At 45.3% G+C, this 142932-nt stretch overlaps 5 protein-coding genes, 1 long non-coding RNA gene and 1 pseudogene across 12 annotated transcripts; 1 reads left to right on the top strand and 6 right to left on the bottom strand.

Annotated features, from left to right (window-relative positions):
* Window positions 1–2606: 2606 nt before the first annotated feature.
* Window positions 2607–7738, bottom strand: LOC113613530 (F-box/LRR-repeat protein 21). The gene is made up of 4 exons (XM_027094309.1): window positions 7358–7738; window positions 6745–6867; window positions 3597–3768; window positions 2607–3250 (listed from the first exon to the last, which is right to left on the bottom strand). The coding sequence occupies exons 1-4, from the start codon at window positions 7721–7723 to the stop codon at window positions 2607–2609; spliced, it is 1305 nt and encodes a 434-aa protein (XP_026950110.1). The 5' UTR covers window positions 7724–7738.
* Window positions 7739–37378: 29640 nt separating this feature from the next.
* On the bottom strand, window positions 37379–39167 carry LOC113613534 (40S ribosomal protein SA-like; annotated as a pseudogene).
* Window positions 39168–48217: 9050 nt separating this feature from the next.
* On the top strand, window positions 48218–51369 carry IL9 (interleukin 9). The gene is made up of 5 exons (XM_027094329.1): window positions 48218–48360; window positions 48480–48515; window positions 48601–48633; window positions 49851–49982; window positions 51166–51369. The coding sequence occupies exons 1-5, from the start codon at window positions 48247–48249 to the stop codon at window positions 51274–51276; spliced, it is 426 nt and encodes a 141-aa protein (XP_026950130.1). The 5' UTR covers window positions 48218–48246; the 3' UTR covers window positions 51277–51369.
* A 7062-nt stretch (window positions 51370–58431) lies between these two features.
* LOC113614955 (ras-related protein Rab-28) lies at window positions 58432–60153 on the bottom strand. Its single transcript, XM_027096844.1, has one exon. It carries the CDS (start codon window positions 59950–59952, stop codon window positions 59287–59289), a length of 666 nt encoding a protein of 221 aa, XP_026952645.1. The 5' UTR covers window positions 59953–60153; the 3' UTR covers window positions 58432–59286.
* A 9041-nt stretch (window positions 60154–69194) lies between these two features.
* On the bottom strand, window positions 69195–113213 carry SLC25A48 (solute carrier family 25 member 48). Of its 7 annotated transcripts, XM_027096869.1 has the most exons (8): window positions 112589–112921; window positions 108102–108145; window positions 104590–104661; window positions 102348–102606; window positions 86400–86657; window positions 83735–83868; window positions 73566–73695; window positions 69195–70399 (listed from the first exon to the last, which is right to left on the bottom strand). In XM_027096869.1, the coding sequence occupies exons 1-7, from the start codon at window positions 112632–112634 to the stop codon at window positions 73573–73575; spliced, it is 936 nt and encodes a 311-aa protein (XP_026952670.1). In that variant the 5' UTR covers window positions 112635–112921; the 3' UTR covers window positions 69195–70399; window positions 73566–73572. The 7 variants fall into 7 exon arrangements, with proteins under 7 accessions (XP_026952670.1, XP_026952688.1, XP_026952656.1 ...); XM_027096887.1 differs by lacking the exon at window positions 73566–73695 and having other exon boundaries at window positions 112589–112925; XM_027096855.1 differs by lacking the exons at window positions 69195–70399; window positions 73566–73695 and having other exon boundaries at window positions 83153–83868; window positions 112589–113213.
* LOC113615015 (uncharacterized) lies at window positions 74344–76211 on the bottom strand. Its single transcript, XR_003430821.1, has 2 exons — window positions 74493–76211; window positions 74344–74462 (listed from the first exon to the last, which is right to left on the bottom strand). It is a non-coding gene; the product is annotated as an uncharacterized LOC113615015 (long non-coding RNA).
* A 10918-nt stretch (window positions 113214–124131) lies between the features above and the next one.
* LOC113617626 (uncharacterized) lies at window positions 124132–127580 on the bottom strand. Its single transcript, XM_027101234.1, has 2 exons — window positions 127545–127580; window positions 124132–125365 (listed from the first exon to the last, which is right to left on the bottom strand). The coding sequence occupies exons 1-2, from the start codon at window positions 127578–127580 to the stop codon at window positions 124847–124849; spliced, it is 555 nt and encodes a 184-aa protein (XP_026957035.1). The 3' UTR covers window positions 124132–124846.
* Window positions 127581–142932: the final 15352 nt, after the last annotated feature.

Genomic DNA, 142932 nt, shown 5'->3' on the forward strand with positions numbered 1-142932 from the left:
ACATATAACTTTAAAATCTGCCTATCTCCCCAATATTTAGTAAAATACAAATGAGGCAAGCAAGGCTTATAAGGAAGGAAAAAAACAAAGAGAATCCTATTTTTGTGTCTCTTCAATATAACCTAAAATAGAACCTTTTCTCCCATTCTCTCCATTTACAATTTGCCCAGAAAATTATCCTAACTTTTCCAGAACCCTCTAACACATGCAGAAAAAACATTTTAAAGAACAAGTTTGCTTACAGAACTAAAATATTTTTCAAAGGCTAATGCTTGAAATCCATCTAATATTGAACTCACTCATTTATCTAGAAACCTCTATGCTTAGGTAAGCAGTACTTTTCATGGACTTCCAAAGTAATGGCGACATTTTCATTCGATGGAGAAACAAAAATGCTCTACTTCCTCATCTTGCTTTTGGCTATCCTAAAACCTTTGCTCTTCAATTTATCAAAAGTATACCAGATCAACCAGGGTCATTTAACTGAGCTGATCAATTTTACTCTGAGTTTTGTTCTAAGAGTCACTATAGCGCTTAGCTAACTAGGTTTGAATACTGGGCCACCAAAGACCAATATTTAGAGCAGCAACTGCTCATTCAATGCGAAAGAGGCCACTGGTACTCATTCTCCCTCCATGCTGGTGGGCTCACCTCCCTTCTCTAGCCCCTCTCTGTTTTGCTTCATTATCCTCTAGTGCAAACACCACTGGCATTCTATCACCTCACCATTCAGGTATATACACTTAAAGTAACACCAGGTGAGACTGGAGGTTCATCTCTGCAGTGTTTCCACCACTACTCTGATCTCCAATCAGACTGACCTCTCCATCTCACGCCGTTTCCTTTATGGTTGTTTGTCCTGTGGTTCTAATCAGACTTTAAGCTCCCTATAATATGCTGCTTCTGCACTTTCCTGAAATCTCAAAGTATAAATTACATGATCTGCAGTAGTAATAACTATCTTTAAGAAATGGGTTTTATTTTTGAACCAGAAATATCAGTCCCACAAGCATTTATTGAATGTGTTCTGAGACTTTCAAACACAAAGGTGAATGAAATGCCTGTTCTCAGAGTCACAGTAACGAAGACCGTGGTACAGTGGCGAGAGCGTATGCACAAGGACAGTCTCTAAATAAAGGGATATGAACTGTGCTACTTTTTAAAATCACCATTTAGAAATAACAATATATTTTAATTCCTTAATAGATGAGAATATTTAAAAATTTTTTCCTATAAAATATTCAAAACTGGAAAATAATGAACGTATTTCAATTTTTTTAGTTTAACTGACTTCTTAGAAATTTAAGGTATTGGGGAGAGGACTTAGAGGAAAAAGTCTGAAAAAGAAAATACTTATTTAAAACTTGCCGCATGCCTACTATGTGCTAAACACTATGCTAGATGCTGGGGATACAACAGTGAGTAAAACCCAACCTTGATCCTGCAACGATGGAGCTTACAGCACAATGGTTGAAGCAGATAATAATCAGACAAGTGAAGGGCAAGTTACAATAGTGATAAGCGCCACAAAGGGAAATCACAGAACACTGAGACTCACGGAGGCTTCCCTGAGGAAATGACATCTAAAGGAAAGATGAAGCAAAGAGAGTAATTGAAGTAGGAAGAATATGCACAAATGCACTCTGACTAGAGGGTTCATGGCAGTCTTAAGGAACTGAAAGAGAATGGGAGCAGAAGGGCAAAGGGCACTTGGTAGGAGAAAACAAGGTCAAAGAAGCAGGGAGAAGCCAGACCTTGTAGGGTCTTGTGGGTCATTTTAAGGATATATGTTCACCTTAAAGGCAACAAATACACAGCCGTTAAAGAGTTTTAGCTGTGTTACTAATTAAATTCTAAGATCACTTCTTCAAAGGATCTGGCATAGTTTCAGATACACAGTAAATATATTCGGTAAATGCTGATTCCCTCCCAAGCACACTCTGAAAAATTTACCTTTTTATCTCAGTAGTGTATTTAATCAATTACCAATCACAGTATCTTTAGAAAATGAATTAGCATTATTTAATTTTAATCTAATGCCCATTTTCTCCCAAGTAATATAATAAAGTAGAATTCAAAGTGCACTGAACATTAGAAGTTATTTATTGAATCATAATATGATCTTATATAGTGCTAAAAATGGAGTACAATTAAGCCAGCCTCTGTATCTATATTTTGATTGTACTCTTAGTTTTTAGGACTGAATATTTTGTAAAATATATCAATACCAAGATGAAACAAAAATGATTAACAATATAAAGTTGTAAATGACATAATTTAAGGGATCCAGAGCTCAATATTATAAATTTATTTAGCAAGCCAAAATATACCTTCAAGGAAGGCTGAGGAACTTATCTAGAAACCAACTGTTTCTATCAACTATCTAATACACAATCCAGTGTCTGTGCCCTATATATGGTTTCTGTCTTTTCAAATTTCTCTTATTTTCTCAAATGTTTCTGCTGTAATCCATTAAGACAGTTTGCAAACAATAAAATATTTTACCTAAGACATTTCAGCAATGCATCTTAAAATTTACATTTGCAGAGACAGAAAGAAGCTAATCTTATAGATTTAAAAAAAAGTTAAGAATCTTTGGTAATCAATTACCAGAGAGGCATGACATCAGGGAACCATACTCTTCCCAGGTATTTGGAGGCTTCAGCATGAATTTCATCTAGGCTATAATCATCATCAGGGATCAAAACTTCCTCCATGACAGAGAGCTGGGTTAGCCTTCTCCCACATAGTCTTACAAACTCAATGAATGCACTGCAGCTAACTTCACATTGACTGAGGCCCAAGGCTGTTAAGTTTTTACAGTGTTCAGCAATACAAATAAGTTCATTATCAAGAGCCTGAAGACCATGAGCACATACTACTAACTCTATTAGTCGTGGACAGTTAAGACCTATCCGTCCTAGAACTGCTTTGCTTATGGAACGACCAAAATAAAGGTGAGTAACAGGGGTTTCTTCTTTGAAGAACGTCTCCAATTCCTCTTCATATAAAAAGAAGTACATAACAACATTAACTCCAGGGGAGTGTTCAATGAGTACATCCCAACTTTGTTTTTTAATAGAAAGAAATTTGATTTGTCCAGGATTTTCACTCACAACATCTATTCGAAGATGCTCAAGGTTAACATGGGTCTCACTTGAAAGTGCCAGGAGAAGTTCATCACTTAGCATGTAATAATTTAATGCCAGTTCTCTAAGACCTTGACAATGGTCAGCTACACAAAGGATTCCTGCAGGAAATGGGGAAAAATCCTTAAACACAAAGAATATGGATACTAATAGAACATTTTGTGAATTTAAATTTGATATTATTCATTATTTGCTAAAATAGACGTAATGATTTCTGAGGAGATGGATGCCAAGATATATATAATTATACTTGTAATAAAAAAAATCCATAACTAAGATACTCCTAGGAGAAGCAATTTAAACTATACGTAGCTTATACATTAAGAGGTCTTTTGAAAAAAGATTAATGAATTATGTCTCATAAGCATGTAGTTTTCAATAGGAAATTGCATTATTACTACTACTATAATAAAAAAACGTCATGCAAGCGTAAAAAATATAACCTACCATCAGATGAAACATGAGGACAGCTACTCATTTTGAGGCGTCTTAGAGTATCACTATTATTGGCCACAAGAATCTTCAAAGAAGGATCATCCACTGGTGTGTCTTCAATTTTGATTGATGATAATGATTTTGAGTTGACAAAAACAACTGTAAGTGCTGACACAAAATGAGACTAGCATGGCAATAAGAAAAAAATTACAAAGACATTATTTAAACATCTACAGCTTCAATTAAGTAATTCATTAAGCTACTTATATCAACATGCTTACACTAACATAATAAAAGCAATCAACATATTGCTATTTTTTACAGTGCCATTAGCCAGTAGAAGACATTTCTATAACAAAGTATAGTTTTATACTTTTACCATTAATAAATGGAATGGTGAGAAAGGAAGAAATTTCAAAGATTTCATAAACACATCTTCCAATTATTTTCAATCTTAAGGATTTGTTTTTCAATATTAAAAGGATATAATCATATTTATTTCCTAGAATAGAGGTTGGCAAGTTATGGTCCACCAGCCAAATCCAGTCCACAGCTTGTTACTGCTATGACTCATGAGTTAAGCGTGGTTTTTACATTTTCAAATGGTTGAAAGAAAATTTTTAAGGAGTAATATTTTGTGATATGTGAAAATTATATGAAGCTCCTTCAGTGTCCATAATTAAAGTCTGACCGTAATACAGCCATGCTGCCTCATTTATGTAATGCTATGTCTGCTTTCACCCTACAGTGCTAGAGGTGAGCAGAACTATATCACCCACAAAACCTAAAATTGTGCTTTCGGGACCTATTCAACCCCTTAGCCTAAAAGAAATAGAAATCTTATCTGTTTTATTCACTCCTGTATGTCCAGCACCTGAAATAGTATCTGGCACATAGTAAAAGGTCAATATTTATTGTTGATGAATAAATGAATAAATGATGTCATATTCTTCCAAATTTTTTTCTAGCAGATTATCTAAACAAAGATACAGTTTGAAAACTTTCTCTGTTTTGAAGATTGACAAACTAAAGCTTATTTACAGTTTGACTTCAAAATGGATGGAATTTCACAAGTTTTCAGATCCAGTATTTTTTGACACAGATAGAAAGTATGGAAATGAAATCCATGCATGATCATTTTTCCTTTTTCAAAATCAACTTGAATTCTATCAAAGGCTCTATTGTCCCTATCAGAATGACCAAAGTGGTTATACATCTCAATTCATTTATAACAAAACATTGGTTTATACTAATTGTAAACTGATTTACACAAATTTTTAAATGGTGGACAGCTAAACCTCTTTACTAAATTTTATGGTGCCAAAAATTATTAGAGGAATAGAAATAGATCACTCATTTTCCTTAAGAAATATAAGGTTTATTTTCCTTTTAATCAACTCTCACCCAACTCTTTTAGTACTGAAGGACACATTTAAGCATTAGAGTACATATTTCATCACAGTAACAATATATTAGTTTAGTACTTCTTATGCCTAGCAAAATGCTGTATCTTTACATTACTTTCCCTCAGTTTACAAATGAAAAAACTGAGGCTCAGAGAGATCCACAACTTTGCCAGAAGCCACAGAGCTCATTTTGCTGTGGAGGCGGAGCTTGAAATGAAGCCTGCTAATCGCTGGTCCTCCACTCTAGTGACTGCATCCCCTAACCCAGAAGCTAGCCCTGGAAGCTGATGGGCAACATGAGAGACAACCCAGAATCTCAGAATTTCAGGTTGATCTGATTCCCTAGCTCATAAACAAGGAAATAACTATTTAGAAGTAGTAAGTTTTCATCTGGTTACTTAAATTACTTGAATCCCCAAAAGACCCATTCTTTTCAGGCTAGCAGAAATGCTTGCTAGAAGAGAGCCATGACCCAGTTAGGGAGAAAGGAGATGCTACTCTTCCTCTGTCCTCTTCCATAGGAAGGTTTCCATTAGCCAGTTTTACTGACAACCATAGTTTAGTGCTTATTACATATCAGGCACTATTCTAATTCTGGGTTTATAATAGTAAATAAGCAAAACAGAATCCCTGCCTTCAAGGAGTTGGTTGATGTTCTCTGTCTGAGGAGAAGAGAGTAAACATGTTAAATAAACATGGTGATTTCAAGCCCTGATGAAGGATATAAAGAAAAGAAAATACTGTAAGACATTAGTGAGTAACTACAGGGGGGGTGTTGTTCTCGCAAAAGTGGTCAAGGAGGGCCTCCCTGAGGAAATGGCCTTCAAGTTGAAGACTGAATGAAGAGAAGACCGTCATCAGTTTCTGCGGCAAAGACTGCTGGTTGCTTCCTAGGAATCGTCCATCCTTTCTTTTTTGGTAATCTGGTTCCAATTTTTAGCTGGGCACATTGCCACCCAGCTAAAAGACTGCCCTAGCCTCCCAGAAATGTGATGCGGCCACAGAGCTAGGCTGGCTGACAGACAGAAGCACCATGAGGTACTTAGGGCTAGTCCTGTGGTACTTACAGCTTGAAAAAGGAGAGGGCACACCCTTCTCCCCCCATTTCTTCCCTCCAGCTGTCTAGAACAAGGACGTGATGGCTGGAACTGAGAAAGCCATCCTGGGCAATGAAAATGAAGAAAACACCTTGGAGAGAATGGAGCGCCTAGAAGGGGCGTGGGTTCCAAACAACTTCATACCAGCTATGGACTGTGGCACCTATGGATTTCTTTAGTGTAAGAGAAATAAACCTCAGTCACGTTTTCAAGCCACTGCTGTTTTAGAATTTCTACTGTAAGGATGCAATCATCATCCTAATCAGTATAGGACATTTAGTTAAACATTATATTGTTCCACCTCCAATGGAGAGACAAGAGAATTACAGGAAAGACACCCACTATTGGCCCTACACACTCTACATTCAAAGCAACTAAGTAAACTGGCACTTGAAAATTCTAGGTATAACATCTAACTTTTATATTAATGACATCTACTGTGAAACAATTACTAAAATTACAGAATATATCTAAAGAATGAAACCATGCATCAGCTATTTCATCAAAAATAAGTGCTAGTCAACAGAAAACGGCTTTAAATAATTATTTGAATGCAAGTAGGGTTATGGTCTGTTTTTAGGAATAGAATTATTTTTGACTAGTTCGACAATATTTAAGAATGTTAGTAGATCTCACAAAAATGTCTACCATCTTTACCTTTGACACATTCATAAAACTTGGCTTGGCCGTTGAAATCAAGCCCAAAGTCTGTATAGAACAATTTACCAGCTGAGAAAGTATGTCACAGGCAGCTTCTGCTGATTCAGTACTACTATCAACCTACAAAGACAATTTAAAATCTTAATTTCCTGAATATAACTTATCAGAAAGTTATTGGCAATATAATTATTTAATAGAATTCAATTGCAAAACCATACTTATCCCTTCAAGCTATAAAATAAATTAGAAGTTTTTCTCTATACACGCTATCTCAGATAAAAAATGAAAAACAGAAATGATGACAAGTGAATTTTCTAAGCACTTTAAACTTTCAAATCTTATTTACACTTTCAAATTGTATTTACACTTTCAAATACAATTACCTGAAATTTAATAATGGCATCTACATGAAGGAAACTGAAGTTTAAATTATTCAATTATAGCTCAAGTGCTACACCTAAATCTATGCAAGTAACTACAGAGAAATAGGAAATAGTTTGGGATTAAAATTCTTCAAAATTCATTGACTGCTTCAATATAATGATCTAGTTATACACAAATGTCAAGAAAACCCAAGTCATTGTTTTTATTTAATGTTTATTTCTCTTACCTTAAAGCTGACATACTGGAGATGGGCAGCATGCTTTTTAATGATCTGCTGAATGAGATCAGGATGAGTGGAGTTAAAATATGAAGTAGCTGACTTGTTCAGTTCAAACTCAAACTTTCTCCAAAGGTCAGGAATATGAAAAACTTCATTCCATCTCCTACATACAGAAGATGCCCGGGCCCGATCCATTAAAGGAAGATACTGAAAAATGCGTAACACTACATAGTGAGGCAAACTCCCCCAGTCTAGAAGGACAGTGTATGTATGAGTCTGGTTGAGAGAAGAGTAGAACCCAAGTTTAGGCTGTTTCACTGCTGGTGAAGACTGGACAACTTTATTCCCAACAGATAAATTGTTCCTCTTCATTCTGTAAACATTAAACAATGTTAAGTGACCATTTTCCCCACATTTCCATCATATATTTTGCTTTAATTGTATGGAATAACAACATTAGAAAATGAGAAACAGTTTAATACAATTTTGACAGGAACATTCCACTTTCATGCGTTGATAGGTACTACTATGTGCTAGGGATACAGAGATAAATAGGAGGGGACCTGCTCTCAAAGAGCTATGATGAAACGGCAAAATACGGTGATACATGCCATCACTGAAGTTGGGACAAGTTGCAATGGAAGATTAAGGGAAGGGCATGTATTTGAGTTTGTATGTGGGAGCGAGTGGTTGGGGAGGCTTCCAGGAGGAAAGGTCCAAGGAAGCAGTGTAAGTGCCAGGTTTATTCCTCGTCAATGACTGTATTCTCACTATCACACTGCAATTGTGCTAAGAACTCCCAGGGGGTCTGGGAGCCCGTAAAACATAATTAAAAGCATAAATCTGGGTAAGTCCCAGCTCTGCCACTTACTGACCATGGGATCTTGTCTGAGCAAATTAACTTAAGCCTCAGTTTCCTCATCTGAAAAGCAGGGAGAACTGCAGTACCAATCTCATAAGGTTATTGAGACGATTAAAGTATCTTAAGTGCCAGGACACAGTAAGTGCTCAATATATGCTGCAGTCATTGTTGTTATATTAAATTGTCCAGTGAATCTTCCTGAATAAATTTCATGACATTACTTAAGTTGGAGCACAATTCTAACAAAAAGTCAAATGACCTGTGACAATGTTCAGATGACACCCAGGACACAAGAGCTGTAGAGAAGTGGGATATAGCAGGGACAGAAGCTGTGTGACCAGCATACTGGTTCCTTACCAGCCAATGTAAAATAGCAAAGGAATGAGCATTCTTTCCCAACGAAAAGAAATGATGACTCTCCAGGTATTAGTCAGCTTGAGACACAACTAAGTTCCAAGAAATTTCAGGTCTAGATATACCCAAGTATATAATCCTGTACATAGATTTTACATAAGAATCTAAAGTATTTTAAGTATACAATAATTTAAAAGGTAAAATAATGATAAGAGTAGTTCTGAACTTACGTTGACTATATAACCCTCTCTTTACCCCTGAATGTTAGGAATGTATATGTGGAAGACTTGGTGTCATAATTGAAACCTACCTTCAACTCTAATGAAATATCTATTTAATATGTAAATATCTCTGTCTGTGAGTCACTCTGTCTGATGTGAAACATTTCTTAACCACAACATAGAGGTGGATCCCAGAAACAGGAATGACCTATAAAGTCACTGAACAAAATGAAAGGTCATCTTTAGGGTTTGGAGAAAAAAAGGAAAACACATGTATCTCAATCATCAGGCAAAAGAGCTACTACACACTTTAATCTGACTAAACCAGTTACGTGCATAACTGAGCAATACAATGTAGAACACATGAAACTGCTGACATCGATAATTCAAAGCATATACTATTTTAAAGGGCTAATTCCCTAAAAGGGAATACGATGGCCCAGGGAAGGTAGAGGAATGGACACTAGATTCTCAACTCTGATGTGGAGCACGTTTATTGACATTTGGCTTGTAACTGATTTATTTGGTAGCCTACAGAATGGAGAGTTAAAATTTTACTAAGGAATTACAAAAAAGTTATCCCTAACATAATCTGTCATTTAAAAAGCAGTGAAGCCAAAAATAAAACAAAGACTTCATCCAAATGTCCAGTTAGAAAACTGCCTTGCAGTTCTAAATAAGGGGATTGTGCTATACATTCAATCTGCATCAACATGGATTAAACGTTAAACCTGTTTATTCATTACAATCATTAAATTGCCAATTCACTGACAGAATCACCATAAATAACTTAAGGATATTAGGTACCAATAATTCTATTAAAAATAACACCTTAGTTTTCTTTTTCCTCATGTACATTAATTTTCAGAATATAAAACCCACCCACAAATCATAAATTTTATATATAATAATTTTATAGCAATGAGCATCAGGAAAATATTAGAACTCAAGACAAGTTGATCTTTATTAGCTTGAAATTCCAGCCTAAGCATATACAATCACTTTTCAAAACTGCTATTTCCTTTTCAAACTACCAACTGTCTTACCTAAAGAAGGCTTCCAAGTTAGAGTCCCCTCTGAACAAGCGAAATGAAGTGACTGCTGCCATGGGGTGCTCGCTCGCCAACAGCCATTTGACTTCACTTCCTAGCTTGGCAAAACAGCACAAAAACACATTTATCAGAATATATAAGTAAAATCCCAATAATTTTTATGCTTAGGATATTTAAATGTCATTGTATATGCTGAAAGTTTTTGTCAGGAAATTACTGATTCCCAAACTATTTTCTACTCAGAAGAAAACCTGTCCATTAAAAACAAAACAAAACAAAAACACATTAGCCTGATAAATGGAAATACTGCAACACTTGCCAGGAATTACATGTGAAGTTCTGCTCAAATAAAAGGCTGTGTGTGGATCAAACAGCCAAAGGAGGGCTCTGAAAATCCACATTTTAACAAACACATATGGAGAGGTATTACAAAACATTGAAGGTAGCCCATGATTACATTTATTTGTTCATAGGCTGTGTAAATCTTTCAGTTCCAGTTTTTAGCAGCACGTAACGCCACTACAGTTAAAATAATTAAGCAGACGTAACTTTGATTTTTTCTCATTCCCATATGAATGTAGTTTGTTTGACTAGTCTGCTGTTAACATAAGCTTCTGTGGTTTTTATTTTTTCACTTATATTGAGACATATAATTGATTCGTTCATAATTGATTGATTCATACTCTCTTTGAGGCTTGATCAATTTTAGGCACAGTGACTTATCAGAATTAGGAGCAGTCTATGGACATGGAAGAAAATAATAACAGGTCTACACCAGGATAAAACTCACTGCCTGGACATCATGAATAAGTATCATAAGTAAAAATAAATAAATGCATTGTGCTAATTTTTGTGAGCCTAACTCAGTTACACACAGGAGGTGGAGGAGGCAACCTATCGATCCACTAAAAACGTCTCTTAAATCTCTAATGCCTACCACCTGCCAGCTCTCAACTTCTCTCTGAAGCCTACTCCTGAAATAGAACTTTGGAGGACAGACAGGGAGAATGAATTAGAGGTCAGTATCCACAATTTGATTTCCCCACTGCCAAGTGCTGTTCTACTATCATCCAAAACACTATTTTCCAGATAATGGCAAGGCCATCTCTCTCTCCTTTACATTCCACTCCAGAAGTAGGCAGAAAGGAGCCACCAGGTACACTTTCAGAGGAACACCACAAATAAGAGGAAGAAAAGTCAAGTGACATATTTCCCTAATCAGACGACACACAATTTTATTTACTGCAGAAAATTTTCTACTGAGTTATCAGTACGGCTGATTTTGTGTGTGCAGCACACTCTTTATGCTAGAGAACACTGAAGAGATCTAGTAAAGGTATATAAATAGGGAATCACTACCTAAGACCCATAAGGTGGTACCAAAGTACCTAACTCAGATCAGTTCACTGGAGTCTTTAAGATCAGATGAATTACTTCCCAGGTGGCTGAAGGAATTTGACTGCTGTTTTAGAGTCACTATCTGAAAGTGTGAGGGCTGGTGGAAGACAAACCCAGAATTCAGAATCCCATTGGGTGGTAAGCCACAATTTGGAAAAGGGAGAGATGAGCAAGCCTGACACTGATCACAATTCTAGAGTATGAAGCAGGTTTGTAAGCACTTGGGAAAGAATGCAATGATGACTCGAAGTCCACTTGGTGGCTTCACTATCCACCGTAACCCGATTTCCTTTTTTTGATACGTCTATTAATTTGGTAGATAAGGTGACCCTGTGAATCGGAGCCTCTAGAAGTATCTAAGAAATCTCCCACAGGATTCTTGAGGGAAGGATAGTCAAAGACAGGTTAGACGAAAAGCTAAACATCCAAAGCCATATCTTCTGCACCATCACCAGATTCTTCCAGATTGGTGAAATGAATAAACAAAAGGCACTTTTAACAGTTTCAAGTTTTTAATAGTCGCAACAGTAGAAATATTGTGTAAATACTACAGATAAAGAATAAAAATTCAAAACTCTCTAAAAGGTTAGACAAATTCGTTGGAAGCAGCAAGATGAAGATGAACAGAAATAATGAGCAAATGTTCTTTGTTTAAGCTACTTTTCTAAGGTGGTACACTGAGAAATCAGGCTGCTGCCACCACAGGCACATGGTCTCTGCTAAGGGGTCTGAAATCCCCGTCACCAGTGCAATGACCAGAGAGGCGTGGCCCGGCAGGAGAGCAGAAGATTTATTCCAAAATATAGCTTTGAAACACACAGCATTCTAATAGAAGCAAATTGTGCTGAGGGGCAAAATCCTCCCACTAAACATATCCCAAACAGAGGACAAACAATTTTTTAGGGATGTTCTCAAAAATATTTATGTTCTTTGCAGCCCACATGACCCCTAAGTTCCCTTCTAAATCTAAAACCTACAATTTCTTAAAATATGAAAGTCAAATTACAATATCATCAAGGTTTCAACAGGAGAAAAATTAGTATTTATGTCAAACAAATCTTTCCTAAAGCAGTAACTGCCAACTTTTTGGTGTTATATTTTTTCATTGATTTAGCAATTTTCTATACACTCTCAATAGTCTCTGTTGTATCAAGATATATTTATTTTTCAGGAAAACTTTTAATTTTAAAATAGGTATGTTTGCTTTTAAATGACTCATGAAAACTGAAGTTTTCAAACTACATGTGGATTCAAAACACCTTTTGAGATGCAAGGAGAGGGTTAAACAGAACTTGAACTGAGCTATCTGTTAAAAATCCTTGAAAGGGAGGCCCAGCTGTTCCCCTCTCTTAACCCTCACCACCTCTACTCCCAACTCTGGAAGAGAAAAAGGAGCGAGCACAGGAAGCCAGGCCCCCTACGGGGAAGCCTTCTGACGTGGGGAAAGCCCTATCTTAGGGCTGGGTACACCAAGGGATCCAACAATTAATACAAAGAGTTCAGGAAGGCATTTTGCAACATTTTTCTGAGGAAATAATCATAATTTTTCAACTTTGGGGAAACTTTCTGGGTACAGGTGCTAAAAACAAAACCAGTATACCTAAGAGAGAATAGATTCTTCCAACTCACAGGAAAGGCTTGAGTCTACTTTTCTCCCAGACAAGCCTTTGTAAATTTAAACTCTTAACACGATCCTCCTGTAAAAGGAAAAACCTTCAAGTAGTCGTGCAAAAGCAACCGCGTGTATCATGGTTGGAAACATGTAATGCGCGTTTGAGAGAGAAAGAGAGGTTAAGACGAATGCAATCCTTTCAGAGCTTACCCTCCAAAGATGAACAAAATGATTGAATTCGGGAAACCTGGGTCCCGAGCTGGGCCCTGCAGAAAAACGACCACGGGAAAAAACCAACCACCTGTGGCTGTAAAAACCAGACGTAAGACCCGACCTCAACGCAAGTCAAATGCGGGGGTGGAGGTTGGCAAGGTGGCCTGGCCTGGGGCCGGGTGGGGTCGTTAGCCAGGGGCCCCCCCTCCCTCTCCCCGCCTCGGGCGGCCCTCGGCGGGCAGCGCCCCGGCTGCGGAGGCCAGGTCACACCTCCTCGTTCCCGGAGAAAGTGCGCTGGGCGGGGCGCCTCCCGGTCCCCAAACCACAACCCGCCCGAGTCAGGACCCGCGTTCCGGCCCGCGGCTTTTCGCAAAGCCAGCGGAGGCGCAATCCCCGCACACCACCGCGCCCCCAGAAGGAAAGGCTACCTTGCAACACAGAACCGCGTGTGTTTCCGCGCGCGCCCCGGTGTTCGTGGGCCAGGCTGCGGCGGCGGGACCAGCCCACGCCGTCCCAGCTCGAAGCCGCTACACTGGAGCGGAGTGCGCTGGGCCCGTGGCGAAGACCCCTGAGCCCGCAGGCGTCTCCCAGACCGCCCCCGGGCGTTCACGCATGCGCGCAGCTCCACTTTTCGCGGGAGACCGTGCGCGCCAGCTCTCACCTGCGCAGGAGTCCGCAGGGCACCTTCTTGGTTGGTTAGTGGGAAGTTTCTGCCCGCCGCCTTCACCGAAATCGCTGTAGCCACCTGCGCCGTGAAACTGACTACCAGCCTCTCCGAATGGGAGTGAATTTGCAATTCCAGTTTCTAGAACTTAAAACCTCCCTGGAAAGTGCACCCTTTATTAGTATACAAAGAATTGAAACTTAAAATATCAAAAGTGTTAACAGCTCAGTGTTAAATATGTATATATCACTTCCTTGTCCTGCTCCACATCTCATTCCCTGGGGATAACCACTGTTCATTGTGTAAATTACTAGACCTTTGGTACACACCCAAAAGTATCCAGTGAGAGGCAAGGATTTTATTATTCTCATTTGTTAGTTTGAAAAAAATCTGAGATCAAATTGTATATAATGTTCTGGAACTTCTTTTGCTTACTACACCATGGACATAGTTCTCTATCAACACATATAGATCCCCCTACTTCTTTTTTGTTTTTACAAACATCTTTATTGAGGTATAACTGACAAGATAAACTGCACAAGCTTAAAATGTACAATTTGATAAGTTTGGACACCTTGAAACCATTGCTGCAGTGAAGGTAATGAACATACGAATTTCTCCCGAAAGTTTCCTTATGCCCTTCTGTAATCCCTCCTTCAACCCCTCCCCCATCTGCTTTCTGACACTATAGATTAGTTCACATTTTCTAGAATTTTTTGTAAATTGAATCAGAGTGTGTACTCTTTTTTGTCTGGTTATTTGCACTCAGCATAATTGTTTTGAGATTCATCCATGTTGTTGCATGTATCATACATAGTTCTTTCCTTTTTATTGCTATGTAGTATTCCATTTTATGGATATAACACAGTTTGTTTATACATTCACCTGATGATGGATATTTGAGTTGTTTTTGGGTTTTGGTTATTATAAATAATGCTGGTATGAACATTACACATCTTTGTATGGACACATGCTTTCATTTCTCTTGGGTGAACACCTAGTATCGAAGAGCTGCATTATATAATACATGTATGTTTAGCTTCTAAAAAAGACTGCCAATGTCTTTTCCAATGAGGCTGTTTTATATTCCCACCAGAAACGTATTACAGTTCCATTTCCTCTGCATTCTCACCCACACTTTTTAATCTAATAGATGTCTAGACGTATCACAATGCAGTTTTAACTTACACTTCCCTAGTGAAAAATGCTGTTGAGCATTCTTTCACGTACTTACTTGCCATCTGTACAACTTCCTTGGTGATGTGTCTGTTAAAGTCTTTTGCCTAATTTTAATTGGGTTGTCTGTTTTCTCATTGAGCTTGGAGAATTCTTCATATATTCTGCATACAAATTCCCTCTCAGATATATGACTTATAACCATTTTTTTCCAGTCTGTGACTCGCCTTTCTATACTCCTTCAAAAGGGCAGAAATATTCATTTTGTTGAGGTTCAGTTTATCCGTTTGATCTTCTAAGGATCATGATGTCAAATCTAAGAAATCTTTGCCTAAGCCAAGTTCACAAAGATTTTCTCCTATATGGTTTATAATTTTAGATTTTACATCTAGATGTATGATTCATTTGAGTTAACTTTTGTATATGAATCAAAGTTCACTTTTTTTGTATATGTATATCCAGTTATTTCATTACCAGCTTTTGAAAAGACTATTGTTTTTCTCCACTGAACTGCCTCTGCATCTTTGTGGAAAATCAGTTATCCATGTATGTGTGGGTCTATTTTTAGACCCTCTATTCTGTCTAATTGATATATTTGCCCATCTTTATGCCAATATCACACTGTCTTGATTTCTGTAACTTTATAATAATTATTAAAATCAGGTAGTTTTAGCCCTACAACTTGTTCTCTTTCAAGACTGTCTTGGCTATTCTATATTCTTTGCATTTTAGACTCAGATTGTCAATATCTACAGAAAATCTTGCTGGGATCTTGCCAGAGATAACCTTGAATCTAGAAATCAATTTGGGGAGAACTGATATCTTAAAAACATTGGGTTTTCAAATCGATGAACACAATATATCACTCCACTTATTTAACTCTTCTTTAATTTCTCCCAGCAATGCTTGAGTTTTCATCCAGGTCTTGCACACATTTTTTTCCAGAGATATCCCTAGGTATTTTATAGTTTTTAAAATGCTGTTGTAAATAGTATTTCTTTTTATATTTTAAATTTCTAATTATTTGTTGCCAATATATAGAAATATAATTGATTTGTGTACGTTGACCTTATATCTTGCAACCTTGCTAAAAATCACTTTTTAGTTCTAGAAGCTTCCATTGGAATCTAGTACATTCCACTGGATTTTCTACATAGACAATCATGTTGTCTGTGAATAAAGACAGTTTTACTTCTTCCTTTCCAAAATACATGCTTTTAATTTCTTTCCCTTGCCTGACTGCTCTTTACCTACAGTACAGTGTTGAAGATTACTGGTGAGAGCAGACACCCTTGGCTTGTTCTTGAACTTAGGCGGAAAGCATTCAATCTTTAATCAGTCAGTATGTTGTTACCTATAGCCTTTTGATAGATGCCCTTCATCGGGTTGAGGAAGCTCCCTTCCATTCTTACTTTGCTGAGAGCTTCCTTCTTGTTTTTTTAATGAATAGGGGATATTCAATTTTGTCAAATGCTTTTTACGTATCTATTGAGATGGTCTTACGGTTTTCTTTTTTAGTTTGTTAAAATGGTGAATTACATTATTCCTTTTTAAATGTTAAACCAATCTTGCATTCCCAGGATAAACTTGACTTGGTCATAATTTATTATCTTTTTAATCTATTGTTTAATTCAATTTGCTAAAATTTTGTTTAGAATTTCTGCATCTATGTTCATAGGGGATATTGACTTCTAATTTTCTTTGCTTATAGTATTCTTCTCAGATTTTGATAACAAGTAATGCTGGCCTCATAGAACAAGTTGGGAAGTACTTCCTCCTCTTCAATATTCTAGAAGAGTTTGTATAAAAATGGATTATTTATTCTTAAATATTTGGTAGAACTTACCAATGAAACCATCTGGGCCTGGAGTTTATTTTGTGGGAAGGTTTTTATCTACAAATTCAATTACTTCAGTAGACATAGAGCTACTCATGTTATCTATTTCTTCTTGAGTGAGCTTTGGACGTTTGCATTTTTTAAGAAATTTGTCCGTTTCATCTAAGTTGTTAAATTGACTGGCATAATATTGTTCATAATATTCTCTTATTATCCTTTTAATGTCTGTAGTATCTGTAATGATGTCACTTCTCTCATTCCTGATATTGGTAATTTGTCTCTACACTGTTTTTTTACTGGTTCAGTCGGGCTAAAGTATTAACAATTTTATTGTTTTTCTCCAAGAACCAGCTTTCGGTTTCATTGATTTTCTGAATTGTTTTCTCTGTTTTGTATTTCATTCATTTCTATTCTGATAGTTATTTCCTTTGTTTACTTTGAGTTTAATTTGATATACTTTTTCTAGTTTCTCAAGGTGGAAGTGGAGTTCATTAATTTTGAACTTTCCTTCTATTCTAATATAGGCATTCAGTGCTATAACTATCCCCCTAAGTACTGCTTTAGTGGCATATCACAAATACCTAAGTTCAGGGGGTCCACTAAACTCAGCCCGGGTTCCCCCTTCCTGTATAGCAGTCTAGAAGCTCTCAATGCAGTAAAATGGCGGCGCTCATAGGGCTTCTGATGTCTTGTGTCTTGAAAGCTGTTGTTTCTAATATTTTGTCTCCTCCCCACCTTTTTTTCTTCCATAGAGGGTAAATCTAGTCTCTGTTTATCGTGGTTGGAATAGGAGGTCTCCCCCTCATATTTTGTAGTGGATGAGTGAGAAGTTCCCCTTATATGGAAAAATCACAATTCCTTTAACTATTATCCTATTGCTGAAATTTAGTTTTTACTATTATGAAAATCATGTCTTAGTGCACCTCTGCAGACATTACTGAATAATAATCCTAGATATGGAATTATTTGTTCAACTACATTAGATTTTGACAGATACGGCCATATCTAAAAGAATGCTGGACAGACAATTGTGATATACTTCATTTCAAGCTAAGGACCACAGAATTATGCCAATAATAATTTTTAAAAAGAGCATCTCTGTATAGTCCTTTTGTAGGGAATGTCATTGTCATGCTATGAACAAATAGTGATTTTTGGTGGTTTGAATCAGAATAGTCTAGGTTATGCTGCATAACAAATAACTGCAAACCACAAGGATTTAACACGATAGTGGTTTAATTCTCAGTCATGCTGTGTTTCTCTCATAATTCAGCTGGGAGCTCTGGTCCCTCTTGTCTTCATTCTGGGACCAAGAATGATGGAACAGTTACTATCTAGAAAGTTATCAGTTTGTGGCAGAGGGGAAGAGGCAGTGGGATGCATAATTGTATCCTATGCATCTAACCTCACGTCAACTCCATTCTCATTTCATTGGTCAAAGCTCATCAAAATGGCCACACTCAAATTTAGGTGGGTGAGAAAGTGCAATTCTATCACATATCTAGAAGGAAAAACCTGGAATATTTGGGAACAGCCATAAGGACTGTCATATTAGTAAAATTGTGCAACCAAAATGTCACCAAAAATATTTTCAAGGATAAAAGAATGTCTCACTTTGGGGAATTATCAAGTTCAGGAAAGGACTGTCCCCAAGACTGCAGTCACTTCTGACACCAACTACAGATATCAGGGATACCCAAGACCATCTTGCTTCTGACACCATTCAGGTAGTCCTCAAGACTACCCTCAGATTGATAATTTGCTATAATGACTCACAGAAATCATTGAAAGTGGCTATACTCATGGTTATGGTTAATTACAGTGATAGGACACAGATCAAATCAGCCAAGGGAAGAGACGCGTGGGGCAAAGACCAGGAGAGTTCCCCATGCAAGCCGGCAGTTGTCATCTCCCAGTGGAGTCATGGACAACACTAAATTCTCCAGGCAACAATGTATGGCAATACACATGGAGTATTGCCATCCAGGGAAGCTCACCTGAGCCTTGGTATGCAGAGTTTTTATTGGGGTTTGGTCACATAGACATGGTTGACTGCCAGTGTGACTGATTACTGGCCAGCCCCACCAGAGGTAGAGATGATACCACATGGCCCAAAGCCCTCACCATAAATCACCTTGTTAGACTGTTTGGTGTGGCCCAAAGCCCCAGGTAAACAAAGACACTCTTATCAGGCAGAACATTCCAAGGACTTAGAGATCACATTATGGGAGCTGAGGGTGAAGATGAGACCTCTCTTCAGGTAAGGATAATTCTGTACTACACAGGGGTTAAATCATATTTGATTCAACATCATTTCAGAACTCTACAATTAAGTTGTCTCTGTATCCTACTGGAAAGAAAAATACATTTGAGGGCTTCCCTGGTGGCACAGTGGTTGAGAGTCCGCCTGCCGATGCAGGGGACACGGGTTCGTGCCCCGGTCCGGGAAGATCCCACATGCCGCAGAGCGGCTGGGCCCGTGAGCCATGGCCGCTAAGCCTGCGCGTCCGGAGCCTGTGCTCCACAACAGAGAGGCCCGCATACTGCAAAAAAAAAAAAACATTTGAATTATATCAGTAATAGTTGCTACTGAATAAAAAGTCTTTAGTTTTGGTAGTGTGATGGGAAAAAACAATGTCACATTTGCCAAACACACTACCTATATAAAAAGACCCTCTAAAAGTTGTTTTTGTTACAGTTTGTCCCAATTGAACCCTAAAATCCATATAATTATGCTCTGAAGATCTATCCTACCTTCCTTTTAAGAACTTGGTTTTTAATATTTAAAAAGATATATAAGCTATTCTAAATAGGTTAAGACTTTCTGATTTCACTTCATATTCCTTTAGATTAAGCTCTCCCCAAAGGAAATTAATAAAGGTAAAATTAGTAAAGTAAAAATTAAGGCTTTTAATTTTAAAATCAGAAATGCCAGTTAGTGTGTCCCTAAATGTGGAAGAACTTGCTGCTGTTTTTACTGTATTCAAACACAGTATGAAGCCCCTGTAAAAAGAGGGAATTATGAAATGAGCATTTCTAAATGGGTCAGGGTTAGTCATCACCGACAACACTGATTCAAAGCCACTATCCTGTTTTGAAAAGTGAATAAAATCAAGGGGATTGCACGGAGCTCAAGATTTCATAAACACCATGTTCTACCTGGTGTGAGGTAGCCTTGTTTTGTACCATCTCACGGATCTGAACTTATCGTTTCTTAAAACAGAGAAGAAAAATGATTTTGAACCTGTTGCTTTTCACTAATGCTTTTCTAGTCAAGCTTTTATATGCAAAGTCTTTAAAATAAAGTATAACTTTGAATTATGTTCAACTTTGCAGATTATCTGGTTTTAAAAGCTGTAACTCAAGTAAATGATTCTGCAAATATACTTTATTTTCAAAAGAAACTAATTTATTGCTATGTTTAACTAAACATTTCATAGAAATACTTCGTTAATTTAGAGATAATTTTCTGCAGTCACTTTATTTATGAAAGGCAAAATGTATATTATTAATTTGATTGTCAGCACTAATCCGGGATTATAGAGAGAAACAGGGTCAGCCATTCAAATCATTTGATAAAAGTATGTTAGTAGGTCATGTTTTATAGCTGTCCTGGTGATCAGCCATTTCTAGAGCATTTCAAGAAGTAGTCATTAGCAAGAATGAAAATGTCTTAGCTTTTTTAACAAGAGGAAAAATTTAACGCTGAAATATTTTCCTTATGTAGAGCAGTACACACTTTCAGTGTATTAAATTTTCTTGTTTATGACATTTTCCTATGTTAATTTAAAATCTCTGAAAAACAACACATCTTAAGATTGGAAATTAACTACACGATAGTTTAATTTGACTTACTGGTTTTAGAAAGAAAATGCTCCAAAGTAGGGGTTTTTTTTAAAAGTGATTATTATTCATTATCGTAAGGGATATACTATATTGCCAGTCAATTACATTAGATCATAAAAGTAGAACAATTGTCAGAGGAAATAGAAAAAATACTATAATATTTAGGGGAAGTAATATTTTAAATGCTACAGCATAGCAGCAGACTGGCAGCGAACACACCAATCAAGTACCCAAACAGAAACAGGGCAGCTCTTTGTTACCAAGGTAATAAGGAGACACTGAAAAAACAGGTTCATAGACATCAACAGAGTTTGCCAGTCAACACCAATGGTAACCAGTGCAAGACAGAGAACGGAGCAAGAACAAACTGAACCACACAGTCATCTGGCAACACAGCCAGATGCTCACGACAATAATGTTCACTACTGCTCACGTCACTGCTGATCACACACCTACCACCAAGGCTCCTAGATGGTGGTATTAATTAAACTACTGCATCAGTAGACATTCAAACAGAACACAGCATGTCTGGTTTTTACATTTCCCTGTGTGGACTCCCCCTGTTGAGTAAACTTATAAAGCTCAACACTTAGAGAGAGAGTTACATCTTTAAATCTTTCAAATGAGTCTTCTTATTTGAGCCTTATAAAAATAGGGTGAGGTGTGCAAAACATGTCAAATAAAAATCTAAGTGAAACCACTTTCCGGACCATATGCGTACCCAGCACGTGGAGTGGTGTGCGCTCATAAGATGGTCTCTGAGGAGGAGTCCAGGCTTTTGAGAAGGCACAAAGCTTTGGGCTTAGGGGGAACGATTTTCCTCCAGAAGCGGGGAGCAGATCTCATGCGTGAGAATTGGAGCTATTTTCTTCCCTTGATGGTGAGTCACAGAATACGTATTCAGTGTGGGTCAAATCATAGTGAAAGAGTATATTTTAGATCCTCAAATCCTTGTTGAGCATTTTTGCCCTTATGTTTAATAAAAGACGTTTTCTCTTCAGAGAAAACTCTGTTACTCATATTCCTTTATCAACATCGATCACATCTTCTTGCCTTTAGGGAACTTTTCAAATCTTTGAAAGGAAATCATGACAGCATCCACTATTGAATGAAGTGTGTTTCGTTCAGAGCAAGTTGCTGTTGAGTCATATCCTGAAAGTGATTTGTTCTTTCTAGCAGAAAAATTGTATGGGTACTTCAGAGGAGAACCGAGTCAAACTCTTATTATACTGATGTATTTCCCTTTGCAACAGTTTTCATTTTGAATCCAGAAAAAATAACAAATTTCAAGCTTGTAGAATGCCATATATAGGTTACCTTTGACAAGTGACGGTGATGATGTGCAACTACTTCACTGACTTCTGAGTATAATTCAGTTGCATTTCCTTGAATTAACTACCTAGAAAATTATGCTAAAAACATTAATTAATAAATCACAGCATTCCTTATGCAATATTCATGGCATCCCTCGCACTTTTCCTAAATGTTCTCAACACAGAGTTAGAACATTATCCATAAAAGGTCAAGGATTTGAGTAAAAGTTCCTTTTCACAAACTCAGATTGCCCTATATTCTGGACATTGTACAAAACCTATTTTCAAATAGCCTAAATTTAATTTTAAAATTTTTGGCTAATATTCCATAGAAACATGTTGAGAATTATAATGACTTTACTCCTGAATTACGCAGAAAAAAAAAAAATCCCCAAATAGTTTTTAAAACAAATGCTTCAGATTTTATACTTTGGTATGCAGCCTCTTGCAAAGCAGGAAAAATGATGGAAAGGCATCACCTTTCTCTGACCAGAAGACATCACATTTGCCTGTTCTTTTAGCTTTGGTTTGTCCTACTCTCAACCCAAATCACAGACACTTTTCTAAATATAGGACAATAACGTATAATGATGTTTTTAGTACACTATTTAATTATGTCCTATTCCATGGCAAAGACTATGGATGCAGTCTCTGGTTTTCCCTTGGTTCCTCTGGCTGTAACCGAGCAGGACCCTATGGCGCCTTCCCGGGACAGGCCTTCCCCCATATCCTCTGCTTTAGCTCCTCTCTGAAGTGCCTAGATAACAGTATTTGATGCAAATTTCCTGAGTTGTTTTGTGGATGTGAAACCCCACACCACCACCACCAAATGGAAGAACTACTTGGAGACCACGAGCACATAGCCCCAGGCCTTCTGGAGCCTAAGCACTGATAATGTTAACCCTGTGACAGCACCTTGCTGCCTCACCATCAGCCAATGAGAGAACTGTGCACAAGCTGACCGCTTACCCTGTGACCCCCACCCCCCATCTCCTGGCTTTTAAAAATGCTTTACCGACCCTTCGGGGAGCTCGAGGCTTTTCAGGGCGTGAGCCACCTCCTCTCCTTGCACGGCCTTACGATAAGCCTTTCTCTGCTCCAAACCCCAACGTTTCAGTTTGTCTGGCCTCACTGTGTGTGGGGCATGTGAACTTGCGTTAACATGGCCACTCCTCTCCTTGGCTGCCCCCTCTCCCAGCTCCTCGACTTCTGCCCTGGCTCAGTTCTGGGAGCACTTTTTTCTCTATTTATGCTGATTCTCTTGGTGACGTCACCCCTTCTCCTGACTTTAAGCTCAACCTACATGTTATTGACTCCCATGTCTAGATCTCCGGTCCTCCCCTCTCTCTTGAACCCAGACTTTTATATCCAGTTCTCTCTTGGACTTGGATTTCCGACAGTCATCTCAAATTTGTGCCCAGAGTGACTTCTAGATCCTCTTCTTCAAAACCTGCTTCTCTTGCTGTTTTCCTATCTCAGTAAATAGCAACACCATGTTTTCCGTTCAGGCCCAAAACTTTAGAATTCTCTCCTTTCTTTCCGTAAAATGTCAGCAAATCTCAGCTCTAACTTCAAAACATGTCCAGAATCTGAATACCTCTCCTCACCCTGACTGCCAAAATCCTGATCCAAGCCACCACCATCTCTCCTGAGTGTTTGGTGGCCCCTAACGGCCTCCCTGCCTCTGCTCTTGCTGCTACGATGTATTCTTAATGCGGTAGCCAGAGGACTCCTATGAGAATGTCAAGTCAGCCATGTCACTCCTCTGCTTGAAACCCTCTAATGGCGTCCTTCCACTCAGAGTAAAAGGCAGTCCTTATAAGGACCTAAGAAGCCTCCCTGCAGTCCGCTGTCTGCCACCCCATCCCTTTGACTTCATCTACTACCTCCTCCCTCGTCTGTCCCTCACTCTACTCTCTGTTCCTCAAACCCTCCCAGTATACTCTTGCCTCAGGGCCTTTGCTATTCACTTTGCCCTCTCTCTAGAATGCTCTTTCCATAGATATCCACAGGGCTTACTCCCTCTTCTCCTTCAAGGCTTTACTCAAATGTCACCCACTTTATTTTCTCCTTAGTACTAACCACTGTGTAATACACTATATGTTCTGCTTATCGATTGCCCTCACTAAAATGGAAGCTCTAGGCAGGCAGGGATTTCTGCCTGTTTCATTCACTGCTGTATCCTCACTACTTAGAATAGCGCCTGGCACATAGGAAGTACTCAAAGCATAATTGTAAAGGGCATGAGTAAATGAAGGTCTTGTCATCTCACAAAATTGTTCCAGTAGACAGAAGATGGATAGATGGATGGATAGACAGAGCAAGCCTATATATAGATAGGTTGGTATAACCTGTCACTACCACTCCCCCACCCCTACTCCAAGAAAAAACAGCAGAAGTACTAAGACAGAATTACAGACAGAACTTCTCATTTTAGGCTAAGGACAGCATATAATCATTACACATTTTATATGTTTTAGAAATTAAGTATTAAATAATACCTTTCATTTGAACATCTTAAAATGTGTTTTAAAAAAAGAGCACCATAATTACATGTACTTATACATCACTTTAAACATCAGGTAGCAGTAGAAGGCTTAATGGATTCAAGATCTCACTGGCTTTTGACACCTTTGCAATAGAACAGAAAATGAAAGAGGAGCCCAAGCAGCAGGCTGACATTTACAATATGTCATTTAAGCCTTAGAAAGTCTATTGTTGCCTCGCTTATCAGCATGAGAAAAAAGTGAAATGAAGTGTTGACTATCAACAGAGTGCCTTGGCGACCTTGGGCCAGCCAGTGACCTCAGTTAACTTCACTTGGTTCTTCCTGTCTTCTTACCACATCACAGTTGAGCAGATTGCTCAGAGAAGGCTTGGCGAAGGAAGAGGGGTTCACTCTCGGCACTTTTTTCTTAACCATAAGTGTTTTCCTGAGGTCAAAGTGTGAGTGACACGTTTGCTCTGTGTTGACCACACTTACAATCTAAAGACAAGCGTCCTTTATGAGACTGAGCCCCTACAAAGCTGTCAAATGTTTAGAGTGTGGCTTCGGTGCCCTGGTCTCCTAATGGCATGCCCCTCATCACCTTAAATCCCCTCTTCTCATGCCCGGAACCCTCACTCTTCTTACTTTCAAAACTAGCACACAGGAAAGCCTCTGATTATGGCTTAAATAAGCTGCCTCTTCCAAAGTTGTTATATGTCCTTTTGGAGAGATCAAAGCCAGAAGTAAAATGAATGAAATGCCAGCAGTGACGTTTCAGGAATCAACAAGCCAGGCCTCTGTGTTTGGGGGCAGGACTTTGACTGCCAATGCCCTGGAGATAGAGTCAAGTAGGCCAAACACTCACAACCCCTGCACCCCAAGCATCTCCAGCACACAGCTGCTCTACTTATTAAAATAAACTCTGCCCCATGGGTCTAAAGTCTGCAAGAGACTCCAACAGGCCTTGAATCATATATTCACAGACTTCTGGAGGGCCTTAGAAGTCATTTAGTGTAACTCTCCCATTTTATAGGTGAGGAAATTGAGGTTCCTAAACGTTAACTGCTGTCCTCTGAGCCCCTCAGTGCACATTCCATGTCTTGCTTTTGTGTGTGCCTGGAAATGACTGACTGCATTTCTTGCAAAAGGTCCTGTAATTCAACATAATCATTCATTCTATACATCTTCTTAATCAAAAGCAGTGATTTTTTTTTTTTTTTTTTTGCGGTACGCGGGCCTCTCACTGTCGTGGCCTCTCCCGTTGCGGAGCACAGGCTCCGGACACGCAGGCTCAGCGGCCATGGCTCACGGGCCCAGCCGCTCTGCGGCATGTGGGATCTTCCTGGACCGGGGCGCGAACCCGTTCCCCTGCATCGGCAGGCGGACTCTCAACCACCAAAAGCAGTGATATTTGATTGAGCTTGTCAACCAGAATGCTCCAAAAATGCCTGTATTCTAGGAATGCAAATCATATAAACTAATAAGAAGATTTTCAAGCTGGGCCCAGGAGGACTTAACTTGTCAACTGCCTCCAAACTAGGGTAGCCCACGACCTCAGGCACCAAGTGGTAAATCAGTACTACCTGCTTGAGCAAAGAAAAAGCACGGTGGTGTGGAGAGGACGCTGGATGGGAGAAGGTAGGTGTGAGTTTTAGCCCAGACTTATTCGCAGTCTAGCCATTTCACTTTTGGCGAGTACCTCATCTCTTTGGGAAATAGAAACCCTCCTAGTAAGCAGACAAACTTACTACCATCCACTAGGACAGGGCAGAGAAATGAGCAAAGCAAATGGGCCACAGTTTTACTTTAAAGGAGAAATGTCTCTCTGGTTCAGTGTCTCCTCATCTATCAGAGGCTTGGAGAAACAGATTGCCTGGGAAGGCTGAGAGCACGCTTGTGCCATCCCAAGTCTTTCCAGCTCTTTTCTGTGGCCAGAAAACGGACACCAGGTGGCAACCAAGAAGATCCCTCCCCAAAACCAGTTTCAGTGGTAGACATGTGATCTGTATGCAAACAAGGATAGTACCTACTCCCCTTAGCAACAGAAACAGGGCCAAAGGATAGCCATGTGACCAAAGCAAACCATTCTCAGATTTCCTCAGACTGGTGTACAGATCTTGGGAAATAGCAGTCCTTTCCTCTAGCGTTAATAAGTTGGGACGGTGCGAACGTGAGGTTACAGTGGCTCCTTCCTTTGAGCCCATAGTGGAAGTCCATCTGCAGGAGGAGAGGTAAGGCCAACACAGAGATAAGCAGAGCAGAGAGAAGGACAGTGTTCCAACAATGCTGTCTGATTCCCGGATTCAGCCATGCCTGAAGATGTGTGACTTGAAAAATTCTCTTTTTTGCCTGAATTAGCTTGAGCTAGATTTCTGTCACTTTTGATTAAAAGAATCCTGAGTAATACATCCTCTAATTTTTCAAATGGGGGAAGTGGGGTTCACACAGAGGGAGTGGTAGACTCAAGGTTATACAGCACACTGGGGACGAAATTTGGACTTGAAATCAGATCTATTGATTTCCATTCCAACACATTTTCTACTGCACAGTGCTTTACATACTCTATCTTGTGAATTATTCAACACTTTCTAAATGAAGTACAGGTCTTTTTCCATACCATACTGCATCATGGCAAAATTCATTTATTTAAGCAAAAGATGAAGGATCATTTGCCAAAGATTCTGTGATATGATAAGACAATTTAAACTAATTGATTTGTGCCTAGGTAACTCCAAATAAAAGATTCGATCATGCCAGGATCAAAGGTAGAAACCATGTACTTGATTCTATTCTTTTGCCAATGGAACATCTACTGTGTTCCAGGCACAGAATAAGGTCTTTTATAAATGTGTTCATGTGTAGTTACTTCACACTGGGTTTAATGCAGAGTTGAAACTCAGTATACACAGGAAGGAAGGAAGGAAGGAAGATAGGGAGGGAGGGAGGGAGGGAGGGAGGAAAGCAGGCGATAAGGGGGAGAAAGAGGAAAGAAGAAGAAAAGTAGAGTGGGTTTCAAGTAAAAATCAATTGTTTTTTCTACTGTTCAACAGAGCGTAAGTTAGTAACTAGTATCTTACAGTAATCTCAATAAATGCCATGAAACCTAGTCTGCTATGCCACTACTGCTTCTCCTAAATTGAACAGAAGGAACCGTGAGAAGAGAAACCTCAAGCCAGAGCCTCAGACGACAAGCCCATCTTTGGAGGATTGAACGTTAGGAACAAATAAGGTAACAGAAGATGGTGACTCTTGATAAATGCCCTAATTGTAGTAGTTCCATGAACTGGTTACGACAGGGCTCAGTCACAAGTAGTAATATTCATTTACAAGGGCTGTGGAATAAACTGTGTGAAAATGGGCGGTTCCTGGATTTAGTAACACAATGAACAACGTTTTAGAAAACTTGAGCACTTGATGATGAATAGATGTGAAGATTATTCTATTTGAATTATTGTTTAGTATGTGTTGTTATCATTCTTTGTGATCAGACTTTTTAAACCACAACCAGGATGAAGACAAAAGGTGAAAAAATAAGTTTCAGAGTCAGAAAATAAGATGGTCATCAGGAGAATAGGTTTTGCATATTTTGCATATGGTAAAAGTACCCAGACACTTTCAAAAGTACCCAGACACTTTCAAACTTGCTCTTTTCTAGCTTTAAATTGAGTAATGAAAAACAACACCCCAAAAGATTCCTTAATATCATAAATACAGAACTGAAGGGCATCTTTTACCATATTATATAATTTAGACATTATAAAAAGGAAGGGGTGGGGAGATCTCACTCTCACCCTCATGAAATTAGCAAAATAGAATATACTACGTGAATTATTTGTTAAAATAAGTTTTTCTTTAGGTAAGAAATCTTTGCCTTAACTCATATGGTAATCTAGACATCAATAGTTTCTATCAACGGTTTTATATTCCAAGTAGAGTACATCACAATAATTATTTCTGAACTTTTGAAATACTGATAGAACTTTACATAAGCATGACTTTTGTTAAGATTCGCCAATGGCACTGGTATCAACTTGCCATGTCATTTATCGAAAAACTTATAACATGAGTGTATGGTTCACTGTCCAGCAAACTGCTCACTGGTTTCTTGTGCTATTCTTCCCTCTGTGTGTGTCGAGGGCCACATCACTGTCTCTCAGAGAAACACTAAAGACTTGACTTTGCCAGTCAGCAGTGCAGTCCTTTTATGAAACACCTACAATAGCACCACATGCATCTTCACCATTCATTCTTTAATTCAAGTGTTCATTCAACAAATATGTGCTATTCATTGTTCAAGACTCTGAAAACAGACCAGACAGAAATGCTTTCCCTGCTTTTGGAACTTTTATTCTTGAGAGAGAGAGAGGAAATGTTTTCATTAAAAAGATGATTTTAGAGGTTGGTAAATGCTTTCAAGAAAACAAAACAGGTAATATGATAAAGGGTGTGGGAGGAGGGTGGTATGAATAGGGGCATTTAGAAAAATCCTTCCTGAGGAGGTGACATTTGAGCTTGAACCTGGATGACAAGGAGCCAGCCTGCATTTCCCAGCATGAGGGGGCAGCAGGAGCACAAAGAGTGGACCAGCACTGTGCAGGAGGGAAAGAGAGAGAGCGGCCACCAGTGAGCGTGATGAGGCTGAAGGAGGAAGCAGGGGTCCCAGCATGCAGGACACCATGGGTCACGGGGTAGCAGGTGGTGGGGGGAGCTGAAACTCTGTGCTAAGGGTTTGGGGAAGACAGTGAGGGTCTTCCAGGGCAGTGATATCTGATTTGTGTTTTTAAAAGATCCCTCTGGCAGCTGGTGGGTAACGGACCATAGGGAGAAGCTTAGGAGTGAGGAGGGGTGCTGGTTCTGTTTACGTAGGTTGGATCCTACGCGAGGAAGGCACGCAGAGTAGGTGAGTGGGCTTGAAATCCAGCTTTTGCACGACTCACCAAGCCCTGTGTCCAGCAGGGGCCTACGTTCACCTGGAGAAAGGCATGTATTTTTCTATCACACATAATGCACCATATGGGCAGGAAGCAGCCTCAGGAGTGAGAACAGGGGGGGAAGATATTGAAAGAATCTTTGTAGGGATAACAGTTATGGTGGAGAAAAAAAAGAAGTGGGTTTAGGGTATGCCTGGATGAAGAGCTGGCAGGACTTACTGATGGATTAGATGTGAGAGGCGAGGGGAAAGGAGAAATCAATGCTGATCCTTAAACCCATGGGGTACGGTGCTGTCACTGACTAAGGGAGGGAAATCGGGGAGTGGGCTAGGTTATTTTTAGGAGAGGGGTCAAGAATTCAATTTTGGCAAAGTTAGCCTAAGATGCATGTTAGGTGTCAAACAGTCAGACATATGAGTTAAGGACATTTTTGATTCTATTAAGTAGAACTCAGAAGTGTGAAGAGATCATAGCCTCTTACATCTTCCTCGAGATTCCTGACCCACTGAGGGATGGGGGCAGGTGGAGGAAGAGAACTAGAGTCAGCCCAGTCTGCTATTCTTCAACTGAGGGAAGAATTTAAACAGGTTCAATCTCTCGGCTTTCCATCCCATCACCCCTCTCTCCCCCAAGATGGTGGGCACCCATGGTGCACTCCCAGCAGTGCCTGGCAGGAGTCTTTGTTCCTTTTGGTGTCCTCTACCACCTCTGGCTTCTGCAGCAGTGCACCTTGTTTGCATGGCCCTGGTCACTGCTTGCCCTGCTGGTGTTCACTGCTGAAACTGGCAGCCTATGGCTGGTGAGAGCTCGGTTCAGGCTCTGGGACTCCCTGGATGATTCAGCCTCTTGTCAGCTGGCCCTGTACAGCCCTCTGTGTGCCTGCCATATTCTCCACCCAGCCCCTGACCCAAACCACACTGTGGCCCTATGAACGTTTACTAGCTCTCTACCCAGCCATGGTCCACGGACACTTTCGGAACATGTGGGCATTTCTGAGTCCCATCCTCATCACATGGGAACTGAGGATACCTTTAGAGAGTGACCACCCAGCCCTGTCTCTGCCTGACCATGCCATACCACTGATTGTACTCTGATATGTTTGTCCACCATCTGCCTCCCATCACCCAAGCTGGCATCAGGCCCAGATGGGAGACAATCTCCTCTCTTAGCCTCCAAAGTAGCCTGAACAAAAACTCTCATTGTCTGCCTCTTCTGCCCCACCTTCTTTTCCCAACAAGCCCTTGGTACCAGAAGAGGTGGGCTTCCAACTTTCATTCATCCTGGTCCATTCTTCTCCCGCCCTGGGAAGCAAGCATCAGAGCCCAGACAGCAGAGATGGGGTGGGGGCAGGGAGAATCTTCTCCCTATATACAGAATTCTAATGTAATTGAAGGATACAAAAATTCTTTCCAGTCACATTGCTATGGCCAAGGGATTATGGGAAATGGTGATATGATTATTCAGAGAGAAATGCAATCTAGACATATTTAAATATAGTACACTTGTAACACAAGTATAGAGCTCACTGAAACTGCCAGTGCTGGAGATACAACTGAGAGAAACCAGCATGTGGATGGGGTAAAGCCAGGAATGAAGGAGAGCATCTAAGTCATGTAGAAAAGCGCTGAGAGCCCAGAACCAAGTGCTGGGGCAATCTAGTACAGAGAGGCTGGACGGAGCCAGGAGCCAGCAAAGGACACTGAGAGGTAGTGCACGAGGCAGAAGAAAGTTACGAGCGTGTGCTGTCACTGGGGCCACAAGAGGAGGGAGCAAGCTTCCGGAAAAAGGGAGTGTGCAACTGAATCAAACATTCCCAGTGGGACAAGCCTATAAAAAGACCCTACCCACACTCTGATACTGACCCTGACCCTACCTCAGACCCCCAATGCTTCCTTAGAAGGATAATACGGACAAGTTGGAATGAATAAAACAAATATCTTATCTAAAAGGACCATTAGTAGCAAAACTTCATAAAATCGTGTAACCATTGTTAACTAAGATGATACTCTATTCAGCAATTTCTGCACTGTTTGAGCCAAACTGAAACCCCATCAAGATGACTGAAGTGAACACTGGCTATTGGAGATCCCCTGCCCTTACTGAGAACTTTTAGAGATACTGCACAGGATCTCCAGTCTGCCTCTTATGCAGCGTCATGAAGAGCAAGGTGACTTTCTTTGCTTTGCTTATCTTTTTTTCTGAAATCAACTTGGAAAACACATTAGTCTTTCATTCTTTTAGGCAGACACTAAAGCACATGGTTTTGTGGGTGAGGCCTCTGCTGGCTCCCATGCTTGGTGTCCCAGGCATTCTGGAAACAGTAGAAATGTAGCCAGAGATGGTGCCTTTTTTTCCACCAAAAGGAGCCGTGAAATAAACCCCTGGGATGTGCATGGTGCCTGTGGCCTCATGCTTCTCCCCACCATTGCTCTTAGTTCATGGTGCCTGCTACCCCTACCCTAACCTTCACTTGTAATTGTGACTGTGGTCACTGTATCTTTATTAAGTTCCTCTATTCCATTTTACCTATTTAATCAAGTTAATACTATCTAGACTATGGAAAGAACAATACAAACAGTGATTGAGTTTGAACTGTTTAATGGTCAACCTGAGAGACAGAATGCGATACTACAAAGAGCATGGGTTGAATCCTGGCTCTGCCTCTCACTAGCTTAGTGATACTGGAGGTCTAAGTAATCCAGTAGGTTGTGGGGTGGGTAGTGAGAAACCTGCCCTCTAAGCTGGGCTGGGTTTCTAGGACCTGTCACTAGCCGTGGAGGAGGAGCAGGGCTTGCCATGATTATAAGGAGACCGAGTCAGGAACCAGTCATTTTGTATAAGGAGATGTATAAGGAGACAGTCATTTTGATGCATTCCATCCAAGGGAGCAGGATACAGAGGTGGAAACTGAGACAGAGGCCAATCGTTTGCATATGGGACCAATTACATAGAGTTAACAGATCTGAGGGGGTGCATAGGTGCCAATTACATAGAGTTAACAGATCTGAGGGGGTGCATAGGAAGCGGATTCTACCACAATCCTCAAGTGCTGATACACAGAGCCCTGTCCCCTTTGAGATGGAGACTGCAGCTGGATGAGTCAGCCAATCCTGGGGCTGGGAGGGAGCTGCTTACGGTATTGGGATGCCCAGACATTGGAAAGTTACCTCAATTCTCTATACCTCAACTTTCTCACCCCAAAATTCCAGGTAGTAATGCCTTCCACAAACAATTGGTGTGAGGTTTAAAGTGAGATAATGTACACAGAATATCTAAATTAAAAGCTGGCTTACAGAAAATGGTAAAAGAATTATTGTTAAGTGAACAACAGAATGAAAAATTTCACCTGAAGCTCTTTCTATATTTCAAACTCAGCATATAAAAAATAAAGTTCATCATAACCAGGACTTAGATAAATGTTTTAAGCCCACTTTTTTAATGTGCATTCTTTCCCAGAGTCCCACAGAAACAACCCAACCATACCAGATAAAAAATTATGTATCCCAGCTGGAGACTGGAGTAGGGTCCATCCTTACATGTGGTAGGCCAACTTCTAAGATGACCCCAGTGATCCCCCTCTCCTGGTATTTGTGTTCTTGTATAATCCTTTCCCCTTGAGTGAGAGCTGGACCTAGTGATAGGGTGTCATTTCTGTGATTAGGTTATAAAAGATCTTTTGTTTTATAAAAGATCTTTTGTTTTTTTAGCAGATGCTCTCTATTGGTCACTTCGGTGAAGCCAGCTGCTATACCTGAGAGACCCACGTGACAAGGAACTGACAACAGCCTCCAACAAGAGAGGAATCAAAGTCCTCAGTCCAAACAGAGGAACTGATTCCTGCCCAAACCATGTGGGTTTGAAAGCAGATCCTTCCCCCAACTGAGCCTTTGGATGAGACCACACAGCCTTTGTTGACATCTGATTGCAACCTTGTGAGAGACCTTGAAGTAGGGGACCCAGCTAAGCCATGCCCAGATTCCTGACAGACGGAAACTGCGAGATAATAAATGTGTGTTGTTTTAAGCTGCTAAGTTTTGGAGTAATTTGTTACACAGCAGTAAATAACTAACATGCCAACCTTGTTATTTTATGAGGTTTCAGTTGGAATGGCCCAGGTAGGAGTGGAGTAAGGGATGGCTGGTAAGACATCCCACCATGAGAGGATGTTCACCTGGGGTAACTGAAAGGATTGCCATTGTACTCCCTCAGGGAGCTAGAGATAGAGCAGGTTACTATAAAAGGAGCGAGCAGACTGTTGGTGGGAATGTAAATTGATACAGCCACTATGGAGAACAGTATGGAGGTTCCTTAAAAAACTAAACATAGAACTACCATACGACCCAGCAATCAGCCTACTGGGCATATACCCTGAGAAAACCATAATTCAAAAAAGTCGGGCTTCCCTGGTGGCGCAGTGGTTGGGGGCCCGCCTGCCGATGCGGGGGACGCGGGTTCGTGCCCCGGTCCGGGAGGGTCCCACATGCCGCTGAGCGGCTGGTCCCGTGAGCCATGGCCGCTGGGCCTGCATGTCCAGAGCCTGTGCTCCGCAACGGGAGACGCCGCAGCAGTGAGAGGCCCGCGTACCACAAAAAAAAAAAAAAAAAAAAAAAAGTCACGTACCGCAATGTTCATTGCATCTCTATTTACAATAGCCAGGACATGGAAGCAACCTAAGTGTCCATCGACAGATGAATAGATAAAGAAGATGTGGCACGTATATACAATGCAATATTACTCCACCATAAAAAGAAAAGAAACGAAATTGAGTTATTTGTAGTGAGGTGGATGGACCTAGAGTCTGTCATACAGAGTGAAGTAAGTCAGAAAGAGAAAAACAAATACCGTATGCTAACACATATATATGGAATCTAAAAAAAAGGTTCTGACGAACCTAGGGGCAGGACAGGAATAAAGACACAGACGTAGAGAATGGACTTGAGGACACTGGGGGGCGGGGAAGGGTAAGCTGGGATGAAGTGAGAGAGTGGCACGGACATATACACACTACCAAATGTAAAACAGATAGCTGGTAGGAAGCAGCCACACAGCACAGGGAGATCAGCTCAGTGCTTTGTGACCACCTAGAGGTGGGATAGGGAGGGTGGGAGGGAGACGCAAGAGGGAGGAGATATGGGGATATATGTATATGTATAGCTGATTCACTTTGTTATAAAAGCAGAAACTAACACACTATTGTACAGCAATTATACTTCAATAAAGACGTTTTAAAAAAAAAAAGGAGTGAGCAGAGACAAAGTTCAATACTTTTTCGTTTTGAGTCTTTTACCTAAAGTACCTAGAGCAGGTGCTAGAGACCAAGGGGAGTGGAATCCAGTAACCTTGCTTAAAATCTGCATCCTTGAGGCTGCTGAGGACAGGGCTTGTCCTCTGGGTGGAAGAAGACTCTGTGATGGCCAAGATGTCACCTAGAGGGAGGCTCTGTGGTAGCTGATGTCCAACTTCCAAGACAAGAAGGAGACCTTGCTCTTGAGCTAACATGAAATTCCACCCAAGCAGCTTAGCACTGCTTACAGCACCATCCCTGTCCTGAACAAACTATTCAATCTGTAAGCTGCTACAGAAAAATTATACATCTAAATTTGTCTTCTATGTTTGTTAAGGACTGAAAGAAATTACACTGGCTTACATAGTCTCTGTTGGAACCCATCTCAGCTGCCCGTCCTGATTATCTTTCTGAACAACTGTCCATATGCATCAGCAGAGCAAAAAATTACCAAATATATAAAAATACTCAGCAGTTTAAATAGAACATTCAGAGTAAATAATACTGAATGAAAAGCGCTTAATAAAAGAGCTGCTCCCTCCCCCACTTCCTGTGTATATATTTTTAACAATTCTTATTCTTACATTGTATCAATAAAGCAAGAGCAGGCTGTTAGGAAAACAAATAATATGTAACAATTCTTGAAGATAAAAAATACAATTGCACAACTGAAAAGAAGAAAAAACAAAACCCCAGCAGCAATGAACAAAGCTAGCTTCCATCTTGCTTTCTAATACCATTCCCCAATAAAAGGAATCTGCACTCTTTGGAGAAATGGCTGATTCTAGGACTGGGGAAGCAAATAGACAAGATGAGCCTGAAATATCTTACAGTACCAGAAAGTAATACAGTGCTCAGAAAACGAAAAAGCCCACAGTGATAGGGTCAAAAGGGACACAGAAGACAATTCAAACATCTCCAAGTGGCTAAAGCTGGAGCAATTTGAGCAACCAAATAAATAAGGCAGTACTGGATTGTAACCCAAAGTGTAAAATAAATATTCATGAGTCCATACTGATATAAATAAATGAGACAAATCTCCCATGCAAAAGAATCCCAAATAATTTATGTAGATACTCAGCCCTCAAGAAAATGGAACACAGCTCCCTGCTCCTTATGTGTGGGCTACGTATGGTGACTTCCCTCTACAGAGTACAGTATGGAAAAAGGAGAAAAGAATAACCAACAGTAAGAAACCTGACAAATGCTACCTCAGCCAGATGATCAAGGTCAACATAAGTAGGGATAAGTCATGTTGATGTATGTACCTTTGATATGATGTGACAAAAACAACACTTGACTTCTGTGGTCTTCCTCCCAAAACACACAACCTCAGTTTAATTGTGAGAAAACCATCAGGCAAATCTCAACTGAGGGACATTCTCTACAAAATGCTTGACCAGTATTCTTCAAAACTGTCAAGGTCATCAAAAACAAGGAAAGTCTGAGAAATTGTCACAGCCAAGGAGAGCCTAAAGAGACATAACGACTAAACGTAATGTGGTGTCCTGGATGGGATCCTGGAACAGCACAAGGACATAAAGGAAAAACTAAGAAAATCTGAATAAGGTAAGGACTTCAGTTAATAATAATGTATCAATATTGGTTCATCAATTGTAACAAGTGTACCATGTACATAAGTAACAAATGTAAGATGTTAATAGCTGGGGAAACTAGATGTGGGCTATATGAGAACTTTCTGTACTATATTCACAACTTTGCTGTAAAGCTTAAACTGTTCTAAAATTAAAACTTTACTAAAGATCAAAAAGGAAGATGGAAAGATGCTGAAGTAAGGTATGGGGGAGAGTGAGCCTGAACCAAATAAGTTGGTTTAGGGTCTGACAGTGGGTGTCAGATTTTGGAGAAAGAGAAGTTGGATGGCTATATCCAGGGTCAAAGAACTTTAATGGAAATGAAAGCTTTGGTGGAATTCCTAATTAATCATTTTTATAAAAATGGTGCATGATGGGCTTCATGAGCTCATTACATACTATTTGGAATGCACATTGAAATTTTAAGTTAAAATATTCATTGATGGGGAAAAAACCCTCAATAGAGGCGTTTAAACAACAGATTGGATTCTGCAAATAATTGAATTGGGAATTAAAGGACCCAATCCAAAAGTTCCCCCAGAAATCAGGAGTAAAAACAATGGTAAGAAATTTAAGGGAAAAACAAAGGCAAGAAAACTAAGTTTAAGACATTTCAAAATATGTACAATAGGAATTATAGGAGGACAAAAATGAAGATTGGTGATCAAGAAACTAATAGAAAAGATTTTAACTGGAAGAAAGATTATGATCTTAAGATCAAATGGGCTATTTGCTGGTCAGGAGCAAAAAGAATAGCCACAACTACACAAATTCTGGTGAAATTTCTGAGTTCCAAGGATGAAGATCACGTGGATAGGAAGAAACAAAAAGGTTTCATTCAGAGGAAGAAACCAACAGAAACTTCATAAAGAAAACAAAACTGAAATTATAGACTATTAAAAAATTAATGAGAACAAGCAAACCATACCCCAAAATCTACACAGGGTTGCTGTGTTCAAAAGACTGGCTTCTTATCTAGTAATAACTATGTGATCCCGGGCAAGTTACTTAACTTTATAAAGCTTCAATTCCTCACCTTTAAATAATAATATCAACTACTTCCATGGTGCAAATTATGTGCCAGACACGGTTCTAGGGGCTTTATCTGTATGAATTTATTTATCTCCCCTAACAGGCCTATAATGTAGATTATATGATTATCCCATTTTACAGGTGAAGAAATAGGAGCACCGAGAAGTCACATGCACAAGTTACAAATGGCAGCAACTGTAGCTCGAGTCTGCACTCATAACCACTATACTAAAGACTTCTTATGAGGCCTTATGGGGTGTTATGAGGATTCAGTGAGATAATACATTTGATAGTGTACTCAATAACTGGAGCTACTATCTGTTTAAAAAATGAAGCAAACATGTGACTTAAGGAGCTAGCAGAGGAACAATAAAATAATCTAAATCAGGTAAGAAGGAATTAATAAAGGCAATAATCATTTATAACTTAGCAAAAATGCTAAATTAGAATAAGAAAAATCATACACAGTATTGATAAATAAAAGCATAACTTGATTCTCTGAAAATAATCAACTATACAAACTTTCCTACAAGTTTCACCAAAGAGAAAATGTGGGCAAAATGCACAATATCATTACTTTGTTAGCAAAAATCTGGGATCATCTTCTAGGAAAATGCACAATAAAAAAAAAATCAATAAGTGAAAAACCTAATAGAGCACTAAAAAGATTAAAAAAAAAAAAAAATGCCAGAGTTAACCTCCGAAAGTCATCAGAACCAGATTTTATGGACAAGTTCTTATAAGAACTTAATTCGTTCAGCAATGCTTTTTTTAAAAAAAGAAACGGTTGTTTTCCGTCAACCTGATTTGCATTTTGTGTTTCACAGTCTGCGGAAGAACAGCTTAAGGGTACTTGGCGGATGTCCCTACCCACTGGCTGCAGTGCCGTCCTGGGAGGCGGGCTGACTCGTCTTCAACGGTGAGTCGCCGAAGAGGGCAGAGAGCCCCTGTGCCTGCAGCCCAACCTGCCACCTCCGGTTGAGGGGCCGTAAATTCGGGAGCTGGAGCAGTCCGTTCACCCAGAAGTTCCTCCGTGCTCTCAACCTTTTCAGCTGTAGCCGGCTCTACCTCTGCCATCTCTTCAGTGTCTCCGTAGACGTAGATCAGCTGTGACTTTCCGCGGGTGCTCACGGGAGATGGCGCCGCGCAGGCGCAGAACTTCCCCGGCCGGCATGAAGAACATCGGATGCACTGAGTGAGCGCCCTTGCGCATGTGTGAGACGGCAACGTCCACACGGCACAGAGGAGAGCGTGCCTTACCCAGAGAGATGCGGGGCAGGCCCTGGGATCAGTAACCACCGGAAGTTGCAGGTCGCAGAAGTCTGCCTGGATCTGGTTAGTGAAGTTTCCAGGAGTGAAGTGTCCAGCAATAGGAGTGGCCGCACTGACTGCAACAAACTTCAGCACAGCCCACTGGCCAGTAGTCCTGGAGGATATGACACGACACCAGCAGGATTTTCAAAGGCAAGAACGGCACGAGCTGCCGGCAGAAGCTTCTCCCGGTTCTCTTCAGATTTATGATGTAGATACCATTACTTTTTCTTGTGTAAACGTACAGTTCCATTTGGAAGTCAAGGTTGGTGCCACCTAACTGGGTTCCTGCTGCAAGGAATTTGAGGACATACCCTCCTTCATTTGCAGGACCTCAAGGGCTCCAGACATTGTGAAAATTTCCCTTTAAGTTACGACAGGAGCCCAGAACAATGCCACGCACCCCTGTCTAGGTAGAACAGAAAGGACAGCAAATAATCTAATTGCTGTGTCCCAGGCACTGTTGTCACTGGGTTTGTGGAAATGAACAAGAAAAATCCCCCGCTTTCCATGGAGGCGTGAACACTGAAAATTCTCAGGCTGATTAAACTCTTACAAAGTATAGAGAAAAATGGAAAGCTTCCTAACGCACTTTATGAGGATAGCATAATCCTGACCAAAACCTGAAAAAGCACAGAAAAGAGAAAATTAGGAATGAACTTATGGATGTAGATGGTGCACGTAATGTATTAACACAACAGTTTCCCCTTCCAAAAGAGAATTTGGCCTTTCCGTTAATTTTTTAGTTCTGTTTCCCTGAAAACCAGATGAAGGTAAAATATAAACTGGGCCTGATTGGCAAAGTGTGTCTGGACTGGGAGGACTACCAATGAACTATAAATTCCTCATGGGGACATCACAGCCTTGGGCTCCCCTGAATGCAGGGGACTTGGAAGCCCCCTCCATTGGAACTTTTCCAAGGGATATTGACTCCTATGGGGCACAAGGCCTTTAAGCCACCACCATCCTATCCCCTTGCAGTGGGAGTCTTGCTACGTCACACCTGAGCCATCTCATGTGGAGGGCTAAAGGAATGTCTCCTGGATGACCGCTCCCATGGAGAGAAGCAACCAACGCTGCCTTCCTGCAAATTATGTCCATCCTCTACCCTTCGGAGGAGGCAGGTACTGAGTGTGACCTAGGATAGTCTTGTGAGTCTGAATGTTTAGTTGAGTCCACATTTAGCTGAATGTTTGTTTGAGCCTAGGAAGACCTCCCAGTGTGCATTACAAATAAAAAATTCAAAATAAAGGAATAGCAAATTGAATCCAGCAGTGTGTTAAAAAGGTAACATAGTATGACCAAATAGATTTTATTCAAGGAATGTAAGGATGATTCAACATTTGGTAATCTATTAAAATAATTTATCACGTGAATAAGTGAAAAGATAAAACTCACGGTCCTGACAGGAACTTAAAAAGACACTCTGTAAAATTGAGAGACATTTCTAATAACTTAGTAAACTAGAAATACAAAACCATTCTTTATGATGAAATCAATAGCAAACATGATATTTAAATGGAAAACACTGAAAGTATTCCCAGTAAAGTGAAGAAAATGGCCACGAGGCTTGCTATGACAAAAATGGCATTTCCTTAATTCTAGCTGTGAAATAATAACAACAAAAGGAAACAAGACATAGTATTCTAAAGAAATTGATTATAGCAGCAGGGGTCAGAAAACGGGCTGACTGCTTGTTTATTTTTAAATAAAGTTTTATTGGGACAAAGCCAGAGCCGTTAATGTATGTAATGTCTCTAGCTACTTCCCTGCTACAGCAACAGAGTTGAGGAATTGGGACAGAGACCATATGGCCTACGAAGTCTGAAATATCCACTAGCTGGACATTTAAGAAAAATTTGCTGATCCCTGGACTAGAGGATTATTATTTTCAGATGAGAACATCTACTTAAGGAAAAAAACCAAGAGAATCCATTGAAAATCATTAAAACTAATAAGAGGGTTCAGTAGTTGGTGGGTATAAGATAAAGATACAAACATTAATCATTTTTCTCTTGTGTTGGATTGCATCATTTGGCCTAGTTCCTCCCTCCTCCCCATATCCATGCCCTTTGCCATATAACTGCTACATCTCCTCTCACCATGGGCAAGGTGCCCTGCTTCGGTCATTGATCAGCCATATGACTTGCTTTGGTACTGGCATGTAGGCAGAAGTGATGCAAGCAGAGGCCTGAGATGAAACTAAGCACTGGGCTTTACTCCTACATGTCTTCCACTACACGAGAAGAACTTTTACATGGGATTATCCCAACGGTCTCAGGTATGTGGAAGCCAGGCCCAGCCTAGATTAACCAACTCCTGCAAACCTGCAGATATATAAGTGAACCCAAACAAGATCAGCAGAGCTGTGCAGTCAAGCCCACCTGAAGCCCATAAATATATGTGAAATTAACGATTATTGTGGCATGCCACTAAGGTGTTGTGGGCTTTTGCTACATAGCAAAAGCTAACTTCTATACCTATAATATTAGCAATAACCAGTTAGGAAATGTAACCCTGCACTCAATAGCTATTAAAATAGAAAACACTTCATCTCTTTCTTTACCCTTTTTACCCAACTACCTACTCAACATGGCCCCTGGATGCTTAATAGGCATCTCAAACTAAACACGTCCAGAACAAAATTCACCCCATTGCAACTCCTCCACTCCAGTACCTGTGTCTTCTGCAGTCTTCCTTATGTCAGTCAATGACTCTTTTCTTTCTCTCTCCTCATTTAGCCAGCCCACCAGCCTATCAGATCTAACTGTAAAAGGCGATCAAGTCTTCCACTCTTGTGTCCCAGCTATTCTCCATGCAGCAGCTATTCTTCATGACCTAAACTATAGGTCAGATCATGTTATTCCTCTGCTCAAAGCTCTCCGATGGCTCCCACCTTATTTCGAGTAAAATCTTAAGTCCTCCTCACCGCCTGTCATGCTCTATTTGATTTGCTTTCTGGCCCCCTCTCTGACCCCAATGTTTCCATTCTTTTCTTCAATCACTCTGCTATAGAAACACTAGCCTCCATGCTGTTCCTCCTGCATGGCAGACACACTCTACCCTCAGGGCCCTTGAGCTTTCTATTCTCACTGCCTGAAATATTCTCCAAGATATCTGCCTGATGCACTCACCCACTTTCTGTGGACCTCCACTCAAATCACCGTATCAGAGATTTAATACTGATCAAAATCACTGACCACCTTAAAGAACGTAACTCCCACCTTCTACCACTCACTGTTTCCTTACCTGCTTTCGATTTTCATGGCACTTATGACCACCTGACATATTACCAAGATATTTGTTTGTTTATTGTCTTTCTCTGCTTTCTAGAATGTAGGCTTCCCAAGACCAGATACTTTGTTTTGCTCACTGCTTTATCCCCAGAGACCTAGAACAATGCTCAGGATATAATAAGTTCTCAATAAATACTGTTGAATAAATAGGTAGACCTAGGAATAAACTTCACAAAACTCTGCAAAACCTGTACGAAAAAAGAAATATAAAATTGAATTGAGGGAAATAAAAAAGGCTTGAATATATAGAGACATATCATCATCCTGGATGGAGAGATTCAATATTTCAAAGACATCATTTTTTCCTAACTTCAGTTTATATTGAACACAATCCCAATTAAAATCCTAATATGATTTTTTGGGGGAGGAAACTTATCAAAAGGATTCTAAAACCAATCTAGAACTATAAATGTTTGAAGCCATCTAAGGCACTTTTGAAAATGACAAGTAATAAGAAGCAGGCAGATATTCCCAACCATATACTTAGATATACAGAAGAGCCACAGAAACGAAAGGTCATGGTACAATAGCACCAATATAAGTAGACGTGTCATTGGGACGCATCGGAGAGTCCAGCTAAGCAGATAAATCCAGTTCACACTGCCAGCTGTGTGACTAAGGTGACTCTCAGCCTCTCTGAGCTTCAATTTCCACATCTATAAAATGGGACTAGTAGGGGCTTCCCTGGTGGTGCAGTGGTTGAGAATCTGCCTGCCAATGCAGGGGACACAGGTTCGAGCCATTGTCTGGGAAGATCCCACATGCCGCGGAGCAACTAGGCCCGTGAGCCACAACTACTGAGCCTGCGCGTCTGGAGCCTGTGCTCCTCAACAAGAGAGGCTGCGATGGTGAGAGGCCCGCGCGCCGCGATGAAGAGTGGCCCCCGCTCACCGCAACTAGAGAAAGCCCTTGCACAGAAACGAAGACCCAACACAGCCAAAAATAAATAAATAAATAAATAAAATTTAAAAAAAAAATGGGGCTAGTAAAGATTGTCAAGAGGCCTGAGTCAGATAATATACATAAAGTGCTTAACATGTCACCTTGTATGTAGTCAGGGTTCAACAAATTCTAGTGCCTTCCCCAATGGGATCCAGAACAGGAGTTCTTATCCTTTCTTAATTAGATGGACACTAGTAAGCTAGCCACAGCATAGGGGGTCCCACAGTCTTTAACTAATGTAGGGGCAGGTTTCAGGTAATGATGGGCTGTGTCGATAGGAGGGTGTGAAAATTCCATTGACAAAGGTAGCCTGGATTGTTATTCACCAACAGTGCAGGGGAGAAGAGGGGAGGGGAGGGAAGAGAGGATGCTGGTCTCGGAGCTCTGGAAACTGCATAGGGGCCAGTCTGGGAGCAGTAGGCTCTGTGTCCTTGGGACCCAGAATTTCCTTAGGAGGGATAGATGCAAGGGGAGGGTGCTGGGCACCCAGCTAGAAATCACCTCCTTGGGGGAGAAGCCCCTAAAAGGGATGACAGCACATCCAGTGGGGTTTGCCCCATCACACTTGATTGAGAAATACTAACTTAGAAATAACTATTTGATTAAGAAATTAGTGCTTGAGGATTCTCATAACTAGTTATCGCTTGGTTGTTTACTGAAAAAAGGAGAATGGGTTTTACTTAGAAACTGAGTGCCTTTTTTTGGGGTGTATCATTTTGTGCTGTGGCTTCCTAGAACAAATAACCATTTTGTTTTATTCCCAGAGAAATAATCCATGACACATGGGTTTTTATCACAAAACAAAAATGTCAAACTTTATCTTTAGAACAAAATAACTGGTTGAGTATAGCCTTTTGTCATTTATTGTAAAATATGTTATCTATGCTAAATCTTGGTAAGCATCTTACTCTCCAATCTTCTTGATAAAATAGGTGAGTAATTAATTTCTGAGCTTGGTGTATTTCCTTTGTAAGAGATCATTTGCATACATACATACATTTTGATACTGAAAGAAATCCTAGAAGCTAAACTTCAAAAGTTGTAGACTTTGCGTAGATAAACATCTGCTGTTTAATGGTGTTTTGAATTGCAGAGCTACCATCTAAGTAATTTTAATTCTTTTCTTTTTTATAACTGAGTGGGTGGGGAGATGGGAAAGAACTGTTAAGAATAGTCACCTCTCTTTCTCTCTATCTGTTTCATCCTTTACAGAGCTGGAGTTCCCACACCTGATATGCCTTCCTCATGTAGTTCAATCAGAATTGAAAAAGAAGAAGAGATTAAAAAGAACTTCAAATTTCTCAAGGGACTACAGAACAGGAAGGTTTATTTTGTTCATTGCTGAATCACTTTCCTGGCTCAGGTTTTTAAAATGTTATATTTGCTCTTTTTTTGTTACTGGTCCACGGAGAATATGTATTGGTCATTTCGTAAATAATATAAATTTAATAAGCTTTTACAAGATTAAATGTATTCATCATTCATTCATTTAACCAGTAATTCCTAAATGCTTAATATAGACTGCACCCTGGGAATACAAATGAACAAGAGTCAGTCATCGTATTGGCTCTCATGGAACTTACAGCCCACAAGGAGGAATAGACCTTAAGACAGAATCATGCAGATTGCAAAGACTACTATGGTCATGGAGGGCTTCGTGGAGGAGGTGGCTTTTGAGTTGAAACCTGAAGGATGAGAACGGGCCATACATGGAAGAGCTGAGGAAGAATATTCCAGGCAGAGCTCAGCAAGAGCAATGGCCTGGAGGCTGGATGTAGTAAGAAACCAACATGACTGGAGGGTGGTAGGTGAGGGGAGAGTAGAGACTGGATCAGACCAGACCAAATTTCCAAATGGAAACGTGTCTCATTCCTGAAGAAGTATTCCAAATGGGACACTCCTATCCCTCCGTGAGGTAGGCCTAGGTGATCTGCCCCAGATTCCTGTGCGGGTGAGTGTTGATGGTACACTGATGCTTGGAAAGGCTAGATAACCTGCCCAAGTAGCACCAATGTCCACTGATCACCTATCCCCAGCACCAGCTCTTAGGGGGTAGGTAGGAGGGTGGGTGACGCAAGGCTAGCTGGTCAGGCCAGGATTTGGCCCAGGAAGAAAAGGATGTTAGTTCACCCACTTTTCTTCGGACTTCAATATGCAAAACTGTTCTCAGTAAACCAGGGCCTACTTTACATACCACTGATGGGGGGTCATGGCTACACCAAGAGAAGGTGTTTGGCTCGTGACACCATCGAGCTCATTCCACAGACAGCTGCAGGAAATGATGGGCCTCCAGCACTGCAGAGAATCAGGCAGCCGAAGATTCCAGGGCCCCCACTCCCTTCCCCTCTGTATGGAGGGCTGACCTGAATAAGAGAAGGACAGTGGGAGAAGAGACACGTGAGCCACCAGCTCCTAGCTGTGCCCTTCCCAGGAGTGGGAGATAACAGATTGTATCTTCTGAAAATGAGGAATGTGGTATGTGAACTACCCTTTTTGGTAAAGGGTCAGATAGTCAATATTTTAGACATCACAGGCTATATATGGTCTCTGTAACACATTCTTCTTTGTTTTTATCTGTTAATTATTTTTTAATAACACTTCAAAAGGATTAAAAACCGTTCTTAGCTTTCGGGGTTTACACTGAATCTGGCCAAGTAGGTTACAGTTTGTTGAGTCCTAAGCTAGACTACATTGCCCTGTCAAATTTCAAACTGAGGCTACTTAATCTGCGTGACAAGCTGCATAAACATTTCTTTTAATCTTTACAAGAATTCTCTGAGATAGGCCTTATATGACAACCCTATCCCCATTTTCCACACTCATCGGTGTTTTATGGTCAGGAGGTGGAAGCTTGGAGAGGTCAAGACATCCACCCAAGGCCATGTGTCTAACAAACGATAGAAGCAAGGTCTGAACCCAGGCAGTCTGTTCTCAGGCTTCCTGGTCTTAATCACAACACTATACTATCCCCCACCATTAACTAGAGATACGGCTTTGGACAAACCCGTTCGTCTTTCTGGGTACAGCCCCCATCTGTGCAGTAAGAGGGGTCTTCCTCAGTGTGAGAGGCACACCTGATGCTGTGTGGAATGATTTCCATAGTTCATACACCCAGCATTAAATAATGTTGATTCACACAGTGAGATGACTGTCCTTTCAAGTCTCTTAAATCTTCCAATGATGTCAGGGAAAAAGGTTCAATATGACCCTCGCATATCTTTTAACATCTCTCCAGCACATGGTATTTTCCATTTCTATAACAGCTTTCCATTTTTACTGAGTTTCAAGGCTCAGCGTCTTCAGTAGGCAGTGATATCTAGCTAGAATTTAGTATCACTCTTCTATTCTTATTGTTACTTTCTGGTGTTGCTTTCATGGTTTTATTGTTATTGTTTTTTATGATTAATTTCTATTTATGTAAAGTGTTAGTGCTGCTATTGCTGCAATTCTCTTTGCCATTCCTTCATGGTTATAAGATTGCTGCTGAAGCTCCTGCCATCACATCCATGCCCAAACTGGAACAAGGGGTAAGGGCAGGTTTCAGCTACTTTTATCTCCTAGTACCAAGAAAGCAAAAGAATTATACAGACATTGCATTGATCAGAACATGTCACATGGTCACCTATAGCAGCAAGAGAGGCTGAAAAAGTGAATGTTTGGCTGGACACATTGCCACCCTGAACTAATCAGGGTTCTACCATCAAGGAAAGGGCATAGATACTGGACTTAGTAATAAAAGTGTTTGCCATAGGCTGAGAAGCCTTTGAACCTCCTTCTTAGTGCCTGCAGAGGACAGGCCTGGAAGTTAGAGATGCGGGAGGATTTGGGGAACTAAGCAGAAAGCCAATTTCTTTTTCCCTTGTTTGCCACCAAGATAATGTGGCCACATAGAGCCGCCAAACACCAATGATCCATCGTCGCTCGTAAGGAACAACGTGCAACGAGAAAAGCAATAATGTCACACGCTCTTACAGTAGTAAGAGTAGTGGTGAGAAATCTTACGGGTTTGTCCCCGTGGGCCACTACGGCACAAAGTGCCAAGCAAAGTGCCTTTTCAGTCTCTATTATGTAGAAGATATATTTTCTTAAGCGCACACACCTCCAAATATGTACCCTAGAAACTAGGTCTGAAGTCTTATAAAATCTCAGTTTATGTGCACATTTCTTACTATTTCAAAAACTTTTCACATTAATGATTTGACCCAACAAGGATTTAGTGATGGCCCACTGTTCCCCAGGCACCTTCCCAAGTGCTAAGGATACAGGGGTGAAATAGACCCACAAGAGGTATATATCCTGATGGAAGAGGCATACAAAAAACACAGAGAAGCAGGAAAGCCAGAATATTAAGGACTGAACCTGGGAATCAGACTTCTGGGTTTGAATACAAATTTTGTTGCTTTCTGGCTGTGTGGCTTTGGGCAAATTGTTTGCCTCTCTGTGCCTCAGTTTCCACAGCTATAAAATAAAATAATGAGGATAATTATACTACTTCCTTCATAGGGCTACAGTGAGACTGCTTCCTGGCTCATAGGGATTAGAACGACTTCTCCAAAGAACCAAGAAGCTAAGGGGCAGACAGCGTTTTAAAAGGTAAAAAAATGGGGATGACAAATTAGTACAGACCTCATTTGATGACTGTACACATTACATGGTTTAATTCCCATAAAGTGCTTAGAATTGCGACTGGTATGTAATAAGTACTCAATAAATGTTAACTATTATCTTATTTTGAGCATGGAGTTTTTACTGGCTGTTGCACAGTGCTATGTAAGTTCCCTAAAGACACTAAGGAATCCTCCAGGCCAGTTTTAACAGGCACTGTTGCTGCATTCTTGTGCTTAAGTTGAAGACTTCCTCCTTCAGTCACTTGTTCCAGGATGCGTTTGTGTGAGGTAGGGAATCTGGCCCCAAGCATGGAAGACAAGTTTAAGATTTGGAAGTAAAGTATAGTAAGATTGAGGTAGCAATGATGAGACTGAGCTTGCAAAAACCCTGATGACAGAACCGCTCTCCTGCACTATTTCTCATCCTCCACACCCGCCTTCGTCAGAACACCAGTGACTGGTTATTATATCAGCATTTATCAGTAAAAAGGGGAAAATACAGACCTGGGCCTTCATGGAAAGTATTTTCACTCTCACAACCAGAATCTCCTGCCTTCAAAAAAATTATTGTTTTAAGATCTTTAACTTTTCCTGCAGCAACGTGATACCCAACTGTTCGAAAAGCATCTTTTCTGAGGAATGGTATTTCGTGGGACAATGTAACATAGTCTTTGCCAAGTGACTCAGTTTGAGATATATACACACACAAATATTTTTTCGATGTCAAGTGGCCCGAGTTTACAGAGAAAAAGTGGGCATTGGTATCAGTTTGATGTCAGGGATTTTCCATGTTTGCAGGGCAGCTTTAAATACAACTTGATTTGAAGGCATTTGAAGGCCAAGCTCCAGCCCCTTGTCAAGATGCTCCTGGCCGTGGTCCTTGCCTCTGCCCTGCTCCTCTGCTCTGCCGCCAGCCAGACGTGTTTGACCTTTACAGGGATCAAGGATGTTGAGTACCTCATCAACAACCTGCAGGTAAGCTGCAGACGGGGGCGCCAGCGGGAAAGGCAATTATTGAACATTTAAGTGAAATATAAGAGGATGAAAAATGCACCACCCACCATGGGTTCTTGTTTCTCTACTTACTTTTTTAGGAACATCCATCTTCAAAATGCAACTGCAGCACCAATGTGAGTAAATGCTCTTCTAAGATCTTTCCAAACTAATTTTAGTTTTCACATCTGGAATCTTCACTCTGAAATTTCTCTTTCGCAGGTGACTGATTGTTTGTGTCTGCCCATTCCTTCTGTAAGTATAGTAAAAGAAAATAATCTTGATCATGGTTTTTTAAAGGCTTTAAGTCAAAATTAATTGTTCTATTTGATATCTGAAATAAGAAACCGTTACTTAGTTACAATTGTTACAGATTAGTAACAATTTTAAAAAGCTTTCAAAATCTTGAAATTCTATGCTATTGATATATACATTTCTTTGCATTTAGTCTCCTTGAGAAGTCTGAACACTTCAATATTTAAAAAAGAATCTTGAATGTGTTTTTAGATTAGTGGCCATGTGCACAATTAAATCAAACTGGGACTGAGAATATAACAAATGATATAGTTCATATCACAGTTTTCTAATCCATTTGCTGGTATCTCTAGGGTTGCAAAACAATGTAAATAAAATGACATCCTTTTGTCCTTCCACTGGCCTAAACTCTCTACATACTTTGCCTTCTCCCTCCCTCCCTCCCTCCCTATCCTTCTGCTTAGCTGATTTAGAGTGGCTATTGGAAGGTTTGAAGCCTGCCTTCCAGGAGGATAGGGTGTCTGAGATTGTGGGTGGAGGGAAAGTGAAAAGGGTTTCCAGGGAGTCATTCCCCACTTTGGTGGAGAGGAAGCGTGGCAGGAATTTCCTGGTTAAGGCGAGGAAGCAGCACCTACCCAAGGTGCTGTGGTGCTTGACTCTCTCACAAGCCAGGCCTGGGAGAACCCGAGCTTTTCACCACAGCTGAGGTCAGGTGTCACTCCCTATCACAGTCCATCTATTATGCCTTCTGAGGAGGAACCACACACTTATGGCCCAGCCCATTCCCTCAGTTTTTAATCTATGGTTTTAGCTACTGCTGAAACAATGGCAGTATTCAACTGGCACATCCCATCAGGCTGGTGTGGAAAGGCTTTTCCTTTCTCTGTACTTTCAAACTCACTATGACAAGACTTGGAACAAGGAAGCATCCTTTGAAAAGTAGACTCAGCACTGGCTGTTTCCTGGGGTCCACAGGCCTCATGTTCCCTGGGGCGCAACATACTGGAAATCTTCAGGGAGTGTCACTGTGGGAAAAGGGCCTTACCTTGAAATATTGAAGATCATTTCCTAGCCTGACAAGGGACCTGTCTAAAAAATAATGCAAGTTTAGATTACATTGGTTAAATTAAAATAGCCTCTAAAAGCGTTCTCTTTGTGATTCCTACTCAAAGCTGTCCTCTGAGTGTTTCTTTTCCTAAATCCTTGTTATTTACCAGGACAACTGCACCTCAGCATGCTTACAGGAGGGTCTGTCGCAGATGACCAACACCATAGTGAATACAGGTTTCCTGCTGACTTTCAATCGGGTGAAGAAAACAGTTGAAGCCCTCCAGAACAATAAGTGTGGAGTGAGTGTGTTTTTATCTGTGATGTGCTCTGGTTAGTTATTTTTGTGTGAATGTCAATGCCAACTCCATCTGAATGAGAAAGGGTGATAAAGCTGGAACTGGTAGTTCAAGGTTGATTAGGGACATATAAGAAATTTAATCAGAGCAAGAGAATTAAAGTGAGATCTGCCCGGATGGCTCATTGTTCCCTCTCCCTTTAAAAAACACTCACCCCTGTGTTGGCTTTTACTTCTCTCCACCTCTTGAATAATGAAAGAATCTAGCCTGATTGTAATTAGAAGCTAAAATCTAGAGAATCAGCGCTGTAGGCCATACAGTTCTACATAATCTTAGAGATTCAGTTTGCCGAGTGGATATTCCGGCCTGTAAGTTAAAGTTTTCTTTCCATCGGCCAAGGAGGTGTTTAAGGGAAGACACATCCACATCCACGTGGAAGCTTGTCATCTGCCCTAAATGTCCATCAGCGCGTCCTCTTCTTGAGCATACACCCTGGTCGCTGGAGGAGAGGGGAGGGAGTGAACTTTTTTCATTACCGTCACCCTGTGAGGGCCCCTCCTCGCTCAGCTACTGAACTGCGGGGGTTTCTGCCATCAACAGCATGCAGTTCTAAATGCTTAATATATACCGTTTCATTGAATACCTACCTTAATGACAATTGTCAGATTTACCACCCTCACGCTGTAGAGGTGGGCACTGAGGCTCAGTGAGGTTAACTGATTTGCCCAAGGCTGCATATTTAATAAGTGGCAGTGCTGAGATTTGAACTCTGGTCTATGGGACTCCTAAATCCCGCTCTTAGTCATTGTGCTATAAAATGACCTTGGAAGGACAGCCAAAAAGGACAAAAACAAAATTTTAAGCCTCAAAGCATCCCAAGAAGGTTTCCTCTAATGAGGAGATTTAGAGATTTAGGGCCACTTGATGTGTGTGTGTCTGTGTGTGTGTGGCAAGCAGATCCCTGAAATCCTACTTCAAAGTCAAGCACCTATGCCGCCTACACAAAATGTTAGCAACTCCCCATCCATTTGCTCCATGCCTCAAGCCCCCCACTGCCAGCACACCCCCACCCCCACTGACCATCCCCCCGCATCCACTCACCAGGCTCTGGGCAGGGTGGTTCCTGGGGCTGCTGGGTTCCATACTGTTTTAGTCACTCTGCCTTTGTCAACTTTTATCCCAACAGTCTTTTTCCTGTGAACAGCCATGCAACCAAACCACAACAGGCAATATGCTGACATTTCTGAAGACTGTCCTGGAAAGTTTCCAGAAAGAAAGGATGAGAGGCAGAGTGTGAAGCTGAAATGTTATTTATTCTATTTATTGAATTTAGAAAGCCTCCTCTTTAAGTTGTTGCAATTAAAAAATCAAATAAGCCATGCTAAGTCAAAATCAGTTTTAATAGTTTGTTTAAAATTTTATATCTTTATTTTGGAATAAACAGATCTTGGAAAAAAACTCAAGTCTGGTCTCTAGGTGCTTATTTGTTCCTTGATGCTCAGAACAAAGAAAGCTACAAGTCTGTCAATGGGCTGATGGGTCAAATACTCCTGTAATAACAGTAAGACTCGTTATCCTCAACACAGACTTGAAGCCTCGTGAACCGTGTCTGGGCTGTTAGGAACAGGGCCACACAGCAGGAAGAGAGTGGCAAGCGAGCAAAGCTTCATCTGCCGCTCCCCATCGCTCCCCATGGCTCACATTACTGCCTGATCCATCCCCCAGCCCCCCCACACCCCCATCTGTGGGGAACTTGTCTACCACGAAACTGGTCCCTGGTGCCGAAAAGGCTGGGGGCCGCTGGTTTAGAGGAATCTACCAAGGGCAGTATTTTTCTAGGTACTGGTAAAATTAAAATTGCTTCTCCCTATGGGGCTAGACCATCCTTTGGTACTTTTGGTGTCAATAATACCTAAAGTTCAGAGCACCCAGAGCCAGGATTCCTCAAAGGGATTTCTGTCGGTTACAATGTCAAGAAATATCCATGTGACCTGCACAGCAAACAGGCCTTGGCCAGAGGTGAGGTTCTCTGATGATATGGGCAGTGTGGTCCCTGTAGCTGTGCAGCTCCGTTAGTGACGGGGGTGGCATGAAATTCGCCCTCCACCTGCAGCCACGCCCCTCCCGCATAGGGGAAGTGGAGGAGTTTTAGCAAAGGGGGCCCAGGTCAGGGGAGTGTTTTATTATTTGGTGCAGAAATGGTGGGTCCATGGGTACATCCAATCATAATTATTTTAGTCTTAGTTTTGACAGGAAGAGCCAAGTTTCTTAGTGATTAACTGATGGTGACATGTCTATCAAAGGGCAACAAGCTGGGTCTCTAAGTCCAGAGGCTTTCTGCTCGCTGGTTTAAACTCTGTCTTCCCTCAGTGCTGAAGGCCATCAGGCACGTTGCAGGGGACACAGACCTCCATACAGACAGACAACAGTCATAGTCTGTTGACCCATCGGCTTCCCCAGAAAAGGGAAAACATCACGTGGCAGGGGGGTGGGAGTGGGGTATAGGTTCTGTCGAGGACGTTTCCTCAGGACCTCTCATAGCATGAGAATTCGTGCTCCAGCTATTACTGTTTTAATGAGTATCTCCCAGCATCTCCTATATTATTTCCTCCCCGAGACTCACAGTCTGACCCCTAAGTGTCCTCAGTGCCCTTCCTCTTGGCACCCAGCCCCCAGCAACGGAGGCCTGCCCTGCAGGGTGAGTCAAATGCGGGGTCCGGCTGTGGCTGCTGTGCCGGCTCCCTAGCTGGCCTGCGGATTCCCATGGACAAAGCACTGAGAAAATGGTCTATCAAATAACATAGTTACTATTATTTATTAATATTAATCATGTAATGATTAAGCCCTTACTCTCTATGTACTAAGCATGCATTACCTCATTTAATCTCCTAATAAACCGTAGGAGGTAGGTATTATTATTTCTGTTTTACAGATGAGGAAATTAAGGCTCAGAAACGTTGTGACCTTCCCAAGGTCCCACGGGTGGTAAGAGTTAGAGTAGAGATCCAACCCCAGCTACCTCTGATTCCAAACTCTTTGCTCTCTCCATCCTGCTCTTTTCTTACTCTATATATCGTGTCTGTGTTGTGTTCCCTCTGACTACAGCCTGACAGTAAAAGAGATTCATAATATGGGTCCACATTCCATTTTCCAAAAACCTGGGGACCAGAGAGCTTTCAGAATTCAAACTGTTTACCTGTTTAGAAAGAGAATACACAGTTCACACTTCTTACATTACACAACATCCATAGCAGGGCCTGGGGCAGGATCCTGTAATTAAACACATTAATATTCTGCAAAAAACAGAGGAGCAATCGCATGCAGTAGTCAGCTTGGGCAACCAAATGAATCTCAACAAATCTTGGGCTTTCAGAGCTGCTTGGATTTCAACATTATGATGAGGGATTTGTGGGCATTTCTTTAGCTCTGGCCCCACTTACAGAAAGGGGGGTCCTCTCTTTGCACTGGGCACCTCCAGGAGGGACGGAGACCTCTGTGGCTCCCTGGACAGCCCGCTGTGGCATCCAGGTTGTGGCAGCAGGGCCTTCTCCTCTCCTCTCCTCTCCTCTCCTCTCCTCCATCTGGGTTTTCTGAATGACTGGCCCCAGACGCAGAGCTGTGCCACATTATACAACATGGTTACAGCCTGCAGCCTTGGAAGCCCCCTCAGCAATGCTCACCCCACACGGGCATCACAACAAGGACAGACGCTAGTGGTTGGTGATGGTTTCACAACACAACCTGGGGATGCAATCAGCTGTCGGAGAAGATGGGCAGAGAGATAGGCTGCAACCCACTGTCACAGCTTAGTCACCAGCAGAGCTTGGCGGTTTCCCTTGGCTTTTCTGCAAAGGTGGCGTTACCCACCGGATGCACCCCTGCAGCCAGCTCAAAGCAGGATTCTCAGGGCCTGCCTGTGATGAGGTGCCCTGTCATTGCTCTCCTTCCTGTGCCGGAGGAGTTGAGATTTATCTAGAAGTCACCTTGGAGAAAGGAGAAAAAGAAGGACAAACATTTATTGTTTGCTGTGTACCAGGCACTCGGTTAATGATGTTTTGTTCAATATCTAGTTGGATCCTTACAACAAGCCCATGAGGTCGGTGTAGAATTATTGTCTGTAATTATGCCTAGTGCACAGATGAGGAAACCGAGGCCCAGAAAGTTTACATGGTTACATAACTTGCCAGGGGCAAACTGCTCACAAGTGGACAAGCCAAGATTCCAGCTCAGGTAACTGACTCTAGAGCTACATTCTTAAATCTGACCCACAGGAGGGTGTCGGCTCTCAACACAGACAGTCTCAACAACCTGGCTGCCTTGTCCAGGTTGCCAGGCCCCCAGCAGAGTTGTGCCCAGGAGATGCCAGAGCAGGGCACATTGTCACTGGCCAAAGCCAAGCCCAGATGCTTCTGGCCTGAAAGCTGACCAGTCCACATCCGTCTGTCTGTCTCTCCCTCTCTGCCCATCCATCCCATTTGAGGCAGGAGGATACTGTGCAGTCTCAGCCCTGCAATTCCTTTCCTATCCTGCTCCCCTCCTCATTCACCCCAGACCAACACCTTTCTTCCTCTGCAAAGGGAGCGCTCAGCGGAAATGCAAAGACCATTCACCCACTGAAAGTGTACAGCTCAGTGGATTTGAGTATATTCACAGGGCTGTGCAACCATCACCACAATCTGACTTCAGAACATTTTCATCACCCACAAAAGAAACCCTGTACACATTAGCAGCCATTCCCCATCCTCCCTTCCCCCAGCCTAATCAACCAATAATCTACTTTCTGTCTCTACTGTATAAATTTACCTCTTCTGGATTCTTCCTATAATTGGAATATGACGTGTTCTTCTGGGACTGGCATCTTTGACTTTCCATGATGCTTTCAAGGTTCATTATGTTTTAGCACGTATCAGTACTTCATTTCTTTTTATTTTTTTAATTTTAATTTTATTATTATTATTTTGGCCACGCCGTGCTGCATGTGAGACCTTAGTTCCCCCACCAGGGATAGAACCCACGTCCCATGCAGTGGAAGTATAGAGTCTTAACCACTGACCACCAGGGAAGTTCCACTTCATTTCTTTTTATAGCCAAATAATATTTCTTTGCATGGATATACGGCATTTTATTTATCCATTCATCAGTTGATAGACACTTGTGTTGATTCCACTCTTTGGCTATTATGAATAATGCTGCTATGAACATTCATTTAAAGGTTTTTTGTGTGAACATGTTTTCATTTCTCTTGGGTATATACCTATGAGTAGAATTGCTAGGTCATAAGGTAATGCTATATTTAACTTCTGAGGGGCTGCCAAGCTGTTTTCGAAAGTGGCTGCACCATTTTACATTTCTACCCAGCAATGTATGAGGGTTCCAATTTCTCCACTGCTTTGTCATCATTTGTTATTATCTGTCCTTTTGATTATAGCCGTCCTAGTGGGTATAAGGTGGTCTCTCGTGGTAGCTTTGATTTGCTCTTCCCTTATAACTAGTGATGCATCTTTTCATGTGCTCATTGGCCACTTGTATAGAAATATCTATTCAAATCCTTTGCCCATTCTTTTTAAATTTTTTAATCTAATTTTTTTATACAGCAGCTTATTAGTCATCCATTTTATACACATCAGTGTATACATGTCAATCCCAATCACCCAATTCAGCACACCACCATCCCCCACCCCCGCTGCTTTCCCCCCTTGGTGTCCATACATTTGTTCTCTACATCTGTGTCTCAACTTCTGCCTTGGCCTTGCAAACCGGTTCATCTGTATCATTTTTCTAGGTTCCACATATATGCGTTAATATACGATATTTGTTTTTCTCCTTCTGACTTACTTCACTCTGTATGACAGTCTCTAGCTCCATCCACGTCTCAACAAATGACCCAATTTCGTTCCTTTTTATGGCTGAGTAATATTCCATTGTATATATGTACCACAACTTTTTTATCCATTCGTCTGTGGATGGGCATTTAGGTTGCTTCCATGACCTGGCTATTGTAAATGGTGCTGCAGTGAACATTGGGGTGCATGTGTCTTTTTGAATTATGCTTTTCTGTGGGTATATGCCCAGTAGTATGATTGCTGGGTCATATGGTAGTTCTATTTTTAGTTTTTTAAGGAACCTCCATACTGTTCTCCATAGTGGCTGTACCAATTTACATTCCCACCAACAGTGTAAGAAGATTCCCATTTCTCCACACCCTCTCCAGCATTTGTTGTTTGTAGATTTTCTGATGATGCCCATTCTAACTGGTGTGAGGTGATACCTCATTGTAGTTTTGATTTGCATTTCTCTAATAACTAGTGATGTTGAGCAGCTTTTTATGTGTTTCTTGGCCATCTGTGTGTCTTCTTTGGAGAAATGTCTATTTAGGTCTTCTGCCCATTTTTGGATTCGGTTGTTTGTTTCTTTAATATTGAGCTTCATGAACTGTTTATATATTTTGGAGATTAATCCTTTGTCCATTGATTCATTTGCAAATATTTTCTCCCATTCTGAGGGTTGTCTTTTCATCTTCTTTATGGTTTCCTTTGCTGTGCAAAGCTTTGAACTTTCATTAGGTCCCATTTGTTTATTTTTGTTTTTATTTCCATTACTCTAGGGGGTGAATCAAAAAAGATCTTGCTGTGATTTATGTCAAAGAGTGTTCTTCCTATGTTTTCCACTAAGAGTTTTATAGTGTCTGGCCTTACATTTAGGTCTCTAATCCATTTTGAGTTTATTTTTGTGTATGGTGCTAGGGAGTGTTCTAATTTCATTCTTTTACATATAGCTGTCCAGTTTTCCCAGCACCACTTATTGAAGACACTGTCTTTTCTCCATTGTATATCCTTGCCTCCTTTGTCATAAATTAGTTGACCATAGGTGTGTGGGTTTATCTCTGGGTTTTCTATCTTGTTCCATTGATCTATGTTTCTGTTTTTGTGCCAGTACCATATTGTCTTGATTACTGTACCTTTATAGTATAGTCTGAAGTCAGGGAGTCTGATTCCTCCAGCTCCGTTTTTTCCCCTCAAGACTGCTTTTGCTATTAGGGGTCTTTTTTGTCTCCATACAAATTTTAAGATTTTTTGTTCTAGTTCTGTAAAAAATGCCATTGGTGATTTGATAGGGATTGCATTGAATCTGTAGATTGCTGTGGGTAGTATCATCATTTTCACAATACTGATTCTTCCAATCCAGGAACATGGCATATCTCTCCATCTGTTGGTATCATCTTTAATTTCTCTCATCAGTGTCTTATAGCTTTCTGCATACAGGTCTTTTGTCTCCCTAGGTAGGTTTATTCCTAGGTATTTTATTCTTTTTGTTGCAATGGTAAATGGGAGTGTTTCCTTAATTTCTCTTTCAGATTTTTCATCATTAGTGTATAGGAATGCAAGAGATTTCTGTGCATTAATTTTGTATCCTGCAACTTTGCCAAATTCATTGATGAGCTCTAGTAGTTTTCTGGTGGCATCTTTAGGATTCTCCCTGTATAGTATCATGTCATCTGCAAACAGTGACAGTTTTATTTCTTCTTTGCCAATTTGTATTCCTTTTATTTCTTTTTCTTCTCTGATTGCCATGGCTAGGACTTCTAAAACTATGTTGAATAATAGTGGTGAGAGTAGACATCCTTATCTTTTTCCTGATCTTAGAGGAAATGCTTTCAGTTTTTTACCATTGAGAATGATGTTTGCTGTGGGATTGTCATATATGGCCTTTATTATGTTGAGGTAGGTTCCTTCTATGCCCACTTTCTGCAGGGTTTTATCATAAATGGGTGTTGAATTTTGTTGACAGCTTTCTCTGCAACTATTGAGATGATCATATGGTTTTTCTCCTTCAATTTGTTAATATGGTTTATCACATTGATTGACTTGCGTATATTGAAGAGTCCTTGCATTCCTGGGATAAACCCCACTTGATCATGGTGTATGATCCTTTTAAGGTGTTGTTGGATTCTGTTTGCTAGTATTTTGCTGAGGATTTTTGCATCTGTGATATTGGTCTGTAATTTTATTTTTTTGTAGTATCTTTGTATGGTTTTGGTATCAGGGTGATGGTGGCCTCATAGAATGAGTTTGGGAGTGTTCCTTCCTCTGCAATTCTTTGGAAGAGTTTGAGAAGGATGGGTGTTAGCTCTTCTCTAAATGTTTGATAGAATTCAGCTGTGAAGCCATCTGGTCCTGGACTTCTGTTTGTTGGAAGATTTTTAATCACAGTTTCAATTTCATTACTTGTGATTGGTCTGTTCATATTTTCTGTTTTTCCTGGCTCAGTCTTGGAAGGTTATACCTTTCTAAGAATTTGTCCATTTCTTCCAGGTTGTCCATTTTATTGGCATAGAGTTGCTTGTAGTAGTCTCTTAGGATGCTTTGTATTTCTGCAGTGTCTGTTGTAACTTCTCCTTTTTCATTTCTAGTTTTACTGATTTGAATCCTCTCCCTCTTTTTTTTTTTTTTTTTAATTTAAATAAATTTATTTGCAGGAGAAAAACATCTGAACATCAGGTACAGTCTGATCCACGATGATCCAACAATAGTCATAATTCATTCTGGAAGTACTCTTACACAGCTGGCAGGAGAAAGTCCACATGGAGCATCAGCTGAACATTTATCAGAATTCACAAAGCCATCTAACCTGAGTATTACACAACACGTAATGATCATGATACAATAATAAAAATACAATATCCAATACTCACTACTTTGTGAGCTACAGCTAAAATATAAAGTATTTAGGCTCTTTTTAAAAAAATGAAAAAAATATTTCTATTATAGCTTTATTTCAAGCATTTTCAGTTAGATACAGCTTTATATATTTTCACTCACAATAGACAGCAAGAGAATGCTTTCTTAAGTATCTGTAGATAAAATATATTACTCGTTTAAATGTTTGTACTCTGAAGCATACTTCGCCAGGTATGAGTTCAGATAAGAGTATGAAACTGTGCTGTGGCAAAATCCTGGCTGATGATCAAGACTTAGATAGTTTTCATATTTGTTTAAAACAACTTACATCAGGGAAAAAAGAAGTGAGGACATAAAGAGAACCAACATTATTCTTTTTCAATGAAGCAGTCTAATTCCAGAGAACGGGCTTTCCATTTTGAATTCAAAGTGTGTGGTCCCAAAGTTGAATTTTTTCCAGTCCAAGGAGCTGCCTGCGGCTGAGGCAACAGGCAATGATGAAGTGAGTTGAGAGGAAAGCGTTAACTGAACTACAGAGATGGTCACTGATAAAACAAGTTTCTACAGGTCCTTGAGCCCACACAGAGGCGAAGGGGAGCCAGAACTATCAATACAGAAGAAAAATGTGCTCACTGAACTGCACACACAGAGCTTCTAGGAGGGTTAACAGTTCTTGACATAGGTTCCTGGTTGTAGTTTACAATATCTGCCTTCACCACCCTCTGTGACTGTTCTATTTCTGCTTTGTTTAACTTGATTCCAAGGATTTCAGCAGCAACTTTCTGAAAACACAGGAAGACAGAGTCTCCTGTCTTTGCTGAGACAAAGTGGCTACTAAAACCATTTTCCTGGCAAAACCTTAAGTGTTTTTCAGGTTTTACTGTTCGCATATGCTCCAAATCAATTTTATTGCCCACCAAGGCAACCAGTGGCTGAGTTTCAGACTCCTCACTCACTTTCTTCACCACAGAATACCAATCTTCTAAATTCTCAAAGCTTTGATAATTTGTAATATCATATACCAAGAGGATTCCCTGTGCTCCATAGATATATTTATCCAACATCTTGCCTCCTATTGTCTGCCCTCCTATGTCCCAAACTTGAAGAGTAACATTCAAGTTTCCTGGTAACATTATTCTTCTCAAAAAGAAATCCAGTCCTATAGTTTGTTTGTACTGTTTCCCAAAAGTTTCTTGAGCAAAACACGTAGCTAAGGAGGTCTTCCCGGAGGTGCCGTCCCCCAGCACGACGATTTTCAGTTGCCGGTCCTGGCTCTCCTCCTCTGAGTCCGACATGGTGTCCCAGGAACCAGGCCCACCTCCCCTCCCTCCCCACCGAAGTAGAAGGAGGAAGGGAAGGAGGGGGGTCTCTGGGGGCGGGGGAGAGGAAGAAGGGCAGCAGTGGGGGCAGCACCCCCCGTCCCGGTGTCTCAGCGGTCGCCGGAGGTATTCGGGCAGAATCACTCGCCAGAAGCCATCTTGCCCGCCTCCCCTACCCCTTGCCTCCCTCTTTTTCTTGATGAGTCTGGCTAATTATTTATCAATTTTGTTTATCTTCTCAAAGACCCAGCTTTTAGCTTTATTGATCTTTGCTATTGTTTTCTTTGTTGCTATTTCATTTATTTCTGCTCTGATTTTTATGATTTCTTTCCTTCTGCTAACTTTGAGTTTTCTTTGTTCTTCTTTCTCTAGTTCCTTTAGGTGTAAGGTTAGATTGTTTATTTGAGACTTTTCTTGTTTCTTGAGGTAGGCTTGTATAGCTATAAACTTCCCTCTTAGAACTGCTTTTGCTGCATCCCATAGGTTTTGGATCGTCGTGTTTTTGTAGTCATTTGTCTCTAGGTGTTTTTTGATTTCCTCTTTGATTTCTTCAGTGATCTCTTGTCTATTTAGTAACGTACTGATTAGCCTCCATGTGTTTGTGTTTTTTATGTTTTTTTCCCTGTAATTCATTTCTAATCTCATAGTGTTGTGGTCAGAAAAGATGCTTGATATGATTTCAATTTTCTTAAATTTACTGAGGCTTGATTTGTGACCCAAGATGTGATCTATCCTGGAGAATATTCCATGCACACTTGAGAAGAAAGTGTAATCCGCTGTTTTGGGATGGAATGTCCTATAAATATCAATTAAATCTATCTGGTCTATTGTGTCATTTAAAGCTTCTGTTTCCTTATTTATTTTCATTTTGGATGATCTGTCCATTGGTGTAAGTGAGGTGTTAAAGTCCCCCACTATTATTGTGTTACTGTCGATTTCCTGTTTTATAGCTGTTAGCAGTTGCCTTATGTATTGAGGTACTCCTATATTGGGTGCATATATATTTATAATTGTTATATCTTCTTCTTGGATTGATCCCTTGATCGTTACGTAGTGTCCTTCCTTGTCTCTTGTAACATTCTTTAAAGTCTATTTTATCTGATATGAGTATTGCTACTCCAGCTTTCTTTCAATTTCCATTTTCATGGAATATCTTTTTCCATCCCCTCACTTTCAGTCTGTATGTGTCCCTAGGTCTGAAGTGGGTCTCTTGTAGACACCATATATATGGGTCTTGTTTTTGTATCCATTCAGCAAGCCTGTGTCTTTTGGTTGGAGCACTTAATCCATTCACATTTAAGGTAATTATCTATATGTATGTTCCTATGACCATTTTCTTAATTGTTTTGGGTTTGTTTTTGTAGGTCCTTTTCTTCTCTTGTGTTTCCCACTTAGAGAAGCTCCTTGTAGCATCTGTTGTAGAGCTGGTTTGGTGGTGATGAATTCTCTTAGCTTTTGCTTGTCTGTAAAGCTTTTGATTTCTCCATCGAATCTGAATGAGATCCTTGTCAGGTAGAGTAATCTTGGTTGTAGGCTCTTCCCTTTCATCCCTTTAAGTATATCATGCCACTCCCTTCTGGCTTGTAGAGTTTCTGCTGAGAAATCAGCTGTTAACCTTATGGGGATTCCCTTGTATGTTATTTGTCGTTTTTCCCTTGCTGCTTTTAATAATTTTTCTTTGTCTTTAATCTTTGCCTATTTGATTACTATGTGTCTCAGCATGTTTCTCCTTGGGTTTATCCTGTGTGGGACTCTGCGCTTCCTGGACTTGGGTGGCTATTTCCTTTCCCATGTTAGGGAAGTTTTCGACTATAATCTCTTCAAATATTTTCTTGGGTCCTTTCTCTCTTCTCCTTCTGGGACCCCTATAATGCGAATGTTGCTGTGTTTAATGTCCCAGAGGTCTCTTAGGCTGTCTTCATTTCCTTTCATTCTTTTTTCTTTATTCTGTACCGCAGCAGTGAATTCCACCATTCTGTCTTCCAGGTCACTTATCCGTTCTTCTGCCTCAGTTATTCTGCTATTGATTCCTTCTAGTGTAGTTTTCATTTCAGTTATTGTATTGTTCATCTCTGTTTGTTCTTTTTATTTTTTTTGTGGTACGCGGGCCTCTCACCGCTGTGGCCTCTCCCACCGCGGAGCACAGGCTCCAGACGCGCAGGCCCAGAGGCCTTGGCTCACGGGCCCAGCCACTCCGTGGCATGCGGGATCCTCCCGGACCGGGGCATGGACCCGCGTCCCCCGCGTCGGCAGGTGGACTCCCAACCACTGTGCCACCAGGGAAGCCCTGTTTGTTTGTTCTTTAATTCTTCTAGGTCTTTGTTAAACATTTCTTGCATCTTCTCGATCTTTGCCTCCATTCTTTTTCTAAGGTACTGGATCATCTTCACTATCATTATTCTGAATTCCTTTTCTGGAAGGTTGCCCATCTCCACTTCATTTAGTTGTTTTTCTGGGGTTTTATCCTGTTCCTTCATCTGGTACATAGCCCTCTGCCTTTTCATCTTGTCTCGCTTTCTGTGAATGTGGTTTTTGTTCAACAGGCTGCAGGATTGTAGTTCTTCTTGCTTCTGCTGTCTGTCCTGCCTTTGCCCATTTTTAAATTCAGTTATTTGTCTTTTTATAGTTGAGTTGTAAGAGTTCTTTGTACTTCTGGATAAAAGTCCCTTATTTGATATAAGATTTGTAAATATTTTCTCCCATTTTGTGGGTTGTCTTTTTCCTTTTCTTCATGGTATTGGTAGCACAAAAGTTTTAAGTTATCATCCAATTTGTCTATTTTCTATTTTGTCACTTACACTTTTGGTATTCTAAGAAATCTTTGCCTAACTCAAGGTCACAAGATTTATTTGTTTGTTTTCTTCTATGAGTTTCATAGTTTTACCTCTTACATCTAGGTCTATGATCCATCTTGGGTTAATTTTCATATATGGTGTGAGATAAGGTTCCAACTTCACTCTTCTGGCATGTGGATACTCAGTTGTCCCAACACCATTTGTTGAAAAGACTATTCTTTCTCCATTGAATTATCTTGGCACCCACATCAAAAACCAATTGACCATGAATATAAGGGTTTATTTCTGGACTCTCAATTTTATCCCGTTGCTCTACGAGTCTATCCTTATGCCAGCACCATGCTATCTTGATCACTGTAACCTTGTCATAGGCAAGAGTGAGTCCTCCAAGTTGACTCTTCCATATCAAGATTGCTTTGGCTACTCTGGGTCCTTTGCATTTCCATATGAGTTTTAAGATTAGCGTTTCAGTTTTGTTTGTTTTTTTTTTTTTAAAGCTATCCGGGATTTTGAGAGAGATTTCATTAAATCTGTATGTCAATTTGGCAAGTACTGCTATCTTAACAATATTTAGTCTTCTGATCCATGACCTAGAGTATCTTTCTATTTATTTAGATCTTTTAAAATTTCTTTCAGTAAGGTTTTGTAGTTTTTAGTGTAAAAATCCTGTACTTTTATTAAAATGTGCCTAAATATTTCATTATTCAAATACTATTGTAAACAGAATTATTTTCTTAATTTCATTTCTGGTATGTTCATTGCTAAGATATAGAAATACAATTGATTTTTGTAGCTTGATCTTATATCCTGAAACCTTGCTGAACTTGTTTATTTGTTCTAATAGGTTTTAGTGGATTCCTTAGGATTTTCTATATACCAGATCATATCATCTGTAAATAGAAGTAGCTTAGCTCTCCTTTCCAATGTGGATGCCTTATATTTCATTTTCTTGCCTAATTACCTTGGCTACAACATCCAGTGCAATGTTGGATAGAAGTGGTCAGAGTCTTGTTCCTGATCTTAGTAGGAAAGCACCTATCCTTTCACTGTAAGTTTGATGTTGGCTGTGGACTTTTTGTAGATGCCCTGTATCAGGTTGAGGAAGCTCTCTTCTGTTCTCAGTTCATTGAGTGTTTTTATCATGAACAAGTACTGGAGTTTGTCAAATGCATTTTCTGCATTGACTGAGGTGACTGTCCTTTACTTATTAATATAGATGTTAATTCTTGGCTTTTGAATTTCCAAAGGTAGAGCTCCTAGCTCTAGGGGGAGGAAGTAATATCATATGGACCATGGAAGAGAAGTTAGAGAAGATGATAGCAGACACTGGTGAGTGCTTCTCCCCCAGCTGAGCTTGGAGTGGTGGTGGCAGAACTCCACGGAGGCTTGAGGACCTGAGAAGGGAGGGCTCCTGAGCCACATGTCCTGTGTACCCTGGGAGATGACAATCGGAAAAGAAATTGTCTCCTGCCTCCCATTACATGGTGTGGCATAGGGAGCCCCAGGCAGGTGGGCCTGATGCAGGCCCTTGAGTAGTTCCAGTGTGGAAGGCAAGGCTTTTCCCATAGGACAGAGAGGGGCATGGATGTGTCATGGAGCACGGTAAGGCCAGAGGGGCCTTGGGGTTGGCAGATATGGCAGACAGGAACCATATGGCCAGGACCAGATGGGAATGAAGATGCTTCCACAGAAGCCACCATGGAGGGAAGGCCATGCCCCAGGACTAGACAGGAAGAATGCTAGCACAGGATGGAGCATCTCCCAAGAGCAAGACGCCTCTCCCTATACCCCAAACCCTGAGAATCTAAAGTCACCCCAGGAGAGGGCGAAGAAGGAGAAAATCCTGAACTGGCTGTATTTAACTTGGAATTTCTGAGTTTTACATCTGAAATGGCAAAATTACTTTTTTTGCCACCAGGTAGAATGGAAGCTTGAAAAAAACTAAATTAAAAAAAAAAAGCAAGCTTCTTTTATTTTTTGTACACTTGAGGATGTGGCCGAGTCAATCAACAAACACCAGTAAAGCACGCAAGGAGTGCCAGGTGCTGGGCTTGGCACAGCGGTGAGTAAGCCACAGTGGTATCTTCATAATCTACAGGTGTGGAGGGGAGTGACACCCAGCACAAGGCAGTTAGGGGTGGGTCCTGTGACTGGTGAGGGTGACTGGGCCCAGAGCACGCTGGCCTCTCCCCACTCTCCACCAGCAGCCAGAAAAAGCAGACATTCTCTGGATGGTTTTTCTGGCTCCCAGGTGCTCACGGGTTGGACTCCTCTGCTTGACCAAATGTTTCCTGGAAACTTCATTGATATCAGCCTGTCAGAGAGAGGCACTGGGAGTCAGAACCCTGGAGGACTTGAATCAATGACTCGACAGATATCCTGGGCATCAGAAAGGTCACATCAGCATCTGCATCCACCCCCCACAAGCATGCATATCGGAGGTCTACTTGGGGGTCCAGAGGCCTAGGAGCCAAGCATCTGTAGAAGTCAGAGTTTTAGAGGCAGAGACAAGGCTCAGGGACCACTGATGCAGCCACTCTGTGTCACCCCATGAAAAACGCCAACAACCCAGACTCAGAGAGAGGAAGACAGCCTGAAACTGAAACAGGAAAAATCACAGAGTACCCAACCTCCACCACGTTCCTCTGACCCCTATGTTTAGCACTTCACAGTTTAGAAAACCACTTTAGCAATAGTCTTACTGAATCCCTGGAAGATAGGTAAGGGAGGTCCACCCAGTGTGGCCACTTTACAGATGAGGAAACTGAGGTCCAGGAGGGCCAAATCTTGCCAAGTTCATGCAGGTAGCTGATTACAGACCCAGAGCTGGAACCCAAGGCAAGGTTTCCCTGGTCTGAAGTTAGTTCCACCACAGAGAAGTAAAAGAACAATGACAACAACGAAGATGATGAGACCCCAAAAAACAGGAAGAGAAGTGTCATGGGGCCCAGATGCTCTAACCACTGAAACCAATGTCACTAGGTAACAGAAGCCCCGACCTGCGGTGCATTTAGTTGACCTCTGCTGCCACCTAGTGGCTATTCTACAGTTCATCAGCCGAGAGCGCTTTTGGGTGACTGATTTTGTTTTGTAGAGCAGGAGTTCTCAAAGGGAGACCCGTGCTCAAAACTATTTTCATATGACACCGAGATTATCTGCCTTTTTTATCCTCACATTATCACAAGCTAACAATGGAGTTTTCAGAAAACTACATGGCAAGGGATATCGCAGCCGACCGAAAGCAGAAGCAAATATGGGAATCCAACTGTCCTCTGTTTAAGCCAGACATTAGGAGATTTGCAAAACTGTAAAACAGTGCAACTTTTCTCATTATTTATTTTTGTTTGGAAAGAATAACTGTTTTCATTAAAATATGTGTGCTAAAATGTAATGGGCTTATTATACTTTAAACAAATACTTTAAAAATTCTCAGTTTTTAGATGGCTAAAAGGTGCTTAACATTACTAATTATCAGAGAAATGCAAATCAAAACTACAATGAGGTATCACCTCACACCAGTCAGAATGGCCATCTTCAGAAAGTCTACAAACAATAAATGCTGGAGAGGGTGTGGAGAAAAGGGGACCCTCCTGCATCGTTGGTGGGAATGTAAATTGGTACAACCACTATGGAGAACAGCATGGAGGTTCCTTAAAAAACTAAAACTAGAGCTACCATATGATCCAGTAATCCCATTTCTGGGAATATATCTGGAAAAAAAACATGGTTCAAAAGGATACATGCATCCCAACTGCAGTGCTGTTTACAATAGCCAAGACATGGAAGCAATCTAAATGTCCATTGACAGAGGAGTGCATAAAGAAGATGTGGTACATACATACACTGGAAGATTACTCAGCCACAAAAAAGAACGAAATAATGCCATCTGCAGCAACATGGATGGACCTAGAGATTGTAATACTGAGTGAAGTACTGATAAGTCAGACAGAGAAAGACAAATATCATATGATATCACTTATATGTGGAATCTAAAAAAATAGTACAAATGAACTTATTTACAAAAGAGAATTAGAGTTACAGACGTAGAAAACAAACTTATGGTTACCGGGGGGAAGGGGGGGAGGAATAAATTGGCAGCTAGGGATTGACATCTACACACTACTATATATAAAATTGATAACTAATAAGGACCTATTGTATAGCACAGGGAACTCAATACTCTGTAATGACCTATATGGAAAAAGAATCTAAAAGAGTGGATATATGTATTCATATAACTGATTCACTTTGCTGTACACCTGAAACTAACACAACATTGTAAAACTTCTGTTTTAATTTCTGTAAATGTTATAATCTACATAAACAAAAATTCCTCGCGGCCCTCCGTAATTTTACAGAGTGAAAGGACTGCTGTGGAGAGCCTCTGCTGTAGAATAATGGTTATTGGTATTCTTTTTGCCGTCCCCAGAAAGGCAAAAGGGCAAGTCTGAAGTTCTCCAAGACCAGGATACAGGCACCAAACCTGGTGCTTAGCGTGAAATTCTGTTCTGTCTTCAGCCGCTCTGAAAAATGGAATTCTGGGACTTCCCTGGCAGTCCAGTGGTTAAGACTCTGCAGTCCCAATGCAGGGGGCACAGGTTTGATCCCTAGTCGGGGAACTAAGATCCCACCTGCCGCAAGGCTCAGCCAAAAAAAAAAAGAAAAACAAATGGAATTCCATCTGTAAACGTATTCCTGATGATGACACAGATCAGCCTGTACTAAGGTTCCCATGGTCACCCAGCATGCCTAGCACAAGCACCTGATACAGAGTCAGATTCAACACACATCTTTTGGGTTGAGTGTATGACGTGTGGACTAAGGAAAACCCCCAAACTGTTGGTCCCAATTATTCCACAAGATTATCTCCTCCAGGAGAATCTAACAGGAAGTGGGGCCATTGCTGGTTGACCCCTCCCAGTACTGGCTACACATGAGGTTTGTCTGGGTTGGGGTCGAGTGCCTTCATTAAGGTTGAGGCCCATCCTTTTGCTGTCCAGGTGTTCCTGTGTGTGTGTGTGTGTGTGTGCAGAAAGTGTGCTGCAGGCTGTGTGTAACTGGCACGGGGGTGGGCAGGGCAGGCAGAGGAAGGGCTGTTACTTAGAGCCTGAAGTTGGCCTGTGCAGCTGAGCCAGCGGGAGCCCGAGAAATAAGTGCCCAGCATGGAACCCAGCTCTGCAAATAGATGTGGCTTTATTTTTAAAAATTATAAAATCAATATATGCTCACTATAAAAGATTGAAACACTATAGTGGTGCACAGAGAAATCACCATCATCATCAAAGTAGAAATTGAAAGCCTTCCCCCAATTCCATATTCCCAAAATAGCCACTATTAAGTTTGGTGTGTATCCTTCCAGATTCTTTTCAATATAATTCTTTTCTTTTCAATATAATTATGCATAATTAGAATATATTTATATAACATATATATATTTTAAAAATTAATTTATTTTTATTTTTGGCTGTGTTGTATTGCTGTGCACGGGCTTTCTTTAGTTGCGGCGAGAGGGGGCTACACTTCGTTGCAGTGTGTGCGCTTCACGGTGCCTTCTCTTGTTGCAGAGCATGGGCTCTAGGCATGCGGGCTTCAGTAGTTGTGGCTCACGGGCTCAGTAGTTGTGGCATGCAGGCTCAGTAGTTGTGGCGCACAGGTTTAGTTGCTCCGCGGCATGTGGGGTCTTCCCGGGCCAGGGCTCGAACCCGTGTCCCCTGCATTGGCAGGCGGATTCTTAACCACTGCGCCACCAGGGAAGCCCCAACATGTATATTTTTAAAGGAGTAACAGCACACATTTTACCCTTCCACTTCATTTTTGCACTTAATATACGGCCAGCATCGTATTTCCATGTTAACTTACCTCCTTAAATCACGCAGAGGAGCCAAGATGATCAAAAGAAACTGGGACAGGTTCTGACACCTGCAGAAGGTTGTTGTGGATCTCAGCTCATCAGGAGCACCCAGCAGAAGACCCCACCTGGCCTCGTGAATACAACACTCTTCTGAACAAACTGGCAACCAGCAGCAGCGCCAGGAAATGGTCTAGCTGAGGAGGACTTAAGAAACATGTTCTGGGTTGTGCTATACAAAACATCTCAGGTTCCCCCGGGAATGAACCAGATGCTAGTCAGCCTCTCTTCACCAGCATCCATAGTGCCCGCCGGGCCCAGCGATGCATGCAGACCCATCTCTCATGTAAACAGAACCGTCTCTAACACGCCAGAATGGAAGTACCACAGGGGCCCTTCATGGCTGTCCCCAACATCAAGGACAGCGTCTGCATGTCATAAATGCTCAAAAATGTTTGATGACCGAAGGAATGAGCAAACATCCTGCTGCTAGCGGGGTGAAGAGTTCAGACCACAGCCTACAGAGCTGCCCGGGGACCCCGCAGTGCCAGGGATAGTAAAGGAGAAAAATCAAGGAGACCACACTGAGGGTTTTATTTCAAGCAGGGAACCCTTTGCTACAGTAACAGCATAAGCTGAGGAGACTGAACACTTTCAACTCGGTGCCAGAGCCATGCTTTGTGTTGGTGCTGGGTCTGCTGGGGGAGGGGATTTTCAGAGACATTCTCCAAATCACTCAAGGGGGATGGGAGACAGTGGAAAAATCAAGGAAGACCCTTTCAAGGGGGAAAAAAGGGGTGGTGGGGGGGGGAAATCTAAGGATATTTTCCCCACCAGGATTTAAGCCAGGAATAGATGCATCACGCTGGCTGGTGGCGGCTTCCCAGGGCCCTGTGTTGAGGAGGATTCGGGAGCTGCATTCAGCTCACGAGGAAGGGGCTGTATGACTGATTAGGGACGCTCTTGGGGGCGTGGAAGTGGCAGTGACATCATGGACACATAACAGCAAAAGAGCAGTGGCCTCCCCACTGGTCCCAGGGAGAAGTAAAATTTAGATTAATGACATCATAATGGAAATCAGACTGCAGACAAAGAGCTCATTTTGTTCTGTTTTGTCCTCCATGTGAAAATAAGGCCCAGAGAACGCCCACCCGACCTGCGCTCAACGCCGCCATCCCGGAGATGTTGCAGCCGCGCATGTCACTGTCCGGGGAAGAGAAACCTGCTACAAGGCTTCCCCGCCGCCCTGCCCACCTGAGGCAGCTGGGGAAAAAGAAGCGAGCTCGCCATCTGAGTTCCTCTCCTCACCTGTGTCGAGCGGGCGCCCCTCTGGGCCGGTGACATCCACAGGGGTCTAAGCAGAGGGAAGAATGAGGGTGGTCAGTCTCTTGGAAGCCAGGCGGAAGCATCTGATACAGAAATGTTTTTATTTGGGAGCTTCGAGACAACTCCAGCTCCTCTGTGAATTCCCAGTGAGTTTACAGCAGTCTTGGGGGCAGGGTCCATTTGATCCTGCTTGATATCAGGTGTCAGTGAGGATCTGCAATAGATGGTCATGAATCAAAGGTCCTTCCAAGGCAGCAGCTCAGCAGCCCCAGCCCAGAGGTGAGGAAGAGTGCTTGCAACTGGGAAAGCAGGGATTCCGGAGGTGAGACCGGTTGGCTGAGGGTCGGCGGGGAGGCGTTCTTTCTCTTCAGTAAATTCGCTACCGCAGGTTCTAGAGATGCCGCCATCAGTATCAGCTGTAGCAGAATGAGGCCCTGGTCAGGTGATGCTGGCTCTGGGAAGAAAGAGGAAAGGTAAGACTTTCATCTAACTGGGGTTATCAGTCAGCGAGATCCAGGAGTCAATCCATCTGAAAACTGTTTTAGTGAAGCAACACTGGGCAAAGTATCGCCATGAGAACAGACTGGGGAAAGGCTATGAGGTTGTCCGGGGTTATCTGTACAAGTTCGATAAAAGATATTGTAGGAAAACATGTATCTTCCTGCCTTGAAACATGAATTTTCCTGAAGTTGAAAGTGGGCCAATGAAGTTTGAATATCACAGCAGAGGGCGGGCCAGCATCATTCCAGGAAATTTCTGGGGGCAGGGGATGCTGGCGGGCCGGTAGGGATGGTGCAGTTGGATTCACAGGCCTCGGACCTGAGAATTCAGGTCAGTGCTTGGATTCACAAGCGCTGACCACTGAGCAGTGGCTGGGACCCCACTTCTACCACCAAAGGTCATCTTCCTCGTACAGTCTGATCCTGGTTTCTCCATGTGAACAGACAAAACTAACCACAACACAAAACCACCACCTTGTGCGGTATTTACTGGGCTTCAAATGATCCTTGGGTCACTCATATGTGTGATCTGGGAGCGAGATAACTGAGTGGATGAGTGAGAGGGAAGTGCTCTTCCTTCCCAGGACTTCGTGGGAGCGGGGGGGGGGGGGGCGGGGGAGGGCTCTGTATCCGGTGGTTGGAAGGGGGCTGGAGCTGTTTGGGGCTGGACTCTATTCCCTGCAGGCACCTGGAAACAATTCCACGCCGTTCCCACCACCTGTGCCCAGGAATCGCGATAGACAGCGTCCCACCACTTTTTAGGCTCCCTAATTCTCTAACTACCTCATCCCACTCTGTCCTCAGTCTAGGTTACAAGGCGGGCACTGGCTGCCTTGTCTTCAAAGAGTGGGTTTTACTGCTGCCTGGGGCATGACCTGCCCGAGACCTCAACGCGACTTGATAAATTCAGATCCAGGACTCATTAAAGGGCTTTGGTGTTCTTGGATTAGAGGAGGAAGTTGAACTCCTTGGGTGAGGCTTGCTCAAGACGAGGCTCCGGAAGAGTCACTGGGAACGCCCTCCTCCACCTGAGAGGCACCAGCCCCCTTGCCACCCCAGCAAAGAAAAGGCACACAGACAGCTGTGCCCCTTGTCCTATCAGAGCGCTTTCAGAAGGAAAAGCTTCCAGTTGGGGCACTGCTCTGAAAGGTCAAATCCAGGACAATCAGGATGGGGCTTGCTAGCAACGCCTTCTTCCCTCCTGAAGCAGCCAATCACCAGGGTGGCCACAAGTGGCAGGGTGCCACGGCTCAGGCAAGCGTCCAGTGACTCTGGGATCTGTGAAGGCTTGGCATTAAACCCGCTTTGCGGCTGAAGATTTAATGACATGGAAAAATGGTCCTGAACTAGTAAATGGGAGGAGTGAGTTATAAAATACTGAGTAAAGTTGGATCCCATTTGGGGGATAAAAAAGTTGGAAGAATATTAACAAGGTCATGAGATTACAGGTATTTTTATTTTGTTCTTTCTGTTTATTTGTATTTTCTATTTTTTCCTACAATAAAAATGCATTGATTTTATGATAGGATTGTTTTAAAGTCACTTTCATCTGTTAAAAGGGGGATGTGGCCAGTATCTGAGCACAGCTTTAAGAACCAGACTTCTCTTCCCTGTCTTGGACATAACCCAAGTTCAGTGACTCTTTACCCAGGATATTTAATTATGCAAAATGTGTTGCTGCCCTTTTCCTTTAGTAAGAGAGGGCAAAACGCCAGCAAAAGCTGCGGATATAGGTGCTTTAGTGAAAAGCTCAAGCATGGGATTTAAAGCCAGCGTCCAGGGCTGGGCCTGGGCTCATTCTCATCCATCCTTCCCTTGGCTCTAGGGTCTGGCCCCATCCATGCATCCTAGCCAGACTCTGATGCCCCAGGGCAGTCAACAGGGAGGCTGGCTAGACCTTCCTAATGAAGACAATCCTTTCTGAGAGAATTTGCAGTCACCACGACTGAAGCAAAATGGTCTCTTGTTTTCTAGAAAATTCAGTGACTCATCCCACTTTGTCTTCTGAGCTCTGCACACAACTAGTTTGGGGCTAGAGAAGGAGAAACCGGGGAGGAAAAGAAGGGGAGGAATTGAGGGGATATTGGAAGTTGATCATCCGTCTACTCAACGGTGTTTCTGAGTGGCCATTTGTGTGCCAGGCTTCGTGAGAACCACTAGAGATACAGAGGTGAAAACATAGTTACAGCTCTCCTGGGACCTTCGTGCTGGCTGGGGAGTGAGGAAAGTTGGCAGGCAGTTATAATGCGAGGGCATGTGGTAGGGACACAGCAGAGCCTATAGCAGGCGCACATCCTCCTGGCTGAGACATCAGGGCAGGCTTCCTGGAGGAGGAGACCTCTACACCAAGGCTTGGACAACAAAGAGGAGTTGGTGAGGCCAAAAACAAGAGGAAGGCCTGAAAAGACGGTGTCAGGCAAGGGTGGCATGCACAAAGACCCAGAGGCGAGAGTGAGGATGGTATGTTTAAGATGCTGGTGAGAACGAGGCTGTTAAGGACTGAAACATAACCTAGAGGGCAATGGGAAGCCATTGAGGACACTGGAGCAAGGGAGTCACTTGTTCAGATTTCTGTTTTTAGATCCCTTTGGCTGCAGTGATCTTTCTACAATGAGAACAGGAAAAGGAGAGGGTGAGGGAGGCAGGGATGGTATAGCAGAGGCTGTCCTCTAGAGCTCTGGGAGCCTGTCCTCAGACCTAGACTGAGTTCAGTAGGGAGGTGGGGAGATGCTGCCTGTGTAACAGGCTGTGGGTACCCTGGTTCAAGTCCTCAGTCTTGAGCCTGGGTTATTTAAATTGTACAGTGAAGCTAAACACGCGTCTCTTCAAGGGCTGTTGAAGCTACTGAATGGGAAACAAGATAGGTGAGCTCACTATAAACAGGTAAGTTCTGTGTCGACCTCAGTTACTGAGCGTCCAGCTCACCATCAGCCACAGGTGGGCATTTCAGAAGGGCTTTTTGATGACAAGAAGGGTGGCAATTCTAGCCCAGAATTAACACAGATTAAACAGGAAACAAATGACAGAGGGATATTTCAGAAGGCCACACCATTTTCACCTCAAAGAACAAAGTTTTAAGCTCCAGGAGGGCACAAGCGGCTGGGAAAGAGGTGCACTGACCTTGCGCTCAGGGGCTGGTCGCCACGTGGTCCCCGCGGATCGCCTGCAGCGAGAGCTCGTACCCAAGGAACATGGCCGCACTCATGGGGAAGCCCCGCACGGCATTGACCGTGATGCCTCTGAAAAACACCTTTGGCAGGAGGCGGCGTTATCACAGGGCACTGACCTGCACCTTCCGCAGGGCTGCCACCGAGGGCAGAGCCAGGGCCGGCGCTGCTGCCCACCCACGCAGCCCCCTGTCCCAGGCTGGACCCGACAGAGCCCAAAGGACTGGGAAGGTGGAGACCCTCCCCGCTCAGCACACACACACCCCAGCCACGCCCCCGCCCTCAGCCACGTCACTTCTGAAGGCGCGTTCCTTCGCAGGCCCGGTACGCATGCGCTACATACTATGCTCCCACAGGTGAGTCCCGCGAACACCACATACACTCTGCTTAATTGTTGCACTCTCGTGAGCATGCGCACACATGCTCGGTTCTCGGGACTCTGCAAGTTAGAGCTCCACACGCTTTGCAGTGGTAGAGCACCCGGCCATGACCAACAACTGTGACAGGTGCTTCACAGGATGTCCCCAGAGGGGCAGGGTAGGGGGAACTCAGGCCCTGCTCAAGGTGACACACCTGGAGTCCAGGTACAGTTTGCCAGTTAGTAGCTGTGTTACTTGGGAAAATAGCAAAGTCTCTAGAAGTCAATTTTCCCAACTGTCAGATGGGGGTGATAATACCATTGACCTCCTACAGTTTTTGAGGGAATAGATGAGACGTTGCTTTTAAAGGCATTTTCACAGTGCCTGTCCAGCAGTAAAGCACTCCTTAACTGTTGACAATCACACCACCATCCTTATTATCAGCAGTCACCACTTCATACAGAGTAAGCACTCCACTTCGCTCATTAGTGCTGAGGTGTGTTAGTACCAGTGGCCTAAACCCGGCCTTTAGTACAAGAAGACTGTATTTGTCTTCACCCCTAGGGAATATGGTAAGATGCTTTCCTTCCACCCTGAATCTTCCTGCCTGGTGCTGGGTAGACACTGATCTCTGTGGTGTGGTTCCAGCCCTTGGGAAGTTGATAACCTACTAGGGAAGATAAGCCCCATTCAGGAGTAACTACAGCATAACCTAGAACATGATGAGAATAAATAAAGGCCTTGGTGAGGGGTGGAATGGGGAGGAGCTGTCATTAAATGTCTTCTCTGGGAAGAGATCACGTGTCTGAAGGCAAATCACTACCAAAGTGTGAATGACCTGAGAACTGTCAGGTGTAAGATGTAAACTTATTTATTGATGCCTGTATAATTTACTGTTTATGGACTAGACCTGGTACTATAATTTTCAGAAGGTAGAAATCCCTTACATGTCCCCAATTTTCTTAGTTGTTGGACACTGTGATGTCAGGGTAGGTGCAGGCCACTGTCATGGGCCAGGACATCAGGTGACAGACATCCCTTCAGGAGAGGAGCCTGCACCATGGCACTCGTGGCAGCCTGGGACATGCAGCTTTGTCAGGAAGGAGAGAGAAGGCCCTCAGTGTACCTTGGGGGGTGAGGGAGCCTTGGCCCCAGGGAAGGGAGCTTAAGATCCCCAGAGGTGAGCAAGTGGCCCAGCCTAACCCTGGTGCAATTCAGGTAGGGGGCAGGAAGGCTCCTTGTAACATTAGGACTCCTCTCTAATGTCTAACCTTTATGGAATTCCACAGGCTCAGCCAGGGTGACTGAATAGCAGCAAGGAACTGGGTCAGCCTCTGAGAGGAAAATTCCATGCCGGGTGCACAGAGAGGCTCCCATGTGCACCGGGGTTTGGCTCTGCAAGGCGAGGCAAGCCAGGCAGGACGCAGCTTGGAATGTGACCCTCCTCTCCCATAGCACTGGGCCGTGCAGGAGCCGTGGGCCACTTCAGGCAGCCAGAGTTCATGAATGCATGAACGAACGAACTCCTTGATGTGAAAAAAGAATGGTCTCTGGGGCTGAAAGCATCCTGGTGGTGGTTGTGGTAGTGGGGGATTTCTGGAGTGGAGGGAGGCCTTCAGATCCCCCGAGTGGCAGAACCAAAGAGTAACCAACACTGGTGCCTACTTAACCCTAGCTATGGCCTGCTCTGCTGTGAGGCCCAAAGATGGCAAAAATAGTGCAGAGCTACTGGCTATCACCTTGGCTTTTGGAACACAAAAACAGTAGACAGAGTCTTTCCTCATGAATCCTCAATGGCTCCCCACTTCCCAAGGTCAAGTCCATACCCTTCCCTGGCCTGCCAGGACCCACATGCTCTCTCCTTGCACTGCTCTGAGCCTCCTCTTACACTTGACACTGTGGGCAGTATATTGGCCTGCCATTCATTCCTCCTAACAGGCCAGCTCTCTCTCACCACTGAGCCTCTTCTGGTCCCCTCTGCTGGAATCCTCCCCAGACTCGGCTATAGCCTCTGGTAGCCCTGCCATGGCCACCCCAAGTAGGATTATGGCCCGCTGTCTTCTGTGCCCTCAGTATCTCTGCCATCACAGCACTTCTCACACCATCCTCCAATCACCTATGACTTGTCTATCCCTTCATTAATAGTCCCAGTCAGAACTTCCCTGGTGGCGCAGTGGTTGAGAGTCCACCTGCCGATGCAGGGGATGCAGGTTCGTGGAGCGGCTGGGCCCGTGAGCCATGGCCGCTGAGCCTGCGCGTCCGGAGCCTGTGCTCCGCAATGGGAGAGGCCACAACAGTGAGAGGCCCGCGTACCGCAAAAAAAAAAAAAAAAAAAAGTCCCAGTCAGAGTAGTGACAACAGGGCTGTGTGTGTGGCTCACATCTGAATCCCCAGCATCTGCACGGTGCTTGGACTAGAGGATCCTCTATAAATCTTATTAAATGAATCAATGGATGGATGGACAGGCAGATGAATGAAGGAGTGAATGAATGAATGAATGAATGAATGCATGAACGAACAAACTCCTTGATGTGAAAAAAAAAAATGGTCTCTGGGCTGAAAGCATCCTGGTGGTAGTGGGGGATTCCTGGAGTAGAGGGAGGCCTTCAGATCCCCCAAGTGGCAGAACCAAAGAGTAACCAACGCTGGTGCCTACTTACAAATGGTCCCCTCCATCTCTCCTCAGAGTCATCCAGTCTCATCCCACTGTCACAAACCCCCTCACAACAGTCACCTCTGTGGAGCTAGAGGACATCAAGTCACTCCTCCAGCCTCCTTATTGCAGACGACAGCTCTCCAAGTGTGAGCCATGGCTCATGTGGTTTAGGACGATCCTCGCAGCAGGCAGAGAATGGATCCAAAACTACCCCACCTTTCTTCCGTTCTGACTTGGGAATGCCCCAGAAGTCCATGGACTTACTAGTTCCCCTACCATAAAGACTGCTTTACTGGTAATCGCTGAGTTACAAGGGGCTACTAAGATTGGGTACCATTGCCATTATTTCACTCCTTTCCAGTTCTTTACTATCACTGAGTTCTTCTTCCATAGGGAAGTGAGAATAGGTTGCAGCCTCAGTGAGCTGCAGTAAAACCGTTTGGGAATGCGTACTCCACAAAGCCAGCACTCAAGCTCACTAGGATTGGAGCCATCCCTCGGCCTTGGGAAAAGATGCTCCACCTGCCGCAGCTGGGGATCTGACTGTGAGACCACCCAACTTTCCAGGGCTGTATAAGATTATTTTTTGAATCATGTTACTGTGTATGTTTATATGCAAGCACATATACAAACATACATAAATATACATACACACATATATGCTTGCATAGGCTGTGAATATTTTGAAAATATATCACAAGAAACTTATAACAGTGATTGCCTTTGAGAGAAGACTGGCAGGGGGTCACAGGAGGGACATTTAGACAGTATATCCTCTTATACCTTTTGAAGCTTCCTATGTTCACATACTACCATTTTTTTTTTTTTTTTTTTTTTTTTTTTTGCGGTACGCGGGCCTCTCACTGTTGTGGCCTCTCCCGTTGCGGAGCACAGGCTCCGGACGCGCAGGCTCAGCGGCCATGGCTCACGGGCCCAGCCGCTCCATGGCATGTGGGATCTTCCCGGACCGGGGCACGAACCCGCGTCCCCTGCATTGGCAGGCGGACTCTCAACCACTGCGCCACCAGGGAAGCCCTACATACTACACATTTTTTAAGCAACTAATAAAAAATAATTTCAGTCAATGATGTGGTTAATCAAGTTGAATATTGCTATCTCTGCTTAAAACCTGTCTCTGACTATAAACTTTGGGTCAGACACTTTTGAGGTTAAGAAATCAATCATCTGACCTCAGTTGTTTTCTAGGACTTTGCTTTTAACAGAACACAGTAAATTTTTGGAGGAAATAATATCAGCAATATATTTTGCTTCTACAGGACTTTTTGGAAAAATGATACATTAATATTTGGGGAAATAGAAAAAAAATCTCAAATAAAAACTGAGCATCTCTTTTGAATCTCTCTTATGTGTCACTCTGTATTTGTTGGTTGAATCACAAACTGTGCTTCTGCTAAAAAAATACAAAAGACAATTGATTCAACATCTATTTATGATAAAAATAATAAAGGCCATATATGACAAGCCCACAGCTAACTTCTTAATCAATGGTGAAAAGCTGAAAGCATTTCCTCTAAGATCAGAAAGCATTTCCTCTAAGAAGATCCATTCTTGCCACTTTTATTTAGCATAGTATTGGGAGCCCTAGCCACAGCAATCAGAGAAGAAAAAGAAATAAAAGGAATCTGAATTAGAAAAGAAGAAGTAAAACTGTCACTGTTTGCAGATGACATGATACTATACATAGAAAATCCTAAAGATGCCCCCAAAAAACTACCAGAACTCTTCAATGAATTTAGTAAAGTTTCAGGATACAAAATTAATACACAGAAATTTATTGCTAACAATGAACTATCAGAAAGAGAAATTAAGAAAACAGTCCCATTTACAACTGCATAAAAAATACCTAGGAATAAATCTAACTAAGGAGGTAAAAGGTACTTGGTAAACTATAAGACATAAATGAAAGACACTGAAGATGACACAAACAGTTGGAAAGATATACCATGCTTATGGATTGGAAGAATTAATATTATTAAAAAGACCATACTCCCCAAGGCAATCTACAGATGAAATGCAACCCCTATCAAAATATCAATGGCATTTTTCATGGAACTAGAACAAATAATTCTAAAATTTGGATGGAAAAACAAAAGACCTTGAATAGCCAAAACAATCTTAAGAACAAAGAACAAAGCTAGAGGTACCATGCTCCCTGATTTCAAACTATACTACAAAGCTACAGTAATCAAAACAGTATGATACTGGCACAAAAACAGACACATAGATCAATGGAACAGAATAGATGACCCAGAGATGAACCCATGCTTATATGGGCAATTGATCTATGACAAAGGAGGCAAGAATATACAATGGGGAAAATAAAGCCTCTTCAATAATAGTGTTGGAAAAACTGGACTACTTTCTCACACCCTATATAAATGCAAAGTGGATTAAAGACTTAAACTAAGACCTGAAACCATAAAACTTCTAGAAGAAAACATAGGCTATACATTCTTTGACATCAATCTTAGCAATATTTTTTGAGATCAGTCTCCTCAGGTAAGGGAAACAAAAATAAACAAATGGGACTATATCAAACTAAAAAGGTTTTTCACAGTGAAGGAAACTACCAGCAAAATGAAAATGCTGCCTACTGAATGGCAGAAGATATTTGCAAATGATATATCTGATAAGGGGTTAATATCCAAAATATACAAAGAACTCATATAACTCAACATCAAAAAACCAAACAACCCAATTAAAAACTGGGCAGAGGACCTGCAAAGACATTTTTCCAAAGAAGACACACAGATGGCCAACATACACATGAAAAGATGCTGAAAATCACTAATCATCAGGGAAATGCAAATCAAAACCACAATGAGATAGCACCTCACCCCAGTCAGAATGGCTATTATCAAAAAGACAAGAAATAACATGTGTTGGTGAGGATGTGGAGAAAAGGGAACCCTTGCACACTGTTGGTGGGAATGTAAATTGGTGCAGCACTATGGAAAATAGTATGGAGGTTCCTCAAAAGAAATTAAAAATAGAACTACCATACAATCCAGCAATTCCACTCCTGGGTATTTACCTAAAGAAAATAAAAACACTAATTAGAAAAGATACATGCACTCCTATGTTCATTGCAGCATTATTTACAATAGCCAAGACTGAATTAAATATTGACATTTGTGAAAACATGGATGGACCTAGAAGGTATTATGCTAAGTGGAATAAGTCAGAGAAAGACAAATACTGTATGATTTCACTTATATGTGGAGTCTAAAAAACAAAAGAAATGAACAAATATAACTAACCAGAAACAGAGTCATAGATACAGAGAACAAACAGGTTGTTGCCAAAGGGGAAGGATGTTGAGGAGGAGACAAATAGGTGAGGGAAATTAACAGGTACAAACTTGCAGTTACAAACTAAATGAGTAATGGGTATGAAATGTACTGTGTGAGGAATATAGTCAATAATTATGTAATATCTTTGTATAGTGACAGACGGTAATTAGACTTATCATGGTGATCATTTTGAAATGCATAGGAACATCAAATCACTGTGTTGTGTACCAGGAACTAACAAAGTGTTGTAGGTCAATTATACTTCTAAAACAAACAAACAGAGAAAAAGAGATCAGATTTGTGGTTACCAGAAGTGAGGGGTGGTGGGAGGGGAGGTACAACATGTAATGTACAACATGATAAATATAATGAACACTGCTGTACATTATGTATGAAAGTGGTTAAGAGAGTAGATCCTGAGTTCTCATCACAAGGAAAAAAGTATTTTTCTATTTCTTTAAGTTGTATCTATATGAGGTGATAGATGTTCACTAAATTTATTGTGGTCATCATTTCATGATATATGTAAGTCAAATCATTATGCTGTACACCTTAAACATCTATAGTGCTGTATGTCCATTATATCTCAATAAAACTGGAAAAGAAAAAAAAAAAACAACTGAGGTGAGAATTCTAGGAACATGGCAGAGTAGAAAATACCAGGACTCTGTCTCCTCACCTAGATAACTATTACACAGACAGAATTTGTCTGATGTAACTACTTTAGAACTCTGGAGTTTACTGAAGGCTTCCAACTTCCAGGAGAGGGTTTGGGCAGTGGTTAATTTCAGTCAATGTCAGCATTTAGCACAGTAGCAGCTACCCATCCCCCATCCCAAGCCCTTTGGCAGGCATCTATGCACATGTTCCTGGAGTAACCTGCACACAGCTTGTGGGAACCAGGGTGGGCAATGAGAACCTTGTCCTCCAAATACTGGACATCTGTGTTCTGGTCACTGATGGCTGTTTCTGATCATGAGGTGCAAAGAGGAGGGCAGTCATTCTTCTTTAACCTCCCCCTCCATCTTGCAACTCTCTTGTTCACTGGCTGAAGTGACTTCCAGGGAGTTTAAAGGGATGGTGCCCCTTTCCCTTCTCTTCATTTCTCTATTTTTCCTCTTTTGGGAGCCAGACATTAAAGACTAGGACATTCAAAAGCAACTGCATGTATGAGGAAAATTAGAAAGTGACTGCGTATGCCCAGCGAAAGGCACAGGCTCAGAAAAACACTGAGAAAACCTTAAGTTTACACCTCAGATTGATCACTGGCACAGAGATAGTCTACAGCAATCAAAAATAATAACAAAACCCACCACACCCTGGGGAAGAGGGAGAATTGGATTTCTAGAGTTACCACATTATTAGATTCAAATGTCTAGTTTTCAATAAAAAATCACAAGGCATATAAGAAACAGGAAAGTGTGGTCCACTCAAAGAAAAAAAATCAAAATAAAATGTCCCTGAAAAAGACCTGATAGCATATCTACTTGACAAAGACTTTAAAATATCCTTCTTGAAGATGCTTGAAGAACTAAAGAAAGATGTGAAGAGAGTCAAGAAAATGATATGTGAACAAAATAGAAATATCAATAAAGAAATAGAAAACCCAGAGAGAAAGCAAACAAATTCTGGAGCTGAAAAGCACTGAATGAATGAATGAATAACTGAAATGAAAAATTTACTAGAATGATTCAAAGGTTTATTTGAACAGGCAGAGGAAAGAATCAGCAAACTTAAAGATAGGACGAGAGAAATTATTGGGTCTGAGAGACAGAAAGAAATAACATTGAAGAAAAGTAAACAGAGCCTAAGGGACTTGTGGGAAACTATCAAACAGAGCAACATATTCATTGTGGGAGTCCAAGGAGAAGACAGAGAGAGAGAGAGAGAGAGAGAGAGAGAATATATGAAGTAATAGGGCCAAAAACTTCCCAAATATGATGAAAGACATGAATATAAACATCAAAGAAGCTCAATGAACTCCAAGCAAGATGAATTCAAAGAGACCTACAAGAAGACACATTATAATAAACTTTTGAAAGACAAAGAGAGAATCTTGAAAGCAGATAAAAAGTATCCTCTGTAAGACTTTCAGCAGATTACTCATCAGAAACTTTAGCAGCCAGAAGGCAATGGGCGAATATAACCAAAGTGCTGAAAGAAAAAGAACAAAACTGTCAAGAAAGGATTCTATATCCAGAAAAACTATGCTTCAAGAGTGAGAGAGAAATCAAGACATTCCCAGATAAACAAAAGCTGAAGGAGTTCATTACCACTAGATCTACCCGGTAAGAAATTCTCAAGAGAGCCCTGCAGGCTGAAATAAAATCACTAGACAGTAACTTGCAGCTGTAGGAAGAGATATTGTAAAAATCTCACAACAGGTAAATACATGGGGAGAGTGACACTAGCATCATGGCAGCCCCAAATGTCCCTTATTTTGTCCTCAGTTCAACAACAAAAATTCAGCATCCATCCATGAACGAAAGTGCCTCTGTGGGAGTTGTGGGATCCAGCACCATACACCAAGGGACCCGAGAGGAGTCTTTCCCACCTGTGCATCAGCTAATAGGCAGACAGACCTCAGTACTGGCAGCGAAGCCTGCAGTAGCCTGTGAATTGGCTCCAGCCACTCTTGGCTGTAGTCCAGGAGCAGCTGGAGAACACTGACTTGGGAGGTCACACACAGATGAGAGAGCCTTTGTGGAAGTCCAGTTTTCCAGAGGACAAGCTCTGGCACTCCATTGGAGCGAAAAAGCAGAAGTTTGGACACACTGGAGTGGCAGTTAGTAAGGATTGGAGGGCTTGGGATGAGGCAAGGCCTCATAGGTCAATAGTAACATTAACACTAATAAAACTACGAATACTAATGCTAATGATAAACAGATGACTCTTTCTAAATGTTCTCTATGTGTTATACATTAAACTGAGCACTTTTTATATGCCTAATTTAATTTAACCTACAAATATCTCTGCTGCTCATGGTAGGGGTGATTATCATTGGAGAAATTGAGGCCCAGAGAGGGGAAGCTTGCCTGGATTCCCCCAGTTCACAAGTAGCCAGACCTGGCTTTGCACTTAAGTCTGCTGACTAAGAGGCATGCCAAGAAAGCCAGGGGCCCATTCAAGGAAGAGCAAGCATGAGGGTACTAGGGGGTATAGTGGGAGGCAAGAAAGATGGGGATGTTTATAACTTTGGACACTAGATGTGGAAAACTGATCTTCATTCTGAGATAGTTTAGAGGCAAGTAGAGGCTTGGGTTTAGGATAAGCCCTTTAGGTTCAGGAGAAGGAAGACAAGGCCAGGCTGGAGGCTGCCTCAGTAGCCGAGACCAGAGGTGATGGGGTCTGGACTTGTGTGGGGTGGAAAGCAGAAGACAGATCAGGGAATTGGAACCTGCAAGATGTGATGATTGAGGTGGTGCTGGGAATTCCCACTTATAGGAGGGGTGAGGCTGAGGTGCTAAGCAGGGAGTGAGGAAGGAGCTCCTCGCCTTTCTGGATGAGGAGGCCAGCTTCGGTAACACAGATGTGGGTCCAGACCCCGGCTCTGCCACATACCAGCTGTGTGACCTCAGGTAGGTTACCGGTCCTCTCTGAACCCATCAGCTGGGTGCACACCCACTTCCTCCTCCAGGCCGGGGCAAGGACTGGATGAAACAAGTGCTTCATAATTTAAAAGCCAGCACCTCGTTTTCCTGATTCTCTTCTCTGTAGTCTCACATCTTCCAAAATCTCTGACCCTACCTTCCAGGGACTGACACTGACCCTGCATGACTGCTGTGGGGCTTACTTTAAGACCTTCCTTCTGGTAACTCTGGGAGATACAGTCCAGGACACCTTTGTATTTGTTTATATAAACCCCGTCAGCTTGCAGTCGACTCTTCACGACATCCATAGGAGTTGCTGTCCCCCAAGAAATTGCTCCTGTTAAGAGAGAGACAAATAGGTATCAGGGGCTGGCTGGTTGGGGTCTGGAGGGGACCCGGCTCCCTGCAGATTTCCACCATTCAGAGGCTTCATATGCTGCTGGGGGACGTGGAAACAGCTCAAGGTCAGGACCTATGAAGGGGGTTCTTGATCCTCCCTCGCCACTGGCTGTGGGACTTTGCAGAAGTCTCCTGCCACCTCTAGGCCTTGAGTTTGTCTTCTGTAAAATGGGCCAGCAGCACCTATCTTCGTGGGGCTGCTACGAGGACAAATATCCTGAGGCATGTGAAGCATGTAGCACAGGGCCAGGTCCATCGCTAGTGCTTCCTAAGCAGAAGGATTTATTAGCAGCTTCTATTGGAGGAACAGGAACAGGCCCCATAGTACTTTCCGGGCACAGGGGAGGGAGACCAGGGTGAGGCCTGAGGCTGAAGGCTGGCAGCTCCCCAGAGGCAGGATTTACTCTGAACAGGAAGAAGACGCTAAACAAACACTTTCCCATAGCCTGCTTGCCAAGGAAGGGTCAGCTTAGGGATTGCAGAGAAGAGCAGGGTCAGGTCTTTAAAAAGCTCTTATCTTTTCCAGTGATGTGGAATAGAAGCCTTAGGACCATGGGCCGCTGGGTCATCTTCATTGGATAAGTTCAGGTGTCCTGGTTTGAGTACTTTGTGACTTTAACGGACTCTAAGAAAACAACGCCAGGTTATTGTATAAACAGAGAAATTGGCACATTCTTTGATGGGGAGAGAGAAACAAACCAATGCCAAAGTCCAAGGCAGCTGGTTTGCAAGGTTTTGTAACTGCGGCCCAGCAGCTCCCAAAAGAGGCCTTAGCCTGTCCCCAGCCCCCTGCCCATCCCAGCCTCCTGCCCTTGGTCCTCTGGGAGCCCTCTGGACCTCTCGTCCCTCCTGCCTTCTTCCAGGATAAATGGGGCCGCTTTTCCCCTGGAGTCAGCCCAGGTGCTGCCCTGGCACACTCCCCTGTTCTCAGCCCATGGGCGAGGGTATTACAAAACCAGGTTTGACTGCCAGGCTACACGCATCTGCTCTCACCAGAAATGAGAGCAGCCGGGGCCTGTCTGCGTTCTCAGTCAAGAAGTACTTACTGAGCACTTACTGGGAGCTGGCACAGGCCAGGCCTCAGGCACAAGGCAGGGAATGGGAACACTGGGGTCTGGTGGCTAAGATGTGGGCTCTGTTATGTGTTTCCTAAGTTTCAAGCACAGCTGATTAGATAATGAGGAGGAGGGATGACAATTTTCTTCTGTCCAGTGGATCCTTCCCATCAGCATCAAACATACCATGTTATCTGCCTTTTTTTTTTTTAATTGGAGTTTGGTTGCTTTACAAGGTTGTGTTAGCCTCCACTGCAGAACAAAATGAATCAGCCATACACATACAGACATCCCCTCCCTTTTGGACTTCCCTCACATTTAGATTACCACCGTGCATCAGATAGAGTTCCCTGAGCTATACAGTACGTTCTCATCAGTTATCCGCCTTCTTGAGAAGCAATCCTCTCTTGACTTCCATACCCCTCTCTGACTACAGCTGTGTTTCTCTCTCTCCCGATACAGCACATTCAAATCTCTCAGAAGTGTTTTTTGTCCTTGGGCTCTCCAGTTTCTTTCATCCCATTCTCTCTTGATCCCACTTCAATCAGGTTTTCACACCCTTCTCTTCATCAAAATGGGTCTTGTCAAAGTCCCTGGTGACCTACTGCATTGCTAAGTCCAAGCAGTGGGAATAGCAAATGCAAAGGCCCTGTGGTGGGGAGAGAGCCAGGCACAGTCAAGTTTCAGGAAAGAGACCAGCGTGGCTGGAGCAGAGCAAAGTAAGGGGACGGTAGCAAAAAAAATGAGTGCGGAAGGGTAACAGGCAGCTGGAATGCTGATGGTCTTGAAACCATTGCAAGGTCATTGACTTTTACCCAAGGTGAAATGGGCATGCAGCGTGGGTTCTGAGTAAGGAGGTTAAGTAACCAGTCCATGGTCACAAAATGACTAAGTGTGGATTTGAACTTGGATCTTTCTGACTGCAGAGTCCCTACTATACTGTCTGCATTAGCTGTGTGACCTTGAGTTGGTCACGCTGAACCTGTTTTCTCACCTGAAAAATAGGGAGACTTATTCCTACCTTCTGGGGCCAATGAAAATCTCACATTGGAAAGGTTTGCAGGGTGCCAGTATTCAAAAAAGGTGAGCCATGACAACAGAGTTTCTTTTCAAAGCTCAGTGATACCTGACACAGAGTAAGTGCTCAAAATATACCTTCCAGCTGAAAGCTGTAAGAGTCCAAATAGGGACTCAGAGAGAAGGGGATGGGAGAAAGAGGGGGGACCATTCCCCATTCCTAGCCCTTTGTCTGCCTGGCTAGGTCTGGCCATAGCAGGTACTTAACAAAGAATTGTTGGATGAGTGGCTGGATGAACCCTGCCCTTCCCCAGGGCTGAGAAGGGTATGGTCGGCTCCCCAGCTGTCTTGCTGCCATGGTCAGCACGGGGGCAGGGATCAGCCATGCCGCCCTTACCTGCCATGCCTCCCGCCAGCCACACAGCACAGGGGCTGGGGCCTGTGTGGGCCTCGGGCGTGATCCAGTCACTCAGGAACAGATAAGGGATGAAGTAGAGGCAGTAGCCCGGGACGTCCCGCAGCAGCATGGCACTGGCGCCCCGGTACAGCCCTGCCAGGCCTTCAGTCCGCACGATGGTTATGATGCAATGCACAGGCCCCTGGTAGGCTGGCTGCTCCCCAAGAGCTGCCACCCTGGGCTTCAAACCGAGGTTGGCTGCAAAGACAGTGCAAAAAGATAGCAAGTGACCTGGGGGCAAGAGAATGACCACTGTCTGGTATTGGAGTCAGCCCAGCCCATTGACAGTTCCCACTCACGTCACCAATTGATTTTTACCAAAACTTCTGACCGTCTTGGCAACTCAAATGAGTATTCTGAAGTCCAAGCAGGGAGCTCCTGCCAGCATGTTCAGCCAGACTGGACAAAATCCCAGCCAGGTGATAAAGCACCTGTTGCCTTAGAATGCCCAGAGGTTCTCGGTCAACCATCACTATGTCTTTTTAAGTAAATGTGACTGCACGATGCCTTGGATCAAATATGCTGAGGCATACCAAGCTCCTTCTTGAAGCAGAGGCTGGAAAATCCAACACCCTTTGTGTGTGTGTGTGTGTGTGTGTGTGTGTATGTGTGTGTGTACTCATGCATAGTGTGGTAAAAAGTGTATGAGATTTGGACGCAGACTGTCCTGGTTCCAAATCCTGGCCCTGCTTACCAACTTTCTGACCTTGGTAGGCACCTGTTTAGCCTTTGTTTCCTTACCTTTGAAAAGGGGACAGGCCAATACCGTATTGTATACTTGAAAGTTGCTAAGAGAGCAGGTCTTAAACATTCTCACCACATACACACACAAAATGGTAACTATGCGAGGTGATGGATGTGTAAACTGACCTCATCTTGGTAATCGTTTCACTATACATACATGTACCAAATCATCACATTGTGCACCCTAAACTTACACAAGGCTATATGTCAACTGTGTCTCAATAAAGTTGGAAAATTGTATTTTTTAAATAAAAAAGAGAACAGGCTGTTGTGAGTATCAACAAGGTAATACCTATAAAGAGCTCAGCATGGCGCTAGGAACACTGTAGGGGCGCAATGTTATCACCAGATTATTACTGAGACCAAGTGGACTGGTGTGAGTTGGGTGCAGGATGCACTGGCTGGAGGGCTGGACATGTTCTCACTGACTCTCTCCAGCCCTGGCCAGGCTGTGCCCTGAAACAGCTGTAGGGCAGTACTGGTGCCATTGGCCCTCAAAGTCCAGGGGCACAGGGTGCTGTCTCCTTAGCTGACCTCTGGGGTCTCTGCTGGCAGATCATCAGTTGTTATATCAGTAGCTTCTTTACAGGACGTGTGTAGACAGCAAGTAGTGACTCTGTCTGTCCCTCTAATTCTTCCATCGGGCTTCTTCCATCTCCCTGCCTCATGCCTGTCTACTCTGCTACGGACCTTTTATTTATTTATTTATTGCGGTACGCAGGCCTCTCACTGCTGCAGCCTCTCCCGTTGCAGAGCACAGGCTCCAGACGCACAGGCTCAGCGGCCATGGCTCACGGGCCCAGCCACTCCGCGGCATGTGGGATCCTCCCGGACCAGGGCACGAACCCGTGTCCCCTGCATCGGCAGGCGGAATCTCAACCATTGCGCCACCAGGGAGGCCCCTGCTACGGACCTTTTAGCACAGCTTTGACTCATGGCCAGAGAGACCTCCTAGTCCCAGTGCAGATAAAGCGGACTCATGTTCTCAACTTTCCCTTCTTGAAGAACTAACATGACATGGCCAGGACAGAAACAGAATGAAGCTTGCCTGTGACCACATGCGTATTTTGCCACCTGGGTTTAATGCCCTGTAATCACCCTCTCAATGGGGTTTTACACATGCTGGCTAAGAGACAGATCACTTTTGCTATATAGGTGAACATCCAAGCCCCCTACAGAGCCCCATCTTTATCAGATGAAGATTAGGAAAAAATACTCAGCTTCATGATGCCACAGCCCAAACCGGAGATTTAGGAGTAAAGTACAACCTGTCCTTTTCACTCAACCCAGAAGTAGGCGAGGTCCAGGGGGAGGTTCCTATTTGCCTGGAAAGTATGCTTGAATAAACTAATCCCGTATTTTCTTTCTATGTTGGGGGAACAGAGGCATCCTGGTCACGTACATTAGGCCAACTACAGCGTGGGCAGGAGGCTGAGTCTCATTCTATAGTCTATAGCAGGGAGTGAGCAGGAGTGGTGGCCAATTTTAGGGGCACATGGCCCGCTGAGCTCAGAGCAAGATCAGACACTGTGGTCTTTGAGAATCCACTGAGAGGTCACTGAACACCCCTTTCTCTCCCAAATCCACTATGATACCACCAGGGTCATCCTGGGAAATTCTGACATTAGCCCACATAGATGTTAATTGTCCCAACATATAAACTTTGCCTGGGCCATGCTCATGTCGAAGTAACAGTGATCTGTCCCAGGAGTCAAGGTTTTCATGAATCAACTGTGGGTATGATGTAGCTTTCAGAAGTTACTGATTGAAAGAGAATGTCCTGATAACATTCTGCTTGTGTGGGAGACAGATGTTGAAAAAAAAACTTGTCTAACCTCCAACTGACTTTGTCAACAAAAAACCTGTACTTTTTTCCTTTTCTTTTCAGGATAATCAATAAGGAAATTCTCTCACATTCTCCCAGGGTTGTAACATAAGTGATCTAGCTTTTATTGCTTGAAAATGATCCATTTACAATTATTACAGCAAAAGAATTGTCATGGTGACCTGGAATACTGACATGAGTCTGAACTGGTGGCCAAGGCCTTCTGGACACAAGTTGATACTGTGAAGCCCTTGGAACTCCTTCCAGCTCCCTCAACCCCAATATATTTAAAGAAACTTTTTATTTGGAAATAATTTCAAATTTGCAAAAAAAAAAAAAGTACAAAAAAGGAAAACTGTACACAGAACACCTTTACCCAGATTCACCTATTGTTAACATTTTACCTTATTTTTTTTTATGGTTTGTATGCTCTCTCCCTCCCTCCCCCTCTTCTCCCACTCCGCCCCCTCACTTTTCACTCAAACACGTGTGTGCAATTAAACTGAACAGATGCCTTTGTCCCAGTGCCTAAACTTTGCCTGGGCCATGCTCATCTCCAGGTAACAGTGACCTGACTTGGAGTCAGGGTTTTCACGAATCAGCTGTGGGTACAATGTGGCTTTCAGGAGTTACTGATAGAAGGAGAGAATCTGATAAAATTGGAAAAACACTTGGCCAAACGAGAACCAGCCTTGACATCAAGACCCAAACCAGAACCAAATCTGTACTTTCATTTTTTTCTCCCAAAATAAGCAATAAGGAAATTCTTTTGCACACACATGCATACATAATTTTATTCTCTGACCCATTTCAGGGTGAGTTACATACAAAATGGTCCTTTACCCCTAAATACTTCAGTCTGTGTTTCCTAAGACTCGGGATACCATTCTACATACTGTGGGACAACAGCCGGGTTCATAATCTACATGGACAATACTTGTATCTAATGTACTGTCTATGCTCATACCTTCCTGTGATCTCGTGCTGACCTTTAGAGTGTTCCTCCCCAACCCCCAGGACAGGATCCAGTCTATCATGTATTATATTTAGTTGTCAGGTCTCTTTAGCTTCCTTTCATTTGGAGCATTTCCACAGTCTTTCTTGGGTTTTTTTTTTATGACACTGCCACTTTTCAAGACCACACCACTCCCTTTCTTGTTAACAGAACTTTCCTTATCTGAGGCTTGTTTGATGTGTCCTTGTTATTACATTGAGATGATGCATTCTTGGCTGGACTTCTTCCCTGTTCTTAAGTCTCACCTTTTTTCCCATGAAGACCAATCACTCTTAATAGCCCTTGTCTTCTCCTCTGGCCTCCTCTGCCTGTTGTTACTAGTTTGTTTTTTTAACTGAGGTATCATTTACATTCCATAAAAGGTGTAGCTTGTAAGTGCACAGTTGGTGAGTTTTGACCATGGCATGCACCAGACACCATATCCTACTGAGAAAATGACGTCTTAGACTTGAAATAAACTGTTTTGGTTACTCAGGCAGAGCAAAGAAGCCTACCTAGCCTCTCCTGCTTTTCAAGGCAAAAGGATTCTGTGACATCAATGACGTGTCACTCAATGAGAAGCAAATCTCTGTTATGGGCCCACCTACTTTAGCAATAGTGGTATGGACAATTCATAAGGGACCACAAGGCAGAAGACCGCTGGGATTCTGATCAGTTGCTCAGACCACAAGATGCTCTGTGGCTCAGCTGGGGAAGGAGTTGCCCAGGAGTCTTGGCAGCTAGACTTAGAAAAGCACCGAATCAGAGCTTCTGGTAACTCTAGCAGTGGACCAAATTTAGTTTGTGTAAAACAAATTTTGGTGACCCTTAAGAACTGACTTGGGAGGTTGCTGGCAAGCAGCTCTTGGAAATATGCACATCTGATACATGTGGATTTGTCTTTGTGCAAGGAACCCAAGGAAGGAAGTAGGCACCCTGCTCACACTGAACCATTGCCCCTCAGCCTGTTGTTCTAGAACCTTCAGGGCTTTGGCTTGGGGTGCACACATGCAAGTGAAGGGTTCACATTAGGTATATTTCCTTCTAGAATGAAATGTATTTAGTTTCTCTAATGAGAATTTTTTGTTCTAAAATGAGGATAAGATGATGAATCAAATTCTGGTTATTTCTTAGCATGAGCACTTTGTCATTAAGGCCATTTTTTGCTGTACTCTCTAAGTCAAGAGTCTTTTACTATGATAGGTAGAGTTACACTCAGGATGCCTGTGGTTTTCTTTGTTTTCCCAAATTCATTTAGGGTCAACTCAAGCGCCCTACACCGAGACAAGCAGGATGTTCAAAGTTGATAAAATTGCCCCCCACCCTGCTCCTAACCTTCACCTAGGAGCTTAGGAAGGCCTACACAGTTCTAAAAAGACCCCTCCTCTGGGCTCCCCTGCCTTGTCCAGCTCGGTCCCCGCCATCGCTCCTCGGAGCACACACTGTGGCAGTCTGGCTCCACCGCTCAGCAGCAGTGTCTGCTGCCTTGCTTGCTGGCTCCTGCCTGGGCCAGGAGGTCCCTCTGTAGGCAGGTGCCTCTGCAGGGAGCTCTGCAGAGAGTACGGGTGTCCAGTTTGGTCAGTTCTAACAGGTACACATGCAGCCACTCCTTGGGGGGTCCTCCTACCTCAGAGAGGCTGCACTGGCCCAGATGCAGGCTGAGGTCCCCACAGATCTGCCACTAGTGCCCCTCTTCTCAGAACCCAGGGTCCTGTCACTGCCTCCCGCTGTACCCTTCCCAGACACAAACACGAACAAGTTTCACTTCTTTCCTTTTTCAGGCAATGCTGTTCAATTTCTTCAGTGGGTCATGACCTTGGAAACAGGAAAGTCAGCTGAAACACAGTGACTGGTCACTGATCCACTGAGGTAAGGAGGGCCCAGGCCTCAGGAGCCTCTCTGGAAGGGAGAGCGCCACCAATCCTCCTCTGTGTGCCTATGTTAGGGTGGGGTGGAAATACAACATCATTTCTCAACAGGTCACTTTCTCCAGAAAATCCTTAACAAGTCCGCCACCCACTGATGAGGTCCTGCTGGTCCCCAGTTAACGACATGCAGGCTCACCAAGTGTTCTGTGCTCGAATGCCTCTGGGCCAGCAGGCTCTCAAATGGAAGGGGGCAGCATGGGGTTATTTCAAGGGACCCACCCATCCACAAGCATTATAGATTGACAGAATTCCTGAAATATCTCACATACATGTCTGGCCATTTTTCTCATATGTGTAGGTGCTATTGTGGGAACACAATAACAATTACTTAAGTACACTGATGATCCATGGTAGCTTCTTGTCATATGTGTTTTCTTAATCTGTGGACACAAAGTGAACAGCCGTTCTATGGGTTGGTCTCCATCATATATATGTAAAAGGTACTCGTAGAAAAAGCTGGGACCCCTAGTCCATGCCAAGGCTGTGCCCCTGCCGTGGTCTGTCCTGGCTGCTGCTGTTTCCTGAGCACGTTGTTTTGCCTTAACCGTGAGTTCAGTGAGTTTCCTGATGATAGGAATCACACACTGTGGCCTGTCCCAGGCACTGTGGCCCTGTGCCTGACACTGTGGGCCGTATGTGCCTCAACATCCGTTCAGTGAACACTTGAGCATCTGATCGGCAGCTCTAGCACCGGGGCCTCCCAAAGCTTCACCTCCTGTGCTCGGCATTCCTCCAAGCCCAGCCCTGTCTGGTCCTTGTGCCAGAGACTACAGATGCTAAAAGAAACTTCCAAATCATAAGCTGCCACACTTGTCGAAGATGTTATGGAAGCATCCAGTAATGTGGATGGACATCCTCCAACAAACAGGTTGGGTATAGCCTCTGTGGTTTGGGTTTCAACAAGCTGAGGGACCCCTCAGTTCACTTCCCCAGGGTATTACCAACTGGGAAGCTCTGGCCCAGTTCCTGTTTCTAAAGAGTCCAGCAGTTTTCTCATGATCTAAAGAGTCCATGATAGGCAGATGGTTTAGTAGAAAGAGCCCTGGATTAGGAGCAGCTGGGATTTGCTCTGTTTCTCAGTTTCTATTTACTGTACAACCCGGTGCAAAGGACTCAACCACACTGGGCTGCAGTTTCCTCATCATACACAAAAGGGGAAGAATCAGTGGCCTGTCCACATCATTCGGCTTTTGTGAAAATTAACTGAGAATGTTGGCAAATGTACTTTACTAAAATGTGTGTTGTGCAAATGTACTTTACTTGAGGCAAATAGTTATCATTCCTGTCTTTATTACCTTGCCCTGATGTGACTTCAGATTCCGGAAGTGCTGGACTTGCTAATCTCAGGCAGCCATGCCCTGCTGTCACCTGCCATGACCTGCCAAGCCTACTGTGGAAAGATTGTAGATACCGACCCAGCTCTGAGAACTACCAACACTAGTGTCAAGTCTAGAAATCAGGACAATATTTGCCCTTGTCAATTGATTGAAAGAACAAATGGATGTATCCCCACTGTATGTAACTTACACAACGGTGTGTTATGTTGTGTACACCTTCATTAATCTTGGCAAGCTATGTGGGACCACAGTTTGAAAAATATTCAGTCACACTGCCCAGAACTCAAGGGCACCTCTTGAACTGCATGGCTATATGCCTGGCCTCTTCACAAACCTCCTCCCTCCACTTTTTTTTTTTTTTTTTTGCAGTATGCTGGTCTTTCACTGCTGTGGCCTCTCCCGTTGCGGAGCACAGGCTCCAGACGCACAGGCTCAGTGGCCATGGCTCACGGGCCCAGCCACTCCGCAGCATATGGGATCTTCCCGGACCGGGGCACGAACCCGTGTCCCCTGCATTGGCAGGCGGACGCTCAACCACTGCGCCACCAGGGAAGCCCCTCCCTCCACTTTTGGGCTGCCATTGCTCCAGCCCTCACTTCCTACAGGCACACAGCCTACTTGAGAAGAAGGCCCCGACTGTACGGTCCTGGCTAGTCTCCAGGTTTTTGTGCCCCTTATCACATTCCAAGGGTTCCTGCCTTCCCAGAGGCTTCCTTCTTTAGGAACTGAATGGAGCAATGTGTATCTCTTTACGGAGCTTAGCATCAATAATTCCTGCCCTGAACTGGGAAATTCTTAGAAAGTCCACTGTATCAAAAGGCTAACCTGCCTGGAGATAAGTATGCTTCTTGGCAGCCACACATCTTTATGGGAGCAATAAAACTGTGTTGCCAAAGAGACAAACTGATGTAGTCAGGGCCTCTGAGGCACAGCTGTTGACCTTCTCAGCCAGACATTTCAGAAGATCCAGGGAGAAATGGTTTTGTCCCATTCTGTCATCATGCAGATTCTTGAGCTCAAACGGGCTTTGTGTTCAGGTGTGTGGCTGACGATCTTACTTGCCCAGATCACCCCTCAGCTGGCACTCCCACTGTGACCATCCAGTCCAGCTTGTCTCCTCTCGGCATGTCCAGATATTAGGACCTTCTCCTCCTCGAATCCTGGCCACACTCTGTCCCTTTCATTCCATCAGATTATCTTAAGTATGGTAGAGTCAGGCTTCCTCAACTTCCTTCCTCTTGCCTCAAAATTCTCTCGCAATCGTCTCTTGCCTTCTCCCCTCCCAACTTGGAAAAGAAAGTCTTTTTCCTTCTTTGCCCATTGGTCTCCGTCCCCACTGTCACCCTGACTTCAGCAACTCTCCCTTCTACCCTCTCCTTCCCCACGTTGGTGACACGAGTCTCTCAGGACTGTGTTCCCAGGGTGTGGAGCTGCATGGCCCGGGGCGGAAGAGCCCAGGGAGCATGGACAAGTCACTTAAGCCCAGCTTCAGTTTCCCCACCTGTCAAATGGAGAATGTGCGGATTTCATAGAGTTGCTGTGGTGACTGAATCACGGGATTTGTGTTAGCACAGAGCACATGGCTGGGGCGCAATACTTGTTAACTACAGCTATTAGCATCAGTATAGTTCCCTCCCGAACTCCTTTACAGCGTTTTCTCACTGACGTCTACCCAGGTCTTATTGCAGCTCACCTTGGCATTTGCATCTAACGCCATGACTTCAGCTGTCACTTCTATGTCTGTCGCACCCCTGTCTAGACCTCCAGCCCTGACATTCCATTTGCAGTCCCTCCCTCGACAGGAACCAAGGTCAAGTCCCCACAGTTCTCACTCGAGCCTACCCCTCCAGCCAGGGTCCAAACCAGCAGCAGCAACGATGAGTATGTGTGCTCCACTCCACGCCAAGCTCTGTCTTGCATGCTTCATCTGCTGGTGAATTCCCTGCGTGGGAGGTACCACCTCCCTCATCGCCACCCAACTTTGAAATCCTGGGTCATTTTCGACACTTTCCTCTCTCCTGCTGGGCCTGTTGGTTCTACGTCATCAATGCCTTTTCCATCTGCCGCTCCCCTCTACTCCCAAAGCCCACGGCCCCGGGTCTGGCGTTCCCAGCCTCTCGCCTGGTCTGTGGAGCAGCCTCCAAATCAGACTCCTCACCTCTACTATTCCCACCCCCTCCCATCCCTTCTGAAGGCCAGGTTCACTTCCTACCACACAGCTGTGCTCAGGTCATGCTGCTGTCCAAGATGCTCCACTGCCTGCAGAACAGAAAGGAAACCCATACTCGGCTAAAAATCCAAGCTCTTCACAACTGACCCGGCATCTTCCACCCCTCCCCCCTCATCCTGCCACATGCTTGCCTTTCCTGCCACTGACTCTTTTTTTTTTAAGATTTTTTTTTAATGTGGACCATTTTTTTTAGCATCTTTATTGCAGTATAATTGCTTCACAATGGTGTGTTAGTTTCTGCTTTATAACAAAGTGAATCAGCCATACATACACATATATCCCCATCTCTCCTCCCTCTTGCATCTCCCTCCCACCCTCCCTATCCTGCCCCTCTAGGTGGTCGCAAAGCACTGAGCTGATCTCCCTGTGCTATATGGCTGCTTCCCACTAGCTGTCTATTTTACATTTAGTAGTATATATAAGTCCATGCCACTCTCTCACTTCAAATGTGGACCAGTTTTAAAGCCTTTATTGAATTTGTTACAATATTGCTTCTGTTTTATGTTTCGGCTTTTTGGTTGCAAGACATGTGGGATCTTAGCTCCCCGAACAGGGATCGAACCCGCACCCCCTGCACTGGAAGGTGAAGTCTTAACCACTGGACCACCAGGGAAGTCCCTTGCCACTGACTCTTTCCTTACATCGTTTCTCAGTCTGAAACAGCTCTCCCTCCCTACATCCCCACCTCCAAATCCTAGCCAGTATTCAAACACCCAATGAATAGCCACTTCCTCTCTGGAGCCTTCCCGGTCTGCAGAGCCAGATTCTGAGGTTCCAGAGCCTTCCTGGGGCCCTTCTCATTCTGGTGCACAGCTGATTCCCCACCAGACTGAGTGCTCTATGAAGGCAGGGGCTGTGCGTGTCTGATACCTGGTTTACCTACTCTGCTTGGCTCAGAGCAGGGCCTCGGGAAACGCTAGTGAATGAATGAATCAAAGAGTGAATTCAATCAAGTGTAACCCTCAGCCCTTTGCCTCCAGCTGGGCCTGGTGAAATTACTATGATGGTCAGCACAGAGTTAATGCTGAGTCCTCCTCTGATTCCGCAAACTCTGGCCTCCTGTGGTGTTGAGGGCTTTGTGATCTGCACATTAATTAGGCTCTTAATGAAAACACAGACCTGAAAGCTCCCAGATGGGGGAGGAGTGAATGTCATTGGCCACCGGGCTCCAGGATGTGACTTGGCCCAGGCAGCAGAGGGACCTCACCCCTGAATTCCAGCTCGGGCCCAGCAGGGTGCCTAGTGAGGCTCATGCCTGGGCGAAGGGTAATGATAACTTGAAAACGGCACCTTTACAGGCACCTTACTGTCAAGGCCAGACCTGAATTAGTTCAGGCCAAATGACAGAGGCCCCAGGAGAAAACCTCCGTGAAGTTGGAAGAGTTTTCACGAGGATAACTGCCGTCTAGCATGTACTGGTAGGCAGCGCCCAACGGACACTCCCTTTAAACTTTAGCAACTGCCTATGTAATTTGGTAAAACCCCTCTGTATAACAAATTTCACAATATGTACCAAGAATCTTAAAAATGACTGTACTCTTTGGCCCAGTCACGAATCAAAGAGCCCACACATTTGGGGAAATGACTGTAAATGAAGGCAACTCTTTATGGACAAATTTGCTGATCACATCACTATTTTTAGAAGAGGAAAATCTGTAAACAACCTAAATGTTCACTAGTAGGAAGACTTCTAACTAATAAGTTTAGTTGCATAGCTAACAATTATTTCGTGTTTTCAACGTACCAGACATTGTGCTAAGATCTTCCTGTGTTACATGTTATCCCATCCCATCCCAGTTATGAAGGAGCTACTCCTGTTACGCCTTTTATGCATATGAGTAAACTGAGGCTTGGCGACAACAGGTGGGGGTAAGATTAGAAACAGGTGGCCTAACTCCAGAAACTGAATTCTCACTACACTGTATCATCCCTCTCAAAGTGTGTGTGTGCGTGTGTGCGTGTGTTTATTTGATGGAATATTGTACATCTATTTTAAATATTATCCATCTATTTTAATTTTATAATTCTATTTTAGTAACATGGAAGATGCTTCTGTTTTACGTTGAATTAAGAACAGGATGTGAAACTGTCTATATAACATTAGTACAACCTCTCAAAACATTTAATCCATGCATATAGAACAGAAAAAGGAAACATATTAATGTGTTAACGGTGACTGTATTTGGGTGGGTGGGCGCTTTCTCCCTCCACATTCAGACAGTGAGGATGAACTCAATGGCTTTATATTTGCACGTCTCCAACATGGCGTAGTCTCTCATAGCCCGTTGTCACCACCCGGGGAAGTGGACTGGCAATTCTGGGGTAAAGCCACAAGCCATGAGCAATCCCACAAGCCCTGCACAGGGTAGCCTGCAATTACCCATCTCAGCCCAGTTATCAGGGAGAGCGGGCCTGACTCAGAGCAGAGACCACAAGCTCGCAGCCAACCACAGCCCCACACTGTCCAGCCCACACAATGCTTTCGGCTGCATGGTGTTACATTGGTTTGTGTTTGGTTTTGTTTTTACTTGAATTATCTGACAATTTCCAGTTGGAAGATCCTGGGAAAATCTAGCTTTCTGCCTTCTCTTAAAAAGAAGATCCAGGCCACATGGCAACAGTCAGCCAGAGCCGGGTTGCAGCCACCCCTCCCACGGGATCTGGGCAGCTTGCAACTGTGCGCACCACTCCCGACTGCCTTCCCAGAACCAAGGCTGACACATGTGCTTAAACTGCTGTGTTTCTAACAGCAGAGTGATATGGAAAGTGAAGTATGTTCTGTGTTTCAATAAAAAGAGGAAAAACGAAACACAGGTTAGGAGGGCTGTAGGTGTCCAAAAAATGGAAAAGGGTACATTTTCCAGGTACCTGTGCTTACTTATGTTACCTCCCTGGTCCCAGCGAGTCTTTGAGTTTTCTACCTCTGGCCAAGAGGGTTCCCGAGGAACAAGTGAAAGATAACTACACCCTTCCTCATCTTCTGGAGAGATTCCTGGCAGAAAGTACTGCCTGATGACCCACTGCCTGCCTCCCATGCTTTATCCCCAATAGTTGATCCTGACCAGCACCTGTAGTCGCCAAAGCCCTTTCCCCATGCATCTGGGGGACAGGGGAAGGTAAGGAAGAGTGGGCCACGCAGAGCGGAGCTGCCCAAAGCCACAGAATTCAGACCCATCCCTCGAAGCCCACAAGCTATGTCCACTACTTGAACACTGTCATTTTGGAGACATCCTCCAAGTCCCCTTTCCTCCCGCAAAGTTTGCAACTGGTTTTGTACATGATGATTTTGTGCAAAGGCCCAGATATTACCAAAGTTGTTGTAGCCTCAGCTTCTACAGAACCCTGGGGCAGAAGCAGAAACAGCATCAGTGGGCTCTGAGTCAGTTGCCTGGGTCTGTATCCCAGCTCCGCCTTCCACTAGGGCAGTGACCTCAGGCTGATGATGGAATCTCTCTGTGCCTCAGTCTCCCCTTTGTAAATGTCTAGGAATTGGGTTGTCGTGAAGATTAAACACACACCAAGTTCTTCGCACAGTGCCTGGCACGTGGTGAGGGCTAAGTAAATACTGGCTGCTCGGCCCCCATGGCTGTGACTCTTCTGGGTTAGTCCAGATCAGAGGCTCTAGGGGCACAGCTGAGGCGGACCCTCCAGTCTCGGTTTCTACCTTCCCTCCGCCCACTCAGGTCAACCGTTTTGTGTCCGCACTGCCAGCTAAGCCCCTGGGATCAGGCGCTAATGACTTGGAGCTTTGCAGGGCTGAGAAAAATCTGTGTGCAGGACCTCCCTTGGTCTCTTATTAAGAGCCTTCCCTGAGCTCCCCAAAGATCAGCTTCCTGGCACACACTGGGGAAGACAGAACAAACACATTTTCGTTTTCTGTCGCTGCCTCAAGCGGTTTACTTAAGAACCGGTTTCCTTCTTGCGCCACGCGGATGAACTTACAGCCTGAGGCCATGGTCCCGTCTGGACAGGAGTAGGGTCACGGAACCACCTCCCGCCCAGATGCTGGAGGAGAGGGGGGGGGCACACCATCCCCATGTTCTCCCTGCTCAGCGGGCTTCTCCAGGAAACAAGGCTCCAGAAGTGTCCCGACTTCCTGGACGGGCAGTTCTAGAGAGTCCCAGCCCAGGTGGGCTGTGCCTCAGGCTCCCATGGCCCAGGAGAGCAGGCATGGGTGGCCCTCGGTGCTGCCCTAACCAGGTGTACCGTCCTGACCTCTACGCTCTCCTTCCACCCCTCCCACCACCTGCCCCGGAGCCCTTCCTGACCCCCAGCCTGGCTGAGAGCCCAACCCACTCCCTGCCACCCACCCTATTTGGAGTGGCCCAATTCCTGTCTGCCCGTCTGCTGGACAGAGCACTACAAGAGGCACGGAGCCTTCTGTTCATCGCTGTGTCCCTAGCACCTAGCCCTGAGCCTGGCACACAGCAGGTACATAACTATTGTGCGTTGGGTAGATGAACAGGGCTAACAGTCATGCTGACCTCCCACTGTCGGGTGGATATTAAATGAGATGATGCACACACAGCGCTTAACACAGTGTCAGGACACGATGAACACTTAGGCAGCTGCTCATGGAGGCTGCTCAGCTCCCTAAAAGTGAGGCTCCTGCCCTGGCTGTTCTGCTCCTATCCTTCCTCCAGTCTCCGGAGGCTTCTAGCCTGGCCTCAGGACCCCTGCAGCTCAGGCCTTAGCCTGCCAAGTCAGCCACCATTCTAGAACCCTCTGCAGGAAAAGTGTAGGTGGGCGAGGACAGAACAGAGAATGGAAGCAAACACGGTGAAGAAAGTTTACCCATTAACTTGCCTCCAAACGTCCCGGCATTTATTGAGAAACACCTTCCTTGGTGTCTAGGCTGGCTGAGGGCCCCCTCACACGTACAAAGCATGCCTACTCCTCTCTCTTCCCCTTCCATGGACAAGGTGCCCTGGTTGTGAAGGAGGTGGGGCTGCCCCCAGGAGCCTCATCACCGAGACTCTTGCAACATCTGGACCCCAAAGAGCTTTAAGGCTTATGGAGAGATTTCCTCTGCACCCTAGACTAACACAGCTTTTTGGAAGTAGACAGGATAGCGCAAAAAACCAGCCTGGGGGCCAGGACTCCTGGGTTCTAGGCCTGTCCACGACGCCCTTCATTTCTCTACATCTTTGCTTTTGCCTCTGGGATAGGACCAAATCAGCGAGCTCCAAACTCTTCTCAGAGGTGTGACCTCTTTGGTCAAACTGAGCTGTACCAAGACACGATTCAGTATGTCAGGTGGATGGAGGTAAGGACCTGCCTGCCCCGTGTCTCCCTGGGCGGCCCCCATGGGAGTATGCTCTGTGACCCTCTGGGTGAGCCAACCCGCTTGTCGCCCTGCATCTCCCCTCATGCTGACAGGGGCCCTGAGCACCCAGCAGGTGTGACTCATGTTCTTGGGGTAGCAGGGACCCCTGTGAGGAGTATTAGCATTGTGCTCAGAGTGTGTGCAGACCTGCCCTAGACCCCTCCCCGGCTGAGCAGGGAGTGCAGGCTGAATCGAGGAACCTGGGTTGGGGGCAGGAGAGGCACTGGCCTGGGATGCTCCTGAGCGAGCTTTTGGGGCTTCAGCCATGGGGCAGAGCCGACCCCCCCGCCTCTGTGGGCAGAGGGTTCACACGGAGGCCGTTCAGGAGGCTGCCGAGGAGAGGGGTCTTACCCATGAGATCTGTCAGGTATATATCTGAGGTGAAGGAGGGACCTGGGATGCAATCCTTCCATTATACAGAAAAGAGACTGAGGCCCAGGAAGGGATAATATCTTCCCTGAGGAGACAGAGTAAAATGAGAGCCAAGGACCAAACCCCAAGGTACTGAAATTTGTCCAAGACCCCCAGCTCATCCCTCCTCTGGAGCTGGCGCTATCTACTCTGCACAGCAAGTACCTTCCCACTCTTTCCATCCTCCTTTATCAAAACTGCTCCAGGAGGAGTCAGAAACCTCTTTCCCAGCAGGGAGGAGATGAGAGCTCCAGCTCGCGGTGCAGGAGTAGCTACGCAGCACATAAGAAATGAAGCTCTGGGCTTCCCTGGTGGCGCAGTGGTTGAGAGTCTGCCTGCCGATGCAGGGGACACGGGTTCATGTCCCGGTCCGGGAAGATCCCACATGCCGCGGAGCGGCTGGGCCCGTGAGCCATGGCCGCTGAGCCTGCGCGTCCGGAGCCTGTGCTCCTCAACGGGAGAGGCCACAACAGTGAGAGCCCCGCGTACCGCAAAAAAAAAAAAAAAGAAAAAAAGAAATGAAGCTCTAATGGAACACCAAGGGTGAGGGAGGGGCGGCCCGCTTCATGGCCCTGCAGCCAGTTCAGCTTGAGGCCTCCCTGGCTGCAATCCCTGGTGTGGGGGGGGCAGGTGTGGGTCTGAGACCTGGGCAGTCACACAGGGCCCCTCAATGCTCTGCTGTCGCCCTTTTAAAATTCTTACTAATTTGTGATCAAAAGATCGCATTTTCATTTCACCCTGGGGGGCTGCAAGTTATGTAGCTGGTCCTGACTGCCCAGTCATTAACTGTGTGTCCTTGAATAAGCATCTTAACCTCTGGGAACTTCAGTTTTCTCATCTGTAAAATGGAAAAAATCACAGCACCTGCCTCAGAGAATTGTGTTGAAGACGAATTAAGAGAACCCACGCGGGGCTCTTTGCAGGCACCGGGCGCGTAGAAAATCTTCAACCAGTGAGAGTTACCACTACAGATAAAATGATTCAACGTAGATGCCCTGCTCCATAAAAAGATTACTAATCAAATCCCAGACCTGGGAAACCAGGAAAGGGTCACAGGTCCCCAGACACCAGCCCACTTCCCCTGGCCGCTTACCTTCCCGAAATGGCTCTGTTTGCATCTGCAGCCGGATCTTGATGAGGTCCACGGGCGCACCCAGCCCCACAGAGACCACGCCAGCCACCATGCTGGCCAGGAGCAGGTCAGACAGCACGCGGGGTGAGCCGGCCTCGGGCTCCTGGCACCGGTGGTGGCTGAGGAACCTCTGTGTGTTGCTGAAGACCCCAAACACCACTGAGTTGTAGACAGCGATGCTGGTGAGGGGGAAGGCCATGCCCTTGAAGAAGCCAAACACCTGTGGGGAGACCCAGGGGGAGGAAGCATGAGGGCCTATGCTGCCCTTGGCAGAGACCTTGCCCTCCTGGAACCTGCGGGCTGGCAGGGGAGACACCATAGGAGAAGCAAACCAGTACGTTGGTGGAAAGAATAAAAGAGGATGCTGATGTGAGGGGAGAGACAGGGGAGGGCGAGAGCATCCTTAACCCGAGGAGGAACCGGCTTCTGCATGAAGCTTTGGTTCCTGAGCCGTGATGTGCTGGGCCTGGAACCTGCATTTGTCACTGGAGTGGCAGTGTTCTTGGGCTGTGGCTGAGGGCAGCCCATGGAGCCCCAGTGGGTAGTGGGCTTACCAAGCACCACACACTCTTTCCTCATGTGTCACTCCAACAAAAGCATTCTCTGGGCACGTGCCAGGCCCTGGAGGACAACAAGAAAGACACACTCTCCGCTCTCACTGAGCTCACAGTCTGGGGGCAGGGGAGGGGGGACCCAGACAAACTGACAGGCAATTAAAATATAATGTGCTAAGCCTGTAGTGATGGGGTAAGAAGGGTCCCCCAGCATCCCAGGGGCACCTGGGCCAGCATGTAGCTGGGTGCCCCGAGCATGGGAGTCTATTGGAAAAAAGCCAGAGGGGGAGTCCCCGGATGAACAGCACGATGTGGCTTCTGTCCATACACACTGCGTTCTCAGCAAACACCACAGATGCTCCACTGAACCTGGAAAATTCCACAGGCTCTTCGAGGAGTCAGTGCAGCACACATGGCACCAAAGATGAAGAAGCACCAGGAAACCATTGTAAAAACTCCAGGCTGTGCTCAAACCCACTAATCCCGACCTGAACGCATGCCCCCTGTTTGCAAGGGGCAGGACACCTCCTCACACAGGCGTCCACACACGCATGTGCACGCAAACACATATGCACGCACGCACCATGCTTCAGCCTCTTCCTCTACAACAAGGTCCCTCAGATAACTTGAGACATCACTTAGCTCTGAGCTGCTGTGTGTCAGAGGAACACCCACAGTCCCCACAGAAACCCCAGAGCGGAGATGCAGGCTGGCAGACACTGCGGAGAACATGTGCCAAAAAGGAGGCTCAACAGCTGCCGTTCAGGGGACACGGGAATCGGACAACATTACCCCGGAGCAACGAGTGCTGGGTTTACAGCGCTCCCCCTGATTTTAAAGCAGATGATCAAGAGAGTCAGAACAACACCAGGACACAAGACATATTCTGACTGAAGAGAAGAACCTCCAGGTGCAGGCAGGAGGCTCCCGAGCTCCAGGGCACTTCCTAGGATGGAGCCTGGGCGGGGACAGCAGTCAATAACGGGGCCACATTTCCAGTGACTCAAGGAGAAGCCCAGGGCTGCCACAGGGCTTACACCCGACTATTTCTTTAAACCAACAGGTCATTTCATTCTAAATTTTAAAATTTATTTTAAATTCCCCAAGGAGGAGCCTTGGAGTCTTCCAAAAGCACATACTCATTCTCAAGAAGGTCACCTGATGCTTCTTCTACAAAATGCTATTCAGAATTTCCCCTTCGCAGAGAAAACCCCTGGGTCCATGGTCTGGAGCGACCTGGGGTGCAAGCCCGTTAGGGGTGTCTGGGATCAGAAGAGCCTGCTCCCCGCACCCGCCGCCCCATGCTGGGATAAAGGGAGCCTGTGAACACATGGTTTACCGCCACACATTAGGTTTTGAAAACCTGGCAGGTCCTCCTGTTTTTGTAGGAATTTTCCACATTGTGGTTCTAAATGCCTCCGAATTTCTCCAGAGAGGTGACGCCAAACCAGTTTTTTTCCTCAATAACATCCCACTTGGGGGCAGGGTTAAGTTTAGGTAACACATAATATTTGAGGATGGTGTGAGATGAAGAGAGAAAATTGAGCCGAAGGTGATGAGCGGAATAAACAGGCCTCCTGCTGGGTGTGCCAGTGTGAGGGGCTGTGACCTCGGTCCCCAGGAGGAGACCCCACCCCGGGAGCACTTACACTCTCCCTCCTGTACACAGTGCGGATGCAGCTAAGGGTGCTCCCGTAGCCAGTGCCGGCCTGCAGGCGAGCCTGCGGAGAAAGGCAAGGGCGTGAGGGCCAGCCAGAGACAGGTTACATCCCCACCTCCCTCACGGCGCTGGGCTCCCAGCACTGAAGCCCAGAGAAGGGAAGGCCCTGCCCCAGTGACCCCGTCAGGAAGGAGGCCTGGACTTCAGTCCCGGCCTGGCTGGCCTTGCATCCTCTCCCTGCACCAAGTCCCGTTCTCACCTTGCTGAATGCAGCAGGAGTCCCCTCGGTCTGAGAGAAGAACAAAGGCCAGTTTGGTGTGCAAAAACAACGCTTGTGTGGGGACACATGATGCTGCTGCATCTTGAGTACAAAAAGCTAACCCGTGGCTCTGGCCGACCTGCTGTCCGTCAGTCTGCCCTCCTAAATACTCCCAGGAGCAACCTGCTCTTCTCATCTCCAGAACCCCTGCATCTCTCACCCTGATGATGGGCTGGGCCCCTCGCTGGCCTCCTGCTTCCTCCACCCCAACTCCTCTGCCTGTGTCTACACAACAGTCAGACTAATCTTTTCCAAACAACGATGAATGTTTGTCACTGCTGTTTCAAGCTCTCTAGTGGCCTCCCACCAAACTCAGAATAAATTCCACCCTTAACCAGCACCCAGAAGCGTGGCTTTCACCACCCGCATGTCATTTCCTCCGCACCCGTTGGGTCTGCCACACGGCACGTTCCTGGACCCTGGAGCATCCGTTGCTTCTCACTTCCAGAACGTTCCACCTGCTTTCCTCCCCTGGAAGGCTCTTTCTCCAGCTTCTGCTCATCTCTTGGGTCTGAGCTTACATGCTGCAATGATGTGATCTGTTTGTCTGTTTACTTAGGATTTATTTGGGTTCCCCCTCTGGGGCAGGGCCGTCTTGTATTTCCCTTTCGTCCCCGGAGCCGAGCGTGGCTGTGGCACTCGGCCCTTTGCACTGGCTAACCGAGGGGCCGGAAGGTGAAACTGTGGCATCCTCTAATGGAGGCTGGCTCTGGTGACTGGGGGCATCCGTAGACAGGCAGAGGGTCTGAGAAAAGCCACAGAAGAGCCCAGGGCACACCTCACTCTGGGTCTAGACCAGAGCAAAAGTCTGTCAGCTCTTGAGGAAGCTGCCACCGAGGCCAGCAGCACAGCTCAAGCCTCTAAGGACTCCAATTGCAACAGGAGCTAGCATTTCGTATGCACCAACTGCATACTTGGGCAAACACTGGAAATCTTATGGAACTTTTCTCACAGAATCCCACAAATGCTCTGAGGCATGGATACTATCCCCACTTCACAGATGAAGAAAGCTGATTCCCTGTATGTTTCCGATTGCTGCTGTAACAAATTATGATAAATTCAGTGGCTTAAAACAATGCAAATGTATTCTCTTATAGTGCTCTAGCTGGGCTATAGAGAGCTGAGCCCTGAGTAGAAAACCCTGGTCACATTGCATCAAACATAAACTTTAAATGCACCAGCTGTGCCTGGAGCCAGCAGTGAATCCTGACCCCAGCTCTACTGCCACCAAGTAGCCAGTGCTGGCTCTCCCACCTGTGGTGAGGCAGCTGCAGGCAGGGAATGAGTCTTTGACCCAGGTCAGCAGCCCAGATCCTTCTAGATTGGCTCTCCCAGGGGCGAGCCTGGGAACCAGGAACAAGTCACTCATCTGCCTCCCCACACTCTAATGTGTGTATTCTTCAGGACAGGAGGGGATCGCTCACTGCTCTATCCTCACTGCCACTTGACAATCCTCATGACAGCCCCACCAGGGGGGTGCTCTTTGCCCATTTTACAGACGAGGAAACCGAGGCTTGGGGAGGTTAAGTGCTCTGCCCTAGGCACAGGAGAGTATGCGGGAGGCTGGAGCTGTACTCCAGGTTATTCTGACTCTGAGGCTCTTGCCCAGACCTTTCTCAGTGAACAGGAACTCTAGAGAAAATGCCAGCCAGAATGAAGGAGGATGTTCTGGAGAGAAACAAGGGCCCCAGGCCACAGCCCCGGGCTGGACCCACAGGCCAGCCATGTAAGCCAGCATCTTTAGGCTGGGACCCTCAGCAGAGAGGTTCTCAGGCTGAACAGAGACAAGATTTTATGTATCAGGAAAGGTTCCCTGCAGAGGCTCAGGGGGCAGAGTGGAGAAAAGAAGGAGAGTCCTGGTCTTTACAGGTGACATGTGGCCAGGCAAAGGGTGGCCAGGCTTTCCTGTGCCAGGGGCAGGGGATGAGGATGGGGGTTCCAACAAGCTCTACCCTCCCCTAACCAAGCTGCAGGTGAGGGAAGGATGCTCTACCAGGGAGAGACACTGGTTGCCTGGGTCAGAAATGTGGCTGTTAGGCCTGCCGGGGAAGGACTGGACTTGCCTTGTCCACCACTGCTGCCCTGCCAGCCCCACAGTGCCTGCACAGAGAAAGCATCCAAGATGCATCTGAGGTATGAGCAGAAGGCTGGGCCTGTGTGAGGGGCCGGGAAGTACCTTTAACTATTTAGACACATAGGCTGACCTCCCCATCAGGAAGAGAGCAGGCCTGGGCTCTGACTGAGGAGGAGCCCACGGCCACGCAGGGAGGAAGATGGGGAGAAAGGGGACCACAGTGACCACTGGAGAAGGGCCTGGCAGGTCCTCTTTGTGCACGATCCTGGCACAGCGTTAGATACAAATGTGGAAGTCAGGGTGAGGAGGAGCTGTTTGCGGCCACGTTCTCAGGGTACAGCTGTGAGTGCTGGTCACCATGGGGACAGGTGGCAGGGGTAGGGGTGGACCCAAAGAATGTCCCTTTGTAACATCTCACTCCTCAATGCTTCGATTTGTTGTATGACCTGAGGTGACACCCTTCCCCTTTCTGGGCCAGTTTCCACACGTGTAGAACAAGAAGCGTGGATGACCCCAATGCCAGGTGGCTTTGCTGGCTCTGTCAAGTTATAACGGCTTCCCATTCCCAACCTAAGTCTAGAGTCCTAACCTGAAGGTCAAGGCCTCCAAGGACTGAGTGCCGACCTACCAGTCCTGGATTCTGATCTGTAGCTGCTTTCAGAAACCTGATGCATCAGCAGAAGTGGCCGTGTTGGCCCTTCCAAAGCATGGCCCCCCCGGTGGTGTCCCCACCTCACTGTCTTTGCCTGTGCCGTTCTCTGTGCCTGGAGTATCTTTTCCAATGGCCCAACCTTAGATTATGGGCCCAGATTCTGGTTCCTTCGCTCCATAGAGGCTTGCAGGAGAGCACTCACAGTGCCCCATCCCTCCCCTGCAGCTCATGAGAGCCTGGAGGCAGAAATGGAGCTTCACAAAAACAAAATCACTGCCCAGCAAGGACGGGGGAGCATTCCAACTGGGCCTCCTAGCGCTCCGCCCCCGTGGACTGGCACAGAGAGCCTGCCCTGCGCTGGTGGCTTTCTGGGGGTCAGAAACAGCAGGCACATTCCCAGAGTCAGACTCACTCCAGGCCCCTTTCCAAAAGGTAATGGCAACATGGCTACCGTACCTTGACTGTGTCCAGAGGGTGGCCGACGATGACGCTCGCTGCACCTGTGGATCAAAGAGGACGTCCTGGTTACTCAGTCCCTGGACTCCTCGCTTGTACTGGCTGGTTCTTAGGACAGAACAGAGGACTCAGACACTTACATTCACTTATTCAGTCAATGCCCAGTCACCAGAGGGGACAACCCCCACCCAGTGTGTTAGGCACAGGTTCACGCATGGAGGAAGGCAAGAAAATGGAGTAAAACCTGGGCCCTGCCTCAAGAAACAAGCACCCTAAAAAAAGGGAGGTAAAGGTGCTGGGATAACTGGGTACCCACATGCAAAAGAATAAATAGACCTCTACCTCATACTATATACAAAAGTTAAAAGAAACCAAAGACCTGAACGGAAGCACTGCAACTACAGAAATCATACGCTAAAATATAGGGGGAAATCTCCACGAATGGAGATTTGCAACAGATTCTTACATATGACAACAAAAGTACAAGCAACATAAGAAAAATTGGATAAATTGGATGTCATAAAAATTAAAAACATTTGTACATAAAAGAACACTCTCAGGAAGGTAAAGAAACCTACAGAAGGGGGGGGGAATATTTGCAAATCGAACATTTGATAAGGGTCAGATATCCAGAATATGTAAAGAACTCTAACAACTAAAAAGAAAAAAAAAAACTTTTTTAAGGGCAAAGGACTTGAATAGATATTTTTCCAAAGAAGATATACAAACAGCCAAGTACATGAAAAGATGCTCAACATTATTGGTCATTAGGGAAATGCAAGTCAAAAGCACAGTGAGATTCTGCTTCACACCCACTAGGATGGCTATAATAAAAAAAAAAAGAAAAGAAAAGGAAAATAACAAGTATTCGTGATGATATAGAGAAATTGGAACTCGTATATATTGCTGGTGGAAATGTAAAATGGTGCAGCTGCCGTAGAAAACAGTTTGGCTTATTACAAAGTTAAACATAGGATTACCCTATAACCCAGGGATTCCACTGTTAGAAATATACCTAAAAGAACTGAAAACAGGCACTCAAACAAGTACATGTTCACACATGTTTATAGCAGCACTATGCAAAAAAGCCAAAAGGTAAAAACAGCCCAATGTCCACTGCTGGATGAATGGCTAAATACAATGTGGTGTATCCATACAATGGAATATTCCTAGACATGAATAGGAATGAAGTACTGACACGTGCTGCAGTGTGGATGAACGTGGGAAACATTACGCAAAGCGAAAGAGGCCAGACACAAAAGGTCGCATCCTGTATGATTCCATTTATAGGAATTATCCAGAAGAGGTAAACCCGTAGAGACAGAGAGCAGATTAGTGATCGCCAGGGTTTGGAGGAAGGGAAATGGGGGTACCTGCTCAATGGGTCCAGAAACTTCTTTGGGCGTGAGAAAAATGTTTTGGAACTAGATAGATGGTTGCACAACACCGTGAATGTACTAAATGTCACTGAATTGTATACTTTCAAATGATTCATTTTGTTATGTGAATCTCACCTCAAAAAAAAAGAGGGAGGGTATGAAGAGAAAACCCAGAAACTTTTCAGGTACCTGCAGGTTATTTAGCTTTTCTACGCCTCCCTTGTAGCATGTGTAGTGGGAATAACATTAGCACCTACCTCACGGTTCCATTTTAAGAATGAACTGAAGTAGAAAAGGTAAAGGGCCAGCAGAGCTTGGCACTTACAGGATGCTCAGAGGGGCTGCCATCCCTATTGATTTTTTTTTAAGAAGGCCTCTTTGGAAAGGTGATGGATACTCCGGATCTTTTCAATGAAAAATGCCCATCCACACACACCTTCACAAGGCCAGAATGATTTTGGAGACAAGCAAGATTGCCCTGAGGCCGTACCGCAGAAGGCAATGATTGTGAGATTGAAGCAGGAGCCATCCTTCTGAGACCCATTCCCCATCATCCTGATGAGGAAGCAGTGTCTCTGCCAGCAGGAGTGACTGCACCAGGTAGGGCAGATCAGGGGTCCTGGAACATTAGATATCTACAGGGCAGAGAAACCAGCTATTCCGGAACAAATGTTCCCTTGGTCTAGAACCTCCAGGCCCCTCTCAACCCCTCCTTCCCACAGAACGGGGCAGAGGCAGAAAGATGGTGGGCGGCGGAAAGCCGGGCCATTCACTCTACAGGAACCCCTCCCTGCAGGGGAAGGAAGGAGCTCTGGTCCTCAGGCTCTGGCTGTATCCCTCAGCCCAGGGCAGCAGCCCCAGACCCAGCCTTGGGCCATTATCTCCCTGCACACTCATTAGTCCACCCATCTGAAAGCAGGGATACAAGATAAGAAACAGAATTATCGGGTCAGTGGTTTCCAGACCTTGGGATATTACAGACCAGTAAAATTTCAAGCAAAATGTGAAGGATGTAATGGTGAAAGTTTATCATGACAGGTCACTGAGAGAGAAAACAGCTATAGATGAGTGCAGGGCTTAAAATGGCCCTGGTACCAGACTGTCTGGGTTGGAATCCTCGTGTTCATCCTAGATGTATGGTTTGGGGAAAGTCATTGAATTTCTCTGAGTATCCATTTCCTCATCTGTCAAATGGGGATGTAATGATAGTAGCTACCTCATTAGAGCTATAAAGAAATATACGTAGACATGAGACCACATATTGTATGATTGTGTTTATATAAAGTGTCCAGAAAACACTAATTTATAGAGCCTGAAAGTGGTTGCCCAGAGAGAGAGGGAGGGGATGGGGTTTAATTGTAAATGGGCATGAGGGATCTTACTGGGGGATGAAATGTTTTAAAACTAGTTTATGGTAATGGTTGCAACACTTGGTAAAATTACTAAAAATCCCTAAATTGTACACTTGAAATGAGTGGATTTTATGATATGTAAAATAACCTCAATAAAGTTGCTTTAGAAGTATCCATGTAGCATTTAAACAGCACCTGACACTTACGAAGCATTCACTGCTACTACATTCGTGTTCATTTCATGGAAGCGAAAACAAAAACAAACAAAACCATGTTGACATCAACAAAGTAAGGGCAATCTCAGAATAAAGGACAACCCACTACTTGCTGTGTGAGTTGGGGAGGGTCTCTGTGTCATCAGAGATTTTGAGCTGCTCTGACAGTCTTACCCTCCAGGACATTTCTCAAACCAAGCCCCTGGCAGCCCTACTGAAGTTGGTCTGACTATTTAAAGGGCAGCCGGGGAAAGCCTCTCCCTCCGGACGGCTGAAAGGTTGTCCGAAGAGGGTCTGGATGTGCCTGGTAGGTCCCTGGGCACAGTCCCCTGACTGGCAAAGTTAGGAGAGGCAGGTCTCAGCCCTACCCAAGGGAGCCTGTGCAACGGAACTGCCCCCAGGGAGAGGAATCACCTTTGCTTGGGAGGGTGAGAAGCAGGGGCCCTGCAGCCACCTGTCACCTGCGGGGGACAGACATGGACTCCTGCTAGGAGGTGGGAGGGTGCCACCAGAAGGGGAACCACCCGGGATCCTAGCTGGTTAGTTGCTTTTTTTGTTTTTTTTTTTCCTTTCCTACAAATCTCCTGGTCTCCATACCTAGAACACTTAGTGGGGCACAAACATGCTAGCCATAGCCTCTACCTGAGCGAGCGTCTCAGGATTTTACATTGGGGAGGGACTGCATTCGCCAACAGCTCTTTTCTGATGGTCCTCTTAGATGGAGCCAAAAGAAAGGCTATATCTGACAATAAGCAAAGTCCCTCACCCCCGCCCCCCCCCAATAGCTGAGCAAAGAGGAGGGACAGACCTATTGGAAAGAGAATAATGGAGAAGCAAGGCAATGGATGCGACTATTGCCCAAGCAAACACACCCCAGGCTCAGCAGAGAGCGTCTCCAGGAGTGGTAGAAAGGGACCGGCGGGCCCAACAGTGCCCGAGGAGAGGCATGACAGTTGGCTGTGGCTGAAAACGTGAAGGGTTCCTCCTATCTGGCAGCGGACACCTGCAGCCGGTGCTGGGCTCCCAGCTCTGCGCTCCGCTCCCCGCAGCCGGACGCCACAAGGGCCGGCCTGAGCGCCAGGCCGGGCTCCGCATCCCGCGCGCGGGGGCGGGCGGCGGTCAAACGCCACCCTCACACACGAGTTCCTGTGAGCCCAGAGTCCCCAGACTCAAGTGCGCACCAGGGCGCCGAAGGGTGTGTACGCGCCGGGACGTTCCATTGGCTGTCCGCTTTGACCATTGGTTTAATCATTACAGGATCAAGTTCCGCGGACCCAAACTTTGAGGCAAATCGCAGGCTCGGGATGAATCTCCCCCGGGGTCGCGGCAGCAGGCGAGGAGCGGCAAGACCAGCCGGGCGGCGGGCAGCGAGCACCCAGGGCGCGTGTGGGCAGCGCCCGGGCGCGGAGCTCCCTGACCCGGCACGGCGTGGAAACTCCGCCTGCGCAACTCCCGGCTGACTCGCTCTCTTCCTCTCGGGCCGGGCTGTCCCGTCAGCGCACTCACCTCTGGGGGTCCCTCCCATCCGGGGATGCGCTCACCTCCGATCCAGCCCGCCACAAAGTCTTCCAGCTGGAAGTTGCCCATGGCCGGGGCCGCGGAGCCTCGCGTTCCCGGAGCCGGGTCGGTGCCCGTTCAGGGTCTGCTGGTCATGGCCCACGGGCGAGCGCGCCGGACGGGCGAAGTCAGGGACGCGGAGCTACCGGCAGGCAGGTCCTTCTCCACAACGGGTTCGGAATGGCTCGGAATCGCCGAAGCGCGCGGGCCGCCGGGCTCGCGCTCCAAGTGCCCGCGGGCAGCTGACATCACGCCCCCAGTAGACCTTAAAGGCGCAGCGCGCGGGCCGGGCGAGGGAGTGTCCACCGGTAGTTACGGTAGTTCTTCACATCTCCTCCGAGACACTGGAAATGATTTCAGGGACATTTCTCAAAGTTCATGACAAGAGGTACAGAGGAAGGCTTTATCCGAAGTCCAGAAGTATTTGATTACAAACACCAAGGTCTCTCTGTGATAGGATTATTTAGCTGGGTGGACACATCCTCTTCTTAGCGAAAACAGAGCTGAAATAATTATAATTGAATGTCCAACTATCAACTAAACCAGAAGTTCTTAATTCTTTGAGCTGATTGAAAGCCATGGACAGTTTCTCTATAAAATACAAAGGACACACAATCTTCCATAACAACTTTAGTGGTCAGGGGCTCTTCTTCCACCTGCACTCCACACCTTTCTCTAGCCCCCAGGTTTCAAAACCCTATCTATTCCTGAATTACTGAAATAATGTGTGGAAAGCACCTAGCCCAGGGGCAGCCTCCAAATCAGCGCTAAGTACTCGCTCTTAATAATGTGCCACATTTCCTGGGCACTGACATCGGGCCCCCTTCACTGTACCTGGGCTTACCCCTCACAGCAGCCCTGTGAGATGGGTGTTATTATTATCCTCATTCCTAGGGAAATGATTGTATGACAATAGATTTTAATCTTTTAGAAAACTGGTCCAGATTAGGAGACGAAACTTGTCGCACCTGAGTTGTAGGTTTAGCTGTGTGAGGACAGATTTGAGCTTTTTCCCAGGAGATCCAGCTGCCACGGTGGAGAGCCCAGGGGAGACCCCACCCAGACTTGAAGGTCCTGCAGCACCCCCGGCTGAGGGCACCCAGCCCCCTGCTGAGAGCACCCCGGGCCAGGTGGGAATTTCCAGAGCCCTGAAAACTCTCAGCCTGAAAACTCTACCCCTGGCCAGGCTTTCAGGAGGGATGAGGCTAGCCTGGAAATTTCCTCTGAGAGCTGCCTGGGCGTGAGGTCTGGGTGGCCAGGCAGCACGCTGTGCCTCTGGAAGTGCCTGCCTTGAAGCTCCCCGAAGCCGCTGATGCCCCACCCACAAAGCCCCCAGGGCTCTCTGAGCCAGTCCCCACCCCCTGAGGACAAGCAGAGCCAAACCCAGCTCAGCCTCCTTGGCTCGAACACTTCTGACCAGCCTGCAAACGCACTCCCCGCACGCCCCAGACAAGCACAGGGAGCCAGAGCTGCCTTGCCCTGAGGATGTTTTCAAGCCAGAGTCTGTGCAAAGTCTTACTTCCTCACTCCCCCTCACAGCAGCTGTGAGCAGGCACTGGGGGTCATCCCGGCGATGGTCACTTTTATGTGTCAACTTGGCTGCGTGACACTACCCAGTGATTTGATCAAATGCTCATCCAGGTGTTGCCAGGAAGGGATTCTGTGGAGGTGACGACCAACTGATTTTAAGTCTGGGAGCTCATCCTTGATAATCTGGGTCAGCTTCGTCCAGTCAGCCGAAAGCCTTTAGAGCAAAATGGACGTTTCCCTGAGAAAGAAATGCCACCTGTGGGATGAGCATTTCCAGCCTGCCAGCCTGCCCTCCAGATGTCACACTTGCCCAGCCGGACCCTACAATTATGTAACATAGAATCTCCCTCTGCTTCTGTTTCTCAGGTAGAACCCTAACTGTGTACACCTGTAAAATAGAGACGAGGCGGCTCGTAGGAGACTCAGGGAGGTTTCATGAAACCCTAACCAGTCAGGGGGTCTCATGCCCCCCAGCTGTGAGCTGGTGGAGGAATTCTAGGGACAGCCTTGCTCTGGACCTCTCTCCACACACTTCTCAGCCCACCCTCCACTTTCCTATCCCGCCCCTTGTCCTGAAATGGTGCTTCACGGTGTGCCCATGTCTCCCTGAGCCTGTGCTGACCCCCGTCAGCCACGGGCTCTCTCTTCCCTGTCTCACCCCCAGGCAGTGATGCTTATTGACATTCCAGCCACATCCTAGGCCCTGGCCCCAGAGCAGGCAAGACCTGGAAGGCCAGGGTCTGACTCTGCAGGGGCCCAGCTCCCTCCAGGCCCAGGCTCAGCCTGAGCCAGCCTGGAAGGAAGGCAGAGGGGCGGTCACCTCCCTCTCAGACTTCCTCTCTGTAGGCAGCCCTGCACCCAGCCAGGTCCCAGCTGGAGGTCCATGCTTGCTGGGAAATGTGACCTGGCTACGTGGAGGTGCTTTTGGTCCAGTGAGAGCTCCCTGGCCTCCCTCCAAGAAGGAGGAGGACTGGTGTATCTCAGTGTCCTGCTAGTTTCCAGCAGGGGCCCAGCCTTAGCACCTGGGATTGCAAAAAATGGTGAGGGGTAATGTCTGAAGGAAGGGGCCTCTCCCACTGGCACATTTATGTCACATCATCAAGACCATCATGGTGTGGAAGCTGCCCAGGGCTCCTTCTTCCAAAGCAAGACAAAGTTTGCCACTGAGGCTTGATCCGAAAAGGGCTGAGAGGAGTGGGGCTACCAGCAGCACCTCTCCCCCCTCACCATGCTGTGCCCTGCCATGCTTGGGACGTGTGCCAGGACAGTTATGAGAAATGAAAGGTCTCCAGAGAGTGGTCATTGTGTGAACTCACCTTGAAGCCAGTCCACAGGTGGAGAGTCTGCCAGTTCACCAAGGCCTGCCTGCTCCTTTGGAGGACCACCTAGAGGGTGCCAGGCGGACTGTCGTTCCCTCAGTCCTGTGTTGGCACCAAGTAAGAAAGCCTTGAGTTGGCAGGCAGAGGCTCCGGAGCCCTGGGACAGCCTCCCGGGCCCAGAAAGCGGCTGCTTGAACTGCTAATGAGCTGCAGCAGAGCGGAGGGTGTGGGCTCCTTTCCAGAAGGCACCTCTGTGCTCCATTCCCAAATGTGGGCCACAGATCTGCCCAGCAGGCACACCTACAAGGGAGGTAGGGGGAGGACCCAGGTCTGGTCTCGTGGCAGCCAACGGCCTGGCCAGAGGATCCTAGACCCAGCAGAACGCTGGCTCTGGGGAGGGCTCTGAGCCGCTACGTGTTCCTGGCTTCCCCGCTTTGGAGCAGCATTTGTAGTGCTGCCATGCACACTTGTATTCCGCCCTTGGGAGAGAGCAGGTAAAGCAACTGAGGCACAGAGAGATCAACTCCCTCGGTTGCTAGGGTCAGAAGGAAACCCAATTTCCTTTCTCCTTCAGCTCCTTCCCCAAAGATAACCCCCAGAGCATCTTCCCCCGCAGTGGGGATCGGCAGATGGGCGATGCCGACAGTCTTTGATAATGAGTGGCGCATTTCCCATTTCTCATTTGCCCTTTCAGGTAAACAGTTTCCCAAGCACCTACTCTGTGTCAGTCTCTGCTCTTGGGAAGGGCTCTGGCAGAGAGGGGACCGTTTGCCTGAGATGCCACATGGGGGCGGCTGTGAGAGCACTGAGGGGAGTCAAGTGTCAGTCAGCAGTCAGGGAAGGCCCCCCACTCCCCCCGGCCCCCGACTCCCGGCCTGCAGCCTCCTGGCTGCACCCTGAGTCTCTCCAGCCCCATGGCTCCACCTCCTTGGCCAAGCCCAGGTCCCCCACCTGCTACACCTGGGCCAGGTGCTCCCACCTGACACCCCATGGCAGAGACCCGGCCCTGCTCCCTGCTCTCCTCTGTCTTCTGGAAGCGTGCCCTCACCCGGTGGGGCGGCCTTTCTCCCTGACTACCACGCTCTCCCTCCTTCTCTCTGTCCGCAGTACTCACTTCCTGCCCCTCGTTCTGTTTGGGGACTCTCAGGGCCCTCACCTGGACCCTCTCCCAGCCACACCCATCACCTCTCAGATCACAACCTCGACACCTCATCTCCTACCTGTCTCTCCTCTCCTCAACTCCTCTACTTGAGGAGTAGATGGCCCCATGTCATCTCTAACTCAGCACATCCTTTTATGGACTCTCTGTTTAGCTAACTCTCTAACTATCCCTCCAGTGCCCCACCCAGCTGGCCACCCAAACCAGACGCTGGGCATCACCCTCGATTCTGCTCTCTCCCCCAAGGCCTCATTCCATCAGCTGTGAAGTCCAGGGTCCATCTCCTCCCTGGCCCCGACATCCATCCCTCTCTGACGTCTCCCAGTGTGGCTCGGCCCAGCCCTGTGCCTCTGCCTGTCTGGATCATGGTGGACGGAAGCCCCTGGGTCCCTCTGCCCCAATCCTCTGTCCCTCCAGCAGCTGCCGCAGTGAGTTTCTGAGACCTTGAATCTGTTCCTGCTCTCCGGCTGACAGACCTCCAATGACTCCCCACGGCCTTGAGTCTAGTTCCACTTCCTTAGCTTGGCATGTGAGGGTCTGTGGGCCTGGGTCTGGCTGCCTTTCCACTTCTCACCTCCTACCACCTCAGCCCCCACCTCGGGCCAAAGCCCCAGCTGAGTAGTATGTGCTGCACGCCCCACACGCTTTTCACATGTGTGCCCGCCCACATGTTCCCTTGCTGGGAACGCCCTTTTCCCCACTTCTTCTCTAGCTAACCCTCACACCTTACTCCTTTGAAACTCAGCTCAGCTTCTCCTGATAGGCCTTCCTTGAAGCACTCACGGCCCACTCCATGCTGGATCTGCTATCTTTCAACTGTATTTCCAGAACATTCCAGGCATATGCATAGCACTGCCGTCACGCTCTACGGATTATAGTCTGCCTTCCCATCAGGACTATGGACACACTGAGAAGAGGGCACTGCCTTATTCTCCTCTGGACCTGCAGAGCCTGGCAGAGGCCCGGTGGACATCACTGCTCAGCGGGCCTTAAAAGGGGAGGCCATAGAGACCAAGTCTGAAGGGCCTGCTGACTGCTGGCAGTCAAAGAAGGAGTCTAGATACAAGGCAGAGCAGAAGAGACCAGGGCCTTTCTTGGCATGTCACAGAAGCCCGGCTCCTTGCAGGCCCTCAAAAGTTCCAGATGCTTTTCCAGCTCAGGGCCTTTGCACTAATCGCTCCCTCTGCTTGCAGCTCCCTCCTCTTGCCATCCTCAAGGCCAGCTCTACCTCCCTCAGGACTAAGCTGAAACATCCTCTGCAGAGAGGGCTCTCTCATTGCCCCTCTCGAGGCTCCCTGCTTCTCCTTCCAGCCCTCACCGTGTTGGTCAGTCTTTGTGCAATGCCTGGGAGGCCCAGGAGTGTAGGAGCTGTCCGCCTTGTCCACTGCTGCTGCATTCTAAGCCTCTGCTGCAGAGCAGATGAACGGTAATGACTAATGACTGAGTGCGAATGAATGAATGAAGTGGGACACATGCATGTCTTGTCTTTCTTCTTTGGGTGTTTGTACCTGCTGCGTCACTCCTGTGCTGGTCTCAGACAATGGGAGCTCTGGGGTCCCTTCCCTGACTCTGATGAGTGATTTTGAAGGTGCCACTGGAGTTTCTCATTTGGGGCAGGATTCCTTCTTTTACTGACAGTTCTTTGACAGAGTCTGTTCAGAGCATGTTCTGTATTTGGTCCAGTGCCCCTTCAATTTGATGCTCCAAGTCAAGTAACAGAGGTGAGTGGCTGTGAAGTGAGGGGGCAAAGCAGCTGCTGGGAGGCTGGGAGGCTGGGCTGCCTGGGCTCTGCTTCTGGTGCTGCTGCTCACTGGGCACCTTGGGCAAGTCCAGGGCTCAATTTCCCCTCTGCTTTTTGTAGAGTAGAGACGGGCCTCCTCAGTGTCCAGAGAAGTCTAAAATTCTGGGCCATGGAGATGCCGGCTGTGGGCGTCTTCTTAAGATCTGTCAGCAGAGGGCGCTGCGGCACAGCACTTGGAACTCCCAGGAGGAAAGGACAGGCTTGGCTGCAGCAGGGGGAGAGGTTCCTGGCCCAGTTTCCCTGGCACTGGGCTGGCAGAGTCAGAGCCAGTATACACTTGGGCAACGGAAGATGCGCTGACACGGGAGGCTCAGGAGGAGTCTGAGGGTGCCAGAGCGGACCTCTGAGGGGCTTGATGTGGACCCATCTGAGGCTTCCTGGGAGCTGACTCTGTACTTGGAGGGAGAGGCCCCAGTAAGGACAGGTGACACCTCCATCTCTTCACCTGCCTTGACTCATCCAGGCCTCAGATTTACCAGGTTCTTTTCCACCTCAGGGCTCCAAGCTGGGCCAGTGCTATATGTTCCTCCTACACTAGCTCATCAAATTCTGTGAGGCAATTCCCCACTTTGCAGGTGAGAAGAATGAAGTTCAGATTAGTTAAACAATTTCTCCAAAACCACACAAAACCTCCGTGAGTGGAGGATTAAGGCTTCACACCTTTTGTTTGACTCCAGGACCCAGCGCATAACCGAGGTGCTGCCTCCTGGTCAAGCCTCAGAAAGTGGAGGTGACTTTCCCCAAAGCCCTGCCCCCTCCCTGCCCTGGCCCCTGTGCATAAATGTCCTAACTTCTCTGACTCAGCTTCTCCACCATCAGGGAGATGGTATTAACCTTTGCCAACTACGCTCACATTCTTAGAGTTGCTGGAGCAGATGTCTCAGGAATCAAGGGGAGCGCCCCGGGCTGCCCTCAGTCCTTGCCTCCCTGCCAGGGTCCTGTGGGCTGAGACGGCTCTGTGCACATCTGAGAACAAGGCAAGCCTGCCCTTTCCTTCTCAGCTGATGGGCATAAGCGGGCTTGTGCTGAGGACAAGCGGAGGCTGGGCAAGTCGAGGACCAGGAAATCTGGGATTGAGGGATTTCTGCAGGAGAAGAGGGGCGTGAGGTGGGCGATGGCCGGGGGACTCCACTGCAGCTCTTGAGGTCACATCCGGCGGCCCCTGCTGAGCACTGCTGTGTGCTGAACTGCCTGGGGTGCAGAGAGCTGGTGACTCGGATGGTGAGAGAGGAGTCTGTGTTGGGAATGGCGGCCCCATCTCTGCCGCTGTGTGGCGGCTCTCCTCCACCAGCCGGCTCAGACTTCAGGGGCAGAACTCTGAGGGAGACCAGGAAACCTCATCTCATGCCTGAGCTGAAAAGAAAAGGAGCCAGACTCTGAAGTCTCAGGAAGGAGCTGGTCCTAAAAAGATGATCTGGATTTTGGCCTGCGGAGGCAGTAGAGAGGGCATCCATCACATCACAGGCAGAGGGCAGAGCGGAGTGACCCCAGGCAAGAGAGAGCACGGGAGCCAAAAGAGCTCGCCTGCTGTGGGAGAGGAGGCTGAAGGCTTGGAGTCTGAGCTCCAGGGCCCTGGCTGGCCAGGTGACTCTGTGGGCAGTGGCATCTGCTGTCTATCGGCGGTCCGCAGTCCTCCTGCCGCCCCTGTGAGTGGACGGAGGACCCATCTGGGGGCTAGCTGCATCTCACCTGGACAGACCTCCCTGGCCCACCCTGAGGCGGGCCTGGGCTCCTTGCACACCAGCCTTGCTTTCTGTGGGAACCTGGCGGGCTTGCCTGGGGAGGCTGAGGCCTGTGCTGGTCCAGCCTCTCAGAAGGGCTGTGGTGTCCCTTCGCTCCCCTCACCCAGCACACGCACAGCACACTCATCAGCCTCTGGGTGAGGGTGGGGCGTGGGCACGAGAACCAGCAACACGTTCCGTCCGCAGAGATGGCACAGGTCTTCCCACTTGCTGTGCGTCTCTGGATGCACTCTTCCTTCCCGACCTCAGTTTCTCCATCTATTAAAAGAAAGGCCAGACTTAAGACCCCACACCTCAAAGAAAGAGACGGGGTGACAAAACTCTCAGCTTGGAACCCACCCCAAACCACTGCTCTCTGCTCCAGGGTCAGTGTGAACATGGCAAAGAGGAACTTCCTGTTTTTAAGAGAGGGGTGATTTAAAGGACTCCAAGGACATCTCATTTTTGATGCAAGTACAAAGCAAAAACTTAAAAGAACAAAATCTCAAAACCATGTGGATTCAATTTTCTCCAAAGTAGAGATTTCCTAAGTGACAAATCTGTAGCCAGGGAGAAGGCTGAGGAGAACCAGCCTTAAATGAGGTACCAGTCCACTTGGGGAGGGGCGTGCAGAAGGGAAATTGCCCACTGCCTCATGCCTTACACGGTTCTGCTGCAATCCGGTCTCCCAGCAAAGCAGCCGAGCTCCGGCTCTGCCCCTGCCTGTCACTTCTTCCAGCCCCCTCTCCACCTTCTCCTGAGGAGCTCCACCTTTTTCCTCTTGCATGCAGCCTCCGAAGTTGCCTCAGAATGACCAAGGAGGCTTCCATCCCCCTTCCTCCACTCCTCCCCTAAGTTTAGGCCCCATAAAACCAGAATGTGCCCCCTTTTCTGCCTTTATTGATGCCTCATCCATTCATCCAACCATGAATGCTTGAGTATCTCCCATGAACTAGGCATAATGCTGGGTTATGTGTTATCTTAGCACATCCCTCCCAAGTACAGTGTTAATGCCACTTCCCTCTGATGCCGCACCCCAACTCCAGGGCCTGCTTTGGTGAATGAGCCCTCTCTCCCCACGAATCCCCAGAATTTGGCACCATACCTTATATTAGAGCATATGGTAGCCCATCTTCCAGGATGGTCCCCAATGCTTCTCACCACTCATGCCCTTGTGAGGTCTCTTTCTATACTGAATTAGAGCTCACCTGTGTGGCCAACAGAATATGCCAGAGGTAGAAATATGTGACTTCTGAGGCTCAGCTGTTAATAGGCATTACAGCTTCTGTCTTGGTCTCTGGGATCACTTGCTCTGGGGAAGCCAGTTACCATGTTGCACGGCTGCTCAAGCAGCCTTGTGGAGGGGCCCACGAGGTGAGGAGCTGAGGCCTCCTGCCAGGAACCGGCACCGATTTGCCAGCCATGTGAGGGAGGAAGCAGATCCTCCAGGCCCAGTCAAGCCTTCAGATGACTGCAGCCCTGGCCAACCCCTTAACTGCAGCTTCACGAGCGATCTCAAGCCACAGTCACCCAGCCAAGCTGCTCCCAGATTCCTGAACCTTAATGCTGTGAGAAATTGTGTTTATTGTTATGTTAAGCCCCCAAGTTTTGAGATAATTTATTACAAGGAAATAGACATCTAATACAAGCATAATAGTGAAGAGCATGGACTCCAGAGCTAGATAGTGTTTAGATCCTAGCTCTAAAGCTTTCCATCTCTGTATTCTTTGGTTGGCCGTTTAATCTCCCTGTGCCTGGACATCCTCCTCTGTAAAATGGGGCTGCTAACTGTACCTAACCAAAGTCAAAATCAGTGCGTTAAATCATGTACAGTGCTCAGCACTGTGGTTGGTGCACAGTAAACACTCAACAGAAGTTAACTCTCACCATTGTTCCGGCCTCTGCGTCCTCACGTGTGCTCATGTCTGAGTCGGCACAGAGCAGCTCCTGGCCAGTGCCAGCTGAATGGATGAGAAGCAAATTGCTCTTGCAGAGAAGCCCATCCGCTTACCCAGGACCTCTCTGCCCCAGATCCTTCCTGCAAACCACTCCCTCAAGAGAGCTCTCAGTCTTGAAAAGCTCCAGCGTCTCTTCAGCCCTGGCACTTGGCTGCAGGGCTCCCAGCCCTACCTGTGCTCTCTACCAGCCCCACACACGGACTGAGGGAGCCGTACCTGGGACCCAGCTCGGAGAACACGAAGAAAGAGTGGCACCCCGCCCTGGTTTCTAACTCACACCCAGACACCTCCCAACTGTTTGAGGGCAGTGAGGGCTCAAGGATGCCAGCCAGCACAGACCCAGCCCAGACTCGGCCCTGAGGAACACACAAGGGACCAGGCCAATTCCCCCACTCCAAGAGCAAAGCCAAGGAGTCTTCCAGCAAGGGCACCTAGATTTCATCCATCATACTCCCAACCCCAAGTCCCCCAGCCCAAAGGGAAGTCGCAGGAAATATCAAAAAGTGGATTTTTTTAGAAGAAATTCTTCCACGTACCTGAAGTGTGACCGACTGATTTATTTCCCCTCCTCCTCAACTTCCTCATCCTCAGGAAGAGTGGGGAGGAGGTGCAGGCATTGCCCTGGTGCAGGAACAGGAATCAGCCATCAGGGGCGTGTGGGTCATGGAATCAGCACCGCGGGACAGACTGGCTGTGAAGGTGGGACATGACGTGTATGACTGGGCACTCAAGGACAGCGTCAAACAGAAGCTGACGTCCGTGCGCTCAGTCCCAGGAGTGGGTGGGGTGGGCGGACACACCCATGTGTCCTCATCCCATCTGCTTCAGCCTCAGGGCCCTCTGCTGTGGTGCATGGGGGGAACCTGGAGTTGGGACACCAGACAGCACATCCGCGAAGTCCAAGAAGGCAGGGCCTCGGTAGATGTGTGCTGTGTCGCTGTGTCCTGCCTGCTGCTCCAAAGAGGAGGAAGCTGGGGAAGGAAAGGCAGAGGGGCAGTGAGGAAAGGAGAGCTGGGGGTGGGTCCAAGGGAGCCTGGCAGGCAGCAGCTGGCTCTGTCCTTGCCGTGTAAAGACTCACGGAGGAGGGGCATGTGGGGAAGTGCTCAAGCACTCAGCCCCCCCACCCCACCCCTGGTCAGACAGACCTGGGTGTGACTCCCAGCTCCTCTGTTGGTGAGCTGTGTGAGCTCGGGCATGTTACTTAACCTCTCTGAGCCTGTTTTTTCAACTGTAGAATGGCGATGACACAAGTGTATGCCCCTAAGGATTATGGAGACGGTCTCTGTGAGGTGCCTAGTCCATAGTAAATGCTCAATACACGGAAGCCATAGGTATTACTTCAAAGCATCAAATTAGTGCACCAACGCCAACCCTTGTAGTCAAATGATTTATTTACAAACTCGTCTCTGGTCTCTGCGCTTCCCAGGTGTCCAGCCAGTCCTGCCCCTTCTGCTTAGTGGAGGCACTTTTGGGGCAGCTGCTCTCCACTGGGCAGGTTTCCCAGCTAGGATAGCTGAGTGGAAGCAGCTGGGGTGGGAGGGTCACTTCCCGGGGGTGGGGCTGAACGTAGGGTACAGGCTGAGGTCTCCCCTCTGCTGAGTCACACCCCAGGGTAGAGCCACTGGCTAGCAGGGTGCAGGGTCTTCTTTCCAGCCCAACAGGGGAGCCTGCCGGGGCTTGGAGTCCTCCCGCCGGGGGGAAAATGAAGGCCTGAAGGCTGCAGTCCCAGGCCAGCTCCAGGTCCAGGGCAAACTGAGCTCTGGTAACCTCACCGCCAGCCATTTCACCGCCTGTGTGCTAATCATCAGGTGCTGGGGGCCGTTCTTCGGTCGTCCCTGCCGCCCCCAGCACCTGTTCCGGCGCAGTGAGGCTGCACCAGGCCCGGGCAGCTTCCCTGTGGACTCCTGGCCCCAAAGTGGACAGGCGGGAGGCCCAGGGCTCGTGCGCAGACACTCCTCAGGGCTTCTGTAGTAAGGCACGAATCCTGGAGCACACAGGGCCTGGCCCCCGAAGGCGACGTCGCTGGAGACAAGCGCATCCAAGCCGCTGTCACGGGAGTGCCCCGCTGAGGCCAGTAGGGTGGGGCAGCGAGTCGGCGAGTGAGAGAGCCCAGAGATGAGGTCTGGGCCTGCCGGGCCAGCCTGGGTCAGCAGGAGACAAGATGGTCAGCCAGGCTCCCAGGATTGGCCTGTGCCTCCACTCCACAGTAGCGTAGGGGAAGAAGCCAGGGCCGTACCTTCTACAGAAGGGAAGCACTCGGCGATGTGACGTCACTCAGCCCTCCCAGGGCTCCCAGCTGGGATTAGAACCCACGCATCCCACCTCCTCCATCCTGCAGTCACAGGGCAAGTTGCCGGCTTTGTGGGGCTGGAGTGGCTTTAGGAACTCTGGAGGGCACGGGCTTTGGGTCAAATCCCAGGATTGCTCTTGCTAGCAATGTCTTTGGCCAAGTCGCTTAACTTCTCCAAGGCTCATTCCATAAAATGGGAATAAATAACAAGACCTACCTCATAGGACTATTACTAGGAAAAATGAAATGACACACACGAACCATTTGTCTGGGAGCCTAAGGACTAAACAAATAGTAGCTACTATTACTTTCTGTCTTGTATAAGGAAACTGAGGGTCATGAGGCTTAAAACACATTCTCTGAGCAAGTGGCCGAGCTGGGATTGAGGCAGCCTGCCTCCAGGCTCTGTGCCCTTATCTAACAACACGCTGCTCCAGGAGCCCCAGCCGACCTTGGGGGCCTGGTCAAGCCTCCTGGGGTGTGGGGCCCTGGGACAGTGCACCCTGCACCCTGCACCCTCTGTGGCCTCCCCAACTCACAGAACACCTGCCGTTGACTGTCGTCCTGCAGCAGCAGCAAGCCTGCAGCTCCCTCCTGGCGGGCGGGTCACGGGAGCCTGCACACCACCTGCCAGGAAGGGCCAGGCTGGGAAAACGTTCCTCCTTGGAGCGGTAGTAAGGGAAGAAGCCACTGGGTGGTTCTGAGTCCTCCTCTCTGATACTCTGGTCTCCTCCTCGGTCCCTGCAAACCTCGGGCCGCGGGGCCAGCTCCTCCTCAGCCAGGAGCTGCCCGTAGGTGCGAAAGAAGGGCAGGTACTCCAAGGCCACCAGGGGCCCACGGGAGAGGTCAAGGTTGCTGTGGGGCTCACTGCCCCTTGAACCGGCGGCCTGCAGTTGCTGGGACGGGGGCTCTGGGTCGTCCTCCTGCAGGAGGCTCTGAGAGGGCAAGACTCTGGGCTCAGCCTCGCAGCTCTTCTGGGACGTCTGGGAAGAGAAGGGAGTTCCGTCTGTCACTGCACCCAACTCCCCCAGCCTCTCCAGCTCCCACCCCAGCTCCTGCCTACATTGGAGGCCAGAGGGGTTTTCCAAATGCGGCTGTCCTCGTTACAACCCAGGGTGGCTCCCATCCAGGGTCAGCTTACCCACAAGCCTCACCTGCAAGGTGCCCGCGGGACACACCAGCCTTCTTGCCCTTCGTCAGTCACACCAAGCAGGTCCCGCTTTAGAGCCTGTGCTCTAAAGACTCTCTTAGACTCTCAGCTCAGAGGAGCCTTCCCAGCCCCTGCCTCCCCCACGTGACTCCGGATCACTTCGCCCTTCACTTCTGCACTGAAGCATTTCTCTTAGTCAGTGGTCTGCCTGCTCCGTGTGTGCGGTGGTCTTTGTCTGGTGTTCCTGGCTCATTGTAGGCACTCAGCCTATGCTTTTCCAACAAATGATCAGTCTAGTCTGCTCTCAGTGCATCTCATAGGCCCTTCCCTCTGTCCAGTTCAGCCACATAGACCTTCTCTAGGTGCTTCTTACTTGCCAAGCATCCTCTTGCCACAGGGCCTTTGCACTTGCTAATGCTCCTGCTTGGAATCTCTCCCCTCTCCTTCTTCCTAGTTGACAACTTCTCCAGCTCTTGGCTTAAGGTCTCTTCCTGTAGTCCCCTGGTCTGGTTGCATCACTCTACCATTGACTCCCCCCATCCTGATTCCTCTCATTCAAGGCACCCAGTCCTCTGCTGTGAAACATTTGTCTGCATGATTACTTGATTAATGCCTTTCATCCTACAATTTATAAAGTCCACCAAGGCAAAGCCCATCTGTCTTCCATATCCCTGGAGCCTAGAAGAGCCCTGGCGTACAGTAGATACCAGATATTGGAAGAAATGAAAGGAAGGTTGGAGGGAAGGAAAGAGGAAGAAAGAAAGAGTACTGAACTGGGCTTGGCCAGGAACAAAGTCTTTGCCAGACTCAATGTCGACAGGAGGGAGAAGCCATTTCTTGTGGGGAGGGTGGGGTGGAGAACGAGGAATTACTTCCCAGGCCCTGAGGGAACATAGGGACCCAGAGCACCTGTCAGTGAAAAGCCAGCCCATGCTCCACCTTTGCCTGTCAGGGCCACGAGTACATGGTGGGGTCCGTGGGGTATATGTGTGGCCTCTGGGCCCCTATTGGAGGACCCTCCCAATAGGAAGGACCTACTGTGGTCTGGCCGAGGCCTTCTTGATGCTTGATGGGGACTCTGGGCCTGAGTGCCCCTCCCTCGCCACAGGCCACGTGGTGGCACACGCTCCTGTGGGCAGCTTGAGCCCACGGTCCCCATCGTAAGTCTTAACCCTTGCTAAATGCCTGCTGTCCTGCTGACTGCAACTTCCTGGAGAGTGGGTACCAGGCCCTCTTCTGAGTTCCACGTGTCTCGCTCACGCCACCTTTGCTGAGTTTCTACCACTCCCCAGACACTCCATGGGCACTGCGCTGTGCAGTCCTCTCTTTCCGGGAATCCTAAAGAGGCCTGTGAGGAGAGACTTGCCTTTCCAGCTGGGTTGTGCCAAAGAGACAGGAGAGACTAGCAGCAGTGCTGGGGTTTGAGCCCGAGTCTGCCCTGCTCTGAAGCCTGTGGTCTTCTCACTGTGACTTACACGGTATCGTGGGTTGAACCATGTCCCCCACAGGAAATGAGGTCCTAACCCCTGGTACCTGTGAATGAGACCTTATTTGGAAATAGGCTCTTTGCAGATGGAACCCAGTTAAGATGAGGTCATCCTGGATTAGAGTGGGCCCTAAATCCAATGACTGGTGTCCTTATAAGAGGAGGGAGATTTGGACACAGACACAGGGAGAATGTCACGTGACAATGGAGGCAGAGACTGAAGAGATGTTGCCACAAGCCAAGAAATGCCAAGGATCGCCAGCAGCCATCAGAAGCCAGGAGAGAGACAAGGAGCAGGTGCTCCCTCTGAGCCCTGAGGAAGGAACCCCGCCCACACCTTGATTTTCGCTCCTAGACCTCAGAACTGTGAGAGGATAAATCTGCGTTGTGTGAAGCCACCCAGCTTGTGGTGACTTGCTTCCGCAGCCCTAGGACACTAGTTCACGCAGGTTGGCTGGATGGCTGGTTGCGTGGATGAAGGGATCTGGCCTAAGGATGGAGACTGGCAGCACTCTCTCAGCCCCACCTGGCGAGCAGCTTGTGGGGAGAGGCCCATCGCCATGACGGCAGCCCCCTCTGTGGGCTGGGCTCACCTAGGCCTTACCCTTCCTGCCATGTGGTAGTGCTGGCCCAGCGTGGACCTCCCTGCCGGGGGCCAGCAGCTCTCCTGAACCGCAGCCTTTCCCGCCTGGGTCCTGGCTCCACTTCACCATCCAGGCCTGGATTGAAGGAGGCCAGGTGTGCCTCCAGGTCCCCAGAGGGGCTCGGCAAAATGGCACGTGCACAATGCTGCTTGCCCTGTCCCTGGGACACCGCCTCCAGAGGCCGTTCCAGAGTCAGCAGTAGCCCCGAGTCATGACAAGATCAAGTCTCATCTTCACAGTCGGGCTGAAAAGACAGAGCCTCCTCAGCAGGTGCCTTCCTCCTGACCTCCGCTTCCCCCTAGCAAATCCCCCTCTGCCTGTCAGAGAAGATTCCATCGTGAAGTCACAAGGCCTGGTGCCAGGCAAGAAAGCCAGATGGCTCTGTTACCATGGAGACTCCTGCCCAAGCGCCCAACACCTGGGATCATCACCTGCTTCTTAATTCAGCTTAATCCAGCTCTCCCCCAGAGACTCAGGGGGACAAAGGGAAGGCGGACATCTTCTGTAATCAGATCAGTTCTCCACGACGGGGCCAGTGAGCTTGCTCAGGGACTTGTGCCCCGAGACTTGTGGAGTCCCCCAGGGCCTCTGGCAGGAGGTGAGGAGGAGTCCCAAGGACTGCCGCCCAGGGCGTCTGGACGTCTCCTTACCTGGGGGCCCCAGTCCCCTTGGGGATGCAGCCGAGACCTGGATCTCTGCTCTCCATCCCAGCAGCCCCTCCTGTGTTGTCCTTCCCTGGTCACGAGTGAGCACGACGTGAGACGGCTGTGGAAGGACTGATTATGCCAAATGCCTGCTTTCTCCCATGGAGCCAGCAGCCCCGGCTTCTCTCCCAGGTCACCTCCCAAGTGTCCCACCCACTGGGTGATTCCCACATGCAGTCCTCACTACAGACTTTCAAGTCAGAAAGTGCATCACTGTTAGGCCATTTTACAGATTGGAGAGTTGAGCCTCAGCACTAGGACAGCCTGGAGAAGAGGACTTCAGAGTTACACTTTAGCCTGAGGGCTCAAGACAGGAGAGCCCCAGCCCATCATGGGGAAGCCACAAGGTCTGGGCGTCTCCAGGACCTCAGGCTTCCGCAGTGCAGGATTCCAGGCAAAGCGTGACCCATCTCTCTGCCCTGGGACCCATGGGCTGCTGGGCCATTTGAGCCCACTTTTCTCTTTTAATAGACTTAACTCTCGAATCCATGTGGAAGTGATTTTTTGTAAGTGGTAATAGATAAGGCTCTAATTTTATTTTATCTTTTGAATGGTTAGTCAGTTGACTCAACATCATTTATGAATAATTTATTTCTCCCCCAACCTGATTTGAAATACCAAAGTAAACCCACGTTCTAAGTTCTTAACTATTTCAAACACAAGTCAGTTTCTCGAATTTATTGCTCTGTCCCTCTCTTTGTCTCTCTTTGTACCAATACCATATTGTTTTGATCTCTTTAGTTTTATCATAATTTCAATTCATGTTATACAGTCATCTTTTAAAACATCAACTTTATCAAGGTCTGATTTACATACACTAAAAAGTATATGGTTCACCAATACCAATCAATCTATACACTAATGTAACAATCCCAGAATTAATATACAGCAGTACTTCTTTTCAAGTAATCCCCTCTCTGCTTCCCAACCCCAAGCAACCACTGATTTGCTTTTTGATGCTACTGATTCATTTTGGAATCACACAATACGTATTCTTTTGTGTGAAGCTTTTTATTCCACATTTGAAGATTCATCCCTGTTGTGGCACTGTTCGCTCCTTTTTATCAATGAGCAGTACACCATCGTACGGCATAACAGTGTGTTTATCCAGTCATCTGTGTAGAGGCGTTTCCGTCATTTCCATTATAAAGATGCTCTGAATAGGTACAGGACTTTATGTGGGCATAGTCTTCATTTCTCTTAGGTAAATACCTTGGATGCGCGTAGCTTGATCTCATGGTAAGTGCATGTTTAACTAAATAAGACACTGCCACACTATTTCCAAAATGGTTGTACCATTTTTACATTCTCAACAGCAATGTATGAACATTCTAGTTGCTTCACATTCTTGCCATCACTTTAAAATTTTTGCCATTCTAGTGGGTATATGGTGGTATGTTATTATGGTTTTAATTTGCATTAATTACTAACGACACTTAGCATCTTTTCACGTGCATGTTGTCAATTTATGTATCTTCATTTGCAAGCGTCCAAATGTTTTGCCAATTTTAACAACTTTATTATCATTAAAGTACTATAAACTGCATCTATTCAAAGTGTACAATTTGATAAGTCTTCACTTATGTCCACACCTGAGAAGCCATTACCACAGTCAGGTTAACAAATATTTTTATCAACCCCCCCAAATTTCCTCTGGCACTTCTGTAATCTCTCCTTCCCTCCAGGTCCATCCCTAGGCAACTATGACCTGCTGTCACTAGAGATTATTTTTCATATCCTTACCCTTTGGGAAGTTGGTAGAGCCTCTTGAATATGTCAATTTATGTCTTTCACCATATTTGGGAAGCTTTAGGCCAAATATTCTTCAAGTATTTTTTTCCCAGTTTACTTCTCCTCTCCCTCTGGGACTCCAATGACACATATGTTATTTTTAAAATATATATTTTCCCACAGATCCCTGGGGCTCTGCTCATTTTTTTTTCTAATTTTCTTTTTTCTCTGATCCTCAGATTGTGTAATTTCTATTCATTTCTTCAAGTTTACAGGTTTTTCCTCTGGTCATCACCAGTCTGCTGTTGAAATCATCCAGTGAACTTTTTAATTTCAGATTTTGTATTTTTCGGTTCTAATAATTCCATCTGGTTCTTTTTTATAGTTTTTATTTCTCTGCTGAGAACTACTACCCTTTTATTCATTCTGAATTTTTTTTTAACCTGATGGAGCACGGTTATAAAAGCTTCTTTGAAGTCTTTGATAATTCCAACACATGGGTTACCTTGAAGCTGGCATCTCTTGTCTTTTCCCTTGAGAAGTGGCCACATTTTTCTGGTTCTTTGTATGCTGGGTAATTTTGAAATGTCCTGGACGTCGTGACTATTACGTTGTGTAGATTTGGGTCCTGTATAGCATCCTCTGGAGACAGTTGATGTTTTTGTTTTAGAAGGCAATCAACTCTGTTAGGTTCAAGCTGCACGTTCTGTCTTACCTTCTGTATGCAGTGGTTCAAATCTGAGTTCAGTTTTCTAAGCCTTTGCTGTGTTGTGTTGTAGTGGTGGTTTGGGTCTGTCCTGAACTTACATTATTTAGTGATTAGGCTAAAAATATGGGTCTCTGAAATCATACAACTCATTTAAAAAAGTTTTTATGCACACGGTTGAAACCTGATTTTGGTTCTCAAAGCTTGGCTGTGCTGGTTTGGGTCTGTCCCACTCATGTGTAGCTCAGGGGTTAGGTCAACACTTGTATGCAGGTTTGAAGAGTTAAGGGACCTCTTTTCTGGCTCTGTCTCCTCCTGGATTTCCCCCACACTCTCTGTCCTTCCAGGGTCCCCTTCCTTTCACTGTTGCTTTTGATACTGTGGCCATGGAGTTGGCCCTCTAGGTGAGACAGACAGACAGACACAGAGACACAGAGAGAAAAAGAAGGAACCTAGTAAAACTACCCCTGCATGGATCACTTGTCCAAGTTTTGACTCTCCTCCACAACCTGTTTCATCTGCTTTTTAGAGTTCTCAGGTAGTTGGTTTTTGTATCTTGTTCAGAATCTTTAGTCATAATCAATGGGAGGAATGAACGATAGTGACCTTACATTATCACGCCAGAAAAGGAAACTCCTTTTCAAAATATCTTTTTTGTAAGGTTGTCTGTCTTATTGTTATGTTGTAAGAGCTTTTATATATGCTGGATACAAGTCTTTTGTCAGAAATATGTATCGTGAATATTTTCTACCAAGCTGTGTCTCACCTTTTCATTTTCTTAACAATGTCTTTCTAGGGAACAGAAGTTTTTAAATTTGATGAAATCCATTTTTTTTTCATTTGTGCTTTTGGAATCCTAAGAAATCTTTGCCTATCCCAATCTTGTGAAGATTTATTTCTGTTTTCTTCTGGAAGCTCTATAGCTTTAGCTTTTATATTTTGAACTATGATTCTTTTGAGTTAATTGACATGATTTGATTTATTTTTCCATTTTCAAGATTTATTTTTCCATTCTGCTATCCATTATGCCAACACTACTTGTTGAAAAGATTTTCCTTTCCTCCACTGAAATACTTCAGCACCTTTGTCAAAGCTCAGTCATAGATGTGTGGGTCCATACATCCTGGACTCTCTGTTCTGTTTCGTTGATCCATACCACACTGCCTTGATTACTGTGATCAGAGTTTCTCAATCTTGGCACTACTGACATCTTGAGCCAGATGATTCTCTGCTGTGAGGGCTATTCTTTGCATTGTAGGATATTTAACAGCATCCCTGGCCTCTACTCACTGGGTGCTAGTAGCACCCCTTCCCCTGAGTTATGACAACCGAAAATGTCTCCAGACATTGCCAGATGTCCCCTGGGGGGAAAATAGCTTTCAGTTGTGAACCATTGCTATAAATTTACTATATTCCTTGAAATCAGCTACAGGAGTCTGTCAGCTTTGGTCATTTGAAAAAATATTTTACATTTTTAAAATATAAAAATAAAAACATACTGTAGGTCCTTTGCATTTTCATATAAATTTATGTTAACTTCTAAATATTTCAAGTTTTATATATATATATATATATTTAGTTAATAAAATATACGCTTTTGAGTGTACAGATCTATGAATTTTGACAAATGCACACGAACACGTAATCATGACCTTAATCAAAATATAGAACAGTTCACCTCCTGCACTGTTGGTGGGAATGTAAATTGGTGCAGCCACTATGGAGAACAGTATGGAGGTTTCTTAAAAAACTAAAAATAGAGTTACCACATGATCCTACAATCCCACTCCTGGAGATATATCGAGAGAAAACTATAATTCAAAAAGATACACGCATCCCAATATTCATTGCAGCACTATTTACAATAGGCAAGACATGAAATTAATCTAAATGTCCATCGACAGATGAATGGATCAAGAAGATGTGGTACATATATACAATGGAGTACTACTCAGCCATAAGAAAGAATGAAATAATGCCATTTGCAGCAACATGGAAGGACCAAGAGATCATCATACTAAGTTAAGTAAGTCAGACAAAGACAAGTATCATGTGATATTGCTTATAAGTGGAATCTAAAAAAAAAAAGAGAGAGATACAAATGAACTTTTTTACAAAACAGAAATAGACCCACAGATGTAGAAAACAAACTTATGGTTACCAAAGGGGAAAGGAGGGTGGGAAGGGATGAATTAGGAGTTTGGGATTAACATATACACACTACTATATATAAAATAGAAAACCAACAAGGACCTGCTGTATAGCACGGGGAACTATACTCAATATTTTGTAATAACCTATAAGGAAGAAGAATCTAAAAAACAAAAAGATATACATGTATGTATAACTGAATCACTTTGCTGTACACCTGAAACTAACACAACATTGTAAATCAGCTATACTTCAATAAAAAACACATAGAACAGTTTAGTTATCCCCCCCAAAACCCCTTTTGCCCAGTGGTGTTCTGGTAAACCAGCTCTCAAAAACAAACAACACAACCAAGCCCTGATGGGAGTGTCTGCTGATTTCCCTGGTGTAGCTACTCCCACCTGGCTGATTCCAAGATGCTAACATGGCACGGCTCAATGTGGACTTGGGAAGAGAGGTGCAGACTGGGATCCTGTGAGGTGGTACCTGGTACCTCCTGGCCACCATTCATTGTACCACTAGGTAGAAGGCATCCCCTTCTCCTCACCCCCATTTAACCACTGATCTGTTATCTGTCCCTTTGGTTTTTGCCTTTCCCCTAAAATCACACAAAAGGAATCATATGCAAGTTCTGGTTATCTCATCTTTCTTGAACATTCATCTCTGCCTTCCCGACTCAGAGAGACGGAGGCACTGTGCTCTGCATGAGTATCCCCTCCCTGCTGCATTTTAAAAAGGTCTTCAGGGGGACAGCTGTAGTGATTTTAGGGCTCACCTCCCTTTCTTGCCTGAATCACTGTCCTGCATTTTCTGTTTTCCATTGTCTTAAAATAGTGGTTTCCTGGTTTATCCACTTTCCTATTTGTTCACAGTGGGAGGGCAAATTTAGTACTAGTTACACTTCGGCATGAAGAGAACCAATTTTCAATAGTCACATTTATTTGCATGGTTATTCTATGCCAGGAACCATGTTGGTCATTTTTCATTGATTATTTCCACTTAATAATCCTATCGGGTATGTAAAGAGAAGAAAATGAAGTTTAAAAAGGTTAAGAATGTATTGAGTAATCAATGGCCACTATTAAGTGGCAGAGCTGGAATTCAAACTTAGGCAGTTAGACTCCAAAGCCGAAGTACTTAATCACTTTGCCATTGAAGAATGATTTCAGGTGACACACGGGGGAACAGTTTTTATTTTGATAGCAAATATATTTAATTTAATGTATATTAGAAAAAATATAATTATCACATCAAAGCTATGATTTTATAGATATTTTTGCTTGGGACAAGGTAGATTTTCTTTCAATAAAAATATGAGTCTTTAAATATCTGTATCATAGGTTGTAATCAGATGCGGAAAGAACATGGAGGAGATGTGAGAATGTCTGTGCTGTGGGACACAGACACTACACTTTGTCCCTTCTGGTTTGGTGAATGTGGTTTCAGGCTGGCCTGTGTCCGTGTGTATCTGTCGATGTGGATGATGATCACTAATTTTACGTAAAGGAAATCATGTATCACAAGTTGTTTTCTTCGTTTCATAATGCGTGTTAGACTTTGCCCTAACCCATAAATATAGAGAGTTTAAAGCCAGCCCCTCAGGCTTTCCTGTGGGGTTGATGCCCTTTTTGCCTGTAAGACATTTCAGGTGACTTTTAGAGAGCCACCTCCCCATGAATGCTGTGCAAGTCCAGGGTTCCGGGATTTCTGTGGCAAACCCTCAGCCATCTCGGCCCACGCTGAGCCCCGGAGAAGATGCGTCCAACTCACTGTACGAGCCAGAGCGTACTCAAACTGCAGCTCAAGTGTTTGGTCCAGCAGAGCCCCTATCCCTGGGCCCATCCCCTGGGCGCTGCTGCCAGTTCATAAGGCGTTGGCCTTCCTGGCCTCACTGAATCCTCACTGGATCCTCAAGCTTGTGACCAGCAGGGCATCATCGGGCCCAGAGATGGGGACTGTCTTATCCAGGTAGAGCCAGGACTCAGCACCAGGCACTGTGCTGAGGAAGCACTTTAAAAACCCTCATAATCCCAGGGGCAGGGACTCAGAGCGCAGGTGTGGAGATTCTCACTCCAGGTCAGTGTGGCTAAGCGTCTCGGCCCAGGCCCTTGCCTCCGGAGCCTGTGCTTCTAGCCCTTGCTCTGGAGGCAGAGCGTGCTCTCTGCCCAGACAGATTGCAGTCTAGACGGGGAGGGACATCAGCCCTCCCTGTGCCTCATGCCTCATCTGTGTAACAGGGACCATGTGACCATCTTGCAGGAGGTTTGAAATTCAGATTTGCAGGGACACATGGTCCCTGTGCTGCTAAAGTCCAGGTGGAGTTTGGAGAAAGCAGAGATTCGATAAGATGGGAGTGGTCAGCTAAGGGAACAGAGTGAGGGGTGCAGAGCTAAGGCCCAGAGTGCAGAGACCTGCATGGGTAGCCCATGCTCAGTGAGATGTCACCTCAAAACCTGGAGCTCAGGGCTTCCCTGGCGGCGCAGTGATTGAGAGTCCGCCTGCCGGTGCAGGGGACGCGGGTTCGTGCCCCGGTCCGGGAAGATCCCACGTGCCGCGGAGCGGCTGGGCCTGTGAGCCATGGCCGCTGAGCCTGCGTGTCTGGAACCTGTGCACCACAACGGGAGAGGCCACAACAGTGAGGCCCGTATACCTCAAAAAAAAAAAAAAAAAAAAAAAAAGCCCGGAGCTCAACTATAGTGTGGATTCTGTTTCAATTGCCAACTTGATTTTTCTTTGTTAGAAAAAAATACTCCACCACATTTGTGTCTTTGGCGGTCAGAATTGTCCTTTGCGTTTTTCTTCTCCTGCCAGAAGTGACACCTTTATCACTCTGAAGCTGCTCTTCAGTGGCCTGAGGTCACTCTGTCAGGAGAAACTGAGGCCTTTGGTCCTAAGTCCCTCACCTGGGGTGCGTCCAGGAGCAGAACTTTCCTCCCACCGTTTGGGGGTGTTCTCCCCTTTACCCCATGCTCCTGGTGTCTCCCTCCTTCTCTCCCCCCAGGATTTTCTTACTTTCTACTGTTTTTCAGGAAAAGCTCCAATAAAGTTCCTGTTCTAAACCATCTCAGGGCAGGAGCATGCCACTGGTTCCTGCAGCTTTCAAGAATGTGAACTCCCCTGGTACCTTTAACATTGTTTATTTCTTTTTGAAAGGACTGATGAAGTGTTTAATTTCCCCTTTCAGCTGGGCCCCCAGATGAGCTGCTCAACTAGCCTCTCTTCCAATTCAGATAAGAAGTTTGTCAGAAGGACAAACTTTCACCTAAGAGGACTGTCTGCTTTTCAATGCTGGCAAATCAAAGACGTACTTTTTTTTTTTTTTTTTTTTTTTTTGCGGTATGTGGGCCTCTCACTGTTGTGGCCTCTCCCGTTGCGGAGCACAGGCTCCAGACGCGCAGGCTCAGCGGCCATGGTTCACGGGCCCAGCCGCTCAGCGGCCATGGTTCACGGGCCCAGCCGCTCCGCGGCATGTGGGATCTTCCCGGACCGGGACACGAACCCGCGTCCCCTGCATCGGCAGGCGGACTCTCAACCACTGCGCCGCCAGGGAAGCCCAAAGACGTACTTTTATACATACCAGTCACAGTAACAGACGGGTGCCACTAAGGGTTTACGGCTCTTACCCAAGTCCTCCTCTTTCTCCGACCCTTGCCTCCCCCTACACTCTGGTCATCATATCTCTTACCTATCAGACAGTGCCATGCGGATCCCTCCTGTGGGGCCTCCATGTCACCTATGAACTGTTCCTTCTTGGGGATCTACTTCTGACCTGTTCCCCAGTCATGCTCATTCAGACCCTTAAAACTCTCACCCCAGGCAACCGCAGCCTCTTTCAGCTGGTCCCAACCTCAGACACTCCCCTGCCAACCTAACCTGCTCCCAGACTTCTCTTCCTAAAATTCGGATTTTATCCTATCACTCCCTTGCTCAAAAATCTTTGGTGGCTCCCTCTTGCTTAGGAAACCAAATCCAAACTCTCTGGTCTGGCATTCTAAGCCCTTCACCATCTAGCTTCCTCTCTCCACTAAGCAGGTGCCCCCTCCGGCCCATTGGACTTGCGCTGCCCCTAACAGACCCGGCACATTGCCCCCTGTGCCTTCTCTCACACGGCAACCCTACTCCCACCTGAGCAAGCCAGTAGCCTTCCTCCAGGAAACCTCCCGGGTGGCCACAGGTGCTCTATTAGCCTTCTTGGGCTGCCATAATACAATCTCACAGACTGGGTGACTTAAACACTCAAATTTATTTTCTCACAGTCCTGGAGGCTGGAAGTCTGAAGTCGAGGTAGAGGCAGGGCTGATTTCTTTTGAGGCCTTTCTCCTTGACTTGTAGTTGGGTCCCTTCTCCCCGTGTCTTCACGACTTTCCCTCTGTGCGTGTCCATGCCCCCATCTCCTCTTATAAGGACACCAGCCATACTGGGTTAGGCCCCCTCTGAATGACCTCATTTTGCCTTCATTATCTCTTTAAAGACTCTCTCTCCAAATTACATTTGAAGGTACTAGGGGTTAGGGCTCTAACATATGAATTTGGGGGGATACAATTCAGCTTATAACAGGTCCTCATACTTCTTCTGTCCCGCTTTCTCAGACTGTATTACAGAGAGAATGGCCTCCTTCTGCCTCCTCGAATGCCCAGAGCTTCTCTAGTGCTTTCCCTGTCCCCTGTGCCCTGCAGGGAGTTTGTCTCTAGCCATCTCTGAGTCTCGGAGTCCTCAGCTGTAAAATGGGGATAATAACAGCGTAAGCCTGTGACAAGAATTAATTTAGAGAACAGTCATAAATGGTAAGAATAGTGCCTGGAACATAGTAACCTCCCCACCACATGACAGTGATGATTACTGTCACCTCTCCTGTGAGTCCACAGGCTCCTGGTGTACCGTAAACCTCTCAGCTTACAAGACCTAGACAGGGACATGAAGAGTGACCTGTCCCACAGGGATGCCATGGCTCTGAGGACACGGGACAGGAATCTCTAAAGTGATAGATAGATACATAGATACATAGACAGATAGAAAGGAATATTGTATAAATTATATATACAATCTCACATTAACCTTTTTACTTACTTTGTGTGTGTATTTTAAAATACCAGTCATAAAGCCAATCAGTTATTACAGAGATATTTTGTTACTTCAACACAAATTTTACATTAAATGTACTTTTAAATGAGAAGGAAAAATCTCATATGCCCTACAGTTCCCTCAGAACTCTTCCACGTAAATTTTAGTTGGAGAAATAGGTACTTTCCTAGTTATCCACAAGGGGGAAGACTGATACCATTTCTTCTGGAAGGCACCTTTTGGGTCATCATTAAAGATCATTTAAAACTACTATGATTTTTTGTGTGACTATTTCTTTCAAAGAAATGAAACTTCTCTATTCATGGGAGATGCCTTTTTTGTTTTTTTAAGCTGACAACTTACAGATGGCCATTGGTTTGAAAATGTATTTCAAAATCATTTACACACACATTCTCCCTGCAGTCAGTCATTAAGCAGTCTAACAAATGCCACATCCAGAATGTAAAAACACTGTGATCTTTCCACTAGAAAGTCAAGCAAATTATTTAAGTTCACAGGGAAGAAAAAAAAAACTTTTCTCAACATCAAACAGAAAACTTACTCTCTTTGAAAATATAAATCCCCTAAATATATTCAAGAATTTTAACAAGCACCCCAGAAAACTATCCTATTACTCTTTGAAGCCCTTAAAGAGTTTTCTGAAAATAGTCACACGCTACTCAGGGCTGGGAGAGGGGCTTGTAAGGGCCCATGAGTCCCTGTGTACCTTCTTCTGGAAAGGCAGAACAAGCTTTAGAGAATCACTGGGCAAATGCAGGGGTATGGGGGAAATCTATGAGTAAAGCACAGGATCCATTTCCCATCTGTTTTATATCTGGGGTTAGAAATAGGACACAGAGCTCTGAACTACAGGGAGAGCCTCAGAGAAGATGTTAAGAACAGAGAGTTGTGGAGAACTTGGATCTCTCATCTGTCCCCTCTCCCATCCAAGCCTGAGTGGGGTGGCAGTGGGGGCATTCCAAGAGGATGAAACCAAGGTGGTAGGCAAGCCAGAGGTAAAAAGCGGTTTGATGCTCAATCCTTTTTTGAGCTAATAAACAAACAAATTATCTTCAGTTCCAGGAACTGGATCTCCATCTAAGTTCAGCAAAACATAAGAGTCTAGACAACACCAGCTACTTACTCAAAGAAGTTTTTCCTATGGGAATAATTGAAGATATTTTCAGAGATGTGGCTTTAAGACACTTATTACAGTGTTATTTATAACAGAAAAAAGTAAATGAAGAATAAATTAAAAAAAGAAAAATCCCTAAATATCCAACAATGGGGGATTGATCAGATAAAGAATGCTATATCCACACAGGTAAATATTATGAAACAATTTAAAATTATAACATAGAAATGTGTATATTGCTATGGGAAAAGAGTCATAATATATTAACTGAAAGACAGCTTGGTTATGAAATAGACTATGCAGGATGTATATATATTGGTAGACTTGTAGATGTTATCATTTCTCTTTTTGCTAATTCAAAATTTTTCATCCTATTAAAAATAATACACAAAATATGTGCTAGCTACAGAAAAGTTATTTATAAAATGACAGATACCAAAATTCCTATCAAAACTCCAGCAAGATAATTTGTAGATATAGGCAAGATTACTCTAAGATTTATATGGAAGGACAAAGGAACTAGAATAGCTAAAATAATCTTTGAAAAAAGAATAAAATGGGAAGTACCGCTTTACCTGATTTCAAGACTTACTATGTACTATAGCAATCAAGACTGTGTGGTATTGGTAGAGACACACATAGACCCATGAAACAGAAAAGAACCCAGAAATAGACCCACAGATATATGCCCAGCTGACTTTTGACAAAAGTGCAAAAGAAAATCAATAGGGGGATAATCTTTTCAACAAATGGTTCTGGAACAGCTGGACATCTGTGGGTTAAAAAAAACAAACCTTGACCTAAGTCTCACTTCTTATTTGAAAGTTAACTCAAAGTGTATCATGAACATAAATGTAAAATTTAAAACTTTTAGAAAAAAATAGAAAGTCTTCAAGGCCAGGAAAGGGTTCATAGATATAACATCAAAAGCACAATCTACAAAATGGACAATTGATAAATTGGACTTCATCAAAATTAAGAACTTTTGCTCTGAAAAACACCTTGCTAAGAGAATGAAAAAACAAGCTATAGAGTGGGAGAAAATATTTGCAAACCACATATCTGACAAAGGACTAGTATCCTTTGCAAGTAAACAAATTACAAAACCAAACAGTAAAAATAAAAACAAACAATCCAATTAGAAAGTGGACAAAAGACCAGGAAAGATATTTCACCAAACAGGATATGAAGATAGTCAATATGCAGATGAAAAGATGTTTAACACCATTACCTGTTAGGGAAATATAAATTAAAACCACAATGAGATATCACTATGTACCTATCAGATGGCTAAAATAAAACATAGTGACAACACAAAATGCTGGAGAAAATATATAGAAACTGAATCACTCATACATTGCCGGTGAGAATGTAAAATAAAACAGTCCCTCATAAAAACAGTTTCTTAAAAAACTAAACATGCAACTATCATAGAACCCAGCAATCTCACATCTGTACATTTATCCTAGAGGAATGAAGACTTATGTTCACACAACACCTGTACATGAATGTATATAGCAGCTTTATTCAGAGTAGCACAGAACTGGAAACAACCCAGATGTCCTTCAATGGGTAAAAGGTTAAGCAGACAGAGGCCCATCCGTACCACGGATACTACTTGATGATAAAAGGGAAGGAACTATTGATACACACAACAACCATGACTCTCCAGAGAATTACACTGAGTGGGAAAAGCCAATTTCCAAAGGTACATTCTGGGTGAGTCCATTTACATAACGTTCTTGAAATGACAAAATTACAGACATGGAGAACAGTTTAATGGTTGTGCAAATGGTAAAGGAGGGGTGGAGGGATGGGGAGAGGGTGTGGCTGTAAAGACGCAACACGAGGGATCCTTATGGGGAACATGGGGATCCTTATGTCTGTATTTTGACTATCAAGGTCACTATTCTGGTTGTGATACTGTATTAGAGTTTCACAAGACGTTACCACTGGAGGAGGCTTGATAAAGGCTATGTGGGATCTCTCTGTACTATTTCTCACAACTGCATGTGGATCTACAATGATCTCAAAATAAAAGGCTTAATTAGAATAAGAAGTAGATGAGAAGATGGCAGTGTGGGAAGACGCGGAGTTAGCATCTCTCCACAACTAGGGCGCCTACTGGCCACTGTTGGGGTCTCTGACCCCCAAGGAGATGGGAGGAACCCCAGAATGAACCAGTAGGATGTAGGGGGACCAAGAGGGGAGCAGAAGTGGAGGCCAGACAAGATCAGCGTCCCTGAGGCCAGGGAGATAAGGAGAGGCAGGAGGGTGGGACTCTCCGGGAAGAGCAGGAGAGGAGCAGAGGGTGATCGCCTAGCCCACTCAGGCAGGGGAGCCTACTGAGCTCCCAAGCTGCTTCCCCTCTCCAAAGCCCCATCCAGGCCTCGTGGGTCTTGGGGGCATAGGAGGGAGGCCGGAGATCTGGAGTGGCAGGGGGGAGGGGCCATCCAGGAGGAGCGGGAGAGGAGCAGAGGGAGTTTTCCCTGCTCACTGGGGCCCGGGGAGCCTGTTGAGCTCCCAGGCCAGTCCCCTGCCCTCCAAGGACCCCCCTTCAACACCCCCCCAACCAGCCGCATTGGTCCTGGAGGCATAGGAGAGAGGCCGGGGAGATCAGAAGAGGCAGGCGGGAGGGGTCCTCTCAGACCACAGACTGGAGGAGCAGGAGAGGAGAGGAGGGCGTTTGCCCCACCCTCTTGAGCTCAGGAAGTCTGCTGGGCTCCCAGGTGAGGTCCCTGTCATCTAAGACCAGGGTGGGGGGCACGCCTGGGCCCCTTCTGTTCCTTGAGCCTAAGTCCCACCCCCCACAGCCCCCAGGGCCTTTTCCAGCCCTGTGGGTCCTAAGCATTGGCCTCACCCACCACCCAAACCTCGCCCTTGCTTAGGCCCCTCTATCTATAGCCAAGAGCTACCTTCCGGTTGTTGATTCATCTGTATTTTTATTTTTACATTCTTTCTAACATATCTGTTAGTTTCCTAGTCTAATTTTATTTTTTACTTTGTTATTGGTCTTTTTTTTTTTTGCCACCCCATGCAGCTTGCGGGATCTTGACTTGCGAGCCAGGGGTCAGGTGGAAGCTCCTGCGGTGGAAGCTCAGAGTCCAAACCACTGGACTAACAGAGAACCTCGAACCCCAAGGAATATTCATCAAAGTGAGGTCTCACGGAGTTCCTCATCTCAGCACCAAGAGCCAGCTCTACCCAGTAGCCTACAAACTCCAGAGTCGGAAGCCTCAGGCAAAACAACCAGTGAAACAGGAACACAATCCCACTAATTAAAAAAAAAAAAAGAGATGGCAAAAAATATGTCACAGATGAAGGAGCAAGGTAAAAACCTACAAGACCAAATAAATGAAGAGGAAATAGGCAATCTACCTGAAAAAGAATTCAAAGTAATGATAGTAAATGATGATCCAGAATCTTGGAAATAGAATGGAAACACAGATTGAGAAAATACAAGAAATGCTTAACAAAGATCTAGAAGAACTAAAGAACAAACAAACTGAGATAAACAACACAATAACTGAAATGAAAAATACACTAGAAGGAATCAATAACATAATAACTGAGGCAGAAGAATGAATAAGTAGGCTGGAAGACAAAATGGTGGAAATAACTGCCGAGGAGCAGAATAAAGAAAAAAGAATGAAAAGAATTGAAGACAATCTCAGAGACCTCTGGGACAACACTAAACACACCACCATTCAAATTATAGGGATCCCAGAAGAAGAAGAGAATAAGAAAGGGCCTGAAAAAATTCTTGAAGAGATTATAGTGGA

The sequence above is a fragment of the Aethalodelphis obliquidens genome, unplaced genomic scaffold (genome assembly GCF_003676395.1).
Source record: "Aethalodelphis obliquidens isolate GAN/ISIS:26980383/991018 unplaced genomic scaffold, ASM367639v1 scaffold4, whole genome shotgun sequence".
Lineage (NCBI taxonomy): Eukaryota > Metazoa > Chordata > Mammalia > Artiodactyla > Delphinidae > Aethalodelphis > Aethalodelphis obliquidens.

What these genes read in the sequence shown, in the direction of transcription:
- IL9 (XM_027094329.1), top strand. Translation starts at nt 48,247, where the DNA reads ATGCTCCTGGCCGTGGTCCTTGCCTCTGCCCTGCTCCTCTGCTCTGCC. An exon ending in ACCTCATCAACAACCTGCAG is followed by an intron (nt 48,361 to 48,479) that starts GTAAGCTGCAGA and finishes TTACTTTTTTAG; the next exon opens with GAACATCCATCTTCAAAATG. An exon ending in TGTGTCTGCCCATTCCTTCT is followed by an intron (nt 48,634 to 49,850) that starts GTAAGTATAGTA and finishes GTTATTTACCAG; the next exon opens with GACAACTGCACCTCAGCATG.
- LOC113613530 (XM_027094309.1), bottom strand. Translation starts at nt 7,723, where the DNA reads ATGAAGAGGAACAATTTATCTGTTGGGAATAAAGTTGTCCAGTCTTCA. An exon ending in GTTTTATGAATGTGTCAAAG is followed by an intron (nt 3,769 to 6,744) that starts GTAAAGATGGTA and finishes TTGCCATGCTAG; the next exon opens with TCTCATTTTGTGTCAGCACT. An exon ending in TCCTCATGTTTCATCTGATG is followed by an intron (nt 3,251 to 3,596) that starts GTAGGTTATATT and finishes CATTTCCTGCAG; the next exon opens with GAATCCTTTGTGTAGCTGAC.
- LOC113614955 (XM_027096844.1), bottom strand. Translation starts at nt 59,952, where the DNA reads ATGTCGGACTCAGAGGAGGAGAGCCAGGACCGGCAACTGAAAATCGTC.
- SLC25A48 (XM_027096855.1), bottom strand. Translation starts at nt 112,634, where the DNA reads ATGGGCAACTTCCAGCTGGAAGACTTTGTGGCGGGCTGGATCGGAG. An exon ending in CTGTGTACAGGAGGGAGAGT is followed by an intron (nt 102,607 to 104,589) that starts GTAAGTGCTCCC and finishes GTCTCCCCACAG; the next exon opens with GTGTTTGGCTTCTTCAAGGG. An exon ending in GCTGGCGGGAGGCATGGCAG is followed by an intron (nt 83,869 to 86,399) that starts GTAAGGGCGGCA and finishes CTCTCTTAACAG; the next exon opens with GAGCAATTTCTTGGGGGACA.
- LOC113617626 (XM_027101234.1), bottom strand. Translation starts at nt 127,580, where the DNA reads ATGGCGATGGGCCTCTCCCCACAAGCTGCTCGCCAG. An exon ending in CCCCACAAGCTGCTCGCCAG is followed by an intron (nt 125,366 to 127,544) that starts GTGGGGCTGAGA and finishes TTCTCTTCCCAG; the next exon opens with ACGTCCCAGAAGAGCTGCGA.